Raw genomic sequence first — 129,824 nt, forward strand, 5'->3', positions numbered from 1 at the left:
TGTGCTTAATACTAATTGTATGTTTGGACAAACAGCTTAGAAATGATCAGCTGATGTTTGACAACTGATCATTTCTAAGCCCCAGTTGTCACATAAAAGAGGGATAAGAACTGAAAATGTTTTGTTTACCAACAAATCTTTAAAAGGGAGGTGACCCATTGAAAACATCACATACACAAGTTGCATAAACTTCATTATAATAATTCAGATGAAACTATAATAAATTATAATATTGTTCTTGGTATTATTATTATTATTATTATTATTATTATTATTATTATTATTATTATTATTATTATATTTATTGTTTTTAAATGAAAAACTTTTCAAAACATTACATTTGATTACATTGCCCATGAATATGAAAGGTATGCAACAATTCTATAAATAAAAAATAAAGATATTTCCCACCGGGAAAGAGAAGTTAAGAGAAGTTGTATAGATTAAAGTCCACTTTCAGACTCTTCGAATCACCACATGGTTTCCGTTTTGATCTCTTTTGCCATGATAATCTCCACAATCCACTGGGTTTGATTCAGTCATATTTTTAATGGTATTCTAATCCATTTTCTCTTGGAGTTTTTGTAGAAGTCATGGTTTGTGGTTGCTAACACAAAAGAAATTTGCTAGTGTATGACATTAAAGGTTTTGTGAACTTCTCCATACTTGAATGCACCCTTACATGGCGCTTATACTCTGGGAAGTGCATGTTTTCGTCCTTGTTGTCATGGGGATTCTGATTCCTGCTCTTGCTTTCCTTCTAACACATTTTAGATGACATAAATTCATTCTTCTGGCCTTTGTATCAGACATGACTGAATATCTACTAAAGTTGCTTCTTTCACCACCTGCACTTTGAAATATGAACTTGGAACTGTATGTTTCTTTAATGGGGAGAGGTTGAACTGGGGTGAAATGCTTTATGTTTCATGGCCTGAAGAGGGGAAGGTCTAAAGTATAACTCAGTAGTCACATCATAAAGCATAAGAACTGTTCATCAAGAGTCTCAGTAGGAGTTACACAGGTACAGATGGGGAATGGGACATGATGCCATTGTATCTGTTATAACATAAAAGCATCCTCTGGAACAAGGCTAGATGTACAGTTAAGCTGAATGGAGGGACTCCTCAACAGCAATAATATTGTCAAATAATACTATACTATAATATATACACTTGCAGTCATGTGATACAGATTTGTCATAGTGCTTTTGACCATTAATAATGATGCTGTCACATAATATTGTTTGAAATATTATTATTATCCATTTGTGTAGCTAAAAAAGTAGAGCATGCCGTTTGCAATGCCATGGCCATGGGTTGGAATTACCAGGGAATGCATGAACTGAAATATTATATTCACAGCATTCAGAATACATGATAGCTCTGTGTGAGAAGCAGACTTAAAAAAACTGATGTACTTTATCTGCAGCTCAAGTACCTCAAATCTAATATAGTCTGTATGATATTTCATAAGAATGTAAATTATATCTGTTGTGACTGATGTGTCATGATCAACCCTTATGATGTCACCCTTGCAGTAAAGGCATTTTATTTTATTTTATTTTATTTTATTTTATTTTATTTTATTTTATTTTATTTTGGACAGAAAATAACAGCATACAGGTTTAGAATGACATGAGAGTAAATAATGACATTTGGTTGTAGTGTTTTGGTATTTACTGCAACTATTTATATACATTAACTATTAGATATAAACAGTTATTTAAAGTGATGTTAATTAAAAACACTTTAAATGACATTTCAAATTTGTTTATTTATTTATTTTGCATTTATTTATTTTGCATTTACTTTAAATATTTACTTAACATAACATAATACTTTAACTGCTTGATATAGAAAGTATTTTAAAGTGATGCCATTTATAATATAGGAGTGTATTAAAACACATATCCATCTTTGCTTTTTTGTCCAGTCCAGTATAGTCCCACTCAAGAAAAGTGGAATTTTTGTGGATTTTTACAAATAAAATCAAATAAAATAATGCTATTTGAACTGATTTGTTAAGCCTGAGAAAGCAAGCTTGGTATGATGTGTGACAAACTGAAGACAGGATAATCGTCTAGATGTCTACATTAAGGAATTAATCAGGTGTAATTTACATGCTAAAATAGACGTCTTTTGTTCCCATTGGCATCTGCTTTATTCCTGGATGTTCGCTAACTAGATTTGGTTGTAAATGTTTTCTGGCTTTCCTGGACACACATTAAATTGCTATCGACATATCCAAAGCTCCCCCTCCTATAACCATCACAGTGTCAACAAAAGGCAGACGGGACCTCGCCTCTGGTGACAGCAGAGAGAGAAAGGGACGGAGCCTCTAGCAGACGACATCCTGTCCTTACTCAATGAGTCTGTGTCATTTATAACAAATTGGGCCCTTTAGTCAGACTACCTGCATGGGCTCTGAATGCAGTCCCTGACTGACTTCGCCGTCTTGCCCGCTGCTGCTTCCCCCCATTCCTTTTTGTTCTCTTTTGGACAAACTTTCTCCTCTCACTCTCTCTCCATCTCAAGTGGGCTGAAAGTATCCTGGGAACCTAGCTAACAGTGCAGCCGAGCTCTTAGGACAGCTTGTGAATTAGCCCTTATTAGTCTCCCCCTGACATCATGACCAGCAACGACATGTCAGAGGAGCTACTTCTAACAATGGCAGGCCTTTTAACAAGTAAAGGAAAAAGGGCTGTCAAGCAGGGGATAGCAGCAATTTGCTCAAGTAAGAAGAGTTAAATGACCCCCTCACGTACATGCGCTTTCTCTGTCTCTCCCTCTCTATCTCGATCTGTGTTATCCTCCAGATGCGCTAGCATAAAATTGTTGGTCTTTTCTATGAGGCGCATGTGATTACAATACAAAACTAATATTTTATCTTTAAATAGTGTGTCTACAGGCCAGAACAGTGTATAAAGGCTTTACAGGGTGTCCTAACCAGGTGTGTGACATGGCATGCTGTGACAGAATGTCTTGACAACCCTGCTTGTCATGGTCATGAATAGTTCAAGAAGAGGAAGACTTTTCTTTTTTCTTTTTTTTTCTTTTCTTTTTTGTCACTTCATAATATTTTATCTGGTTAGAATATGTTGTTAAAGGGGTAGTAAATAAAAAAATGAAAATCATTTACTCACCCTCATGTTGTTCCAAGTGTTTTTGTTTGTTTGTTTGTTTGTTTGTTTGTTTGTTTGTTTGTTTGTTTGTTTGTTTGTTTTTTCTGTGAAACACAAATCACAAATTAGAATATTTTGAAAAATGCCTAAATGTTTTTTTTTGTTGTTGTTGTTTTTTTTCATACAATCCATACAACAATAAAAAAACCAAATTGGATCCCAAATATTGTGTGTGTGTGTGTGTATATGTAGTGTATATATATATATATATATATATATATATATATATATAAACACACACACACACACACACATTATGTTTTTGTCCACATTTATATTGATTATATTATATTGATTTCAGTATCACAGATGTACTATTAGTCTTGTATGAACAGGCCAAAAACACACTGACAAAGGAGATCAGGGTGGCTAAGAGAAACTACTCAGAATAGCTGAGAAATCAGTTTTCAGCCAATGACCCTGCATCAGTGTGGAGAGGACTGAAAGACATCACCAATTACAAGACACCCAACCCCCCCCCCCCCACCCCACCCCCCCCCCCCACCCCCTCCAAGCACTGTGTTGAATCAACAACTGGCCAACGATTTGAATGAGTTCAATTGCAGGTTTGAAAAACCCTGTCTCACACCCCACACCTATTCTGACCTTCTCTTCTTGGATCTACAGTATAAACACCTCCAACAACTCCTACTCACCATCATGAACAACACTGTGGCAACAGTGGAGTCATTCAAGTTTCTGGGCACCACTGTATCTCAGGACCTGAAGTGGGAGTTCCACATATACTCTATTGTCAAAAAAGAAGAGGTTGTACTTCCTTTGCTAGCTGAGGAGGTTCAACCTGCCACAGGAGCTGCTGATACAGTTCTACTCTGCAGTCACTGAATACGTCCTCTGCACTAACTGTTTGGTTCAGCTCAGCGACCAAATCAGACCTTGTAAGTAAATCACTAGTAACCTCCCCACTCTCCAAGAACTACACTCATCCAGAGTGAGTAAAAGGGCTGGCAAAAATCATTCTGGATTTCTCACACCTAGGCCACTTCCTCCTTGAACTGTTACCATCTGGTCTGCGCTACAAAGCACTGAGAACCAGAACAGCCAGGCATAAGAACAGTTTCTTCCCTCAGGCAATCAATCTCATTAACAGTTAATTTTGCAATAAACATGTAATAACACTTTTTTTTAACACCATACTTCTTATTCACATTTTCTTGCATTTGTACATAACATATCTGTTCACACAAATGCCATCTATTGTCTATTTGTATACCCATGCCACCAAACCTGTCCCTAACCTTACCCATATCCCACCTCAAAAGCAGCAAAAGTGTTTTGCAGTACAACGTGAACACAATAAGTACATTGTACTTATTTTTTAATGTAAGTACATAGTAGTTAAGGCTACTTAATATAAAGTGGGACTGTATTAAGTATATTTATATATTTAGTAAATGTAGTAGTTATATGCATATTTGTAATAGGTGAACTGAAAGTTATACAGGTTTGAAACAACATGAATAGCGTTTTATCATTTTTGGGTGAACTCTACCTTTAGCCCCTAAGAGAATATGCACAATGTAGGAATCTCAGCATTTCACTCTTTGATTTCATGTTCCAATGGGTCAGCAGCCCAGAAGTATACTTGAGTGTGCAGCTGCTGCGAATTATAATGGAGTATGCTGGACACAACCATGCATAATTTCTCTCTTACACACACTACTTTCCCATATATCACAATTCCACACTCCTGCAATTTCTTGAGGTGCCCGACACACGGCATGCTGAGTTTTGACTGCCTGCTACAATCCCACATCTTGTCTGCAGGAGCCAGGCATGCAGGCAACTTGTTTGCCTCACTTTTGTTCCTTCTCCCAGCTATTCATTAAATGTGTGGCTCCAGAAGCAGCAGCCAGGCTGCACCTAAGCATCCACATTCAATTCCATGACACACTGCTATAAAGCAGAGCAGAGTTTATTCTAAAATGACTCACTTCCTAATAAAGCACACAGCCTGCCTCTTCCAGGGAACAGATGATGTCATGTTATATTACAAAAGACCTGTCTATAGTCATTCTGTCAATGCACACAAATCATTGGCTAAGATAAGTTAGAAGTTGGCACAAAACACATATTTTGTGCTAGTGCAAAAATTACTTTTTAAATGAAGTGTCATTTCTGCGTTGTAACTTATGGATGCCTGTATCTGCATAATGAATGAATGAATGATACATAATAAATAATATGAAAGCATGTTTCTGCCTAATAAATAAACAAATGAATTAATTCATGAATTTGTGACTTTGTTTCTCATAATTGTGACTTCATATCTCACAACTGTAATTATGAGCCAGTGTTGCTGTGTTGGGCTGCTCAAAGAAAAAGGGGGAAAAAAAAACGGAGCAGTGTTTGTAACACCACAAAACCTCGGTGTTGACATTTTTAGGGGAAATCAACCTACAAATAACTTACGAATACCGTGCCTTTCATCAAATATCACAGAAAATATTTTAATGCTGAACAAATTACACCTTTAAAGGGGTTATATGATGTTGCTAAAAAAGAACATTATGTTGTGTATTTGGTGTAATGCAATGTGTTTATGCAGTTTAAGGTTAAAAAGACATTATTTTCCACATAATGTACATTATTGTTGGTCCTCTATGCCCCGCCTTTCTGAAACACATTGATTTTTACAAAGCTCATCGTTTTGAAAAGCGAGGTGTGCTCTGATTGGCCAACTATCCAGTGCGTTGTGATTGGCCGAATACCTCAAGCGTGTGACGGAAATGTTACATTTGTTATCGGAGAAAGACTAACAACAAGTGCTAGTCTACACTGCTTAAAACTAGCGTTTGAATCATCAGTGGCAAATTCTTTAAATATAAAATATGTACTTACAGGCTGTGAGTCAGAAGCACCAGACTGTCCTTGCAAAGTTGGAACTGCCCCATTTTATAGAACAGCCTTTGAGCACAGACCCATTGGAGGCCACTCTGCAGGTTCAGGAAACAGTCCTCCATAAAATGCATCACACACTGTGGGCTAGAGTGAGGAACGGCCGGCGGTCTTGAGAATGGCACGGCCGGTAGATTCGACGAAGGAGCGTCCGTTGGGATTGCGGCAACCACATGTGACGACCCCGGGCTGGACTCCACTTCGTGCACAGTGAAATCCAATCTGCCGATCCACAGCGCGAAGTTGATGTATTTCCTCAGCAACCTTCACGGATCAGCTCTAGGCATGACGAAGTGGATAGCGTCCTTTTTTGGAAGGCCAAACGAAGTAGTTTCGCTTTCACAGCTAAACACACAGCTCCTCCACGACATAGCGGCGGCAGCAACAATACTACATCAAGAATAAAGTTACGCCTTTTTTCTTTGCATGAACATTTGGGCAGTGTTATGCAAATCTTCCCACACAGTGACGTAGACATGTGGGGGCGGTTTAAACTAGGCGTTTTAGGAGAGCATGGACGAGTCTTAACTTTTATAAAGAATATCTCTTTGGATTTGAGACTTTAGTCTTTGCAACTTTACAGATCTTCTTTATGCACCAAGAGCTTGTAACACTCCAAAGAGAAAGGAAAAATTAAAATCGCATCATATGACCACTTTAAACCCCAGAAAATATATATTTTGATCAGTTCAGATGACAATACAACTGTGCTTTCATAATAAGATCACTTTTGAAGGGCAGAGAAACATCACTATATTATAAATGTGCTGTCCTGGATGAAAGGCCTGTGCATATAGGAAGCTTATGAGAGAGGACGGCTCTATGAGCTCGACTGACAGCGTGGAATCTCAGATTTTCCCAGCTGTCTCAGCAGGGCCAACAGGTTGTACCGATCACACTCAACGGTGAGATCCCTCACAGCCCTGGCTCTCCTTCTTCACCATCTGTATCATGTTAGGGGATTCGTGACTTTACTCTCTCGCTCTTGCCCTCTGGCCACTGGTCTGGGGTAGATCTGAAAGCCTGCATGTTGCTCATCTCTATTGTCTTCTGTTCAGTTCAGACAGACACGTCTGAATTTCAGGAGTTTAAAAATCATATGACTTCTGCTTCACAAAGAGTGTAGCACTGCATAGCTTAGTATAACAAATAGTAGCATATAGTACTAACAACACCTAGGTCATTGGATTAATTCCCAGAGGATGCATGATCTTGTATACTTTAGATGTATAATAGTAGTTGCTTTGCAAAAAAGTGATTAATTAAATTGATCAAAATGGACAGTTAAGACATTTATAACAAATGTTTTTTGTTTGTTTGTTTATTTGTTTCAAATAAATGGTGTTATTTTGAACTTTCTATTAATCAAAGAATTCTGGAAAAATCCACAAAAATGTTAAGCAGCAAAATTAGTTTCAACACTGATAATAATAAGAAATGTTTCTTGAGAACCAAATCCCCATATTAGAATGATTTCTGAAGGATCATGTGACACTAAAGACTGGAGTTATCAGGAGTAAATTACATTTTAAAATATATTAAAACAGATACACTTTTTACAGTATTTTTGATCAAGTAAATACAGCCTTTTGTGAGCATAAGTGATTTCTTTCATAAACAATAAAAAAAACCTTACTAACCACCAATTTTGAACAGAGGCATATTATACATGATACACTATACAAAATTATAAACGCAACTCTTTTGTTTTTACCCCCATTTTCCATGAGCTGAACTCAAAGACCTAAGACTTTTTCTATGTACACAAAAGGCCTATTTCTCTCAAATATTGTTCACAAATCTGTCTAAATCTGTGTTAGTGAGCACTTCTCCTTTGTCAAGTTAATCCATCCACCTCACAGGTGTGGCATATCAAGATGCTGCTTAGACACCATGATTATTGCACAGGTGTGCCTTAGGCTGGCCACAATAAATGGCCACTCTAAAATGTGCAGTTTTACTGTACTGGATTGTCGGGGGGGTTGGGTATCCGAGACCAGTCAGTATCTGGTGTGACCACCATTTGCCTCACGCAGTGCAACACATCTCCTTCGCATAGAGTTGATCAGGTTGTTGATTGTGGCCTGTGAAATGTTGGGCCACTCCTCTTCAATGGCTGTGTGAATTTGCTGGATATTGACAGGAACTGGAGCACACTGTCGTATACGCCAATTCAGAGCATCCCAAACATGCTCAATGGGTGACATGTCCGGTGAGTATGCTGGCCATGCAAGAACTGGGATGTTTTCAGCTTACAGGAATTGTGAACAGATCCTTGCAACATTGGGCCTGCATTATCATGCTGCAACATGAGGTGATGGTCGTGGATGAATGGCACAACAGTGGGCCTTAGGATCTCGTCATGGTATCTCTGTGCATTCAAAATGCCATCAATAAAATGCACCTGTGTTCGTTGTCAATAACATATGCCTGCCTATACCATAACCCCACCTCCACCATGGGCCACTCGATCCACAACGTTAACATCCACAAACCGCTCACCCACACGACAACATACACGCTGTCTGCTATCTGCACTTTACAGTGAAAACGGGGATTTATCTGTGAAGAGAACACCTCTCCAAAGTGCCAGATGCCATCGAATGTGAGCATTTGCCCACTCAAATTGGAAGATGAGCTTCCCTGAGATGGTTTCTAACAGTTTGTGCAGAAATTCTTTGGTTATGCAAACCGATTGTTGCAGCAGCTGTCCAGGTGGCTGGTCTCAGATGATCTTGGAGGTGAAGATGCTGGATGTGGAGGTCCTGGGCTGGTGTGGTTACACGTGGTCTGTGGTTGTGAGGCCGGTTGGATGTACTGCCAAATTCTCTGAAACGCCTTTGGAGACGGCTTATGGTAGAGAAATTAACATTCAATTCAGGGGCAACAGCTCTGGTGGACATTCCTGCAGTCAGAATGCCAGCTGCACGCTCCCTTAAAACTTGCAACATCTGTGGCATTGTGCTGTGTGATAAAACTTCACATTTTAGAGTGGCCTTTTATTGTGTCCAGCCTAAGGCACACCTGTGCAATAATCATGCTGTCTAATCAGCATCTTGATATGCCACACCTGTGAGGTGGATGGATTATCTTGGCAAAGAAGAAGTGCTCACTAACACAGATTTAGACAGATTTGTGAACAATATTTGAGAGAAATGGGCCTTTTGTGTACATAGAAAAAGTCTTAAATCTTTGAGTTCAGCTCATAAAAAATGGGGGCAAAAACAAAAGTGTTGCGTTTATAATTTTTTTTTCAGTGTATATGTGTGTATTCAGATACACAGATAGGAACAAAGAGTGTTTTGATAAGCATTGAAAGCAAATGTCTATAGAATGTGAGTGCTTATCTTGGGCAGATGGTGGTTGGAGAAACTTGAATTGACTGCAGAAATGCTTTATACAAACAGCATTGTGCAGAGTTGCTTTTCCATGTCAGTACTTGCTCTAGAGGAGAGCAAATTAGACCTGCCAAATTAGACCAAAGCAGCAGGGAGTACATTCTCTCTCCTTTCACCTCACCAGCTTCTCATCTTGACCACTGGCCTCCAAAGAACTTTTTGTCAGTGGTCAGCAATGTGCACAATACCCACCTGGGGACCAAGATCCCCCATCCCACAGGGGGCCAATCCTAGCGATGCACCCACAGACTGAAAGCTCTCAATAGTTGACACTGGGTTAACCCTGGCCTGGAGCTCAGTGGGTCAGCGCTGTTCTGGCCAGAGAGGACAGAAAGGAGAGATCAACACTCAGACGTCTTAGCTCTGACCACCCAAGGAAGCACAGGTCATCTGGTGCAGAGACCTGTGAATTCCTGCTCATTTCAATGCTGAGACTTAATGTAGGATGTGAGCGCTGACAAAAATTTTGTGAAAAAGACAGTTGCAGTCATATAGACTCTTTTGGGAATTTCACACATTAAATTGTTAATCCAGGGTAACTGTATTCTGTAACTGTTTCTACAAAGAGTTCAGTCATTTTTTAAAGAGATTAAGTTTTTTATTTAGCAAGGATGCATTAAATTGATCAAAGGTCAAGACTTTTTCATTGCTACAAAAAAAAAAAAAAATGTGACACTTAAGACTGAAGTAATGGCTGTTGAAAATTAAATTACGAACACTGTCATCTGTTTCCCTCATATGCTAGAGAAAGAAAAAAAAAAGCCCTGAGACAGTTATTGATTGGTTGGCTGTTCAACTGGCTGTTTAAAACAAAACAAATTAGACAGCAGCTAGGGTTTCCTGGCCCAATGTTCAGAGCAGTTATGACCCACTTTCAAAAGAACAAAAGAGAAGTATTGCTTAACCCTGGTTCAAAACTCAGGGTTCAAATAGACATTAACCCAGGGTAAAGCATAAATAAAAAGTGTAGCGAACTCTTAAGAGAAGCTCTTGTTCTTAATTGGGATTTAAGTCCCAAAAGTCAGCCCACTCAGTGGCTATCTTTGCAGCACACATGAGAAGCTATTTCCAGTTTCGAAAGTACAGCTATAAGACCGAAATCTTACAAAATGTTTGTCAATAATATGTTTTATTAAAATTTGCATAATACAAATTGGCAATAAACTCTGACATCAGTGATATCACAAATTGTGCTTCTTTAGTGTATTTTGTGTTTGGCTATTTTGTGTAAACAAAAAGGTCATGCCTCAAATGTGAATGCATTAAAAATGAAATAAACTCTGTTAACTGAAAGGTGGATCTATGGCAATCATATTGAGCATTACAGTTTTTCACATTTTTAAGTCAGGCCGACTAATGTCATGCCATGGAAAAAAGGATTCTGTTACCCAATACCTCCATTAGCACCATCAGTCAGACATGTGTCTTTCCGAAATGTGTGACATCCTTCCTGTTTACGTAAGCTGGCTTTTCTCATCTCCTTTGCACAGGACTGATAAATTGAGTGACATGAGAAAACTGTTCTTCTCCGCAGCAGGGCCTGCTGCTCCAGCCAAAGCAGCCACATGATAAGAATGAGGAAAACAGCCGATTGCCTGTAGCCCCTCATCAATCCAGTCCCAATCTTTCTGGCCTGACAGTGTTTGACTGTTTCCAAACATTTAAGGAAGCCCTGCTAGAGATATGCCTTATCAGGACCAAGCCAAACTGCCATTCCACATCCATCCATCTATCAGCTGCTCGGCAGCCTGGGATCACACCTCACCGCTCACTGATCTGACATATTTGTGCAGCTACAAAGAACAGTAAGAAGACAGAGAGATTGAAAACAAATAAAAGAAGTTATTTAGTGAAAGACAAATAATTCTATTATAAAAGCTCCTGTAAATTCTGATCTTTGGCTCTATATTTTATGGATTTAGCTAAAAACATTTCCTAAGAAGCACTGTGAGGTGTTTTTGTACCCGAAGAGCAACAGAAACACTTTATCTCTTGAGGGTCAATAGCTTTTTACTTACTATGAGACTCATAGATCTATATGACTACCACTAGCTTATTCTCTCCCACCCTCACAACTTGCAATAAAACAACTGGCCAATTAACACCAAATAGAGACATACTTGAATCCTGATCTGTTCCAGATTAATGACTGCCCACTGGTTTCACTTCCAGTGGCCATTCATCAGGCTGCACAAGTAGGTCACTTCAGCATCAAGCATTTGGTCAAGTCCACAGGGGCCCAGTACTCACCAAAGACTCCAATTTGATTTAATTGCTCGTTTTGGTTTGTGACCTGAAAAGGCCCTATTGGCAAGATTTCACAGTAATTCTGTTCACAGCTTTTACTAAAGACCAGAGTTATGAATGGTTTCAGGACGCTTTTCTGTACAGTTAAAGTATTTATTGCTATGTACAACCTTGGGATGTTACTAACTAAAAGACATTTTTTCAGCAGTATGACAGTTGCACAGGAGTTTTTAACAAAATTTAGCTTGTTACAGAAGGAGTGAGCAAACTTGTAGTGGTGTAGTATGACAAAACAACTTTTTTTCTGTTGCATGGTATTGCATGCAGAGCAATATAAAAAATATATATAATAGAGTAGAGTATAATATAAAATATAATATAGTAGAGCAATATAATATATTGTATGTTTATATGTGAATAAAAGCATCTTCAGAAAACTTAAATGAAACCTCTCAATTTATATGGATCTTTTACAATCTCTAAATAAATGAATTTTCAAAGGAGTGACAGAAATCTCTCAGGTTTCATTAAAAATATCTTAATTTGTGTTTCATAGTTGAACGAAAGACTTTTGTGTTTGGAAAAACATGAGGACCGATACGATTTGAAACAACTACTGTTTCATTCTGTGGCATTATTTACTAGCAACTGACAAGAGCTCTCTGAATTTAAAGAACAACCTTCATGTATATTACTATACACAAATAATAAAAAAATTAAAAACATCCTGCCATTTAGCAATAGTGCATCCCATAGATTCCTCTCTAACCTCTTGACTAGCAATAGCTTCCCAAAATATGATTATTGTGTATTAAGAACACAATGTAATTACAAATGGTACAAAGCAGATGGCTCATACAGAATTAGCAGTTTGCAGTTCCTATGAGGTACTAACACCATTAACAGCACTGGTTAACACACTCGACCCAGACATTTATTGGCCTTAATTGAGCACTGTGTCAACAGCTAAAGTCCCAATGGACATGGATCTCCTTCACCTGACCAGAAATTCCAGCTAACTGACTATTTCACCTTAACACATGAACATAACTATCCATACAAAACAAAAACTTTGATATAAGAACGCAGAAAGAGTTAAAATTTGTAATAAGAAAAGTATTATTTAAAGTTGACAAATATTTAATCCTGTGTTGCTGGATTAAACTAGCAAAAGAAAACCGAGAACAACCCCTATCAGGATTTAATCTGGACATCTGTGTGTAAACAAAGTAAAGCTATACAGTTAACACAGACTGCCTTTTTACATCGCCTTGAAAAGAAAGCAGAGGATGAAGGCTGGAAGTGCATTGTGGATTGTATTTCAAAGCCACCGTCCTCTGCGGCCAGTCTGACCTTTGAGTCTTGGTTCATTCAGCTAGCGGCCTTTGTCGGACCACTGGACAAAGTGCAGGAGGTCTCAGTCTAGCTGTTGAGCTGATTAGAGCTCCGTAACACTCTGCTCCAGTGCCCTCCCGGGTCCCTCCACTGGCCAGCGAGGCCTCAGTGGCCAAGGTCAGCATCCACTGTGACCCTTTCGGACCCCTGTCATGTTTGGACACATGCGAGTACAATGCTGCACAGGGCCTAATCCAGCGGATTAGCATACGGGGAGGATAAAAGAGGGCATAAGGCTACGGACCTGTGCACCTACCATGGTGAATGCAGGGCCAGCAAAGAGAGTGTTGGCATGGAGATGGACAAATTGTAAGATGATAAACAGTCTCATCTTCTGCTCTTTTTTAAGATGGATTTGTAGGGACATATTATATAAGGAATCATCCCAAATCTGTATTCAGCGTGATCTTTCAATTGCGTCCCAGGTTTAAGATGAATTCAGTGATCGTGCTTAGTCATCCTGTGGCTAGAGCCCTTTGTTCTCCGTAAAATGGGAGATTAGGTAAAGACTGTATCACAGTGAAATATTGCTACGACTGCAGATCATATTCATTTGCATCATTTATTTGCGTGCATATTAAATGTAGATACTTTCTGCCAAGGCTTTCTACTGAATTAAATTAAATAGAATGGTGCAATTTTTTTTTTTCTTTTTGGAGATAACGACATAAATATGCCACATGATGTGACAGAGATATTGCACTAATATATAAGCTTGATGAAAATCTATTCTACAGTTCTGAGAATGCACCAAATACACAAGATGTTTATATGCATGCCAAAACTCTCTTGTTTGACCCTTAGACCCATGGTAACTTTGCACCATCCTTAATGAAGCCCATCCACACAGCAGTCGACAAGTTTGTCCTGTTTTATTTTAAAATATTAAATAAAAATGAAAATATATTTTTTTAAAAAGGTAATTAAAACTGATATAAAAATATTTAAAAATGTAAAAAAAAATTAAATTTTAATCTGCCACTAAGCTTAGTATAATATAGGGTTGCAGGGATGACATATTTTTGTAGGACAAAACCTGGAAATGAGTTAGCATTTTACTCTGGTACTCTGGTTCCATCATCCCGAAGTCAGTGGTTTTTTGAATGATTCTTGGTTAAATGCCTTAAAAATAAGGTCTGTGATTAACACATTTTCATGTTTTATTCTATGACACAAAATGCATCAGCAAAAGCCTTTTTTGATTTTTAAACCTTTAACTTGCTTTGAAAAAGGAACAAGTGGCTAAATGTGACTGCAGGTAAACTCGTCTACTCACTAGTCTGCTTTTACAGCTTTGCAGTGCTTATAATCACGATCTTCTAATTCAGAATTTTTCTTATTTGAAAGTTCAGTTAAAAATAAATAAATAAATATAAATAAAGACTAAAAGACTTATCGGAAGCTTAAGTGATGGTGACATCAAACTCAAGTTAGCTAAGTTAATTTATAGCTTATGTTTAGCTTTTTACTTCTGCTGATTATATTTAGGCTTCCAAATTGTTGTGAAGTTTGTGAAGATTATCATGATGAACAAAATGTGTAAGCATCATAAGGTGTATGTCTGTCACATAGCTTATTCAAATGGCAATGGAAAAATCCTATTGGGTTTTTGTCAAGGGAAACATGATGCTAACTTCCAGGTTGGCCTATAAAAATATGTCTTTACTGCAGTGCTCTATATCGGACCAAGCTAGTTTGGGACTGAATGTGTAGGTTAAATGGTCTAGAAATTGTCTAAATAAAGTGACTTCTTGGGTGAAGTGTGTGTGTGTGTGTGTGTGTGTGTGTGTGTGTGTGTGTGTGTGTGTGTGTGTGTGTGTGTGTGTGTGTGTGTGTGTGTGTGTGTGAAGTAACGGAACACCAAAGTGTAGCAGAATTGTGCAAAGTCTTAATATTGACCTGGTGACTGGGTCCAATCTCTTGCCCCCTTTACCCGTAAACTGGTGGCCTGCTTGGTCATTGGCCAGAGGCTGTGGGGGGTGGGTCTGGCTCTGATGCTCCTGTGTGTTCTCATTCAGCACAGGGGTCATGTGTCAGGGCTGAAAGGTCAGGTGTGGAGGGAGTTCTGAGGCCTCAGGCAGGTAGGGTCATAATAGGTCCTTGGGGAGAAGGGAAGATTTTCTGTGCCTGTCGGGAAGTCAGTCTGTGGTGAACTTGAAGCATTTATGATAATGACCGGAAGAAGAGAACTGTCATGGGGTGAAGATTTCAGAGAAAATGCCTGTGGGATATCTGTGGAATGATCCAACAGGATGAATCCTTCAGGAAATTAATTGCAATTTTGGAATTTTTATAAAGCATTCTCAGAGTTTGAACTGTGGTATCATTAGACTTCTGTTGCCAGTGACCTCTCCCAATCGCTAGCCAAACTAAACGTAACTGCACTTAACATTAACAAGATGCTCTATTCTCCATAACCTGTATTTGTCCTGGCCGGTTTGTTGACATAAATGTCATTACCTCAACTTAGAAGCATTACAAAGTGCTGGGTCATTTCATTAACAAGAGAGGGCCTGCAGCTGCAAAAGGATACGGAGAGATGTAGTGAGTGTGAGGAAGAGGTGGGGGTCACATCTCTTGTTTGTCTCTCTCTGAATGACAGGAATGTGTCCAGCTGAAGAGAAAGAGTGTGTGAGAGGCAGCAAACGCAGCTGTGTAGAGGCAACGATATGAGAGGGCAATAAATACTGTCATATAGCTGTGCTTTTTTATAATGTGCTGAGTGCAAAATAAGAGCGGACCTTTCTCAGCTCATTAACCATTATGCCCCAGGGCTTGGGAAGCAGTGCATGAGGGCTGGTCACTATGTCAGCTTGACTCATGACAAAGGAAACCTTGCTCTTGTCACCCCGAATGCTCTTTACAGCAGTGAATGGTTTTTAAAGCATTGTTAAAAATGCAAAAGTATGGTCATATGACCTCAAGGATTGCTTGACCCTTGTCTAAGATATTCACTACAGAAAGACAGATAGACAGATATAGTGTTTATATATAGCATATATAGTGTATATATGCTACATACAAATATACAGATATATAGTGTAAATATGCTATAATACAGACAGATAGACAGACAGATAGACTGACAGACTGACAATACATAGATAGATAGATAGATAGATAGATAGATAGATAGATAGATAGATAGATAGATAGATAGATAGATAGATAGACAGACAGACAGACAGAAAGACAGACAGAAGTAGAAAGAGAGAGAGAGAGAGAGAGAGAGAGAGAGAGAGAGAGAGAGAGAGAGAGAGAGAGAGAGCATATATATAGTGTATATGGTACAGACACAGAACCAGTGCAGCAGAGCCACAGGTTTTGCCCAGGGAAGAAGCCCAGGAGTGGAAGAGTTCTGGAGAACATCTGCACAGTGTATCAATGCACCTTACGAGAGAATAAGAACAGAAAGCATGGTAAAGATATATTTCCACACCAGTTTGGTACCATTTACTCATCAGCATGGCAGTAACATAAATTGTATGTTAGCTCGGTTAAACAAAAGTTTTATAGCTGCCTTTCTAGTTTTAAAATTAGTTTGTAATATTATTTATTGGAATTTAACATTTACTGCATTTTTGTGTGTGTGTGTGTGTGTGTGTGTGTGTGTGTGTGTGTGTGTGTGTGTGTGTGTGTGTGTGTGTGTGTGTGTGTGTGTGTGTGTGTGTGTGTGTGTGTGTGTGTGTGTGTGTGTGTGTGTTTTAAAGGCAACTGCAGTGAAGGATCATGAAGGACATGAGCATGCCAGCCACCCTTCAGGGTAAGAGAAGAACTTGCCTATGGTTTTGAGAAGTTTGTATATTCCATATGGGTTTTGCCTTTTAAAAGTGTGTATTTTCTTCTTCCTGTTTTTCAGGGAACACATTTCTGTCTGTAACGACATGGATGGTGAGCAAAGATGGTGGCCTACATTTTGGAGCAGTATTGCAGATGCCTTATATGTATTCTTCGGCTGCTTATATTTCCCCCCCCATTATTATTATTACTATTATTATATTTTATAATTTTTTTAGTTTATTTTTTTGTTGTTGTTGTTGTTGCCTAAATATTCTTCATGAGGATAAATCCAGAGGATACAACATAATGCAGTGCACACTGCAAAAAGCCATAAGACAGGAGAAACGGATGCTCTGTTCCAGCATATAAGACTGTATTTTTAAGTGTTATATATGCAATGTTTTAAATAAAGAATTTATTATTTTGTAATAATTGTGTCTTTTTTAATTGAATGACAGTATTACCTATGTAGGATACAAATAAAATTAATTCTATATAAAAAAAAATATAAAATCTAATGAGATCTATATTTAAATAAATGAATTACAGTAGTACTGACTGACGACTTGGATTTTTGCAGTAATTTCACTGTATTACATGACTACAGTACAATACTCTAAAACTGAAATACAGTTATGATAATGTAAATCTTAATTACAGTAACTTACTGGCAACAGTGTTGCCAGTGAGTTACTGTAAAAACCCTTTGAAATGTGTAACAGTGTAGAAAGTAATACAGTATACAGTCCATACAGTGCAGTATTTATAGTAAGTTGTTTCATTCCAAACACTAGCACTGTTAAAGATGACCAGGATTTGCTGTTACAGGTTGCAGAAGGCACGTCCTGGTAGTGTCTATAAAAGCCTGCGATGTACTGGAACGTGCTGTGCAACAGAGCCAGTGGATCACCATGTTTGCTCAGGGTGAGTCCCAGCACTCTGGGAGCACATTATCCACCTATTAAAGCCTTGTAATTATTTACCTTCCCCATCCTAAAGAAGGGCAACGTCTCTCAGATAAAGAAGAGCCTCTTGCTTTGCAAGTGCTGTTTGAGTTGAAGCTGGAGAGGGTTTGGACTAGACAGACTACAGTTGCTGTCTATTGTCAGAGCAAACATTCCTGAGCACAGGATCACAGCGATGGGTACACAAACTTGTAATCGTCACCCCCCCGTACACACACAAACCAACAGTCCTGGCACCCACCCACACACATATTTACTCACATGCATTCTTATCCCCTGGCTGCAAAGGGCAGGTCCTGGTCTGGTGAGGGGAACAGAAGTCAGCCTGGACAATGAACACAATGGCCATTAGACAGCAACTGTCAAAGGCTGTAGGGTGTGTATCAACCATCCTCAAGGTCCTAACCCAATATTTGACCAGGCCTGTGGGCGTGTTGACCACAGAACGAGCGCCCTCATGGCTGGAGAAGTATACTTTCAGATCAGACCAGGGAGATGTACCCTCCCTAACAAGCAGGTGAATAAACATGGTGTCCACAGTATCCATGGTAACACCAGTGATGTTTATCAGCTGTGTACTCTGGGGACTTTAGGGCTCATACCAAGGTACAGGGCTCCATGCCTGCACGCACAAGACATTTTGTGTCTCACAAGGACAAACAAGAATTCTTGTTGGCTCACCCAACATATGCATCCTGGATTAAGAATTTTTAATGGGACACTTAATTAAAGAAAGAAAAAGAAAGAAAAACAAAAGTGATTTTTTTTTCTTTTGGTTCCGTCTGGGGGAAGACTTCAGTCAGTCTTTTTTTTTTTTTTTTTTTATCAGCAAGGACATAAAATTGATCAAACGTGTCAGTAAAGACATTAATAATATTATAAATGATTTTAATTTCAGATAAATCCTGTTTATTTGAATTTTCTATTCCTTGAAAAATCCTGAAAAAAAAAGCATCGCTATTACAAAAAAAGTAGTAGTTGTTTTCAATATAATAATAAGATATGTTTATTGAGCTCCAAAACAGAAAATTCTGTTTTACAATCTAAGGAATACATTACTTTTTAGAATATATTAAAATATTCTAACAAATATTTTGGGGAAAAATATTTCACAATATTACTGTTTTTATTATTATTATTATTATTATTTTAATAAATACAGGCTTGGTTAGCATAAGTTACTTCATGAAAAACATACATATACAAATGTTCATGTAAGGGTTAATTTATGTAAGTTAATATTAGGGTTAATTTGAAGAATAATAATTAAATATATGTTACATGTTACTATGTAATGGTGGATAAATAAAATATTTGGTTGCACTTTATTTTATGGTGTCCTTGTTACAGTGTAATTAAACATTTAAGAACTGAGTATTTACTTTTATGTTTAGGGTTAGGATGAGGGTTTGGTTTTGGGTTAGTTTCATGTAATTCTATATAATTTATTGTTACATTAGTACATTAGCAGATTTAACATGTATATCAAGAACATCATAAAATAAAGTGTAACCAAAATTTCAACTAGAATTAAATTGGGTCCTATCTAGTCCTGCTAAGCTAGAGGAAATACAACCAGCATTCAGGCTTGTTAAGAATCTCCGCTTCAATGCGTTGGCTCTACACTTGTTTGCCAAAGGCTTTAGCATCTGCTAAGATACCATTCTTGCCAATGAAGTAATGTCACCAGACTCCGTTTGGTGCAGACACACTATACCACTTACACAGTGAATGCGGCCCTTAGAGTTCCCTACGCTGTAGTGGCAAGCCCCTACAAGAGCCACTCCGCTAGGAGGGATGAGCCAGCCTGTGGATACACTTTCATCCTGGCAACCGATCCCCCGTTCGTCCCTTCAACATACCAAACAGCAGTGTTTACCTAAAGGATGAGGGAGCTGAGCTAGGACCTCACCTGCTGGCCCCGAGGTTGCCATGAATACCCCAATAATCCCTCTAAGTCCATGCAAATTCACCCAAGCTGAGTCGCTCGGCCCAGCAAAGGCGGTGCTCTGTTGTTGATCAGTTTGCTATGGCAGCAGCCCTTATCTCCACATGAAAGTGGGAGCCTGTCATGATGTGGACCACATTCACAGCCTTCACCGCCCTCCCACCTTCACAGAGCCTTTCACGGGATTCTGCATGTTTACTCCCAGCACTCGGCATGTTAAATTAAACCTCTAACAGTAAGCATTTGTGTCCCTTTACGAGTGAGAGAAAGAGCCTGACTTGTTTTGTCTTGTGAGTGGAAAAGAGCCACCGAGGGATTAGGGAGCCGAAATATAAATTTGCCATTGGGAATCCATTAAATGGCCTCGTTCCCCCAGCAAAGGAGCTAATTCATTTATGACTTTCCAGGCCATGAGACAGTGAGGTCATCTTATTGATTTTTCCCACTTTTACTATTCAGATGAACAGTGAAGAAAAAAAAAAAAAAAAAAAAAAAAAAAAAAAAACATCCAACGCTTGAGAAACTGAATCGAGTATCCATTCAACTTCTCCCATAAGCATTAGGGATAAGTGCGTCCCAACCGGTGGTTAATATCTATGCTAAATAGTTATAGTAATTTATGGCTTGTCTTGAGTCATAGGCCAGGGGGATGGGAAGAAAATAAGTGACCTTTGTGCCTTGGTCAAAATCCCCATGGGCCTAATTCAGTTGGGGGAAAGGACCCCACAGCAGCAATGGGAAGATGCCTTAAACATAATGCACACAATAGACAATTGTGCAGTGGTTTCTCTCCTCGACATAAAGCAAAGAGCCCAGGGGACAGTAAAGGGTGAATGAAGCCTGTTGCTTTTCTCAGGCACGATGACACTCAGTGATGCAGGGGTGTCGACTCAGCAATCAAGAGGGGCAACAGGATATCATTGTGAGATATACAAGCACATGAATTTCAGATAAACACTAAAGCTGTTTAGCATTTTTACAGTAATGAAAGCAGTGTTCTTCAAAGGTTGAGAAGGCAATAATCTTTTTTATTTTTTTGTATTTTTTTAAGGAAGAGACAGAAAAAATGCATTTGCAGTGCTTCAGACTCAAAAACAAAACCTAAAATACAAATTTTGTGGCAATAATTAAAAATCAGCCTGTTTCCATGTAAGTGCACAGCTTCTTACTTTAGTATATTGCATAAAAACATATACTGTAAAGGGCTTTACATTATATAAATATAAATTGTAAGTGCTATATAAATAAATTGCTAAACAATAACCAATAATATTTTTTGCTTAATATTTAAATGTTAGAGTACCATAAATAATCGATTAAAATTACAAAACTATATTGTGAATATTATTGTTTAATTACACATTTTCACATGAACCTGCAGTCAGTAAACAGTCTCATGTAAGTCTCACAAACCTAAAATATACATCACGGATTCAAATTGCTAATGCCGTGTTCACACGATTCATTTAGTATTCACTGCAATGGTAATAATAGAAATAAGACACACTATGGCTCCTTTTTGCAAAACATAACATAATACATCCAAAATGTAAAAATAGGCAGCCTACTTCAAGCTATTTTACTATTTTGTTATGTATTAATTATTTTATCGTGAGTTTGCAGGGCAGAGTTCACCATACTGGAAATTTGGAAGGCAGCGGAATTCGCATAAGCAAAATCATTTTGATTGAGTTATAAAAACAACCAGTGCAAAAGAGCAATTTGTTTGCAAATTGACTTAAACTTCATTGTTGCTGCACAGGAAACACTGGCATGTACTAGCGCTTCTGAACAACCAGCTTTCATAAAGAAATTATGTAATTTGTCAAGTAAAAAAAAAAAAAAAAAAAAAGTCATTTGGCTCTTAAATGTTCCATTTTAGTGTATATATATGTAAATATATATAGCTACTGTTTTTTTTCCACTGAACAGATAATAATGTAAAGTGGTTAGTACCAAGAGAAGAATAACAATAAAGTTTGTTTAAAATATATATTTTTAGACATAGAGTCAGAAAATCTTGCAAAAGAATTCCCAACCAAATAATTAAAAGTCAAATAACTCAAAGTATTAAGAGTACAACTATATGTATAACATAATTGGCTTCAATCCAATTGTCATTGGCTTTTGGTTATATCAGAGCAGTAAAAAATGTAAATCCCACCCTGTCTTACAGTCCTTTATCAACTGCAATCTGTATAGGACCAGGACAGCACAAAGCCCAGAAGGGCTGGCCCGTTCCAAAAGACAAGCCTGTGAACAAATGGTTACATGGCCAAAACAGCCCAAGAGCTGAACTGCTGAATTTATTTCCTTTTCCCAAGCTTTATTCACAAAGTGACTCTGCGTGGCCACCCTCCCCAAAAAAAGGCGTGAGGTGAGGTAGAGTGGGGGCCGATGACAGAAGGGGCATAGACAGGACAAGTCAGTGTCTTTTGAGGGAAAAATAAAGCTTTGTGAGCAACGGCAGTGGTGGCACATTTGACAGGTCTTTACCAGTCTTCAGCTCCTTTGTGTCACTCACATAATAGAGCAAAACACAAACTGAGCCACTGTGGTGATGTGGCCCGGGCTATTAGTCAACGTGACGGCCTTTGGAGATGCTAATGGCCATATATTGTGTCCTCCCCCGTCTTCAGAAGCCGGTTATCTGATAGCACAAAGGCATTTCGCTGGAGGTTGACTTCTTCGCCCCTATTGAAACGCTACAGAGTCATTAGGTTAAAGTCTTTCTCTTTTTTTCCCTTCCAAACACTCCTCCTTCTCAGACTATCCTTTTTTAACAACCGGGGAATATAATCATTCTCTGAGACGAGAGAGAGGCCGGAGCATATGTATGCATGTGGCCCCTCAGGTGCTAGAAAAGAAATAGAACGCTCTCTAAAAAACAGACACCCCGCAATTTCCTCCACACCCCTCCGGCGAGGTAACGATGCCAGTAACAATCAAGGCCTTGTGAAATGGGAGAGGATGCCCAGGAGTTAAAGACCTCTTGCCCACTGTGTTATTCATCAGTGTGGGCTGGAGCTGAGAGCTCAAGGGTCCCACACTTCCACACATAGCTCAGAGCTGCGGCTCCACAACCCTGCACTGATGAGCACTGGCCACAGAGCACAGAGACATACCTCAGAGCAAGGGCCACTCACACCTAACATACATCATTCCAGCTTCATTAGCTGCAGGAAATGCACACTGACGTACACAGACTAGCATGCATACATCTAGAAATTAGCTATTTTACAGTGATTCAAAATAACAGTTACTGTATATACACTTTTTTTGTAAACTGATCTAGGCAAGTGGTTCTCATTCTCATTCTGGGTGTTAAGAGCCAACCAACACACTAGCAAAATGTACTGTTCAAAAATGCCTTTAAAGGGATAGTTAAATATATATATATATATACTGTATATTTAACTATCCCTTTAAATATATATATATATATATATATATATATATATATATATATATATATATATATATATATATATATATATATATATACAGGTCCTTCTCAAAAAATTAGCATATTGTGAAAAGGTTCATTATTTTCCATAATGTAATGATAAAAATTAAACTTTCATATATTTTAGATTCATTGCAGACCAACTGAAATTTTTCAGGTCTTTTATTGTTTTAATACTGATGATTTTGGCATACAGCTCATGAAAACCCAAAATTCCTATCTCAAAAAATTAGCATATCATGAAGAATGGTTCTCTAAACGAGCTATTAACCTAATCATCTGAATCAACTAATTAACTCTAAACACCTGCAAAAGATTCCTGAGGCTTTTAAAACTCCCAGCCTGGTTCATTACTCAAAACCGCAATCATGGGTAAGACTGCCGACCTGACTGCTGTCCAGAAGGCCATCATTGACACCCTCAAGCGAGAGGGTAAGACACAGAAAGAAATTTCTGAACAAATAGGCTGTTCCCAGAGTGCTGTATCAAGGCACCTCAGTGGGAAAGTCTGTGGGAGGAAAAAGTGTGGCAAAAAAAACGCTGCACAACGAGAAGAGGTGACCGGACCCTGAGGAAGATTGTGGAGAAGGACCGATTCCAGACCTTGGGGGACCTGCGGAATAGAAACATCCAGAGCCACCGTGCACAGGCGTGTGCAGGAAATGGGCTACAGAGAAGCAGCACTGGACTGTTGCTCAGTGGTCCAAAGTACTTTTTTCGGATGAAAGCAAATTTTGCATGTCATTCGGAAATCAAGGTGCCAGAGTCTGGAGGAAGACTGGGGAGAAGGAAATGCCAAAATGCCTGAAGTCCAGTGTCAAGTACCCACAGTCAGTGATGGTCTGGGGTGCCATGTCAGCTGCTGGTGTTGGTCCACTGTGTTTTATCAAGGGCAGGGTCAATGCAGCTAGCTATCAGGAGATTTTGGAGCACTTCATGCTTCCATCTGCTGAAAAAGCTTTATGGAGATGAAGATTTCGTTTTTTCAGCACGACCTGGCACCTGCTCACAGTGCCAAAACCACTGGTAAATGGTTTACTGACCATGGTATTACTGTGCTCAATTGGCCTGCCAACTCTCCTGACCTGAACCGCATAGAGAATCTGTGGGATATTGTGAAGAGAAAGTTGAGAGATGCAAGACCCAACACTCTGGATGAGCTTAAGGCCGCTATCGAAGCATCCTGGGCCTCCATAATACCTCAGCAGTGCCACAGGCTGATTGCCTCCATGCCACGCCGCATTGAAGCAGTCATTTCTGCAAAAGGATTTCCCGACCAAGTATTGAGTGCATAACTGAACATAATTATTTGAAGGTTGACTTTTTTGTGTATTAAAAAACACTTTTCTTTTATTGGTCGGATGAAATATGCTAATTTTTTTGAGATAGGAATTTTGGGTTTTCATGAGCTGTATGCCAAAATCATCAGTATTTAAAACAATAAAAGACCTGAAATATTTCAGTTGGTGTGCAATGAATCTAAAATATATGAAAGTTTAATTTTTATCATTACATTATGGAAAATAATGAACTTTTTCACAATATGCTAATTTTTTGAGAAGGACCTGCATATATATATATATATATATACCCTCATTTCATTAAAATTTTCATTCTTCAAGATTTTTTTTTTTCTCATGTATGTATGTTGGTTATCAACATTATTCAAAATATCTTCTTTTGTGTTCCAAAGAAAGAAATGACAAGGTAACATAATTTTACCTAAAATAAAATACTTTATCATTTAGCCAGTGTAAAACCAATGAGGAAACATACACTGTGCCCATCAAAAAGTTTACCAGCAATCGTCAAATTAAATCAAGTTAGAAATTTACACACACTGGATTTTGTCCAACCCCACCCACTCTGTTTAACATACATTTAAAGTCACTTTTATTACTCCTTTTTTTTTTTAAACACCAATTTAATAAATAAACCACATCTGATGGGATACGACATGCAAAAATTACAATCTACAACAAAAAGTGGAAACATTCTTAAATCATCCGACAGATATTCTGATACAAGCACCACACTCAGATATTTTCCCATTGTGACAACAGATCCATGATTTCAATGAACTTGGATACTTTTCAAGTACATGTATATTTACCCATTAACATTAATGAGCAACCAGGAACAAAGGTGTGGTGCCCTTTACACTCAAAATTATCAGGACGTGTGTAATTTGGATAAATATTGGGAAATCACAACTCCAAAATATGAAGGAAGGTGGCAATTGGTGACAAGACATTTTTGAATATTTTGTCTATTAAGGCCAATTAATAAAAGGTGCATTTTACCTCTTGGCTTCTCCATAAATAACACCTTCATTAATAAAGAAAGTCAGAGAAAAGAGAGACCCGGACAAAGTATTTTATTGGGAACGAGGGATTGGGAGAAGATGTATGTGCATGTCTGTCTGACTGGTTTCTTGGGAAAACATGTCTGGCTTTTAAGCACTGGAGGAAGAAAGAGTAAAGCATGACATGTACCATTCTCTAGTTGAGTAAGTGCTTATTCTCCAACAGTGATTAAATATGCAGCAAATGTAAGGCACCCCAGCTCACTTTGCTTACTTTCACTGTTTTGAGGGGGAAGAGAGCGTGTGTTCATGTGTGTGAGAAGACTGAAAGCTGAAGCAGTATACATAAAAAAGAGAGAGAGACAGAGAGGACGAGAAGCAGGGAAGATATTCAATTACGAAGGGCAAATTATGTTGTATTTAATCAGTGCATTTTTCTGTAAGGGCATGACTGTCCAGAAACAAGATGATCCTGAAAGACAAAAGAATAAGTATTATTTCCTAAGACATGAAATCCATGAAAAAAAAAAAAATCATACTACAATGAACACTACATAACATCCCATGCATTTTAATTAGGCCTATCCATTGATTTACTTTTTGAACACATTATTTTAGATGATGTAATGTGTTGAATAATTATATCAATAGCCCCAAAATAAAAAATAAAAAAAAACCTTAAAGGTACTACTATGTACAATTAGATGAGTAATCTCATTTTAAGTTAATGTGTACTTGGCAGCACCAATTTAAAAAAAAATTCATATAAATTTATAAAAAAAGTAATATTAAAGAAGAAAAATCATCTTTATATAAATTATTAAATATGATCATGAAATATATTAATAATATGTAAAATATTAATAATTAATTAAGGTAAATTGAATCATTAACTATTTCTATCAAATTTTCTATTTAACCATGCAGTAGAATTAAAACCACCTACTGCTCTATTTCTCTTTGTGAAGAGCTTCAATGAAAGCTTCAAGTTTCTCCTGAATCTCACGTACTTTTTCTGTAAAGAGAAATGCAAATGTGAATACATCACACATTAGTAATTCTGCCATTTCAATAGCACATAATTACCATTTGTAACCCTGGACCAGTCTTAAGTGTCAATTTTTAGATATTAAGATTTACACATCATCTGAAAGCTGAATAAATAAGCTTTTCATTGATGTATGGTTTTTGACAATATTTGGCAGAGATACAACTATTTGAAAATCTGGAATCTGAGGGTGCAAAAAAATCCAAATATTGAGAAAATCGCCTTTAAATTTGTCCAAATGAAGTCCTAAGCAATGCATATTACTAATAAAAAATTAAGTTTTGATTTATTTACGGTAGAAAATTTACAAAATATTTTCATGGAACATGATCTTTACTTAATATCATAATGATTTTGGGCATAAAAGAAAAAATCTGGAAAATGATCTTTACTTAATTTTCTGATGATTTTTTTTAGCATAATTTTTTATAACCCAGTGAATTGTTTTTTTTTTTGTTGTTAAGGGTCACATTTGATCTCCCCTGCTCTAAACTGGATGGAATTCATGAGTCTTCTCAAGTTCAAGCTTCTCCTGGGAAAAACCCTAACCTGGCCACATCATTGCAAAGACGCACTTTCAAGTGGACTCGTACGCATACAAATATTTCTAGATTTTCCTGCAGATTAAGTATCAAGTCGTGTCAAGTCCCACTGTGGGTACAATCTCTGACACCCAAACAGCAGATGGTGGCCACTGACAGTTCAACACTCAAAGGTGTGTGCGGTTGAGGAGCAGATGATGAAGAGGTGGTGTTCTATTGCACCTCCTCACCTCTACATGCTACTTCAAAGCCTGTCCCCTTCAGGGAGTCATGGAGGAGGAGTGGGAATGGGTGACAACTTTTAACTATGTGAAAGAGTGAGGCAAAGGTAACGAAAAGGTTTAAAATATGAAATTTTTAAAAAGAATTCTGTGTTCCTCCATGTGGAACAAACAGAAAATTTCATTCTCCATTTAAAATTGATGTTCTTGCATAAGTGAATCCAACAATGAGGTCCAAGTCACACATTATTCCAAAAGTGGAAAAGAAAAGAAAAAGTAGTAGTAATAATAATAATTATATACATTTTTTGGTAGTTCTGCCTTTGGTTTAAAATTATTTATTTAAATTTTCATATATATATATATATATATATATATATATATATATATATATATATATATATATATATATATATATATATATATATATATATGACAATTTTTTATTAAAATATTCCATTTAATTAAAGAATAATGAGACAGGGATCACCAGATATATTAGGTATAATGTGACCTGGACATTTCTTGATGTTTGTTGAGATGTGAGAGAAATTATAAATATAAAACATATTTAAAATTAATTCATGAAAAAAAATGTAAACAATAATTTTGCAATAAACTCAATTGAGAGTCTAGTTGAGAACCTCCTAAATGACTTTCAAATCAATCACTTAACAGGTGCAATGACCAGTTGGCAGCAAGGCATCTCATTAGGTAGTGTAACAGAGCTATTATGTATGTTATGTATGCATGCAAGACCATTTGTGGCCTAATAGTGTGAGAACAAACAATCTAAAGTCTCATATGACAACAGGTTAACGGAGCTTTTCAAGTGGACACTGGGTTACAAGTCCGTGACTGTAACTAAATACTGTCATCTGAGGCTCGTGCAGCCGTTTTAGTTGTATTTGTGGTGTGGGGATTCCCCATTCTCCTCAGAGGTGAAGGATGAAAGAAATAAGACTGTCTTTGTGGATATCTGACATCTCTAAGGTCTGAAATACAATACTATGACCCACACACGTGCTCACACGTACAAACACACAAACTTTCACAAATATCCTAAAGCCTGGAAACACGACCCTTCAGCACCTTCTGCACACACACACACACACACACACACACACACACACACATACGCAATCTTGTGGCTTAGACTTTGAGTATCTTTTTTGTGCCTAGGGACATAAAGAGTAATGGTGAAGGTTAGTGAATATAACAGGCACTACGTTTTGGAGAGGGCCTTATGACACAGCAGGTGTGGAAATGAAACTCAAGCCACCCGTGGTCTTTTTTGAAAAATGCAGGATAGCAACAGGGAAAGATTCAAAAAATTAATTCCATCTGAACAATTTGGGGATACTTGATCTAATTGTATGTCACTGGATAACAGTGATGTATGCATTTATTAAAGATTCACTGATATTTAGCAATAAGCTGATAAGTGGTAACGTTATGTCTGAATATAATATAATATTAATTAATTATATAAATTATAAATAAAAAATAAAATAAATAAGGAAGGAAGGTAAATAAATAAATACTACTTTGCAAACTAGACATGAATTTAGGCATCTCATTATAAATTACAAAACATTATGGACATTGTTTTATGCAGCAACATGTGCTCCCTAAAGGAACAGCACTTCTCAAGGGATTAGGGCATTTCAATTTTTTGTCACTATCATTCATTACACCTATAATTTAATGCAAGATGATGCCAAAAGTAATCTGAATCTTAAAATAAGTGAAAACAATTAAATATCCAAATATCAAAACATAAATATCAAATATCTGCAAACAACAATAAATTAAAAAAGTAACAATGAAAAATACAAAATGCTGGCCCAATATATTGTGCATCCCTGGTATTTATATAATATTGGATGTTAAAAGTTTTTGTATATTTGGTAATGGAATTTTGTGTTTTCTAACCAGCATGGTTGTATCATTTTTATTGTTTAAAAAAGACTTTGTAACACAAGTAGAGACTCAAAAATACTGGACATGGGATGAATCAAGAGGACGTGATGGAAGCTACTATGCTGCATGGGCCAATCACAAGTCTGTGGAAACAGTCAAATTGAAAACGTGTACGTTCACAGCCAATGAAGTTTTAAAGAAGAATGGACAGCTAAGGATGATGTGAACTTGTGTGTATATGGGCTTAAAGTGTCTCAAAAGACTGTGAGAAACATATTTATTTCTGGTTGCCATCTGTTTGTTCCACATGGAGGACCACAGAATGGCGGCTAAGAAAAGGCCAAAACAAGACGGTCTTTTCAGTGCCTCGGAAATGTGACGCAAGAGAGAACTGCTCCTTCCACTGTTTCTGTGAGTCCGAGAACAGGGTCCAAACTCCATTTAGATCCCTGTTTACCTAAGAGATGAGCTTTTTGGACACATCCATTCATAGGTCTCCTCTCTTTATCTGGTCATGAATATTCCCATAATCCTCTGGCCCCTGTCTCAGTAGCCTCCTTTTTTGGGAGGTGTGGGGTGGCTTTCTCTCTTTCAGGATTCCTCCTCAATCCCTTCTTTGAAAGGGGCTCTCGCCTGATCTCCACATGAAATGATATCTCTTTCACTCCCACTCTTGCGGGCCTCTAAGCCTCCTGGGCCGGAGCGGCAGAAGGCTGGAGAAAGCCCTTAATTGACCTGTAATTAGACTGCGAAACAGTGTGGCCGTGGAGAACAGAAGGACGAGGAAAAAAGCGAGAGTCAGGGTACGGGATACCGCCAAGGAGATGGAGCTGCAAGGAGCTGAAGAGAAACTCAATCCCTTTTGATATAAATGGTGGCCTTCGGTATTTGCCATCAAGTAGCATGACCATTAATAGGGAAAATGGCAAAGAAATTAAAATGTGGCAACAGCCTTTTCAGCAGCTCACGTTTCCCACTGTGCCTTCCTGGAAACAAGATGACTGAAGACGGTCCACAGAAAATCAGTGTCACGTCAGGTGTGAACCTGAGTGGTAAGAGAGAACTCTGAAATAAAGCTTCTCGAGCAGCTAAAAAGACGAGCAGTTAAAAGTTTTAACACACACACACAAAAAAATGCAATTCCAAACAACAGTTTTTGTGCATTCAATGAAAGTCAGTGGGGTCAAAAACAACTGTGGGCATGTGAAGGTAAGTAAAGATGACAGAATTTTTATTTTCGGGTAAACTACCCCATTAATGGAACTTCATACGTATGAACATTCATACAGGAACACCTACCAGCATGGGAAGTTATTGCCCCACTGACTCAAGAGTTAAATGTCGCCCATGCCTACCAGTGAACAGCAAACTGAGGGGACAAAAGTGATATACAAAATAGAACATCAGCAGCACAACACCATGGAAAACAGTGTTCCCACACATCAGCTCTCAGAGTTATCTCTAAAACATATGGCCACATATAGGAGAGGAACCACTGCCAGAGTTCTGCTGTGAAAACCTCAGGGTTCAACACAAGGGTAGCTTCCAGTTAACCTCAGAAAACAGGCTTATTCGGGTGTGTGAAATCTTACACACAACCAGTTAAAGATAAAGTGTGTATTTTTATTTTTATTTTTTTTGTTAAAACACTTACCTCATCATAGCCTAAAATGTAGTGACAATTAGTAAGCTACTAGGAGGCTGATTTCCCAGAAAAAATAAATAAATAAATAAAAAAAAAACTTTCATTGGCATGACTGGCTGAAAATGGCATTGTTGACAAACAAATCTGACATATATTCCTTCTGTTCAAATATGACAAAGCCATTTTTTCCCAGCATTTTTACCTCTGAATCCACTTATTAGAATATCATATCTTAGACCACATACCATCAAGCTATACTAATTTGCTAATGCAACCACAATGAGAAATATATCATAGAGATGCACAATAAATCTGCAAAAATGAATACATTGAAATTGGTTGATAATGGATATATTAAAAGGCTAGTTCACCCAAAAATTACAATTCTGTCATCATTTACTCAACCTCATGTCATTCCAAACCTGTATACAATTTTCTGCAGAACATCGGGAACCAAACAACATTGGAGCCTTCCAATGACTTCCAGTGTATGAAAAAAGAGAGAAAAAAAGCCATTTATTAGTTATTGGCCATAACATTAAAATAATTATCATCTGATTGGTATTGGTTATGGTTTCATGAGGACCTTACAGGTAACGAACCACTACAGACTTTTGTAACATTCATCTCAACATACCCAACAGTCAGAACCTTTGAACAACATCTAATGATGCAACTAATGGGAATTTTCTCTTCACTTTCCCCTTGGGCTGCGATAGAGACTCTTGCTTATGATAGCTGTGCAGACAGCATCTTGTCAACCCAGGTGTACAGTGAACTCCTTACCTCCCCTTCACAGCCACCCTCCAGCCTGGCCTCCAATAAGCATTTAATTACAGGGCTTTGGCACAGGTAAGACAGGGGCAAGTCAAGACGTGGAACAGCCAGAAAACAGTCAACCGGACAACAGACCACTGATGGTCTATTGCACCACTGGTGGTCTTAAAGGGATAGTTCACCCAAAAATGAAAATTCTGTCATCATTTACTCACCCCCATGTTGTGAGTGCCACATATTCTGCAAAACATCTTAGTGTTGTTTGTCCATGCAATTAGAGTCAAAGGGGTACAATGTTGTTTTGGACTTTGACTTCCATAATAAGGACAACAATAATTAAAGTATTCCTCAAAATATCTTATTTTGTGTTTTAAAGAAGAAAGCAAATCATACAGGTTTGGAACTCTATTAAGGGTGATTAAATGACAAAAAATTATATTTTTTGGGGGGGGGGATACTGTCTGAATATTACACTCATAATAACTGGATAATGTGTGTGCAGAAATCCATAGAGGCTTTTCATCAGATCCTGATTTAATGGATCATTAGGTGGGACAACATATTTAGTGATGGATGATTAGCACTGGTTAAGAGTTAAACTGGAGGACTCTGAATTTAAAAGAACTTTGTTGCTTCAGTTCGCAGAATGCATTAAAGTGATGCGAGGACTGAAATTATAGCTTCAGTTAATCCCTTCTTTTAACTATGAATCGAACAAAGACATGATAAAGGAACAGCACTATGTCATGCAGTGTCATCTTGACTGGTTCAGAAGGTGAGGCATTGCAACAAGTGCTCTATTTTTACTCAGCGAGGAAGGAAATGTAAGGTTTTCCTATTACCTCATAACAGACTCTCTGACAGATAGATGTATAGTGCGGAGGCTTTGAGAACAGCCTTGCAGGAGACCGAATGACAATGGACTCGATCCTGCCGACCCCAGAGGCACTTTCTGTGACGGGACAAATGGTGAAATGGAAATGCAAGTTCTCCAGTTCATTTCCCACTCATTTGACTTCCGCTTCCCCAGGTTTGGGCAGTGTGGGTGACTGCAAAAGAGAGAAGAGGGGAAATACTTCCTTTACTGGGATGAGTGTTGAGAGATTTATATGTTGAAGGCAGGACCTTTAAGAGCACTCGGGTGGGGTGACGGGGATGCATTGGTGGGAGTGGGCGGCCCATTATCAGCTTGCATGGGAAGACTTGGGCTACAAGCCAGCTTTGGGGGGGAAATGGGGCTCGCTCCAGCTGTTTTAGAGATGGGAGCGGTTTCCTTTCGGCCTGAAAGAAAGGCATAATCGTCTTTCTGTCACTGGAGGGGCAGGCCAAAAATATGCTTTTTACATCAGCGTGATGGGGTGCAGGGAATATGGTGGGAGCGTGTGAGAAAGTAGAGGCGAGAGTGAGAAAAGGAAAAACACAGAAGCTGGCCACAGATGAAAGGCAAGTGCATATAACTCCCCATAAATTGATGTGTGACATCCTAAAGCGTGGAGATTTTGTGTTGAATATGACTTCATCGGTTTAGTTTTTTTTTATATGTATTTGCTGAACTGAACATTCATTTGCATAAATCAATAAAACAAGTTTTCATGTCAGTACAGTAAGAATGACTCAATGGTTGCCAGCTGAAGGGATCAGCACAAGTGTTCTTTATGGAGTTACATTATAGGTATATCACTTTGTACTGCTGTGAGTTAAGAATACTTAAGTTTAAAATAAATAAATAAATAATATATATATATCAGGTAAAAATATTAGTAAACAAATAAATAATAAATTAATAAATTCAACAGGTTAATGAGGACCAAACAATTGCCTATTTTCACATTCTTAACAGGGTTATTATTGTTAACTAAACCTTAAGCCAAAACCATTGAAAAAAATAAATAAAAAAAACCCTAAATAAATAAAAAAATATTACTTGAAACAAAATAAACATTAACTGAAATAAAGTAAAATCTAAAACGTTAACTTTTCAGCTACACTCTAAAAAATGCTGGGTTGTCTCAACCTAACTCTGGGTCAAATATGGACTAACCCAACTTTTGGGTTAAAAGTTTAATTTAAAAATGTAACCCAACAGCTGGGTTAGTCCATATTTAACCCAAAGTTGGGCTGAAACAACCCAGCATTTTTAGTTACAGAGGCAACTTTTATCATTTGTGTTTAGTTTAAGTTTAAGTAATAACTAAAACTTAATAAAATATACATATTTAAAAACATATATACATATTTTACAAAAACTAATAAAATTACAAATACACTACACAATTAATACTGTAGCTAAAATTAAAATAAAAACTAAATAAAAATAAAACCTAATTCAAAACCAAATTATACTAAAATAACATTGTTCTTAACATTTTTTTAAACATATAGATGATTATTTCTACAGTTCAGCACTTTGATGAAACATTCTACAGTCCAGCTAGCTGGGCAACATCACAAGCTGTGACAACACTCACTGGATCAACAGTTCACACCTGAGTTGCAAGATATGCACCATACGTTTCGTATTCCAACCTCTAGATAAACCAATAAAAGGCCAAAACATACAGTCAAGGGAATGATTAGACAGAGGGCAATAAGAGTGAGAGCGAAAGACACTGTAAAGAGGTGGTACACCAGCTTCAGTGATGACCTAACGCCTCATGCAAACACAGTTAAACCCTGTATACACAGAGCTCAGGGGCAGCAACAGTACATCACTACGCAAAGAGGAAACGGAGGAGTGGTTTTCACTGAGCATTAAAACTGGTTTCCACGTCATCCCTTCACAAGGGAGACAAATTGATGCAAAGGCGATGAGGGGGAGAGTGAGACTGAACGTAAGAGTGTTTCTTAAGGATGGGCCTGTGGAGAAGCTGTAAAACTCCAATTAGGGGTGGGTTGATAATAGGGCTGTGCGATTAATCGAAATTGAATTGCAATTGCATTGCGGTTTGCTAATTGCAAAACCTACGATGTGGACACGATATAACTCCATTCCAGAGCATACAGTATGCATGACTGTTAAAAAAAAACAGGAAGCGGGAGAGAGAGTGTGTGATTATGGCGTCTACAGGGTCAGATCGATAGTTAATACTAAAGAGAAACTTATGTAATATGAGATTACTTCAGCTTCAAAATGACAGACACCAAACAAAAAAGATAACGTTAATTTGCAAGAGCTGTGTCACAACACATCAAGTGCTCCCATATCAGTACTACTTTCAGTACTGGAGAATAAAAGATACATTCTTCTATTTTTTTATTAGTACATGAACGTTATCATGCACATTTTATCTCCCCAACAGATTCTAATTTGAAAGAAGTTTTTAATGCATGTTCGCTATTCCCAATTCAGAAAAGCGCACACACAGCCTGTGTATCTGAATGCTTCTCATACTCGATCCTCTCTGCCCCGTCTCACGGAGGAGCCATTTAAACTTGCCGCACACATGCAGCCTGTCTCGTAATGCTTGGTTATACTCGCACGCGGCTCTGCACCACAAATCTCCATGAGCACATCTGGCAATATGGACGAGGCTTGATGCACACGCAACCAGTGTCAAATCATGCCTGGCTCCGTGTTTAAAACAACTGTAAATTCAGTCTTACTGCTTTGCTAATTTCACTTGGATGAAACATTCAGCACATTTTCCACTTGTTCTTAAAATCCCAAATGCTTAAAAAAGAATTAATCAGCCTATGTAACCTATGTAATACTTTAATAATTGACTAAAGTAATACAGTTCTTTATTTGTACAAAATAATCTAATCTTTTCTGTGAAATTCAGTAATTAAGTAAATTCTATAAAAGTAGTAATACCATTATAATATCCCCTGCTAAAATAAATAAAATAAAAATAAAAAAAAACTCTATAGAACCACTCCCAAAACACAACAGAAAATTTAAATCAAATCGCAATATCTGTCAAAACAAATCACAATTTGATATTTTCCCCAAATTGCACAGCCCTAGTTTGTGGATGGGAATCAAATCTACTCATACAATCTATGTAAATACAAAGCCCTGCCTCCAATGATGTGGTGTTTTTGCACTTGTCAGAATCAAGTGCTTTTAACTCTTTCCCTGTCATTGACGAGTTATCTCATCTTTTAGAAGACAACGCTTCCCCGCTAAAGACGAGTTTTTACGGCTTTTTTTTTTTCACTGTTATACGCTCTGGGGCGCTATTACACATCTTCTGAACGAGTACAAAGCCTCCCAAACAAAAACACACAAGCAATCTCTTATGTAAACAGATGCATATGATAAATAATGCGATCATCAGCAATAGACAGCATATAAATGAAAGATGCATAATGTTATGGAGTAAATTATGATCCAGGAAGTGGTATATGTCTGTGCAAGATTTGGAGGTGTTGATGGAAGCGATTTCATGGATTTATGCTTTAATAATCGTATTGAATATTATCCAGTATAGTTTTTTTTTCTCACCTTTATGTTCAAAACTATACATTTTTATGAAACCTACCTATATTCAAGTGTTGATAAAAAAAAAGAATGCTTTAAGCTAGAATAAAACAGATTTTTTTGTTGTTGTTGTTTAAAAGTAGAGGCTCTGATCTTTATTTTGGTGTGTTGCATATTCAAATATTCATACAGCAAAATATACTGGAGGCCAACAAATTTTAGAGAAAATCATCAAAATCGCTGGTGGTGGCTGGCAACTTTTTTCAAAAATGCTGGTGAGGAAAGAGTTAAATTGATAGTACAAACTCTAACTTTTGTCAAATTCATGGCCTAATGCATGCATAGGCCTGTCACTGTTTAACAAAAGACATATGTCCCAATGTCTAATCCACTCTGTCTCAGTCCAGGAAAACAAAACAAAACAAATCAAAAAACGGATTCTATGATGAAAAAAAATGAATAAAATTAAGTAATGGATACCAAAAAATGACAAATAAAATAATAAAACAAAACAACAATGAATGGATAAAATAAAAATAAAATAGCTCTTTTAAATTTTCCTAAAACTTAATGAAATTACTTTCACTGCCTGTGCACATGCTGTAGACTTGTATTGCTGCTGTAGGGATGCAAATTTGAGTCCAGGCTATTTTTGCCCTAATTCCCTCTCCCTTGTCTTCACAAAATGTCCTATCACCCCATAAAAGTGTGGGTGTTTTTTCAACCTCAAAATGTGGAAAACACACATTTTGGTTTCAATGTCTCAAATGCAAATTTTTGAGTGCTTGAGGGCATTTAAAAAGCCTAAAAAAAGGAAGTACCCAAAAAAATTTTTACTCTGGCTGTTTGCACATAAATTTTCCAACGTTCAAAAAAAAAAAAAAAAAAAACTAAATAAATGAATGAATAGAAACTAAAAGCCAAGTCTACAACTGTCATACAGATTGACAAGAGAGGGAGTCACATACAACCTGAACTGCTGTAATTGAATTGAGTCTATTAGGTAAATCAAAGCCTCATAAAGCCGTCCTGACCTGCCTGCAGTTGCATATTAGCAATTTAGGCAGAGTTCCAGCGGAGGCACAGTGCCATACAGCTGCCCTGGCACAGCATACACACACACGACACATTACCCACAGGCAGCAGCCACAGTAACAAGCCTGAATGCAGCCATCTTGCACATCTAATCCCACGCATTCCCTCTCTCTCTCTCTCACACACACACACACACACACACAATCCCCAAGTGTGAAACCAGAGCAGCTCACTGCCTGCCTGCCTGCAAGTAAGGGCAAATCGCTCTTAACACCAGACTTTGCCCCAAGGGGTAAATTTTTTCTTTTTGTTAAGGGAAGTGCCCCTTTCCTCCCCCAGCTCCTCATCTTTAAATAGGCAGACAGGTGAGGCCAGGGTCAGCGGCTCAGCTCCCTGCACCTGTGGGAGTAATAGCCCCTCACTGCCTCATGTGAGCCGGACTTAACCCCTGGCTCAGCCCCAGGTTCTATGAGCCCATCAATACATCTCTCACTTTATGAAGGGGGCTGTCAGTTTTTCCAATCCGTCGAGAGAAAAAAAAAAAAAAAAAAAGAAGCAAACAGGGAGCGAGACAGGGAGCGTGTAACAACAGCTCATAGGTGATTTAAAGATCACGGAGCTTGAAATCCCCCTGCTTCCTAACCCCTCCCCGTATGCTACTGGATTCTGGAATCTTTTCCTGTTGGGTCTTGTAAGGTGGGCGACGTGGAATAGATGTGGCTTGAAGACATATTCCCAAAATGAACTGTTCACTTTCCAACTTCTAAAAATCACCATCCAGGAATATATCAGTGGCATAAAACAAATCAAAAAGATCCAATTTTGTGAACTCAGTACAGTTTAAGATTGGTTCTACCAAAGCGCCATCAAAGTGAACCGAAGCACAACGCTCAGACTGCTTCGTAAAGAGTAATGAGCTTCACTGATTTGTAAAAGCCTCAAGAAGCTCTCCAGAAGTCAGACGTCTATGATGTGCTTGTCAGAACTGCTGGTCAGAAAGTGATACTTCAAAGTGCATGGAACTTTATGAAGAGCCAACTGAGAGAGTATGCTACGGTCATTAAAGCTCTGGAAATTTTTGCTTTTTATTTGACAATGTGATTTCTGGGAAGGTGAGAAATGAAAGCTTATGTTTATTTTAGGTTTTAAGTCAGCTAAAACTGCCCAAGGTACCAAGCAATGGCATAGAACAGTGGATGCAAACCTGTCTATCGCGATCAGCTGATATTATCTTTAGCACTGACCCAGTAGATCCCAAAAATAACAATAAAATAAGTACAAAAATACATTAATTTTCTCCATTCTTTGTACTGTATTTTTTGGGATCTACTGGGACAGTTATAATGAAAAATACATCATGCCTGAGTCTGTAAACGGGATATTAACAGAGGCCAGAGACGCTGAAGATGAACACAAAGAGGAGAATATATTAAATACTGTAGCAGGCAGAGCAAGACCATGATTCACGATGCTCGAAGCATAAGAAGAAAATTTTGAATTGGGGGTGAGATGTTATATTAATGTATGTTGTGCGGCTGACACAGAACCACATACATTTTTTACTTATGTGATACTCTCCAAAATGGTGCTAGGGTGACGCGAATTGTTGAATAAAGTTTTTTTTTTTTTTTTTTGTGCACAAAAAGTATTCTCATAGCTTTGTAATATTACGGTTGAACCCCTGATGTCACATGGATTATTTTACCGATCTCCTTACTATGTTTCTGGACGCTGATCGTGGTAGTACCCTTGCTGTCTATGGGAGGGGTCAGAGAGCTGTCAGAATGCATCAAAAATATCTTAATTTGTGTTCCGATGATGAACAGAGGTCTTACGGGTTTAGAATGACATGAGGGTGAGTAATTAATGACAGAATTTTCATTTATGGGTGAACTAACCCTTTAAGGTTCTTCATAGAAATGTAGATGCCAATAAAAAGATAGTTTGATTCAGCTTGCAAGGTGACAACTGAAAAAAAAAAAAAAAAAAACATTTGAGAGTAGAATACCGGTGTTTGATATCAGGCCAGATTGAAAACCTCGCTGTTTAAGTGGTTTAAGAATTTAAGAGGTGAGCAGTTGAAATAAGATCATTTGTTCTCTCTGAGAGGAAGCCGGGACAGTGCATCAAAATACATCAAAAGCTCCAGGAACCCTGGGAACATGATGCCACCTCACACAGGAAAGGCAGCAAGGCCAGACAGGCCCACAAATTCCTCCCAGCTATTTGTAAAGAAATTGGAAATAACCAGGATTCTGTCCAAACTCATGTTCTTTACACATCCCTTCAGGATGTGGCAGAAACTGCAAGGGTAGCCCAAAAAGGGTGTCAGTTGTTGCACTGACAAAAACATCACCTCTTGCACAACACCACACTGCATAAATTGAGTATGCACAGAACAGATAAATGTAGTATGCTTACACTAAACACATTTGCAAACCTCTGGCCTGACAACTATAATCATGCTTTTGATTTATCCCATGTACACAAAACTTGACAGTATACTGTGAAAGAAAATGGAAATAATGTATGTGATCAAGCCATTATGATTCCTGTAAAATAATGGCAAACAGAAAAGCTAAGATAGCCAAATGGTCATTTTCTACTTCAAACTGAAAACAAAAGGGTCAATTGCTATGACGAAAACAGCTGGGTCTGAAATTATTTAATTCACGAGAAAGCCTCTGCTTCAATTCAGAACATTAAAAAAAATATGTATTGCAATCAGATTCATGCTTATTGTGTATTAATTAACAAAATCCAATGTATTGTTATGTCTGTCAACAGATTAAAACAATAAATCAACAATGTGATTATGTTTGTTAATTCTGTTAATGATGTCTTTCAAAATTATTGACTACTGAATAACAATGCATCAATATTCCACCAGTGAGAATTATTAAGTATTAAATGGCATTACATTTATATTACTTATTTTTATTTTTTTTTTTACTTTAAAAATTGTTGAACTAGGTATTGCAGTCCAAATTCAAAATATTGGAGAGGGTTTGTTTCACCCGGCCCCTCCTCCTCAGACTTGACACACAGGCAGGTTGCCAGATTGACGACAAAAACAGGAACGAGCGCACTTGACGATGACTGAAATGAAATACGCTGTGTTTTCTGCCAACTGGCAACCCGGGTGCCGAAATACAATTGGGTAAACTGGCAGTGGGTGGGTTTCATAAACCAAAACAAACACTGACATTCCCGCCCGGAACCTACATGTTCAAAGGAGAATAACTGACTGTAGCATTGTTTTTCAAATAAACAAGTATGTTAACTTAGCATGTTTCTTAAATATCTGCAAACATATAATGGTATTTTTATGCTTTAACAGAGTCAAAATCTTACATAAAGCACCTTTAAGTATTTTTAAAGTCACAAAGTTAAAAGTAAATATGCTAATGGCATTTACACTGTTAATCTCAAAAGTGACCACTCTGGCAGGCCTAATTATTACTTTTTCTAAACGCTGCAATTGTTTTTCATATCATGGCAACCATTATTAACAATCCAAAATCTGTCACTGCAGCCCGCTCTTTCTCTTAGAAAGACTGACTGCACCTTAATAGAGTGACCATGTGTTTTGCGCAGTGGCAACAGCTAGGGCACTAATGCATGCATGCATGCCCAGACTTGCTTTTATTAGCATAACAGCCACTTCTTGGGAGGTCATGCTTGTGTTTTCCCTAAGTGCTGGTTGTCCATCAGGCAACATCATGCTTTACAGCACAGGAATCCACTCTAAGGGTTACTCAACGCCAAGCATCAGGCTTAAACAGTAGAGGGCCGGACATCTACTTAGACTAGTGGACATGCTCACGGGACCAAAAAAGCCCAGCATCCTGGTCTTTATATTTAGGCAGGTACAAAAGCAGACAAAACAGATCAAGCACTCTTTGGTACATTTCTGTCCTAAAAGACTCTGTCCTAAATACTTAAGGCCTGTTCACACCAAGAACGGTAATAATAAATATACTATAACAATATTAGAATCCACACTAATGCACAATAATATTGTTTATTATAAGCACAAGCTCGGGTGGATTCTGATTTGCTGGGAATGTATTTATCATTCATTAGCTTTCAGATTCAGTTCTTGTGATGTGGGCTTCCCCATTCTAATAGCATTAGAATGATTATCAAAACTTTATAGTTATCGTTTGTTACGGCCCTTGGTGTGAACAGACAGAATATATAAAACTGCATATCAAAACATCTGGGTGAATATGTCTTTGCAAAGATTCAATGCTTTATTGATTGATAAATACATTTGTTGAGTTATGAGAAAAAAAATCACTTTTTTTCAGGCCACTGCAAAAACACTTAAGCTCGTCAACCTATTCAAACGAGACAGTGCTCGGTAAGCATTTAGAGAGGCCTCTTATATACGCAAAGAAATTCTTCATCAAAAAGGCAGAGAGGCTCTTTATGAGTCAAATCACTGTATGGGCAGACCATTGTGCCTCAGCACACATTAACCTGGGCGGCAGTGCCATTACCTCACTCTCTGTTATCACAGTAATGACAGCATGTGTGCGCGAGTCGTGTGTCTGCGCGAGATCAAGTCTGAGCATGTCAGTCGTGCCTCCACAAATTGCTGCTTTAATCAACAGAGTGTTTAACATTAACCAGGGCTGAAGACATGACAGACAGCAGGCAGTGTGCAGCCAGGAGCTCTCTCACACTGTGAAGGGCAATTAAGGGTTCAAGCCTCAACAGAGGAAGGAACAGGGAAAAAAATAAGAGGGAGTGTGAGAGTGTAGAAAGTGTGGAAAGCTATCTGTAACTTATTCAGAACTAATATCACTTAAAATGAGTTAGAAGGTACAACGGAAAAAGTTTTGGAAAGAGCAGGATTCCGACCGCAAATACCTGACACTGAAGTACAAAAGAAAGTAAAAAAAAAAAAAACTTCAATTGTGAGAAATGCTTAGAAATAGATTGTGTGGTGGGGGGGCTGATTTTATTAACCATTTTGACACAACATACAACAATAAACTAACTAAATAAATAAAAATCAATCAACTAAATTGTTGCACTTAAAATAATTTAAAATACACATCAAAAGTATTCCAAAAAATATATAATATTAAAGAATTTTATAAATGCAACATGAATGGAAATGTAATGCTGGAGTGAAATTTGATAAATGGATAAATTATCTATTATAGATAACGTAAAAGTACTCAAGTGCAAAACAACACTGCCCTCTGGTGGTCGCCCTGCCTTGCTGCTGTTTCACGGGCTAAATGAGGAAAAAGTTTGAGGATGTACTTACTGAGGTCTTCTGCCAACTGAACCCTCCTTCCTGTGATCAGCTGGACTTTCTTCTCAGTATCCTCTCCAAAGTCCTCTAATACTTCTTTAACGTTCTTCTCCAAGCGCCGCACTGTACAAAAATACAAAAAAAAAAAAATTCACTGATTTGTGTTGCTTGAACATGGAATGTAATGATAGTAGTCTGTCACTGTTCCCTACCACTGAAGCCTGTTTAATTCATAATATGAGATGATTTGTGCTAAGCAACCAGAGCTGAAGACTTGAGAACCCACAGACGTACCTTCCGTATTAGTGAGCTGCTGTCTAAGAGTATTGGCTGTGATAGCCAGCATCCTCTGGATCCTCCAGAACAGAACCACATCATTGCACTCAAGCTGGAACACAGAGAAATATGTGAAACAATTAGGTAAACAGAACCTTTTACACTGAAACAAACTAAAATTACATTTTACAGAAACTGTGTTTTTGTTTGGAGTGCAAATGACTTTTCATTTGTTATGGATAATTTATAATATTTGGTTAAATAAATTAAAATAAATGTATTCCCCTTAAACATTATTCTCAAAAAAGAACACTTTGGGAGAACCTAATTATTACTTTAAAAATACTAAAAAGGCATCTTCTCTACCTCAGAGTCTACAAAGTGCCTCTGGTAGTAGTAGAAACCTCGCCGGCAGAGGTTACAATGTAGTAATGCCTTTTGCAGGAAATGACGTCGATACAACTGGTGCCACGTGTCCTTGATCTACAGAGAGAAATCAATTAAAGATGTATTAGTAAAAAAGCATTAAAGCAGATGTGTAGATAGCAATGTTAGATATTCTCTTTACCAGTACAGGGTCCACGTCCACTCCTCGGGCCTCCAGGTTTTTGCGCACTGTAGTGACCTCATCATTGGCCAGGTAGGCTGTGTGATCCTCATGCAGCTTCAACACACGCTCCAACTCGTTTTTGGTCTCATTACGTATGTGCTAGAGTTAGAAAACAAAATAATGTTGACTCTTTTTTCACTAGCACCTATGGTAATGCCACAAACTGACACTAAAATCTGGCTCCAAGATCATAAATTGGACTAAAAATGGATGGACCAATTTTTATTTTTTTTATAGTGTTGTCTGTTCAACCTGCTCTGGTGTTCGATTTGTCCAGCTCAACCACCTCTGCTTCCAGTCTGGCCCCACCATATCTGCTATTATTGAGTCAGCTGCAACACAGGAAGATGAGTCATACACTCCATACACTGATAGACAAGAAAGGGCTTTATGAGGGGTAGACATACTGTCTTTAAGGCGAGACTGTAGCGTTTCCTCCATGAACTGAATAGCGGCATCCCACTGGGGCTTGTCTGTGATAGAACAATCCTCCAGAGCGTTGTGTTGAATCACTCTCTGTACCGCACACACATAAGTAGCATTTACCGACAACACTCAAGAAACAACTGTGTGCTGCATTAGCAAAATAATCAGCTACTTCTAGTAAGTATATATGTTCTATTTACCAAGCTGTCCATGGCTCTTTCGTTCCATTTGTGTCGTTTGATGCTCTCATCCTTGACAGCTTCCTTAAGCTTATCGAAGATGTCATCCTGGTCTTTCCCTTTGTACTCTGCCATGAAGCGGGCAAACTCCTCCTGCAATGTCTCCCAAGCAACCTGAGTAGCAAAGAAAACAGATATATCAAATAGATCAGAGATATATTTTATTTTCACATGGTGTTATATATCTCTGTAAAACAATATAATTTAAATAAAAGTTTGGGGTCAGTAGGACAATTAATACTTTAATTCAGCAAGGATGCATTAAATATCAAGAAATTTATATTGTCACACAGAAGATTTACATTTCAAATAAATGCTGTTCTTTTGAAATTTCTATTCATTAAAAAAAAATCTTGAACTAAATTGTTATGGTTTCCACATGAAATATTAAGCAGCGTAAATGTTTTCAACATTGATAATAATAAAAATGTAATAATGGCTAATGAAAATTCAGCTTTACCACGAATGAATTACTTTTTTAAATATATTACAAATCAATTATGACTTCTTCAAATAGTCATAATTTTTCACAATATTGCAGTTTTTGTTTTTTTAACAAAAAAATGCAGCCTTGGTGAACATAAGAGACTACTTTCAAAACTCCAACCACAAAACATAACATAACATAACATACAACACAACATAAGATAACATAAGTATTTCACATATAATCTTTGAGAAAATTAAGTACCAACTATCAGCACAAAGAAATACCAGTGTTTCATTACCTCCAGTGCTTTATGAGGAAGTTGTTTATCAGTCCATTGCTTGAGTTTGATGTCTACAGTGGTGTTGAAAGTGCCTGAGTTCATGGTCTGGGCAGCAGGCAGGTAGATGTTCTCAATAACATGTGTCGAGACTCTTTCCCAGAGCTTCTTCTGTAAGATGGACTCCCTAAAATGACATAAAAATTATGTTTGGTAATTCTTCAAATATACATGAGCAAGGTGCTATCAAATGGAGACCAAGAGCACAATAAACAATTATGTTGTTTTCAGTTCTCTCAACCATGAAATAATGTCAAAAATATACTTCACAATTCTAAAAGGTCGGAGTGGAAAGTATAGGACTTGACATCAAGACAAAGATGAGAATATTCTGAGGGTGACGGTCAAGCTCATTTATCATAAAAGGAAAGCACATTTCATAGCTTCCTGTTTGCTTTGTTCTAGCGTAGTACATCAATACACACACATTTGCAATACCATCAAACTAGAGCTGCCCAGAGAAGCCACCCTCCAGCTATTCATCATGCCATTGATTTGAGAGGCTGATGGAGCACACTGGGCCCCCTACAAACATCTGATCTATTTCATTTAGCTTGCTCCTCTGGGTTTTAGGTTCATAACTCTGGGTACACTTTGTAGCTTTGCATTCTGATGGTAGAGTCAACCCTGAAGCCATGGAGATGGAGATGTCAAGTTTAACATCTGCCAGCCAACAAAGGGTCAAAGACTGACAATATTTCATTACCTGTTCATCTGCACAACCACAATATTATATATATATCCTGATACAAGAGTTTTTTCCTTGAAATGCATTTAATCATATATTTAGCAAAGCATAAATAACATAAAATCAATATTAAATAATAAACAATGAAACTAAATGTATATGCATATATATCCCCAATAAGAAAGTAGGCAGAACAAAATTAGTCGTCCACACAGGATGCATGATATGTAATTAATCTGATTACATTTTTTTAAACAATAGACAGCTCTACAATTAATTTTGTAGTAAATGAAAAGAGAAGTGTTTACCAGTGTTTTGGTGTAACTTGACTCAAGCTGATCACCTCATCCAAGATCTCATTTTTGGCCTTCTCATACAGCTCGTTCTATGAACAAAAAACATGACATACACAGTATAAAACATATATTTTATATCATCAGGTCATAGGGCACATACGATTATTAATGCTGCCAAAGGTAATGTAGAGTACATTGCAGGATTTGTTTTTTAGTACTTAGTATAGTCAATAATTTTGTTTAGATTTTTTTTCCATACTTAAATTAAAATATATCAATCTGACATTAAAAAAGGATTCCTAGACATAAAAATCTAGAATAGTTAAGCAGGAGCCGAATCTTACCCTGTCCAGCTCTCGTAAGCGAGGATAGTTGTTCTTCCACTCAGTCTCCAGGTTAAATCGGGATGCTGGTCAACAGGGAACACGAAGTAAAGTTCGATTTAGATTACTATTTTCATTAATATCCCAAAAAAAGTTTAAAACATTTAAAAATCTGGAAGGTTACAAAAGTTTTTTTTTTTTTTTTTTTTTTTTTTTGTCATTTACTCACCCTCACGTCATTCCAAACCTGTGTGAAAAAAAGACATTTTGAAAAAGTATGCTAACCAATCAGTTTCGGTTCCCCATTGTCATCCATAGTATTTTCTGACCAAACAACTGAAGTCAATGGGAACAGAAACTGTTTGGTTACCATCATTCTTCAAAATATATTCTGTGTTACACAAATAAAGAAATCCATAAAGGTTTGGAATGACTTGAGGGTGAATAAATTATGAAAGAATTTTAATTTTTGGGTGGACTATACCTTTAATATACTAATTTTATGGACAGCGTATCTTACGTAAGATCACAACTGTGAAATTTCAGTACCTCTAACAAACATGATAAAAAATAAATACGATAAAAAAAACTGCAATAAGTAGGTCAGATGTCATTTAAACATGATCATTAGTAACCTGGCTATTAATCTCATACTTAAAATATATATTTTCTATAAAACAGTGTGTTCAAAGTTCACCTATAATAATAGAGCAAACTTTTACTAAAACTTTTCAGTGACAGTAGCCCTATTCCTCAGACACTTCCCATCTCCCTCTGTCTTGTTCCCTATACAGGGACACCAGACTGTGCAGTGGCCATGATCAATGCACCTGGAGTCAGGCGTGCACTGTATCAGCAACCCCACGCTCCCCAGGGGGCCTGCGTCCCCAGCATACACACAGACCGGGCGTCTCGCTCACACAATGGAGATGACGCTAATTGCTCTGGTTATCGGGCTGGCCCCAGTGCAGCCGTGGAGATCGATAGCCCACACAAAGGTTTGAGAAGCATCCTGGGTCGGGCAATAAATCTAAAGGCAGAGCGTTAGCAGAGCTGGCCTGTTAATTGGCAGCGTGGAGGTCTACAGCGTGCCCTGTGCAGAATGTCAGAGCTGAGGTGAGGTGTGACGGGAATCAGCACACACAGAAAAGGGAACGAGCTCTGCTGAGGTGGGTTTCAGAGTTAAGTGGCTGCCGAGCTGTTGGTTTGGATTCTATTAAGGTTTATTTACTGAGTCTCCTGAGAGCTGATGTGCACTCTGCTTCACAAAATGCCCTTGAAAATCAACATCTTATTAGGGAATAAAAATAGCAATGATCAACTTAAAGGCCCAAAAGCACAGTTCTTGTGCCTTTTTTATTTCAAGGTTTTCAGATGTGTCTTAATGTAGTAGTTATCAACCTTTTTGACTCCAAGGATCCTCATTGTCCACAACAATAATCAGAGGCCCCATGACTTTTCCAGTTATTTGTGATTTACTAAATAAGGATGGTGTCTTTTTACAATTATTACGTTATAACTATAGCATTTTTCATTTCATGTACATTTCATGTACATTTATAAGTCTATACTTTGTATTATATTTCCTTAGCAAATTCAACATCTTTCTCTCTTCTGATCATCATAAATAATCTCTCAATATTTTTTTCTCTTTTGGAAAGACAGAAACACTATCTTATTTTTTTTTTTGTTGTTGTTGTTTTTTTTTTTTTTTCAACCAAAGCAAATGGGAACTCAACAAAAAATACATTTGTTGTAATTTCCATTCACCACTATACAAGTACACTATCGCTTCTGAGAACCTGTTAAGGATAAGGATTTTTAAATATTTATTCTCAATTTCTATCCCACTGCATAAGAAGAAATATGTATTATGAAAATGTTAATTTAGATGACCTCATATATCTAGGTTTTTCAAGAGAATTGGAACCCTGGTTCATCAAAGAAAAAAAAGGTATTCAGGGCATTGAATTAAAATGACTTTCTTGATTTTTAATTGTTTCAGCTTATTTAAATACTTGTTTTGTCTTATTCTAAATCATTTCAAGTCATCTTGAGTCCTCACTGTAAGTTTGATAAGGACCTCTAGTGGGCCCTGGCTTCTAGTTGCGAACGACTGTCCTGTTACAGATTTGGGAGGAGACCTAAATTTCAGTCTGTTCCTTGCAGAAAGATAACATATGGCTTTAGAAGACTTCATGGGTTATGAGGTTTTATTCCATCTTTTCGTAGTTTTTTGGAACATGACTATCTCATTTGATATTTTTCTTGTATGGAAATGTATAGCATGGTCATTCTGCTTAATAGCTTCTTTTGTGCTCCACAGAAAAAGAAAATGGGTCACATGTGGGTAAACAGAATGTTTTTTGTTTTTTTTAACAATCTGTAAACAGTGTCTTTTAGATCTGTTAGTTGAAGTCATAGTATGAGCCACAGTAATATAAGATATGAATCTCTGTTATATCTCACCTTTAAAGACATCAGCTTGTTGTTCCACTGACTCCCTGACCATTTTCCAGAAGCAGTCTGACACTGCAAGACTGAGGTTCTTTGTGGTCACCTGATGAGCTTTCAACATGCCATCCCTTTAGCAGTTTGGGAAAAGATTGTCCAATCAAAATGTGACAGATTAAAGAAATACTAAGTTAGAAATATGCATTTGAGTCCCACCTCAGCAGTCTTGATTTCTGAAAGAAGTCCTCCTCATAGTCTTTGATGGAGTCTATGCTCTCATTAGAACTGCCTACAAAAGAATCATGGGTCTGAATTATTTTATCTAAGCACAGCAAATTTCAAATGCAAAAGGTTTCTAGAAAGATCTTATGTTTACCTTTTCCAGTTACTACAGCAAAGTAGCCCAAAGCCTTCATTGGGAATAATTTGCCTTCAACTATTTGCTGGATCTACAAATGGGGGAAAACATTAATAATTTGAAGCAAATAACAAAATATCTTTTTATGAAGTGTAAAAAATTCCCATGAATGTCATCATCTGCACATAACAGTAGTCAGTATTGCTTGTTTAGTGTCAGAGGGCACAAAAAGCCTCCCTCTAGTGGTTTATAGAGTAAGTAACACATCACTGAGAGTTCATGTGATGAAATATCTAAAGGTCTTACTCTGCTTGGACTAGCTAGGTTCTTTTCTGCCAGGTCAACCTTTGTAAGAACAAAGATGGTCCTTTTGCCCTGAGGGTCCATCTGACTGACCAGATCAGTGACTATACTACGCTCTGCATCTACTGAGCCATCTGAAAGAGAAAAATAAAGCAAGAGACAGAGAATTAACAGTCTTGTCTTAATACAATGCTAGTGACAAATATTTTAATGAAAGAGTGAAAACTCACCCTGAATACAGAGGATGATGGCATTTGGATTCTGCATGTAGGCTTTACTAATGCTAAAAATGGTTTCTTTTGTGTCAGCAGCCATGCCGGCTGTCACAGTCTGTATAGAAATAAAACAGTCGGTGACATCAGACATGTTCTGCATAGATGTATAAGGTTATGTGTTAAATTGTATTAAATGAAGACAAAACCTACACTGATGACCCCCGGCAAGTCAACGAGCACCATTCTCTGGATTCCTGGACCCTTTACACTTAAAGAGATGGTCTAATAGAGAATATAAACACAGGAATGATGAATATCCAAGTTACCGGGCAGATTCAAGAGTAAAAGTTTTTTTTTTTTTTTTTTTTTTTTTTTTTTTTACAAAAGCAGCAAAGGATGGATGGTCTGGTCTCACCTCAGGACTGACTGTCTGACCTTCCTTCACACTCTTCCTCATCCTGAGTTCAATCTCATGCCTCAATGCTGCAAGCTAGAAAAGATCATCTCAGTGATCTGACAGTCAAATACAGAGAATGACAAACTTGTGCTACATAATTTGATTTAAGAAACCTACATCCTCCTCTTTCCCGAGGTCAAACTCACGAGTGCTGTCTTTGAAGATTGCTACATGGTGAGGGCCTTCGCTCAATGTCACCTACAGGTAAACAATTCACAATTATTCCAATATTTACTATATTATTATTATTCATGTGTCATATAACTACTATCTGAGTGTAGTTTGTTTAATTCACCTTGACAGGAGATCTGGTCATCATTTCTCCAGAGCCTCTAGGAAAGATCCTAGCTTGAGCTATCATCTCCAAAACACTGGTCTTTCCTGCACTCTGGTCTCCAACTACCACCACCTAGTGAAGAGAAGATAGAAGCTGATTATGTCTGAACCATTAAGAGGTGATTTATGAGATAACATAACAGGAAAATAATAAGCTTAATTTATTTCAATAAAACATTTGAGTTGAGATGACTTGTTTGCATTATTTATGCATTATTTTATTTATTTGTAAGACTTTTATGATGAACTTTGGTAAAGGGAGAGTAAAACTTTTTTTAAATATACACTGTTTAAACTAGACTGCTTATGTTTTTTAGTGTTTGGGATGTGGCTTTTAATGATGAGACCTTTTTTGTAATCAGGCTCTGAAAAAGTATATAAAAATTTGGATATAGATTTATATCGGTTATCGGCTTTCAAATTAAAAAATATATATATCGGGTATCAGCCAACATTTTCATATATGTGCATCCCTTATATATATATATATATATATATATATATATATATATATATATATATATGTGTGTGTGTGTGTGTGTGTGTGTGTGTGTGTGTGTGTGTGTGTACATATAAACAAATTTTGAAGATTACATCAAACTAATGGAAAAACTACAACCATAAGAACAACAAAAAAAAAAACAGAGGTCAATAGTGTGTAAATGTGTATGTGTCAGTGGATATGTGTAATATGTATGCATGCATTGTGTGCATACATGTGTCCATCTATGAATACTTATATTCAGATTACAGTAATGTTTTATCATCAGTGAAGGCAATGTGTGTTTTCTACCTTTTACCTGTAAACCTCCACATTTTATAGCAAATATATTTTGCAGCATACAAAATATATTATTTTGATGGAAAGCATATCCAGTTAATTGTTTAATCAAAAAATAATCTACATATAATTGCAATTATAGCAAAGCTTTGTGTAAATATTTGACATTCTAAAAGAAGAATAAATAAGAATAGCACTGACCCTTGGAAGATGATCTTGAGTATTGTAGTTGGAGTCATAAAATGAAAGAATGTCCAGGACCTCAGAGTACATATCAATCAAAGACTTCTACAAAGGATCAAAACCAGGAGAAACGCATCAGTGAAACCCAGTGATCTGTTCTGTACAGCAATGAAAACCCAACCACATACCCCCCTCTCACCCCAAAAAAGGTTTTATTGCATGTACCAGTTTTATGCATAATTGAAGAAAGTTCAAATCTGACCTTGACATTTCTTTGGTGAATACCCTTTTCATCTTTCTGCAATACGACTTTCCTCAGTTCTTTATTCTCTTTTTCCAGACGCTCCAGCATCCGTTGGTACTTCGACTATATAAGCATGAGAGAAATGGAATATAAAACATGTATAAACTGATTATGATAAGAATAAATGAAAAGGCTACAAGGTTTAGTGTGGGGGGAAAAACTCAAAAGCAAGGCTTCAAATCAATGACATATAACTGTTAATACCTGAGTTCGAAGAAGTTCTTCCTGAAGCTGGTCAATTTTTTCTTTATCATATGACTGAAAGCACAAGAAACAATGTAGCAGACTATGACCATATTATTTCTTTTCAGGACAGCTGATCATCTTCTTAATATCCCACTGTAAGAGCCACTGCGAAAGAAATCCAAATCTTGTGCATTCAATTCCAGCAGGCATCCCAGAAGAGGAAAGGCAAGTTAATGCAAAGAGAAGAAATTTCACATCCAGGTTTTTCAAGCATTTAATCAATTATTTGTTCTTTACACAAATCAACACACTTCCAAAAAAAAACGATTTGTAAAGGATGCTTAAATTATAAATCAATGCATCAAAGCACTGAATCATTTCTTGGCCCGCACCTGTAATGCAATTGCTGAGTACCAAAACACAGAAAAGAGGTGAATGATTAGAGGAGAGAAGGACACAAAGGAAAACATCAAACACACAAATGCACATCTATATAAAAAAAAAATGATGTGTGATATGAAATTGCATTTGATTACTACTAAATAGCATGTCTTTTGCCTATGTAATTAGTTCTGGTATTAGGCAGGTTCAGTTTGCTTGCCAACAGCTGGAGCAAAGTGCATTGATGGAAAGCAGGGCAGCATACCACTCCATGCAGTGAATATTAACTGTACATGTGGGACTGTGTAAATAAATGGGTTTGCATGAGCAAGGCAGAATCGCAAAAAAATTATGAAACTATACAAGCGTCACTTATTCTGCTAGTGATAGGTGCATGGCAAATATGATGTATTTTACTTTAACAATAAAAACATGTTTAGAGCAGGGGTCTTCCGAAAGCCGCTTGAATGAAATATTGAAGCGTTTGACTAATAACTGTCTTCAAAGTCACTCAGAATTTGATTGTTAAAACTCAATAACTATAGCATATACCGTGAGGTTTAAAAGTCTGAGACCACCCTCAAAATCTGTGATTCAAAATCTAAATTTAATTTAAACTATATAAACAGTTTTAAGCTGTAGGAATTTGCTAAAAATATAAACCAAGAAACACTGCAGCATAAAACGAATGAGATATATGTCATACATAAAGATTTTGCACTATTTCTAGGTCACTTATAAAATGAGCAAATATTGTGACGCTGATCATGTGATCCCATTTGTACAAAAAAAAGATATGATTTCCTTTCACTGAAGCTCACAAAATTCTATTTAAAATATTCACAAATGGGAAAAATTTGCCACACCAAGTTGTCACAATAAAAAAATACATGTATATAAAAAAAAAAAAAAAAACTATTACAGGCTCTTCCGCAACACCTAAACAGTAAAATTATTTTGAATCGAAATCACAAAAATGCTCAGTGTAAGACATTGTACAAATATTTCAGATCATTGTTTGGCCAACAAATGTTGTAATTAATAATTAAGAGTATCTTAAACATTTCAGCTGGCCCTGATCTAACATTTCTGAAAAATACCCTTGACATGAGAATAAGTTCAATCTTTTATAAAAATCTAACTCAAAAATCTACCTATTACAAAAGTATGATATTGCAATTTCAGTTTGGATGACAGAATTCCAAGTTATTCTAATTAAAGGCAGTTTTTCATTTATATGTTCAAAGAAAAACAAAACAGCCTTTATGACAACTTCCCTCAACCAGCCCACTATCCCTGACTAAGTAACTGCTTTATCTACTGGTCTCAGACTTTGGACCCCAAGCTATGAGATAGAATAAGTGGAAAAAAAGCATTTAGGCGTATAGACGCTCAGATCAAATTAATATACAAGTGCGGATTAAACTGTCGCTTAGGATATGACCATTCCAAATGGCACCTATTACCTGAAGATGCAAATTAAAAGTTCTTGGATGGCTGAAGCTACTTATTTGGTTTGTACGTAATTAGAGTATATTAATGCTGTATTCTCTCACACCAGTTGTTAATACCTCCACCATTCTGCTAAGAATTTGGAAAAAAAAAATTATTGCTGAGTGTCAAAAATGCAATATATCCTTTCAAAGGCACAAAATAGTTACAAAGGAATGGTGGGGGCAGTCAAAGACTGTCATGAGAGCCACAGCATCAGAAGGGTGGTGGGGGAGTGGACCTTCACCTTGCGGTTGGACTGCGAGGGGCTGGGGTTCGGGGCCGGGTTGGGACTGGGTTCACGCGGCGGAGGTGGAGCATTATTAGCTGCCGCCCGCCGCATCTCCTCCTCATGCTGCTGGATCTGCTGCTGAATGAGAATGAGCTCGCTGAGCAGCCCCTGCTGAGGGACGGCACAGTGACAGAGACGGGCAGTCAATCAACCTGCTTACCAACTAATAGGAGGACATGGCAGAGCTTTTGGGAAATGTTCGGCCTCATTTTAAAATAATACTGATTTGTTATTTGGTTATTTTTTAGTTTTGATTATTTATGATTTATGTTGAATCTTGAATATTGAAAAGCAGAAAGAGACAACCATAAGTGTCTCTCAGCAAAAGGCAGGGGGAAGATTTGAACTGCGAAGATCAGAGTGAATTACAAATCAGAGGAGAATCACATTCAAGACCAGCACTCAAGTCAGTATTGTCAACCTGATATAACTGCAGCAAAGGCAATTTTAATAGATAAACTAATATCACATAAAATTACTTCTACTAAGGAAAGCGGGCATTTGATGTACAAGGAGTGAATTAGTTGCAGAGCAGTGCAAAACCTGAAGCTGGAGAGAGCGCAAATATTACTAGGCATGTCTTCAAAAACATGCTGCTTCCGTACATACAGTAGTTATGAATCTGCTTTCATAATTTTGTCTTACATTATACATGCAAATTACAGTTCAAAAGTTTTTGAAAGAAGTTTTTGATGCTTTAAGCTTCAATTAAATGTTGTAAAAATATTATTACAATTTAAAATAATCGTTTTCTATTTTAACATTTTAAAATGTAATTTATGTGATTTCAAAGCTTTTTTAAGCCACCATTCCTCCAGTTTTGTGTATTAAATGATCCTTCATCACATACATTAAAAATTAAATCATTTAATATGCTAATTTGGTCAAGAAACAGTTATTATTAATGACGAAAACAGCTGTGCTGCTTAATATTTTGATGGAAACCGTGACACATTTATGATTCTTTGGTGAAGAGAAAGTTGAAAAGAACAGAAAAGAATCTTTTGTAACATTACAAACATCTTTACTGTCATGTTTAATTAATGTAATGCATCTTTGCTGAATATAAGTTTAAATCTTACTGAGCACAAGTATTTGAATGGTAATGTAGTGCCAATATTACTGCTAAAACCTTTTCTGTTAAAGAATATAAAATGAAAAACTTTAATTCATGTTAATCTAAACTGAAAAGTGTTTAGCTTCAATGCAGATAACGATGGATTTATATTTTCTTATTTACAAAGAAAATGAAAAAACAAAAAGAACACTGCCATTAAACATGAAAATACCAAAGAGTGAATTCTTTGCTCTCAGAGAAACAACAGTTTTTTAAGAGAGAGTGACATGGCCATGACGGACAAACATGCAGCTGAAAAAGACAGAAATGAATCTACTGCAATAAGAGGTAGAGTTGCAGGACAAAATATTTGAACCTATTGCTAGAAAGGGATACAAACATATCTCTAATAGCCTTGATGCTCATCTGTCAATGGTTCAGCATGTAAATGGCGAAAAATAGATGTCTGCCCTATAGTGCACACTAAGAGAGACATTTCTTTCAAATAATATGAAGACATCCAAAAGAGGTAAAATATCAAGAGCAAAGTATACTACAGCACTGCTCACAAATAATTTCCACAAAAAAAAAACACAGCTATACTATATGGTCAAAAATAGGAGGACACTCTCTTCTTATCAACTGGTTTTGGCTAATTCAGTTACACTCATTACTAGCATGTTCATAAAAACAAGCACACAGCAATGCATAGACATCTGAAGCAGACTGGGGCCTTTTCTGCTCCAGACAGTCCACATACTTTTTAGCCATAGTGTTTTTTCATTTATTATAGTGGGGGCAGCTTAATATAAGAGCAGCTTGACTTCAGCATTAGCTAGGTGTCACAAGCTGCTAAAACAGTGTCCATATTTAGCAGGTCTACAAAAGAGCCCTTCTGTGTCTTGCAGTAAATAGTCAAAATAAATGTACAGCAGTTAGAAACTCAGTTAAAAGCCCAAGCAACACAGCTAGGCAGAAAAATGCAGGTAAAGAAACTTAAGCTGCTTTAATTATTATAAAAGCTGAAAAGCAAAAGGATCAAAAGGGCCATCATATATCATGGTCGTGCTTGAGCATTCAGAAAAGAGTCATTTACCTTCTTAAACTGTTTATCGCTGCTGTCAGACATAGCTGCAGATGTTGGAGGGACATCAGTCACTCTCAGGGTTGATTCACCTGTGGTTTCTGAAAGAAAAAAAAAAAGAAAAGGAAAAAACATACAAATGCAAATTATTTCTTCCCCTTCTTGAAACCACAAATTTAGCATTTAGACTTTACACATTAAGAAAAAATAATTGCATGTCAAGTGACGATAAAATTAGCATGCAAAAGCATATTATTTTTTTGCATTTTAAAGTAATTACATTATGTCACCATTTCCCAAAGAGACCCAAAGGTTTGAAAAGTAATAGTGGAAAAGTGCTTGAGAAATAGTTTGTAAATAATCTAGGCACACTTTTAGAAGACCATATAATAGATAATATCATAGTTTTAGTGTAGTGGTGATGAGAATATGAGACACTCTGCTATAGAAAACATGAATAAAATATGAACATTATATTAACTGCAGTTCTAAACAATCGCTCCTTGTCTAAGATGCTAAGAAAAAAATTCAGATTAGATGTTCAGTAAGTATACTTTTCAAAACTCTTGAGCTGTAAGATATTCAAAAATATAGGATAAATTAGTAATCACAATGGAAAGAGAGAGAGACAAACACAAGGAATCTTAAGAGAGGAGAAGGTGAAGTCAAGGGACCAAGTGGCAAGACAATTAAAATCAAATAAGTCACACATTTACAGATACGGTTAGTGTCTGGAACTGCATCTGTAACTGACCCATGTTAAAAGAATGCTTAAGCATCCATATTTAAATTATAAAAAGTCAAACTAATTAACACTCGAGTCTTTGTAATCTAAATATAGTCTTTGTAATCTAAATATACACTACCATTAAAAAGTTTTTTTTCTATTTATACATTAAATCAGCAAAGATGCATCAAATTGATCATAAGTGACATTAGGCACATTTACATTGTTACAAAAAAAATTCCTTTGAACTTTCTATTCATCAAAAAAAAAAAATGCTGAATAAAAGTATCGTGGTTTCCACAAAAATATTAAGCAGCACAACCATTTTCATCTGTGACAAGAAATAATTCTTGGGCACCAAATTAGCACATCATAATGATTTAAGAAAGATCATATGACACTAAAGCCTGGCTGTAATGGCAGCTGAAAACAAAGCTTTGCCCTCATAGGAATAAATAAAACGACTTATTTCAAAAGCATTAAAATAAAAATAAAAATTTACCAAACCCAAACTTTTGAAAGGTAGCATAAATAGCAATGCAACACTGTAACACCATGTCTACACCGGACGTAAACAGTGCGACGCGACAAATCAAACACATTATAATCAGTGATGCTATCTATACTACATGAGGTGCTGATGCCTCGTTCTATTTATGACGTAACTGACACAAAGTTCAAATGGTTTTCAATGGTTGCTTTCTCGCATCCAGTGTAGACAGCCTTTAGATGTTGCATTGTGGTGAGGAGTGACGTGACAACTATCACATCCAGTGTAGACACAGTGTAACACAACTGAAACAGCAGGCTCACTTTATGTTTTCAAACTGAGTTTTTATGACATGAAGTATCAACTTCAAATTGAGTTTTTGTGACATGAAGTAGCAGCTTTGTGCAGAAAAGCGATTTCTGACTAACAACATTACTATGATATTTTAAAGGTCATTTTCTTTGATAAGGGGTTTTGCTGGTCCATCCTTAGAGGCGCACAACCCTTCAACTCAAATACATTTTACGTCAGTGTAGCAGCACAGGAGGAATCAGGGCACGCTAAGTGAGGCATTTACACACCTAATAACAGATGCAGACCAGATGCTCCATTGACTTCACTACCCAAACCTGTGAAGAACGTGAAGGGAGGGAGAGGAGGAGGGAGGAACAAGAGGAACAAATGAAATGAAAATAAAATAAAGACTGTAAGAAAAGTGTGAAGAGCTCATTCCATTGAACATTGGTTTGGGATTCTAGCAGATGAGCAGTGTCAGGTCTGTATATTGAAAAATATGTTAATGCACACTAATAACTCCAACTTATGTGAATAATCTTAAATCATATTATCATTAGGAAGATGCTGATTGTGCGTATTTGAAAGTGATTATAAGCAATGCACAGATGTTTTAAAACAGACTGTCCAAGAATATTCTAATTCATTCAGTTGATAGAAATCACAGAGACAAAACACATGGACGACAAGGTTAGATTTAGTACTTTTAAGGTTTAAAAATCTTAAAATTCACACACACATGAACATAAACTCACATTTACAAAAAAATTAACATTGTAGTGGATTATAAAATCTTTTCAGGTCAAAAGCTTATAGTTTCAATGGTTATATCCAAAAAAAATAATATTATATATATATATATACGTTTTTTTTTTGTTTTTTTTTTTTTTTTTTACAAAATATTGTAAAATTTACACAAACCCTTCAAAAGTTTAGGGTCAGAAAAATTGTTTTGATGTTTTTGAAAGAACTTCCTTATTCTCACCAAGGCTACATTATTTGATCAAAACTCTACATACAGTACAAATAATAATATTGTGAAATATTATTACAAATTTTAAATATATGATAATGATATGATGATCTGGTGCTCATTCTTATTATTATCAATGTTGAAAAACAGTTCTGCTCCTCAATATTTTTGTGGGGACCATTGATACATTTTTTCAGGATTCTTTGATATATAAAAAAGTAAAAATACTGACATGTTGAATAAATGTATTCATTTTTTTTCTTACTGACCCCAAACATTTGAACAGCAGTATACAATTCTAATTTACCTTCTTATTTAACCAAATCATCCCCCTGTATTTACTTTGTGTCCATCATGAAGTGTGTGTAAAGAACATTGCTTACCAGTGGAGAGGAGGCTCTTCAGGAAGGTGAAGTTCTCTCCAATCTTTTCCATATCAGGTAGTAGTTTGGCTATCTTTTCTAGTTCAGGTAAAGCACTGGCTAGTTTGTCTTTATTCAGGGACACAGAAATAAAATTCACAGCATATTATTAGAAAGTCAACAACACCAAATAATTTTATACTGCAGCATATGCATATTGTTAAACAGGTCTGATCAAAATATGGCTCTAAAAATTACTTACCTAAATCAATATTTTCACTCAGCTCCCAAACAAAATCTGGCACAATCCATGTGTATTGGCTCATATCTGGAAACATATCCTTCCATTCATCGTAAGTCTGGAAACAAACAAAACAGACATGCTGCACTGACTAGTGGTGCTTAAATAAACATTTTGTCTGATACCAACAGTCAACAGTGTTTTTCTGTTGACAACTGATTTGATGACTGATACTTTAAATCTATAGGTCAAGTAAATGAAATGTCATGTGGCAATTAAAGTCAAAACCGCATCCTGTTTAAAAAAGAAAGACAAATAGCACACCCAATGTGTTCAAAATCAGATTCAAGCTTATTGTGGACTCTGAATTTGCAAGTAAAATCGGTCAGTCATTTCAAATGCACAACAGAACCAACTACTTAAGCATACCTTTTTTGCTGTATATCCGCCTCCAACTGCTGAGCCCAGCAAGATGTACCTCAGTTTCAGCAGTCTGGCAGCAAGACGGGCCACCCAGAAGGACCGGTGCTGTTGATAGCCGTGGCCTCCTGACCGGGATTTGTGAGGACGCATGGGGAGCCTGGAGAGAGATGTGTAATGGCGGGCAGCTGAGCAGTGAGGTGGTCTCTGTTGATTGTTGTTGGAAGAGTAGCGGTGCTGGATGGCACGGGAGAGCGGGTGCAGTTTCTGCAACGGAACTCTGAACTTCACCCCCATTCTGGAGGGAAGCAGATTCATGCAGGCAATGCTGGAGAGAGAGTGAGAGACACTTTGATCATTCTGCCACATTGACACACGACATATGTAAGAATAATTGAAGAATGTAGCCTATGTCGTTCAAATGCAGGACTCAAGAGTATGGATGGCTTTGTGGGCTGGTGCTAGTGTGAGGAGAGTTTTGAGTCAGCTGATAGAACTCACACAATGCCATCGTTTACAATCAATTTATAATGGTTATATAGTTAAATAGTAAATTTACAAGTGTTATGAAGTAAGATTGTTTTCGTTTTTTTTTTTTTTTTATGAAACATATAAATAAACATTTAATAAAAAACTATAAATCTATTTGTGAAATAAAAATATACTGTAAAACACTATTTAAAACAGTGAAAATGTTGTTACACACTGCATGTAAAACCACAGCACAGTCCGTATATGATATAAAGTCCCAATTTTGACAACTGTAGTCTTTCAAAGTTAGAAATTATTTTTCGAAACTTGATTGAATGACTTGCTGTGGTAGTCTTTGGAGTTAGACTTCGAACGGATTGAAAATTATAAACAAAACAGTAATGGCTGGCGCGGTATGACATCGTTTACTGTCAAAAGTTTCAATTAGTTTTTTGAAAATAAAACGCAGAAATAAACGTTTAATGGAAAATATAAAGCTATTTCTGACGTAAGAATACAAAATATACTATTAAAAGCTATTTAAAATAAAGAACACATTGGCAAGTTTCTGTCAGACGCACGCTGCATGCAAAACCACAAAACAGAATATGATATGAGGTCCCAGGTTTGACAGCTGTGTTAATAGACTACCAAATACCTCAAAACGTCATCTTGAGTGATTATAGATACATTTTCAAGCAAGAACGCAAATAAAATAACAGTTCTTGGTGGTTCACAGTTGCCCAATGCATGGCGTTACTGCTTTTAAAAACGGGAAGGAATACGTCAAATTAGACAGCCATTAATAATATATTGAAAAGACAATTTGTATGATTCCAATGCAGATTATCTATTATTAATATAATGAATCTAAAATTGATTTCAGCTGAGAAAACTGAGTCGGTGTTTTGGGTGGTGTCATTCAGTAGTGTACCCCGTGTCATTTACGAAACGATATCAGGTAACATTAAGGACTAATCCTAACATTTAACCTTTATAAATATAGATTAGTGTATGTATATCAGAGACGTGACTAGCAATTTTATATTTAACGTTATACATCCAATCACCTAGTTTCCAGTCTCCTGTATCTGCGTTAAATTCAGCAACGTTAGCTGAAAACGAGCTTCTCTACTCACCAGGTAACTGCACTTCCGGCTCTTAACATCCTGCTATTAGCAACGAATGGCAAATATAGGTGTCTATCAGATCTCTTTCTGATATCAATTTTAATTCATCTTTCCATATGGGACACTTAGGTTAGCGGCGTGGCTAACAAGGGCATAGCATGCAGGCGAACACTAGTGTCAAACGCTGCTCGAATGTGGAAAGTAGTTCCTGGTCCACAACGTGACGTCATGCTGTCAAAATAAAAGTCAGCAAAGATAAAAGTCATTTGGACTTTTAACTGTCATCAATCTTCTCTATCAAGCTCCTTTTTTTCTGGCAGTATATTGTTAATTTATTTTTCACAAATGTCTTACTTTGCCTTTATTTGAAGTGTTTGTTTCCTATTCTATAAAATCTACTATAACCCATAAATAATAATAATAATAATAATAATAATAATAATAATTATAATAACAATTTCTTATGGACTATGATCTTATCTTTCTTACTTCTATCTTGCTGATTGAGGCAATCTTTTTTTACCTGTTTGTATTTTTACCCTTTCCTTTTCGATTTATGATGTATTTCATTGCAGTGCAGTTTATTCGCAGTTAAAAAGTGAAAGAGAAACTACACACACACACAAGGCTTAGTTTATTTTCATGTTTATGTTCTCTGTTTACAGAATTGTACCACTTTTTATTTGTTTGTACTAAGAAATGACATGATGTGCACATGTGACTTATTTTTATGCAATATAATTGGAGGATAACAAACTAAAATGACAATTATTGCTGCCGTGAGCACAGAAAAGATAAAACACAACCAACAATCAAAGATTTCTATATCATATAACAGCATATTTTCACAAATAAAGTAGCTGTAAGCGGCATGTCCTAGACATGGTATTTCTTAAATATGTTCTTCCTTAGTTTTAAATGAAGCATTCTTTATTTATTAATATTTTTGCCTATTAAGAGGGTAATGAAACCTAATAAGCTCAAAAATTAAGTAGGATATTATAAGACTCAATCAAATCCAATTTCCCTCTGAGATTACTTGGATGGTTGCAGTACAAATGAATTCCACTAGAGGGGCAAATTTGGCAGTGTACAGCATATATGCTATTGAGCAACTGGCATTAATAACTCAATCCTTAATTTAAGATTTAATAAAATTGCTTTAGAACTGAAATTTCAGTCATCCTCACTGGTAAAGGTAAGCTGAAGAAGGAATGTATTATTTTCTGTAATGAATGTCCCCTGTCAGCTGAACAAAGACTGTACTGAGTGCATTATCTTCCTCCTTGAGTGTCTTCAGTTGGCAAGGTCAAATTTGATTAAACCGGTGGTGCTCTTTGTTCTGGTTCTGGACTGTGAATAGTATATAGACAAGTTTTTCATGCCCATTGCATGTACTTATGGCATGTAACCTCTTTGGATGATGCCACGATATTGATACACTGCTCAAAAAAATTAAAGGAACACTTTTTAATCTGAGTATAGCATCAAGTAAACTAAACTTCTGGGATATTGATCTGGTTAGTTACGTAGCAGAGGGGGTTGTTAATTCATTTCAGCTGCTTTGGTGTTAATAAAATTAACAACAGGTACACTAGATGGGCAACCATTAGAAAACCCCCAAAACAGGAATGGTTTTACAGGTGGAGGCCACTGACATTTTTTTCCCTACTCATCTTTTCTGAATGTTTTGCACTAGTTTTGCATTTGGCTAGGGTCAGTGTCAATACTGGTAGCATGAGGCGCTACCTGGACCCTACAAAGGTTGCACAGGCAGTCCAACTCCTCCAGGATGGCACATCAATATGTACCATTGCTAGAAGGTTTGCTGTGTTTCCCAGTACAGTCTCAAGAGCATGTAGGAGATTCCAGGAGACAGGCAGTTACTCTAGGAGAGCTGGACAGGGCAGTAGAAGGTCCTCAACCCATCAGCAGGACCTGTATCTGTTCCTTTGTGTGCAAGGAGAAACAGGATGAGCACTGCCAGAGCCCTACAAAATGACCTCCAGCAGGCCACTGGTGTGAATGCCTCTAAGAAAACAATCAGAAACAGACTTCATGAGGGTGGCCTGAGGGCCTGATGTCCTCTAGTGGGCTCTTTGCTCACTGCCTGGCACCGTGTAGCTTGATTGGCATTTGCCATTGAACACCAGAATAGGCAGGTCCGCCTCTGGCGCTCTGTGCTTTTCACAGATGAGAGCAGGTTCACCCTGAGCACGTGTGACAGATGTAAAAGGGTCTGGAAAAGGGTTCCTCCTGGTGCACGACAATGCCTGGCCTCATGTGGCGAGAGTATGCAGTCAGTTCCAGGAGGATGAAGGAATTGATACCATTGAATGTCTCCCATGCTCGCCTGACCTTAATCCAATAGAACACCTCTGGGATATTATGTTTCGGTCCATCTGACATCGCCAGGTTGCACCTCAGACTGTCCAGGAGCTCAGTGATGCCCTGGTCCAGATCTGGGAGGGAATACCCCAGGACACCATCCTTCGTCTCATTAGGAGTGTGCCCTGACGTTGTCAGGCATGCATACAAGCACGTGGGGCCCATACGAACTACTGAGTACCATTTTGAGTTGCTGCAATGAAATTTCAGCTTAATGGACTAGCCTGCTGCATCCTTTTTTCACTTTAATTTTGAGTGTCTTTGAAGTCAGCCCTCTGTAGGTTGATAATTTTAATTTTCATTAAACAATGTGGCATCTTTTCATTCCTAGCAAATTACCCAGTCCATATCAGTATAGATATCCTGCATGATATTTTTCCCCATTGAGATCTGATGTGTTTTCAAAGTGTTCCTTTAATTTTTTTGAGCAGTGTACAGTATATTATAGACTACCTATGGGTATGAAAGTGGGGGGAAAGTGTAGAAACTATTTTTTCGCTCAGAACTTGCTGGTAAATTTATCAAAAAATTACCAAAAATAAATAAATAAATAAACAAATAAAAATACAGTCCTAGTAATGATAATTATGTATTGGAAACAAATATAATAATAATAATAATAATCTGATATTCTCTCAACCTTCAATTGTTTTTTTAAAGAAAAGTTAGATTTTTGTGTATTCTTGGAACAAAAGTGAAAAAGGATAAACTGCCTTCTTTGCTCATATTTACCAAGGGGGACAATAATTCAGAATATATTTATATATGTTCAGTATGTATTCACACACACCTTGGTATGTGGTTTACGGTGACTCTCCATAGGTGTAAAGGTCTTTATACTTTTCTATCCCCATACACTACCCCTAAACCTACCTGTTATTCACTTCACCTGTCAGTGGTCATAATGTTATGCCTGATTGGTATATATATATATATATATATGTGTGTGTGTGTGTGTGTGTGTGTGTGTGTGTGTGTGTGTGTGTGTGTGTGTACATTTTAGTTCATATATTATATTATAAATATAATATAGACTTCTCATAGATGTGTAGATTAAAATATAGGTTTGATTTGACATTTTCAAAAATCAGATTTCAAAACAGTGTCCATGTTCAGTAGTCACAAAAGTCTGCTACACTGTAACTAGGTGCTCTGGTTGACACATGATGTAAAATGTCAATTGAATGCACACTGCCATAACAAGTTTAGATCAATCATAGCTCTTAGCTAGAACACGGGACATGATCAATTTGTGTTTGTGCTGCTAGTATGAGACCAAGGCTGCTGTCTCCCTGTACGCATTCAGCCTAGAAAAGAACCAGGGTCTCTTCACACATCTTTCAGTGAAGGCCATGTACACAGCAGCTAAATCCAGTTCTGTACAGACAGAGTACAGTATAAACTAGTATTGTAAATGTCAATTTCAGGATTGACTCCTCTATTCTGTACATAGAGTGAATAATAATTTAAAGGAGTTCATTTCCACATTTAAATGCTGTTTTCATCAAAACCTCGGAGTGTGTTGGTGACCTCCTCTGGAGACGATTACTTATACTGCGTGTGACAGAACACAACAGGATTGGCTCCAATTTTAGAAGCACTCTGTCCTTTTTGGACCATAAGTTCATTATTCAGAGCTCTATTTAGAAACCAAGAACAAATATTGTCCTCCCTGCTTTTTTTAGATGGGAAAATATGAAATTAGGACTATTTTAGTGTATGAAAACAACTGAAACAACTACAAAAAGGGAGGACTTTATATCAACTAAACAAAAGTTTGCACTGAAACTGGGAACAAGACTGTTTTACAGTAATAATGTTCAACATTTATCCATGTTGAATTTCTCCTTTTGTCAGGAAGATGTTGTATTTGGTCACACTCAACCCAACCCTGAAAGACTTTTACTTGTTATGCAATACAACATGATTAATCAACTTTAAACCCTTGTTACAATCTTAATTATGTAAATATCTGCATGGCATGTCAGGATAAGAAGATTAAGGTTCTTGAATTGCAAAAGAGATGGTCATTTAGATTTCTTTGATAAGAAACACCTTTGTGTTGATGTATGTAAGGACACAGTCCTCAAGGCTTGGGTTAATCTAAAACCATTTACCTAAAGGTGAGTACAGGTCTTTCTGACACAATCACAATGCTTGTAACTTCTGAGAGATCACATATTGTATTTTCTTCTTATAGTATTGCCTTTAATTTGGATAAGGAGTTACAATGTTATTATTTTTTATTTTTTTACACATTCTCATATTGCTTTTGTTAAAAAAAAAACAATCTGTTGAAAAAGTTTAATATCTACATGAAAGTCAGTGATTTTTTTTTTTTTTTTTTTTTTTGGCTGATGTTAAATTATGCAATTATATTAAATTCTTATAATTCTTTCTTAAACTTTACACTAAAGTATGTATATCTATCTATCTATATATCTATCTACTAAGTAACGCAATATTGTAATGCATTACTTTTAAAAGTAACTTTCCCCAGCACTGTGTGTATATATATATATATATATATATATATATATATATATATATATATATACAGTGCTGGGGAAAGTTACTTTTAAAAGTAATGCATTACAATATTGCGTTACTTAGTTACTTTTTAATGGAAAGTACTGTGTTATGTTACTTTTGTGTTTTTAATATTATAAGTTCTCTTTATAGCAAGTGTAAAAGCCCTTTCGCACCAAAAATGAAAAAAACTCAGGCTGAAGGAAAAATAAATTCACGTCTGTACAGTAGAACACAGCAGAAGAAGGTTCAACACTCTTCAGCCTTTAAAAAAAAAAAAAAAAAAAAAAAATGAAGCACAATTGTTAGTTTATCTAAAGTTATTTTTGCTTATTAGTATAGTTGAACTGGATTACCAAAGGTCAGCAGCAAAGACATTGGTTAATAAAATGGGAATAGATACATTGTGTTATTTAACACATTTAATTATTGCAGGTTTGCGTCATATTCTGAATTTGCATTTCACTGTTTTAATTAATTTTGATGAATACTAAATCTGAATTAATGCACATTCAAAATTAGTCTATAACTACATCACGTTCACACTGTGCGCACAACGCCTCTGTACTTCCGATTTCTCCCAATATGGGGACAGAAGACTTCAGTCAATACATGGGAAAACAAAGTAACTGGCAATTATTATTTGAAAAAGTAACTCAGATATTTTCTAGTAAATTTAAAAGTAATGCGTTACTTTACTAGTTACTTGAAAAAAGTAATCTGATTATGTAACTCACATTACTTGTAATGCGTTACCCCCAACACTGTATGTGTATGTGTATATATATATATATATACATATATATATATATATATATATATATATATGTATATATATATATATATACATACACACACATACAGTACAAGCATTGAATCAATCAGTCGATCTTTGAATCAATCAAAAGTGACCACAAATACTTTTACATTGCTACAAAATTTTTAATTAATAAATAAATTTCAAAGAAATGCTGTTCTTTTGAAGTTCATATTCAACAAAGAATCCACAAAATATAAAGCTGGTTTCACAATGGTTTCAGCATTGATAATAATAAGAAAATGGCTTCTTAGAATGATTTCCACAGGATCATGTGACATTAAAGAAGTGAGTAATTTCTGCAAATTCAGTGGTTTTTTTATCAAATGAATAAATCACAATTTAAAATATAAAACAGTTCTTTTAAACTGTAAAATATTTCACAATAATCCAGTTTTTACTGTATTTGTAGCAAATAAATGCACCCTTGATGAGTGTAAAATGCTGTTAAAAAACATTCAGAATTCTCCAAGTACATACTACGTAGACATCCATGCACCCATATTTTCATTCCTATTCAACCATAACTAATAAAGGTAATATTTCTTGCTGAACACAAGGAATTAAATAATTAAATAGGTGTATGGTGACCTAGAATTCACAGAGTTCACATGACAACACCAAGGGCAAGGGCAAAGGTCAAACAGACATGGCCACAGGTGTTGTGTATATTCAGTGACTCTGTACTCTCATACTGTACGCTCTGCTGCCCCAGAGTCCAGCGGTGGGAACAACTGGAGCAGGACAGTAGACGAAGCTTGGGGGTGGTTGCTGTGTGCCCTAGATTGCTTCTTCCTGAAGGGGAGGGGGTTTATCATATTCTAAAATGGGGTCAGCTGAAAATACATGGGAAAATACATGCAGCTGCAACATTTGGAATGTGAAGCTAATTTGTGAATGACTAAGTATTTTGCAGATATACAGTGGAGCTTGATATAGGCAGACATAATTGTTTATGATTCATCCTAATTTTGGATTCTGTGATGCATTGAAAGGATCGTTCACACAAAAATAGAATGATGTCCTTATTTACTCACTCTCATTTTGTTCTAAATCTGTATGCATATTTTTTTTTTCTTCTGTGCATGACCAAAGAAAAAAAAATAAAAAAATAAAAATAAAGTCCATACAATGATTCAATGAGGTCCAATGCTGCTAACATTAAAATGTACCTTAAGTTTGGTTACAATTATTTATGAATGCTTTACAAAATACATGATAAATGCCTGTATAATAAATTATACACAAAGGCTTCAAATAAAGTGTTACCCAACTGATATTACTGCCCTAATGGTTATACTACAAAGCATTTGTCATGATTAGAACAAAGTCTAGCCATTGTATTCGATAGATGCCATCTGCATCGATTGGCAGCCTTGCTTTACTCATCGCAGACAGTACTGAAACATAAAATCCACAATGACACAGACTCTCACATACTGGTTCTCGCCTGCAGCAGTCCATAATTATTGACAGGTTTGATGTGCTCAGTGAGTGGAAAGTATGGGAGAATTGGAGTTGCACAGAGTGTGTGTGACTAACTCCCACCCCCAGGCCCATTGCTCTGTAATGGAAAGATTAAAAGCAGAGCACCAACCCAAAAACACCATCCCCTCTCTGTCTCTCTCTCTCTCTCTCTCTCTCTCTCTCTCTCTCTGTCTATCTAGCTCGCCCTCTCCCTCCTCTACCTGTCTCCCACATCTATATAATATTCTCCTCCCTCTCTCATGCTGAATAGATTACAGGGGATTCACCTATTTAAAGACTTCGACAAAAGCTGTGTGTGCATATTTTTGGGTCGGCTTAGACCAATTAAATCCACACATTGTGAGCACCTAACTGGAGGAATCTAATTACAACCTACCGCCAAGCCAAGCCCAGCCCAGCCCAGCCCATCATACACAGTCTGGAGTCTGGACCTTACACTGCCTTCCACGAAAGAGTTCCTTAGAAGCTCCAGGACAACAGCAGCAGCAGCAGCCCGCCTGACCCAGCTGGATCATTGTACGCCGGCTGCACCCTGGTGCGTTTTTTCTTTACAGGAGACAGGAGCCTCACCGAGAGCTCCGCACACCGGTTCCCAAGCTGTCTCTTCGGCTGCTTCCCGCGTTTATTATGGACAATGATGAGGACGATGATGGGAACTTCACCAAGTGGATGAGCAGCTACTGGGGGCACGGGGTAGGGGAGGAGCACGCCAAAGATAGGAAGAGAAGTTTTAGGAGGCCCTCACGCAACAAAGCTGACCGCCGTGCCTCTTTGCCCTGCATGGTAAGGTAGTGATCACACATGTGGAATTATGTTAATAGAATGGAAATAATCAGAAATGCAATATATAATTGTACAATACTAAACAAAACCCATATTGGATTATACATAAGAGTGTCAACTGATTGGACAAGCTATATTCAAAGTCATTGTTAAATGTGCCAACAGTTAGGATAATATAATATTCAGAAATTATCATAAACTATAAATATATTATTAATTATAAATGTATAATATAATATAAAAATAACATTAAATTGTTTAAAAGTTACAATAATTGTTAATAATAATGTATAATTACTTTATAGTAATTAAATAAAATTTTATAGTGTTTAAAATTATTCAGCTTAAAATTCTGATTTGATGTTCAAAGTTACTATGAAACAAACCAACAGTTAGGATAAGGAACTGTATCACTTGGCAGAAATATTTTTTTACATAATATAATATAATATAATATAATATAATATAATATAATATAATATAATATGATATAATATAATATAATATAATATAATATAATATAATATAATATAATATAATAATTTCCGTTATTTACAGCCTACAACAGCAAAAGAACCAAAACCCACAACAACTCTGAACAAGCAAATAAACAGAGTAAATAGTAAAATAATATCATCAATATTACATATAATATTCAGCAATGATCATAAACTATAAATATATTATAAATAAAATCTAAAAATTTAATATAACTTATAATAATTAAATATTATACTTATATTGTTTAAAATTATTAAACTTAAAATTCTGATTTGACGAGGCATGTTCAAAGTCATTAATGAGGCAACAGTTATGATTAGGAACTATATTGCTTGGCTTGTTTTATATATGATATGATATGATATGATATGATATGATATGATATGATATGATATGATATGATATGATATGATCATAAACTATAAATATATTACAATTATAAATGCATATTCATAAATGATCATAACAATAATATTATAATTATATAATCAATTAATATAAATAAAAATAAAATGTTATATTGTTTATAATAATTATAATAATTTTTATACAGTTTAAAATTATTATAAATAATATTCATAATTATTAACAATAGATTAAACTGTTTATTAAGCAGTGGTGTCTTTTATCACTGTCCTATTGCTGCCATTTTATAAAGGAATAAGATATTTTACCATAAGAAAGGGGAATTTATCAATTTATCAATCAGAGCATCCCTTACCTCACACCTTATTTCTTTAATTCATCTGGGAGCCAGATAATCCTTTGACAATGTCCAGTATAGGAGTCCAGCAAGAGTCTATAACTGTGTGTTTATGGCTTAAGGCATGATTTTTGCTGTTTTACATGCAATCTGAACTGATCATGTAAACAAAGTTTGGTAACACATTGCATAATGGGTTTTGGAAGAAAACCCATAACAGGAAAGAGTGCTCTGATTAGCGGTATAGTGACCCAGCAGCAATTTGTTCTCTTCCTCCACACATCAGTGCTTCACATGCTCTTTCTCACGCCTCACAACCCCTTTATATGTGTACACACTGTACACATAGTCCAAATAATCAGGACTGTTTATAGCAAAAAAAAAAAAAAATGTGATGATGGGTGCACTGTAAAACCTGATAAGTTAAGAATACTCAAAACATTTGAGGAAACTTATTGCCTCAAAATATTTGAGTAAACAAACTCAATTATTATTATTTTTAAGTTTTAAGTTAATAGAGCTTAAAAAAATTTATGACAAGTGGGGCGGGGTTGAAAGCCATGGGAGCCAAGCCAGGCCTCACTTCCATGATCCCACCCCGCTCATCACAATGATAATTATATACAACTTGCTTCCATTAACAGCACATTCATTCAGATCTTTATAGTTAAGTGCTAGTTAGCAACAGCACACTGGTATGTAGTTATCAAAAAGACTCACAATATTTGCATGTAAATAGTCAAACAACATGCAGTATATAGCCTTTAAGTTTTGCTGTCCATCCTCAACCTAACCACACTACAAAACCAACATAAAAGAAACATATTTAAATCCTAACATAACACAACATTTAAGTACTAACTTATGTCTCTCTATGTTAATCTTGAGTAAAAATACACAAAATAACACTTAATTTCTACATTTATTTTCCTTGTTGCCTGATGCAAAGCATGTTGGGAACTAGAAAACGCAATCATTTTAAGTTCACCTTACTACAACAGCATTTTGAGTGTGTGTGTGTGTGTGTGTGTGTGTGTGTGTGTGTGTGTTTGTTAAAAACACTATTTAACTATTTAATAAAATATAATTAATGTAGTATGCATATATCGACAGCTAGTTGGTATGCAAAGTAGATTAAATGAATTACAGTGATATATATTGACTAGAAAGGAGCTCTCTTTTGAAACTAAGATGAAAACTAAAATCAAAATCCTTACACGTAAGTTTACCACTTGCTTTATATGTCACAGTATATATTTGTTTTGTTACATGAATCATTTTATTCATTATGCTAAGATCTGATTGAAATGCCATCAGTATTAAAAAGTGCTATTCCAAAGGTCACAAGCTAAGGTGTCTTTGCATGATTTTACATGCGCAGAATCTGACTAAAGTGGAACAGAAAATGGAATTTCTGTGGGAATTTAATCATTCATTCATTCATTTACTTACTTACATACCCATTTATGTGGATAATTGATTTTCAGCATTCCATGGTAGCATGGTGGCATGATGGCATGTTAAATAGGTTTATACTTTTTCTCAGATAGTTATTCTCAGGCAGTTCTCTTTTTTTTTCTGCAAGCAGCAGATAAGTGCATATCTGAACTATGTAGCATTAGGTCAGGAAACTAGTTTTGCCATTGCATACATGCTCAGTATGTCTTGGGGAAAGTAATGTAGCTATTTGGGAACAGCGTAATCCATCCCAAGAGGCAATAGTGAATGGCAGTAAATAGCTCAAGGTTAATAGGTGAAGCCTCTATGATTAGCTTGACTTCAAGTGAAATGCTTACACAAGTCATTATGGGCTGCTCAAGTATAATTAACCTATTTTGACCCTTTCCATGGCAGAGCTTACTGACTATTATGTCTATTTACTGCAATTACGTGCAAAATGATTATACAAGTTTCTTATACGGCTGTTTATACTGAGCCTTACAATACTAACTTTATCATTCATTTTCTATAGGAAATCAAAAATGCTAACCCATTTATGTCATTCAGCTCAATATAAAATATGTACTATACTTCAAAATGTACAAATAATCAATGGTCATTAGTGAGATTAATTAATTTAGCATTTAATGATTCTGATTATTTTTAAATAAGATTAACATTATTATGAATATAGCTTACTGTATGTGTTGCTTATTACTTCTTTCTATGTCATGGTCTTTCTCCCTCTCTTTCTGTCTTGGATTCTGTATTGAAAATCTCAGCTAGAAGCAATGCAGGCGAATCATCTCCATGCTAACACCATGGCCCATGGCCCTGTCCACCTAAAGGGCCGTGAGGAGAAGGAGGTGCACTCTCATCCTCGTGCCCGCCGTGTGTCTTCAGACGAAAACAGCCGAACCAAAGTGGTGGGACCTGAATGTCACATCAGCACCATTCCAGAGCTCACGGAGTGCTTAGAGAAGAGGCTGCGTTTCAATAACCAGAAGGTGAGGGACCAGATAATATCATGTCACATACAGCAGACCAAAAAAGTCTTAAAAAATACTTAAAAATGTCTCAATATCACTGCATTCAATTCAAATATCAAACCAGCATAAGTTGCTAGTACACTTTTTGAGATCAGGGGAGTTAAGTTTACCTCCACGGCTGTTACTAGCTGGCCTCCATTACATTCACCCCCCTAAACCTCACTCACATCTGGGACACGGCACCAGTGTTACCCCTCTGGTTCTACTTAACCCGCTTTGAGCAAGAACTTTGCTTTAGTGTTTACTTAATGTTCATAAACAAAAAGGTCTGGTTGTTTACAATAGGCTATTTAACATGAACAGATCTAAACGGCAATCCTCGTGGGAGAAAGCAGCTTTTCAAAACAAATAAATCTGGAACTGAGAGTCTGCAATCAAAAAGGGAAAGGGACTGAGCAGGCATCAAAACAAGATCCAAACCACAATGGCAGATATCACACTTAAATGCTCAGATGCCGTTTTCTTTTCTGATATAGAAAGTTTTGTTGGTACTCCTTACCATCAGTGGGACTTGTCGCAACATGACAAATCCTAAAGGTGATCGTTGGTAATCATTGGAATTCCTCAAACCGTGCAGTAGAGAAGTGCCGAAGCATTTACATTAAAGGGTTAGTTTACCCAAAAATAAAAATTAGGCTGTGTTTTACTCACCCCTGTGGCATCCTAGGTATATATGACTTTCTTCTTTCAGACGAATCCAGTCCGAGTTATATTAAAAATTGTCTTTGATCTTTTAAGCTGTTTAATGGCACTCAGCGGGTGCTGCATGCATCAGTCCAAAAGAAGTTAAATAAAAAGCGCCCATCCATATATATATATTAAAAAAAAGTGTCTCACACGGCTCCGTGGGGGTGAAAAAAAGGATTTGTGTAAAGGGCCGTGAGGAACTGGTGCGTTTTTGTAAGAAAAATGTCCATGTTCAAAACGTAATTATCACTTTAATCTAGCTTGCGCTCACTGTTGTAAACAGAAGCAGTTCCAGGCGGATGATGTATGAGTTTGGCTTTGCGTATGCACCGTTCAGAAGTGACGCACGCAGAAACGCAGCGGAGAGATCTAAACAAAACAACAGTCACTAATTAGAAGTACAAAACGAGGATTTGTAAAGAAGAATGTCAGAGGATTTCGATATAAGCCAAGAGGAGACTGGTTTTCCTTTGCTAAAGTAAGGAAACTTTGCTTCTTTTGATCCTGTAAACAAACGTTGGTTTTCACAAGACTCACTGGTGCATGCACAGTGCTGACCTCATACGTCATGCTCCCAGAACAGCTTCTGTGTACAACTGTTGCCACAATCTACATTAAAGTGATTATTACATTTTGAATATGGATATTTTTCTTACAAAAGCGCATCGATTCGCCACAGGAGGCCTTTGTTCAACCCCCATTTATGAATGGGTGCTTTTTATTTATCTTCTTTTGGACTGATGCATGCTACACCTGCGGAGTGGCATTAAACAGCTTGAAAGATCAAAGACAATTTTTAATTTGAACTCCGACTGGATTCGTCTGAAAGAAGAAAGTCATATACACCTAGGATGCCATTTTTGGGTGAACTAACCCTTTAATATCCCAATATTAGTGTTTATTTATTTATTTATTTATTTAACACATCCCAATGCACTACTGTAGGTCTACAACATTTTCAGTTTCAATTATTTTGAGCTATCTTTTACTTTAGTGTTTACTTAATGTCCATAAATGTTTCTTGAACACCAAATCAGCATATTCAAATCATTTCTTAAGGATCATGTGACACTGAAGACTGGAGTAATGGCTGCTGAAAAATCAGCTTTGTCATCACAGGAATAAATTTAATTTTAAAATTTAAACAGAAAACATTTTTTAAAATTGTAATTTGTGTTTTTGATCAAAACAGCTGCAGCCTTGGTGAGCAGAGGAAACTTCTTTTAAAAACTTGTATACCATATACTTTAATATGCATAAAGTGCATCAATGCCTTAATATAACACTCTTTGATGATTTTCTCTGGTTTGTTTGTAGGGTGATGCAGATAGCATATGTCTTATTTGCCATGAAGAACTACGGAATGGAAGGGGTGGCATCCGAGAACTTCACTGTGGCCATCATTTTCATAAAGAGGTAAACACTTCCTGCATCATTTCTCTCCTCTTGTTGTCTTTAACAGTATCAAATTGTTAATTGAAGCAGTGGGTTAATGGAAATAGAAGTATACACATGACACCAAGTGAACAAGGGTATTTTCCAAATCTGTGCTTTCCCCCCACATGGCATGCATGTTTGTCTGGTTACTTGCTGCTTTTGTGCCAGCTATTTCACTGAATCTGCTGTTTCTGATTATGGATTGGGAAGGCAAAATGGCCGGAGCACAGCGCACGTCCACGTAGTGGGAGTTCTGCACCTGCTTGTGAGCGAGGAAAAGAGATACCGTTCTGCCCTGGACAGGAGGAATATAACTTACCCCGTCGCCAACTCTCTTTACGTAGACAACGTTGATTGTTTTTTTGTTTAAAATACACTCTGCAAAATAAAAGTTCTTTATATTTATTATTTAGATATAAAGAACCTTTACCATCTGTGGAACCTTTCCATTGCACAAAAGGTTCTTTATAGTATATAAAAAATAAATGAAAAAACTAACATTTATGTTTTAAAGAGTGTACAGTATGTATGAAAAGTAGTTAAACTAAACAGTAATCACTCAGTATATTATCAAAAAACGTGTTAATTGTCAGTTTTAGTTTGTGTTTAGCTTCACTACTATTGCTTTAAAAAATTATTTATTTTCCCAATCAAAGTCATTTACATTTTATAAATACTGCTGTTTGAAATGTCATGATTTTGTACTTTTGTCCTTTTCCTATATGGTGAGAATTATATAAACCATAATATGTTTTTATAGTCTGTGTATTACTAAACTGTCAATCAAATTTAGTTTTTCAGAATTAATATGCATTGATTGTTGCTATTATTCATGATCCTGTTGTTCATTTTATACAGCTATTTTGGATTAGAAAACCAAACTGTGAATATAAGATGTTTTGGCTTGTTTTTGATTTGGAATTACGAATGCTGTGTGAATATGGTAAAATCCTGAATTTGCAGGTCATATGTCAGGAGTTGCATTTATAAAGCTACAGTTGCTTGTCAAATGCACATGCTGGAAATTAGCTGGTGGCAGCTAATCATATACCACTGTAATGGAAATCAATGATGGGTCACAGTTCTGCCCCTCAAAGATCAACAGATCGTTTTTTCATGCAAGCAGGTGTCATGCAAGTGCAATCATGCCTCTGCTATGGGTCTTAGTGATATAAATGTTTATATAACATTTTTAAAAGACATTTAAAAAACATTTAGTTTAGCTGACCATTATTTCCTTTAGTATTTATCTTGCATAGGCTACACTACAAGTCATCTGTTTGTAATTCATAAATATATTTGTGGACAAATCTTTTTTTTTTTTTTCAAGAATTTAAGCATAAATATGCAAAACAAAAGGTTTTTAACATCATGTAAACTTAAATATAGACTGATAGTGTGTTTTACTAAGCTTGCAGTTCTTTAAAAGCAATAAATGTTGCAATATGTTTAGCATGTGCAGATGTATGTATCAATAGTTTTCAGTTTTTATTTACAGCCATTCTGGCTTTGAATGACCCTCCATAATTTGGCTTTCCTTTCTTTCAGTGTATTGAGAAATGGCTTTGGCAGAAACAGTCCTGTCCCTCCTGTCGAGTTCATGTGACCATGCCTGAGCCCCTCTACTGGTCCTCTGCTCGTGTCCAGTTTCCCTGACAATGTCCATTTTTCCTCACTGCACGATAATTTCCATGTCTGCATGTAGCCTGTGACCCTGGACACTGATTTAGTGAATAAAAAAAGACCATCATCTCGAGGTGGAGGCGAGTATGTGTGTAGCAGTCCTGCATGATTATATGGTCTTTTACTTGCACACGCTGCCTAGGGATGAGACCGTTTTGAAAGTTCATCCTTTATATGAATCTCAAGAGCTTTGGCTTTATTTGTTCGTGACCCTCCTTTTCCATCTTTCTTGCTTATTTTCCTCTGTGGTTTGATAAGGACAGGATGTTTGGATAGGCTGAAAACCGTGCATGCTAAGTGTCTGACCACAGAGCCTTTTTGTTTTCTCTTTTTCCATATCTCGTGTATTGCACAAAGCACATCTGAATTACCCATTAACGTACACATGCCACATTCAAAGGCAGAGAATTTTAGACTCTGCCCAACATATTGTGATGTTTCTAATGATCAAAAATATGTTTCAAAGATGTATGTTGTTTGTACTAAAGTCATACTTTTAATTAAATATTAACAGATTAAGAAATACCTAGCCTATGTTGTTGTAAAGTTTTTATAGAGTGCTGTTATTTTTAAAGTAGGCTGTTGTTTCATATGTACCCTACTTTGTTTTTACAGAATTCATTGAATTTATATATTTGGTGCCAGGATGTTGTTTAGTTTTAAATGAATTCAGTTGATATGTGACTACGTAATATGAGTGTCACGTTATAAAGTGTAAAATAAATTATATAGAGTGAGATGACATTCTTCTCTCTGCTGCCAGACCCTCTCGTGACCGTGCCTTTGTGCACGTATACCCAAACCCTCATGTCCCGCCCTACATTAATAAAATATACAATAACTGTAAAAACCCAACAAAACTCTGTTAAAACTGTTATAATAAAACAGTATGTCATCAAAATATTCTACAGCAATTGGACCAAAGCATTAGGAAAACTTAAGCCTTTGGCAAGCGTGTTATCTTCTATTGCAGAGTACCTAGAACTTTAAAGAGAACATGGAAATTAATTGTGATCTATCTATCTATAATTGATTTACCAAGGTTTTAAAATACAAGTACGTTTACAAAAAATATTTTATAAGTTTATTTCACTGGACTGAAATTTATTTTGACTGTAGAGGACAATCTTCTACTGATTCTTTCGGTAAAGAAAAAAAAATGCACGTGTGGAAGAGACCAACTGTTGATTGACAGGTAAGCTAACCAATCAAATTCGAAAACAATGACGTCTGGTCTCGTCATGAACCAATCGTTTCATGAAATGGGAGGTTCCAGTGAGAAGACGCTCTGAAAAAGATAAACCCTCAAATCTGGTGGTGAAACAGCTGGAAAAGTTGTTAATGTGCTAGTTCCTGATGTAAAAAGTCACGATGCTGAAAAGAGACGAAGAAGAGTCGTGTGAGGATGTTTGAAATAATTTAGTGAACTGTTACAGCATCAGATGACAGTCTCTGAGAAAAAAAATATCCACTCTGAGATTTCTTTTTAATATTTTCAAGAATATACCATTTTTTTGGTCAATCTATAAGGTAAGATATCAACTATGTATTCTTAAATCATAATACAGACCACTTACTTTCCCCCAATTAAGTTTTTTTTTTTTTCACATTTCTTAATATCTCAAACAACAACGGGTGGCGAGCTAGCGCAATTAACGTTACTGTTCCATATGTGTAATTAACTATAATACAGTTAAGACTGTGAATAAAAAAGAAAACATCATTATATCATAGCATGAGATGGGTGTTTTAAGTGTAGCGTCTTGAGAGCCTAATAATAACTGCGACAGCAGACCTTTATCCTCAATAAACAATGTGAAGCTGATTATAAAATCGAGACGTTATATAGTCTTCCACAGAAAACGGTGCATGTTTCGTTTTGTAAGGGAACGTTAAGCTTTTTAAACGATTTTAAAAAACCTAACGTTACTTCCGTCAACTTATCGTGAAACGTGCAGTTTGTTATAGCATATTTTCACGTCGTTTTATGATTTATGCTTTTTCTTAACTGCACTGTGGTTTCCCTTATTTGATTCAGTATTACTATGTATTTGTATGTACAATTCTAAATAATGTTGTTCTTATGTTGTCATAAATACCTGAAAGGATCGGGCCTCATCAATGGAGAGACTCTCAAAGCTTCAGTTTATCTCTATGGTAACAGCAGAGCATCCTGAAGAACCGAGTGTTTAGACCACTGAAAGACTGGATTAAAGATTTGATTAAAGCTGCAGAAACGTTACTCATTGCCATGATTTTCAATGTCATAGTGCATAATAAAATACAGGAATAGTTCACCCAGTAATGAACATTCTGACGTCATTTACTCACACTCATGTCTATTATGACTTTCTTTCTTCCTTCTCAAAATGGGAATTGCTTTGGAACGACATGAGGGTAAATGATAACATAAATTAAATTTTATTTTAAAAAGAACATTTATGTGACCTTCCATTGAAATAATTACAGAACAGCATATGTAAAATTTACACACTGAGTATGGCGGTAATGATCGCCTTCCTTTTGGGACCTGAATGACATCAGGGCCAAGTACTGATCAGCCTGTTGATTAAATATTAAAGAAATTATCCTCCACAAGAGGAAAGGAGGAACAGAAAACACCTTTGTTTGGTTTGGATTACTTTATATTTAACTGATTAGAAGCTAAAAAAGAAGAAGTAGATTTGATCTATCTTTAATGTTAAATGTTAAACTCAGTATTAAACATCTGTCAAGTGCAAATCAGCTTTGCTCTTCCTGTGTCTGGTGAATGTTTCAGACAGGAGACTGCTCTCAGTATGTAGGTTTATACTAACTAGATTAATAGTGTAGACTTTCTGATTTAACTTGGTTTGGGCCTTGTTTTTCGCCAACTATCCTCACATTGCTGTTTAAAAATAGAACTGAGAGGTGCACGCCCGGACTCCTCATTAGGCCGCCTGGGTCTCGCAATACCTTCCTCTGCATTTTTTTTTTTTTTTTTATTACATTTCCTTAACCCCTGCAGTGTGTTGTGTGTGGAATTATTTGTTCAGTAAATATGCTGTATTTGTTTGCCTAGGACTGTTAGACTCTGACTGCTGAGTCTCCAGTTTTGTTTTTAAGTGTGTCCAGTAAATTGTCATTTTTATATGTAATGAAGCATATTTATTATGAGATATTTTTGTTTTGTAGTTTTTATTGTATTATTATAAAATCAAATTGTTATTCTGATTTCTAGGACATTTAGGAAATCATGGGAAGTTTTAAAGGCCATGCATTGCCTGGAAGTTTCTTCCTGATCACCGGCCTGTGGTGGGCCGCAAAGCAGACATTTCTGTACACCACCCGCAGGAATAAAAGTGCTGGTGCAGGCAGACTTCCATCTCGAGCAATCCAACGGGGCATAGAAATCATAGAAGGAGCTGTCATTTTATCATTTTCTATTATAGGTGAGTTTGGTATTAAATTATAGGTTGTTAATTTTTCTATGTATTGGTTCTCCTTTGGTTTTAATGTTTTATTTTGCTGGTTTAGATCAGTGGTTCTCAACAATTTTGACTCCGAGGCCCACCACTGTCGACAACAATATTCAAAGGTTCCATGACTTTTCCAGTTGTTTGTAATTTACTAGCTAAGGATAAGGATTGATTAAAAAATAATAATAATAATAATAATAAAAATACTTTACTCCTAATTTCCACACAGTAAAATATTTTAGAGCTTGGCATTGCTAGAAAAAAATGTATATTCATAAAATGTTTAAATCTACCCATAAACTTTTTCAGGTGTGGATATGACACTTTTCTAATTGGGCTTCCTCTGTTTTTTTTTGTTTGTTTGTTTTTGTTTTGTTTTTTGTTTTGTTTTTTAGTAGTGGGAACCCTGGTTCTTCAAAGAAAAAATACAGTTGTTGAGGGTGAATTAAAATAAGAAATGTCTTAATGTTTAGCTTATTTTAATCCTTGTTTTGTTTTAATACTTTAATATTTTAATGCTTATTTTAAATAATTAAATATAATGAGCCATTTATCAAAGCAAGTTTATTTATTTTTATTATTATTTTTCACTCAACTAGTTTTCTTCTGCCCTTTACACAGGTATGTTAGCAGAGCAGCTTTTGGCAGGTGGGCCCAAATTTCAGCTATATGATTCTTCCACTCAACACTGGGAGCAGCTGATGAACTGGCAGCATACCACCATGTACCTGTTCTTTGCCATTGCAGGGGCCATATCTCTCACTGTCCATAGCAGAGACATCGCCCCGCTAGCCTTAGACCGGATGCTGCTGGCTCTTGCTTTCTTTAACGAGGGTAGGATCTTGTTTTTTTTCTCAGACTGTTTCTAAAATGGTCCAAAAATTCGATGCAAAAGGTATTTTATAAATGTTGGAGAATGTGTGAACTGTTGCCCAAACTGAGCACTCTTTGTTACTCTTCAAATGATTTTTTTTCTCTGTTTGTGATAATTCAACATAAAATAAAATTCAATACATGCCTACCTCCTGTTTCTTTACCATCTCCATGGTAGAGATATGCTTGATGTCCATGTGCACACCCTTCTCCTCTATGCCATCTTTGGACAAGCTTTCATTTGCCTTCTGGAGGTTTTCCACAGAGGTAATATTCTACTAGAACTGCTCCGAGCCACTCTCACCATACTGCAGGGCAGCTGGTTCTGGCAGGTTAGTGTGTGTATGCATACATAAATCTGCAAGTCATTTTGACTAAACACTGTTTAACTCTCATTCTTGTATTTTTCTAGATTGGTTTTGTGCTGTACCCACCCAGTCAAGTGAAATGGGATCAGATAGACCATGACAACACTATCTTTGTCACATTATGCTACTGCTGGCACCTAGCGTTTGCATTGCTCACTGTAGCTGTAGTTTACTTGTCTGTTCTCTGGTGAGCACGACATATTCTATTCATTCCAACATAACATTCAGACATCAAGGAGCATAAACTACCATTCAAAAGTGTGATTATTTAAAAAGAAATTCAGCATGGACTCATTGTGTACAGTATATACTCAAAATATTAAGGAGCACAACTGTTTTCATCATTGGTAATAATAAGAAACCTTTCTAGAGAACCAAATCAACCTATTAGAATGAAGGATTATGTGACCCCGAAGACAGGAGTAATGGAAAATTCAGTTTTGTAATCAAAATAATAAATAACATTTTTAAACATATTAAAACAGAAAACAGTACAATTGTAATAATTATTTCACAATATTACTGTTTTATTGTGTTATTGTGCTTAAATAAATGCAGCCTTGGTGAGCATAAGAGACTTAAACATTTAAAAATCTTACTAACTCAAACGTTTAAACAATAGTGTACATTGCATATGAATTAATACTTGATTCATTGAGTTCCTTCTCATTTTCCTTCATTGTTCTCCTTCCAGTGCTGTGCGTTCCAGACTAAGGAGGATGCCACCCATAGAAATGGGGCTTTTGAAACCAAGGGAGAAAGAAGTAGAGTCTGAAGATGAGATTTTATGAGTACTGTATTTATCATCCTTACAAGTTCAAGCAAGTATCCAAATACATTTGGACCTGAACCCAAAGAAAAGTATCGAGACAGAGATTGAGAGATAGATATGAACAGAGAGGCATTGTCACTAAATATTAGCTCTGCCTTAATTTCCTGAAGAGCAGATGGGAGATGACAAACCGTGTCAGTCTTGCTTCCCAAGATCTGTTTCATCATACTATAACAAGTGACTCCAAGTAAATCTCAAGAGCCATAGTGTTATATTTCCCACTCATGTTCCTAGTATGATCACTCCTGTGATAGTAACAGCTCTGTCCATGCCAATATGATGTATTGATTATTTTTGAGTCTTTGTGTACACTTTTTATTGTCAGTGCATTGTATATCTTACACTGTGTAAATATGAGATTTTTTTCATGTGCCTTGTCAGTATTTTATATGTTGTTAATATAATATTTTTATTATGCTTTTAGGGGGTACTATATGATCTACATGCTTAAATGTGTTATATTTTAATGCCTCTGAGATTTGCAGGTGTGTAAGACACTTTTTAATTATCAAATGAATAATGCTTTTGCATTTTCTTGATAATTCTTGTCAGCCATAACAATTCCTCATCCAGTCTGCTGTTTGTTTATGCCATAGTATTCTTTACCTTGACTGAAAAAGGGCCATTGTACAGTATGTGGAATCTTCAAACTATAGTATCTTATCACATGCATTTATTGATCGATTTAATTTAATTTGACTTGATAATAAAAACTTTTTTTTTCCAATGGAAATATTTTATTAGTGTATAACAGTGTATTAATGTTAAATGCTTTTTATTTGCCATGTGCTGGCATTTTTTACCCAAATATATATTCTCTCAATGAACAATAATAAATAAAAACATTTAAAAAAAAGTTTAAAACAATGTTTTATAATATAGAAATATAGACATATGACCCAACTAAAAGGAAAGGAAATAAATAGGGTCTCTCAAAAAAGTGGTCTATTAATACTTAAAAAAATCACACACATCTTGATTCATGCTCTGAACCAAGCCACTTTTCGTGCACCTGTGAAGTACCAGTAGGTGGCGTGCGTGAGCACCAGGTGATATTCATGTTCAATGAAGGGAGCCAAAAGGTGAAGGTAACACGAGTGATGACAAGTGAGTGCCAGCTGGACGATGATACAACACATTCTCAGGGATTTAGAGTGAACCGATTCAATTAATAAAGAGAACTGAATGTACAGTAATGGACAAACTCAGAGCGGTTCTGGGTGGTCGTGATGGAAACAACGACAACAGAAATGTACTGCAGGTAAATTGCTGTCTTTGTGCTCTGCTAATAGCTCTTAATTAAGATCTTTAAAAAATATTTAAGAAATGTATCAATAATAACATGATGCTGATTTTGCACGTATTGACATAACGACTTCACATTTTGAAACTTTTTATTTTGGGGAGAGGAAAAAATCACAGTCTGTTCACTCTGTAAAAGGCGGCGAATGAAGCGTCCACGCTGGGATGGGGAACGCGCTTGAAAGGATTCCTCGTCTTTGTGGTCATCGGAGTAGTGTGCACTATCCTGGTCAGTGACTTAAACTTAAAATAATTTTATTTTGGTTATCAGTGGACTTTTACACACGGGTAACTTCCTGACTGGTGAGAAGGGATAGGCGATGAGTTGGAGGAAGGAGAGCTGTGTCACCGGTTAGACCTGCTCTCAGGAATGAGATGGATGAGCACTGCAAAATGGCATTTCAAGTATCTTTAGAAGATACTTTGTTACTATTAACCAAGTTCCATTATATTAATAACCATCCTTTTTTTTCTCAGGGAGTATGTTGCCTGTTTATTCCTAAAGTAGGGCTGATTCTCTTCATTGTGTTTTACACATTGGGTAACATATGCTCCTTAGCAAGGTAAGTCATAAAACTTGCAACTTAAATGCTTTAACTATTTATTACAGCGTTTTGATGACTTCACTGTTTAATTTGAACCTACCCCCAGCACCATGTTTCTGATGGGGCCATTGAAACAGCTGAAACGGATGTGTGACAAGACCAGAGCCTTTGCTACAATTGTTATGATAGTGAGTTATTCCTTTCCACACACTAATATCCTCATATTAAACCAAAAATGAGGATCTGGGCTGACTGTAAAAATAATGCATATGTGTCAGTTGGGTCTTTCAATTTCAGACTATTAACCTTTTGAAGCAAAGGCAATGCCAAATGACAGAAGTTTATTACTGATGACTAATTGTACAACATTCATACAAAACCATGATATTGCATGATTCTGGTGTTACTATGAACAGATCATTTGTGCACATTTCAAAAATTTTCAAAATAATGTCATCAGTAATGTTAAGAATTTTCATGATCCAATACATTTCTTATTGATAAAATGAAGTTCCGCCATGCATTCTGTATCCTTGTTAAATATATCCTGTATGTTTCGGATATACTTCTCATTTTGGAAGTTAAATTGTTGTATTTAAATAGATGACTTTTAAACTTCTCCTAGAAATAGTGCCATCCCAAAAATGAATGAATAAATGTATCAGTCATTGGAAAAACTATTATTTTAGTTCATGTGCATCCTTTGGAAATCTGCCAGTTACAGCGAATACAGATTCTGATTATAGATACAATATTTTTGACCAGCTTAGCAATGGGTACTGAGTTCCAAGTTTTATTTTGTTGCCTACAGACATGTCTGGTTCTCACACTCTGTGCAGCTTTTTGGGTGAGTTCTAGTCTATCCTTAACGTAGATTTCAAACTAAGTCTGAATCAGATAATACAGTATTATTTGATGCTTTTTTAATACTGATCTCTGTACCACAGTGGAAGATCTTTGCACTCACTTTGCTGTTTGTCATTCTGCAAGTCCTTGCATTTGCATGGTAAGTTTCCATTGATGCTGTGTAGTAAATATATTTTAAGTATATTATTTAAATAAATAGCTTAGCACCCAGTTTAATATTGTACTGAAATACATTTTATCAATTGAATTCTTCTTCTCTATAGGTATAGCTTGTCATACATTCCTTTTGCAAGGTTAGTTATGTTTTGTGATTTCAAAATATCTTATACATACAGATAATTAAAAAAATACAGATGTTAACAGACTGATGAATGTGTGGTTTTTATTGAATTCAAATACAAATGAAATATTTTGCAATAGTTTATTCTGGTAAATGACAGCAGTCATACTCTCTTTGCCTTAACCAGAGATGCCGTCCTGAAGTTTTTCTCCATGATGTGCAACATGTGTGTGAAATGAAGAGCTGGGGTTTGGCCTTTCAGCACTCCATGAACTTTCTGCTCAAGTATTCTGTGATTTCAGGATCCACAAATGATCATTGACAGAATGGCACAATGGGACATTGCTGTAATGGCTAGTTAGACATTTTGTTAAATCTGAACGTAAAGAATAAGTCTGCCTTCTGCTGAATGTGTTTTATTTGAAACATCAGAAAAGGTTAAAGGCCTGCTTTAAAATTAATATTTATAAAATCAAATATTTTGGGGGTGGCTTTTGAAAATTGCACTTTAAATTTTCTCTACCTTTGTCTTAATATTGTATGTTAACACCCTGTAAATAAAGACTAGTTTTATCAGCTAACTGTCTCTCTCTCTCTCTCTCTCTCTCTCTCTCTCTCTCTCTCTCTCTCTCTCTCTCTCTCTCTGTGTGTGTGTGTGTGTGTGTGTGTGTGTGTGTGTGTGTGTGTGTGTGTGTGTGTGTGTGTGTGTGTGTGTGTGTGTGTGTGTGTGTGTGTGTGTTTTGTAATTGACACTATCATCAATGATTTCTTTGGATTTTGTGAATTCAAGACCTGCAGTACAGCTCTGTTGTTTTGATTGGGTTTACTTCATGTGTATCCCAGCGTCCCAATGTTCATACTATCCAACCTTAATAGGCTAGTAGCCTATGTGAGATTATGAAGTGTGTCCCAAAGCATAGTGTGTTGAAAAGAGTATGCCAAAAGTCCCCGGATGGTCTACTATTTCAGGTTGATTTTTGAAGTGTGGATCCGTGAATAAAAAGCATTAAAAACTACAAACATGGTGGATCCGTGCGACCGACGAGAGAGGTTTAGATAAAGGGGTCGAGTTACTAATAATCAACATTTAACCTGGTAAAATATATTTATTTAATGTTATCTGTGTTATATTTCATCAGCAATAGCACTTTGAACTTTTATAAACATCCATTTGTTCGTTAACTTTTAAATGCATCATGCAGAAAATATGAGCAGAGTTCTCTGCATGAAGACCCAGGGCTCGCAGATCAACCTGCTATTTATTTTCTCTCCAATATGGTAGAAAGTTAAATGAAATGAAATGTGGAGGATGTTAACTGTGAGAAGATGATTGACAGGCCAGTTTACAGTGACAGGGTGAGTGTAACTATGGGACAGTGCGGTTCGTTATAGACGCAACTGTATGACTGTAGACGCAACTGTTATAATATGTCATAATGCTTGCCTACTCTTCTACTACACACTCACAAGTGTACAAGTGTGTACTTTTTCTTCACAAAAAAAAAAAAAAAAAAAAGTACATACTTTTAGGGCGTAGTATAAGTAGGCACACTGGGACGCAGCATGTGTGTGTAAAACTAGTAAGACTAGTTATTGGACGACTAGTTATTAGTTGCTGGGGGTCTAGGAGGAGTGTGAATTGAGAGATTCATGTAATACGTTTAAAAGAAACACAGCAAAGTGTTTGTGTGCCATTTAAGAATTTTTGCATGAAAATGTTTCACAAATGATGTGTAATATAATTAAAGTATTTTATGGACTGCGTTCATGTATTTAATATAGTGGCTTTGTCTCAACCTAATGAGCACGATTAAAGCTGAATACTTCTGAAATTATATTTTTTTTATTAGCCTACTTAAATTTGGTTTAGTACATTTTTGCATGGCATACTCAAGAAGTTCACTTTTAGAGCCAATGGCATCTTTTTCATCATACAGAATTTTTGGGCAGTGTTGGCTTTTCATGTGGAACATTATTTTAACCAGTGAAAAAGAAATGCATTGAATGCCCACTTTATGCTTTAAATCTAAAAGTGTTCCTATGAACAACACTGCAATCCTTTATCTCCTTTCTAACAGCAATTCATCTGAGGTCTTATCAGGTGGATGGAGTGAGGTGGCTGTCACAGTGTATGAAGAACCAGCAGAGCTGCATCCTTGGTGATGAGATGGGTATGGGCAAGACCTGCCGTTTGTAATGGGATGGGTTTATCTTGCTTATAATGCTTGCTTTTAAGTCAGAGATTTATTCCAAGATATCACATATCAGATAACTGAGATGCCATCCTCTGCTGTAAACCATTTCTTTGCTGGCATATGCTCGAGGATACCTTAAGATGAATGGACCGTTCATTGTGCTTTGTCTCTTATCTGTTTTGGAGAACTAGAGACGACTTAGAACGGTAAGGGACGCTAATATACGATCAGACTTGAGAGGTCAGTTTAAATTACAAAGAAGGCATATTAAAGATATAGCCTACTGATTTATTACTGTTACAGAACTATGAAACTATATGCCACTTTATGAGTGTGTGAATATTCCAGCATGAACTGATTTTACATGAAAGACAATGTGTTGTCACTGTCACTAGATGGAGACAGTAGCATATAAACACTGAATTAGTATCTTCCTTGAATCCAACTTAACATGAAAGATTAGTTAAAATTCTCTTACTTTATTTTTTTATTTCGCTTCTGTCCCAGTCTGTCTGTGGTCTGTTACACTGGAGATAAAGAAAGGAGGGCAAAGCTCCATATAGAGCTCAAGAATGACCGACACTTTCATGCTCTTCTTACCACCTATGAGGTTAGTTCACCTACAGGTGCATCTCAATAAATTAGAATGTCATGGAAAAGTTCATTTCAGTAATTCAACTCAAATTGTGAAACTCGTGTATTAAATAAATTCAATGCACTCAGACTGAAGTAGTTTAAGTCTTTGGTTCTTTTAATTGTGATGATTTTGGCTCACATTTAACAAAAACCCACCAATTCACTATCTCAACAAGTCGTGGGAAGTCATGGCCTAATGGTTAGAGAGTTTGACTCCTAACCCTAAGATTGTGGGTTCAAGTCTCGGGCCGGCAATACCACGACTGAGGTGCCATTGAACAAGGCACCGAACCCCCAACTGCTCCCCGAGAGCCGTACCAAAAATGGCTACCCACTGCTCCAGGTGTGTGTTCACGGTGTGTGTGTGTTCACTGCTGTGTGTGTGCACTTTGGATAGGTTAAATGCAAAGCACGAATTCTGAGTATGGGTCATACTTGGCTGTATGTCACTTTCACTTCACTTTCACTTCACTTCACAAATTAGAATATGGTGACATGCCAATCAGCTAATCAACTCAAAACACCTGCAAAGGTCTCTCAGTTTGGTTCATTAGGCTACACAATCATGGGGAAGACTGCTGATCTGGCAGTTGTCCAGAAGACAATCATTGAGACCCTTCACAAGGACGGTAAGCCACAAACATTCATTGCCAAAGAAGCTTGCTGTTCACAGAGTGCTGTATCCAAGCATGCTAACAGAAAGTTGAGTGGAAGGAAAAAGTGTGGAAGAAAAAGATGCACAACCAACCGAGAGAACTGCAGCCTTATGGGGATTGTCAAGCAAAATCGATTCAAGAATTTGAGTGAACTTCACAAGGAATGGACTGGGGCTGGTCAAGGCATTAAGAGCCACCACACACAGACGTGTCAAGGAATTTGGTTACAGTTGTCGTATTCCTCTTGTTAAGCCACTCCTGAACCACAGACAATGTCAGAGGCGTCTTACCTGGGCTAAGGAGAAGAAGAACTGGACTGTTACCCAGTGGTCCAAAGTCCTCTTTTCAGATGAGAGCAAGTTTTGTATTTCATTTGGAATCCAAGGTCCTAGAGTCTGGAGGAAGGGTAGAGAAGCTCATAGCCCAAGTTGCTTGAAGTCCAGTGTTAAGTTTCCACAGTCTGTGATGATTTGGGGTGCAAAGTCATCTGCTGGCGTTGGTCCATTGTGTTTTTTGAAAACCAAAGTCAGTGCACCTGTTTACCAAGAAATTTTGGAGCACTTCAAGCTTCCTTCTGCTGACCAGCTTTTTGAAGATGCTGATTTCATTTTCCAGCAGGATTTGGCACCTGCACACACTGCCAAAAGCACCAAAAGTTAGTTAAATGACCATGGTGTTGGTGTGCTTGACTGGCCAGCAAACTCACCAGACCTGAACCCCATAGAGAATCTGTGGGTTATTGTCAAGAGGAAAATGATAAACAAGAGACCAAAAAATGCAGATGAGATAAAGGCCACTGTCAAAGAAACCTGGGCTTCCATACCACCTCAGCAGTGACACAAACTGATCACCTCCATGCCACGCCGAACTGAGGCAGTAATTAAAGCAAAAGGAGCCCCTACCAAGTATTGAGTACATGTACAGTAAATGAACATACTTTCCAGAAGGCCAACAATTTTTGTTTGTTGTTTTTTGTTGTTGTTTTTATTTTTTTGTCTTATAAAGTATTCTAATTTGTTGAGATAGTGAATTGGTGGGTTTTTGTTAAATGTGAGCCAAAATCATCACAATTAAAAGAACCAAAGACTTAAACTACTTCAGTCTGTGTGCATTGAATTTATTTAATACACAAGTTTCACAATTTGAGTTGAATTACTGAAATAAGTGAACTTTTCTCCAACATTCTAGTTTATTGAGATGCACCTGTATTTCAGAGAATAGATCTGTGATAACTGCATTCAGAGGGTTGCATTCCAAAAATCTTATTAAATATAATATTTAGTAGATGTGCCTCAAAGATGCCAGCTACCTGAAAAGGTAATAATCTTAAATATTTATTTTTGCTGTTTTGGCTTTTTGTACGTAATTAAAAATCAAAATTGGTTATTGGGTGATATTAAAGTTGTTGTTTGTTTTTTTTTACCATATATATATATATATATATATATATATATATATATATATATATATATATATATATATATATATATATATATATATATATATATATATATATATATATATATATATAGTTTTGAGTTTAATTTTTTGTGTTCTGCCTTTCTCTACCTTTGTTTTAATACTGTATAATCATAACATTTTGTCAATAAAGAATAGTTTTATAGTATTTAAAAAGAATAATGTTTTAGAATTTTCACTATAGATAATCTATTGAAAGTAAAATTCTGCAATTACTTGGCCTTCATTGGTTTTGCAGGCAACTTGGTAAAACTTTAGAATAAGGTTCCATTAGTTAATGTTAGTTAACTACTTTAGTTAACATGAACTAAGCAAGAACAATCCTTCTACAGCATTTATTAATCTTAGTTAATGTTAATTTCAACATTTACTAATGCATTATTCAAATCAAAAGTTGTGCTTGTTAACATTAGTTAATGCACTGTGAATTAACATGAACTAACAATGAAAAACTTTATTTTCATTAACATTAACATTTATTGTTCATTGTTTGTTAATGTTAATTAATACGTTAACGAACATTAACTAATGGAACCTTATTCTAAAGTGTTACCGGCAACTTTGTGGTCATCTAATCTTTTAAAGCTAAATACTAATAATTTAGAAACCTGAAGCCTTTAAAAGTTTGGTTTTAGTTTGTAGTGTTTTATTTTATTTGTTTAGACAAAATAGTGTAGAATTGTAATATCTTTAATATAATATTTATCAGTTATCAGCCAAAGCATACAAATAATTATTAGTTTATTGGTGTCTGTGACTGCATATTTCAGTTCATATTTAACTTTACCACTCCACTCTCTTTCCACAGTTGGAAATAGAAGATTTTAGTTGTCGATGAGGCACACTGGCTGAAGAACCAGGAATCATTGCTACACCAAACCCTCAGAGAGGTTACACAATTGCATCTTCATTGTTTTTAGTCACTGTCAGTCTGTAAAACCCCTGATAATAAACCTAGCCTTGCTTGTCAATTTTTCAGCTTTCCCCTGCTATTAACTGCTATCTGACATCTGCCTTCTCAGTTTACAGTGGGTTTTCGAGTGCTGTTGACAGGCACCCCCATTCAGAATAACTTGCAAGAAGTTTTTTCCCTCCTCACCTTCATCCAGCCCAGTCTGTTTCTGCCTGAAGCTGTTGAGGACTTTGTTAGTGCCTACGCAGATGTTAAGACTGAACCTGTTCTTGGTCTGGCAGCACAAACCTTTACACTTTCAGTGTGAAAATCAAATTCTTAGCGCTGGCAGACAGATTTATGTCTGCCACCACCCTTATTAACACTTACGGCTGCTGGTTTCAGCAAATGTTTCAGCAGTTAACTGCCATCATTGACCTTAAGGGTTTTTTGGTTAGATTGTCATGCTTTTAAAAGCTCTTTTCTTTAACTGGTTTGCTGTAATTGCTGTTTGTGGTGAAAATTACAGTGCTGTGACAGCTTATCACAAAAGCACTGATCAAAAAGATCTAGGTGAGACAGGAAATTTGGACCGGTTTGGTGCCAAACTGAACACCTAACTCACAAACATGGCAGAGCATAAAAAGGTGTCAGTTTCGCAAGGCCAGCCTGGTGTAGATTAGATGCTCTCTCTCCTTGACTCACCTGTTAGATTTGCTTGAGGCTATCAGATGATAGAGATCATAAATTCTCATATTATTTAGACTCGGGTGACCTTGTGTGGGAGTTTGTAACATGGTTGTTCTTGTCTGCAAACGATGAGCTTATTTGAGTGCTCCAGCTCTTTTTGTTGCGCAGGGTTAAAGCAGAGGTGGCCGCCAAACTGCCCAAGAAGACAGATCTTGTGGTTTTTCATGAGCTCTCTGCCCTTCAGAAGAGATACTATAAAGCCCTTCTGATGAGAGACCTTGGCAGGTCTGCCAAGTCATGAATCATCTGTTACAACAGTCAAAATTGAATACTTTAGCAAAAGGATGAGTGTTCATTTTAGTGTTTCAATAATTTCAGATGCCTTTAGGACTGATCCAAACTCTAAGACCCAACTTCTGAACATTTTATTGCAGCTCAGGAAATGTGTGGACTATCCGTATTTGTTTGATGGTAATCACTCTATCACTTTTTGTGATTTTTTTTTTCCTACGGTTAGACAAAATAAAAACAACTAACTGTCTTTATTCCGCACATTTTTCATGTAAGGTGTGGAACCAGAACCGTTTGAGATGTGGAATCATTTAGTGGAGGCCAGTGGAAAGCTTTCTCTTCTGGACACTTTGCTGGCATATCTTCATGAGAGGTGTGTGCTGTTCCTATCACTAGCAAACTGATATAATATGCTGATTTGGTTATTATTATCAATTATTATTTTAATTATTAAATATTATCAATTATTATTAGTAATTGTTCTTATCAATTATCTCATCAGTTATCAGTGTTGGAAATCATGATACATTTTTTGTCAGGATTCGTCGGATTAAAAAAAAAACAAAAAAAACATAAGAACAGCATTTATTTAAAGGGGACTTATTATGCCCCTTTTTACAAGATGTAATGTAAGTCTCAGGTGTGCCCAGAATGTGTCTATGAAGTTTCAGCTCAAAATACCCCACATATCATCATTTATTATTGATGCAGGAGAGATCCAGGCAGACAAAATCTTTCGGTAAATTATTATTTATTAAAACTAGAATCATAAATGGTAACAACTACAGATGAAAATTATAATAAAAGATAAAAATTCATGTCAGTAATTCAAATGAATACAACATCCAAACTGAGTATATTCTGCTAAATTTTCTAAGATAGCAGTCTCATCTAAGTATAATCTAAGTATAATAATCTTTAGAAGTTAAAGAGACAAAGATGCGTCCTGGGAGCATGTGAGGAGAATAGAAGGAAAGCTGCCTGAAAAGCCAGTTGAAATGATATATACAAGACTTACATGCTACCACAACATCATGAGATGTTTTGGTCTGATCTATAGACGTCAAATGAATTTATCCATTATGTCACTATCTATGTCTTGCCGATTGTTTTTCTTCAGTCTAAATTAACCTGAAGTTCAGCGCTAGGTCAGGTCACGTTGACACGTCAATGAGGACACCTATAGATAAGATCAGATACAAATGTAGCTGTGGTTTTGCACCTTTTGAGCAAGAAACAGCAGATCTTGGCAGACAACAAATATCAGCTTTTGGAAAAGAATCCGTAGTACCATGAAGGCAAAGAACAAATTTAGCAAACATCCTTGCATATAAAAATATTTTTGCAGAGAGTAAGTTTCCAATATCCTATTCAAATATCATAACGTGCTTTCTTATATGTTAAATGATGAAAAACATTACATAAATGGAATATACTTGTTAATGGAAAATAAAGAGAATAAATGATTAATGAATAATACTTGAATAAATGCGTAACATAAAACAGTAATATGAATATAATGTAAAATAATCATAAAGAATAACTCATAATAAATATACTGTATGAATGAACATGAAAAATAAGGAAAATAAAACAGTATTGAAAATTCACACACACCAATTACATCATTTTCAAAATAACTATTTTGAGTGGAAGCAGAAAGACGCTGTTTTCGTGCATGGCCCCATTGTGGGCTCTGCAAAAGTGCACATTGAGGGCACATAGTGGCCTGAAAGCTGAAATGAGGAATGGGACACCATATGGTCTCGTGGACTTAACGGACACGTGCACGCAGCAGCCATAGTGAGTCCTGAAGACTGAAAGTGTACTTGAAGTGTGCCATTTGGGACAGGGCCAAAGTGGCTGTCGAACAACATGTGAGCACTAAACTAAGTTCTCTTTCATGTCTTATAGTGCTTAACCTGCCAAATACACACAAGTTTATGTTAAAAACACACATAAATTACAAAAACACAGTCGGTTAGTCTCGCGTAGCCAGACCTTCAGACTGACAGCTGAAGGTCATGGCATCATTGGCCAAGGCCCGCCCATGAGGCCATTTGACCGACATGTCAAACAACCAATCACAGTTCATTTCATTCAGCGTCACGTTTTGGGGTGGGGAAATGTCGCCAATAAAAAAAAAAAAAAAACTGTGTATAAAACTCTCGGACGTATTTTATAGATTGTATGCTGCAAACTTTAAATATTTCACATACTTTGGAAACTCCAGTGTTTAGTTGATCCTGATAAGCGCTCGTCATCACAGTTGTAAACACTACGGCTTTCTTCTTTTGTGAGGGGGTTAGGCTCCAGGCAGAACGTTAAAGAACACAACACACACCTCTCCCGGAAATCCTGTAGAATTCAACCAATCCAATGACGACTTTGACACTCCTGAAGTGTTTCCACTTTTGTGTCCCATAAGCATTAGACGTTTAGCCAACGGTCCGTGGGCGTGATGTCTGAGGCTGAGACTATGTGAAGGTAAACAGCTGGGAAAGAAATCGCATGGTTATATTAGATCTCTGTATTAAGTGAAAGCAGCGAAATTCACTCTCTGCTAAACAGTCATGGGCGAGGCCTGTTAAAAGTGACGTCCCATTGTACAGATTCTGCAAATGGTTATGATTTATGAGACACTGCTTATGATTTATGGGGATTAAAATAAAAGGAGCAGGTGGGTCATTATTTCATCATATTATTATGGTTGTGTACACAAACTGCTGACACACATTTATGTGCAAACAACATGTAAAAGTGAATTTTGCATAATAGGTGGCCTTTAAAATTTAAATCATTTATAAAATTGTACATTTCTTTGTCACTTTTGATCAGTTTATTTGAATAAAGTATTAATTCCCTTTTTTATTCTACCCCAAACTTTTGAATGGTTGTGTATCACAGTTTCCACAAAAATATTAAGCAGCAAAAAAAAAATCAACATTGATATTAATAATAATTATTTCTTGAGCACCAAACCACCATATTAGAATGATTTCTGACGTATCACGTGACACTGAAGACTGGAGTAATTTACCTTTACCTTCACAAAAATTCCATTTTAAAATATATTAAAAAGGTAAAAACATATATTTTAACAGTTGTAATAATGTGTCATTATAGTAAACTTAAAATAAACCTATGCCCATAATAATTATTTATATTGCTGTTGGAACAGATTTTGCAGGAAATTGCTTATGTTCTTCCATACATACGTCATGCCATATCCGTATGACACAGATAAAAGTCCATTTGTGAGTAGTTTCACACCGGTGCCTCAAATCACATTTATCCACGTACAGGAACAGAGCCAAAGCACAACCAAAACAATGTTCTTTCCCAAGACACATTCAGTTTTATATGTTATTGGCCAACAGTTACATAGTGCAGCTTTAAATGTATTTTACTGATTTGGAGATATAAAATAGATTTTTTTGTCACAGTTTGCAGGGACCATCATGTTCTTCTGTTCTCTCAAATGACCAGGATGCTGGACATTCTGTAAGATAAGAGTACAGAGGTACTAAGACATGGTCTTCTTTAAAGTTGTCAATAAAGTTCAGGAAGCAGAGTTCTAGATATCAAAATAAGACTTTATTGAACAAAGCAACAAAGCCGAGATGACAGCCGCTGCATCTGAGTCTTTGTCCGTCCAGGCATCAATACTTATACCTTGTTTTCATCAGTTTTTCTAACCAAAAAATGACAGTTTGGCCTCTGATTGGTCTTATTCCACTAGTTTTGCTACTCCTGGTTTACCTTCCCCCTGAATGCAGGTGTCCTCATGGGCCATTCATCATACTTGTTTGTGCCATCCTTGACATATTCTTGGAAGTCACACTAAGGGGATCAGGGGCTGGACTCATGAAACATTCTTAAGAAAGAAAAAAAAGTCATCTTAACTGCTATTTTATTTTTTACCTTAAGAAAAAAAGGTTCTTCTTAAGAATAATCTTATATTTTTTCTTAAGATTTTTCAAGAATTTAAATAATTGAAAAGAATCTTCTTATAAATAATCAGAAATAACTTCTTAAAGTTAGGATAGCCTCAGACTTGTCTTAAATCCCAAAATAATATGAATGGAGTTTTACTAGTGTAGTAGGCTAATAAAACAAATATAATAAATAAATTATATTATAATAAGTAATAATAATAAATTATAATAAATCCCTAAATTGTAATTGTTCAAAGTGTGTAAGTGTTCAATAATTCAATGTTGTATTTAAAAATATAGTTATTTATATTTTAATTCGGATTTAAGTCACGATTCGATTCAGGATTTTTATTTCACGATTCGATTTGATTCATGATTTTTTTTTTTTTTTTTTTTTTTTTTTTTTGCAAAATGAGATTTAAGACAAATTATAAATGAAATGTGTCAATTTATTATTGCTTGGACAAAACGCTGCACGTCTCTTTGTGAAATTGAAATATAACACTTTAATAATATACTAATATGGTCTTTCCATTTAAAATTAGAGGCAACCACTGCATTTTAGTCATTATCCAAACAAAGATGCCGCATACATGCAACATGAGTAGTTTTTATTCTAAATCAGATTGCATAATTTTGAAATTTGAAGCAAAAACAGAATTATTTGACGCAATTTTGTGAAACTATAAATAAAAAATATCTGCATGAAACAGAAATAGCAGATGAGCTGAACGAGACGCAGATTCACTCTCTGCCAACAGGTGGCGTTTACAGCGTTTCCATGGTTTCCGCTGTAAACAAAGCAGCGCTGCAGTTATTAACTTTAATATGCATCATACAGAGGCAAGATGTAAAGAAAAAATACCATCTAAACTTTTCTAAAGATGGTAAGTTCCCCTCAGACATGCATTCATATAAACTCCTACCCCTAATTGAATTGCGATTTGTTTAGCATCTCAACCCATTTGAATCGTCACATATTTGAATTGATTTTCAACCGGCTCAAGGTTAATCGTCACATCCCTATATTTTAATATTATTATATTATGCATTTATATTATTTTACAAACAAATCTAAATATATATAAAACATATTTTTTTGCTGAGATTTGATACAGTAACAAAATTTTTGACATCACAATGTCATTTAGCAACTTTAATCAACAAATCGACTTTAGAAACTTCCCATGAAATTTGGTTTGCAACACTGACTGTAAACCATGTACTGTACTATAGGAAGTGGTTTCTTTTTTTTTTTTTTTGGCAGAAGTAAAGACATATGTCCTAGTTTTGGTTAGATTATGATCAGTGTTTACTCTAAAATACTGCCTTAACACAGGTCTTGGCACACAACTGTTTCTCTCAAAGTAACAGGATCTATGGTAGTGCCTCCTCCTGTCAGAGCTGCTAAGCCATGCATTTTGCACATTGTGCAATTATGATTTTAACATTAGCCATCAAGGAGCCTCTATGTAGGAATTATGCACCCCCCCCCCCCCTTCCACAATTCAAACATGTCCTGTCACACTGATGGTACTCAAAAACATTTCCAAGTTTGTTTCTTCTCAATTTGAAACATTTATGTAACTGTACCCTACATGTTCTCCTAGTAATCTAGTCCTCTGATCTAGAGCAGTTAATGTGGGTTCAGTATCACATCCTGTGCTTGTTGCTGCATGAGCGTTAATGTGCTACCGGCTATGTAACTGCCAGCTCTGATTGGGCCCTCCTACTCCTCTGCAGGTTACAGTTATGAGCGTCTGGATGGTTCAGTCCGAGGAGTGGAACGTATCAGAATATAACCCTAACCCTAACCACTATCAAATGTTTAAACTGAGAAAATGTATTATTTTAAGGGAAAAATAAGTTGATTTTAAATTTCATGGCATCAACACATCTCAAAAAAGTTGGGACAAGGCCATGTTTACCACTGTGTGGCATCCCCTCTTATTTTTATAACAGTCTGCAAATGTCTGGGGACTGAGGAGACAAGTTGCTCAAGTTAAGGAATAGGAATGTTGTTCCATTCTTGTCTAATACAGGCTTCTAGTTGCTAAACTGTCTTAGGTCTTCTTTGTCGCATCTTCCTCTTTATGATGCGCCAAATATTTTCTATGGGTGAAAGATCTGGACTGCAGGCTGGCCATTTCAGTATCCGCATCCTTCTTCTACGCAGTCATGATGTTGTAATTGATGCAGTATGTGGTCTGGCATTGTCATGTTGGAAAATGCAAGGTCTTCCCTGAAAGAGACGACGTCTGGATGGGAGAATATGTTGTTCTAGAACTTGGATATACCTTTCAGCATTGATGGTGCTTTTCCAGATGTGTAAGCTGCCCATGCCACACACACCCATGCAACCCCAACTTTTTTGGAATGTGTAGCTCTCATGAAATCCAAAATGAACCAATATTTGGCATGACATTTCAAAATGTCTCACTTTCAACATTTGATATGTTATCTATATTCTATCGTGAATAAAATCTAAGTTTATGTGATTTGTAAATTATTCCATTCCTTTTTTACTCACAGTTTGTACAGTGTCCCAACTTTTTTGGAATCGGGTTTGTATGTATGTCTGAAGAAAATATGTGTATGTAAGAAAAGAATGCATGTATGTGTGAGAGAGAGTATAGTGGAAACGGAAGGCAGGGCTACGTTCAGCCCTGACAAAATGGTGCAAAACATTTTTTAAACGGAAACGGTGGTGCGTTGAACACCCTGTTCTGATGACTCAAGAGTTGAAGGATAATCCACTTCTTACCTCCGAGACTGTGTTATGATCTATATGACCTTATTATTTTTATTTTGAGTATTAGGCTTATCATTACTTATCAATTTAACATTACACTCTAAAAAACACTGGGTTGTTTTTTCAACCCAAATGCTGGGTTGAGACCGCTAGGTAGGACATTGGGGTGTTTTAACCCAAGTTTGGGTTGAAAATTGGTCTTGATCATAAAGGGGCGGTTACACTGCACTTTTCGTTCCATTGACTTCGATTCATAAGCATGCGAATGCGTCAGACTGGAAACGCAAGCTCGTGTGAAAAATTTCGCATTTCGCTGAGTTCCAAAGTTCAAGTTTGGTGAACTCTGACCTGCGAATTCACATCACGTGAAGACGTGGGACCAGTAGAATATCGATACGTCACTGCGTGACCTCTCTGTGCAGAAATTCTGGAAAGTATGTTCATTTACTGTGCATGTACTCAATACTTGGTAGGGGCTCCTTTTGCTTTAATTACTGGCTCAATTCAGCGTGGCATGGAGGTGATCAGTTTGTGGCCCTGCTGAGGTGGTATGGAAGCCCAGGATTCTTTGACAGTGGCCTTCAGCTCATCTGCATTTTTTGATCTCTTGTTTTTCATTTTCCTCTTGACAAAACCCCATAGATTCTCTATGGGGTTCATAGAGAAGCTTAACTGAACTTGAGCAGTTCTGCAAAGAAGAGTGGACAAATATCTATATTTGATATCAAATATCAAAGTCTATATGTGCAAAATTAGTAGAGACATATCCCAACGGACTAAAGGCTGTAATTAAAGTAAAAGGGGTGTTATCCTTTTTCCAACTCAGTGATTTTTTTTTCAATTTATATTTATTATTAAATATAAATTTAAATAATAAATATCTTTATAAATTTTATATTTAATAGCAAGTGTCCATCTGCCTAGGATTGGTCACTCCACTAAAGGATTTTTTTTTTTTTTTTTATATTTATTATTTTTTCCTGACAAGTTAGTGTTCTGATAAGTTAGCTTTGAACAAACATGTTCTTTGTAAATGGCTCTTTATCTTAAATTGCTTTTTAGTTAACACCCCCCCCCCCCCAATAGCAAGTGTCCATCTGCCTCGGATTGGTCACTCCACTAAAGGCTTCAACTGGTATGGTACAGAGAGACTAATTCACAAGCACCTGGCTTACAAAGGCATCACCACCTTTATGTATCCTACCCGAAAAGAACTGAAAAGATTACTTTAATTTTCTCAAAAACTGCATGCTAGTAAAAACAGCTCAATAACAAAATAAACAACTAAAATGACGGTGATGGGCAAACATCAGTGAAGAAAGCATCTAATAATAGTGACATGGATATGTTTGCACAAGCTCTGATTGCTTGATTGCTTTAAAGCAAGCAGCTTTATAGCATTAAACCTGAAAAAACAATGTAAGCAGCAATTTTTGTTTTTTTGACCTCGATAGACTGAACAGAAGAAATGAACTAGAGAAGATTTTCAAAAGGGGGAGCCCCAGAGCACAGCTACCTGTTGCGTAATTGCCATAGACTAATAGTAGTTTGAAGGTGGTAATCAGCCATAGCAAACTTTTCTGGAACTGTTTTGAACCAAAGACTATAGAATACCCAAGACGTGTCACTCTTATAGTTTTGAATGGGGAAAAAGGCAACGCTCAATATGGCTGCTCAATCGCAGGAAGCCCCTCCTTCTAAATGAAAGAGCCGATCGCTAATCTGTAAAGTCAGCGTGTCACTGCAGCTGCCATTAGAAGTCCCGGTTGCTATAGAAACAGCGTTCTGAGACGTGCTCTTAGGACTGCGCATGCACTCTGGCTGATCTAACCTGAAAAAATAAGCTTTTTATAATGCTATTTGAGCAAAAGTCACAACATTTATGACACAGTTGTTGTCAGATTTCTTTGGTGATTTCAAATATGAAATTTAATCATAAGCTTAGTAAACAGTTTTGGAGAATTTGATGTTTCCCCATTCAAAGATATAGGAGTTGCACTTGCATGCCCGAGAGGCGTTTTAAAAGATGGCCGCTGAGTGACATGACTTGTCTTAAAGGGACTTGGTTTGATCTCCCGAAATGAACTCCAAACAAACTTTGTTTTTGCCTGATTTCGCTTTCGATTTTGTTTGAAGTATATTGAGCCTAGTAATAGCAGTGAGCATCTTTTGTTATCCTTGACTTGTTTTTCAGCTACTATTATAAATGAGCCAGATCGCACTCTTCTACAGTTTCTTCCCCCACATGCACAACTACTCCATCAACCTCACTCTCAGCCTCAGACCCAGCAGCACCCTCGCCATCTGGGTCCCTACACTTCTCCAGACCCCTTGGTAATAGTGAAGACCTTACAAAGTCACCAAAACTCTCCACTATTTCACATCAAGGTCAGGGCGCACCAGGACTGGCAGACTTCATGAGAGGTGTTTATGTTTATTTCTACAACATGGCTGCTACAGAGAAGAAGAAGCTCACCCGCTACCTTTTCGCATATCCTTTCACATTCCATCTTTACCCACACGTTCCTATGCAAAAATACCCAAAACCATGGTGAACCTTCAACAAAGCCAACAAACCACACATGTCTATTTTTATCACATTTATTGATAAGAAAGCATGTTGATGTTGACGTGAGCTAATAGTTTTACTCTTTAACGTTACTGCAAATATGACGGGGATGAGGAGGATCTCATGAGCTCACACGTCACTCATATCATAGGAGAGGTGGAATTTCCTGTCCATGCACAGGTAGTACAATCAAAACTAACTTTTTAAAAAGGTTTTAATTTGCCTAAAACTAATATTTATTAATATTACTATTTTGGCTAGATTTAGTAACAGCAATATGCTAAGGATTATTCTTCTATTTTTCTTCTCTTTTAGGAACTGCGAGATCTATCAATACCTTCAGACCCTGCTTGTAAAGAAGAAGTGGCTGGAGTCTTGCTTTGCTAACCAAGGGAAAGTCAGTGTGTCTAAATATGTAATTAGGTTAACTTGACAAAGCTCCTCCTACGTTCCTGAGAAGTGACTGATCAAATCAGTTTGCCTTAGGTTTATTCACACTCACATTTAGTATCTATTTAGAGTTTAAAATAAACTGGTCTGTCCCTGTATATCCAGTTATGGCTAAATGACTGTAAGAGGTTTGTCATACTATGGATCAAATAATGAAGCATTGCTTTCTATTTAAAGAGAAACAACAACAGTGGTGGTTTCACACTCTGGAAATGCATTTACTTTCTTTATGCACTTATCTACATTGTTAGAGTGAGTGCATGAAAAACTTTTTTCTACATGATTTAATGATGAAAAATCATGTCATGTGTAATTGAGAGGAAAAAAGATGCAAAAAAAGATGCAACATTTATTTTACAAACTGTTAAAAATCAGAACCACAGATAAAGATGTAAAAGCTGTTCATTGTTGGATCTCGGATGTCAGTTTTATTCAGAAATGCATAGCACTATAAACCACAGATGTCTAAGTTAATGTGAAAGTTATCAGCTGTCCACGTTAACTTATATTTTTGTAAAGTCTCATTGGCCATATTTAAATAATAATAAAAAAATAACCTCCGAAGAACTATGGTGAGTGAAGCATTGAGTTGTTTATCCTTGTTTTAAAACACAGTAATATAGTCCTAGAGTAAATAATGTTTTTTCGTCCCATGGTTTGTCATTTTATCAGAACTGCTGTTCATTTGGTCCTTCCTATTCAAAGACCCAATATGACTCAAAAATGTTCCCAAATTTTCTTGTGCTGCAATTCACCTGTAAATGTTTTTTTTTTTTTTTTTTTTGCATATCTGTATACATGTTAAATGGGGTTTTTAGTGTTCAGATATTATTGTTGTCAGTAATAGTAACTAATATACAGTGTTGGGCTAGTTACATGAATGTAAAATTACTCATTACTAGTTACTCCTTTCAAAAGCAATACTGTTACTTTACTTATTACTTTCTGGCGACAGTAATTGTTTACACTACTAGTTACATTACTTTTTCTTTAACTGTGTATCTTCCACGTAAAATTCTTTGAGAATGTTACTAACAACATATTTCTTCCTCGCCATTTGACCAAAATCCACATTGGATTGCAGTCAGAATTATTACAAACACTCAATAATGATTGATAGTGATGTTCAAGTAGAAGTGTTGTATTAATCTCATTAAATGTCTTGTGTAATTTAAATTGTGATTTCTCTGTTACCCATATACGGTTATATTTCATTATGTATTTTATCAAATCACATAATATAATATAATGAACCACATGTTAATCAGAGGGATGTGGGTGGGATGTAATAGCAGAGTAAAGTAAAGCCACAACTTGCACAACAGTGTTCAGATCATATTTTTTTTCCTGGCAAATATAATACAATATTTCTATCTGCTAAATGTAAGCTTTCCCATATCCCAAGCTTGCCTGCTGCACTGGAGACATCACATGCATGTGCGAGTCCTGAAAATTATGAAAATAAATCTAGGAATTATTTGATTGTTGGATTTAAAATCAGCGAGGTTAAGGCATCAAAAGTAACTAAGCTGTTTTATGGATGGTAACTTTAATATTATTAATGAAATCTTATTAGTAATTAGTTACTCTACTAGTTACTGCAAAAAGTAATATTATTACAGTAACTAAGTTACTAGTAACTAGCCTACTGCCTAACACTGCTAATTTATTATTAGTTATTTTTAGTATTCTTGCGAGTTATTGTTCACCCTTTTACTGTCAAGTAATTTACAAACACGAATCGATTCTTTAGAATATTTGAAAAGAATCTGCTCAAAAGAATCACGTTTTGTCGAAGGAAGATAAACAACCGAGTCCAGGATGTGCTTTCTGGGAAGTGGGCGGAATATGCGGTGTGAATAGGCAGGTGTCGAAAACCTTCTAAACAGAGTGTACTAAGACTGCTCCAGCTCATGCGCTCATGATACTGTAGCCTACACTGATATTAAAGTATTCGAAATTAAATAATTCACGCGACTAAGTCTGCTGATCAGCCTACAGGTAGGTACGTGCTTTATGTGGAATGTCAACGTCCTTTTAAGGTATTCTGTTTATGTCACAGATGACGTCTATTTTGTCGAATAAGTCATGAGAGCTGGGCGGGAGTTTTATATGTGTGTTGTCTTTATTATATTGTGTATAAGCTTTATTTTAGTTTTGGGAGGTGTTACCTGTAAAGTAATATGTTACAAATGTGAGACATGTTGTAGCCGTGTATTGTATGTCAAGTAGCCCCGCGGCAGTGATAGTTTTAAAGCGTGAACTAGTCACGTTGCGAATTTGGACGAAGTGTTTCTAAAATACAAATACTGCTTAAAAGGTACTTGTTATTGTTAATAAAATAAATATCTACTACAATATCATATTTCATGTATTATAATATAGTAATTATAGTATTTTGACGGAAACTATGTTTACTGGTACTAAAATGTTATGAGAGTGTGAAGGTACAGTATACTTTAATACTTTCATTCATACTTGTTAATTAAACATCTATGAACTATTCAGAAAGGAGAATTACATGATTTAACTTTGCATCTCGGTGTCACTAAGTGTTCTAGTCAATGAAGAGATTATTGTATTGTTTTTTTTTTTTTTGTTTTTTTTTTTTTTTTTAGGTTTTCAGTGTTATACTAATGAAAGGCATATGTATTAGTACCCTCTTCTGCCCCATTTGTGCATTTGATATTGATGGCCTTAGTTACCTATGATTTCCCATGTCTCACTTTGGTCCACTGAGGTGTTTTCCGCTGATGGTGTAAAGTGCACTAAATTTCATACTGTAAGTTCAGAGAAAAAGCTAGGGAGAGAGAGAAAAAAAAATCCCCTTAGCAGAATTGTGGGTTCCTGTATTCACTCAGTAGCCAAAGGTTGCTCGTTTTTCTCAAATGCAGTTTTATTTAACAGGGTGATCATCATTCAAGGTTGCTTGTGTTCATATCTTAATAATTTATTACAGATTTGTGTGCTGACTGGGGATATGGAATGGCTGCAGTTTTTTGGTATTAGGCACAAGAATGATGCCTTCTTCGCAGTGCTTGCAATACAGGTAAATATATATATATATCTCATAAGGACAAATGTTATTAAGGTACACTATGTGGACAACAGTATTGGAACACACAACACTACAATAATTATTTTATTCATGTGTTTCAGTCAGACCCATTGCCCCAGTGTATTAAAATCAAGCACCTATTCTGCATTTATAAATATTTGTGGGGGGAAATATGGGCCACTCTGAAGAGCACAGTGAATTTAAGTTGCGATAAATCAGTTGGTGAAATTTCATCCCTGCTAGATATTCAACGGTCAACTGTAAATTGTATTATTTTAAATCGGAAGCTTTTAGGAACAGCAGCCATGAAGCAGAAGACTGCGTAAAGCCACAGAGTGCAGTCATCGAATGCTGAGGCACGTGGTGCCAACACTGTGCTCATTTCATAGTTGATGAGTTCAGTGGTTAAATGATTTTGCCATCCCTAACCCCAACCCCATCAAATACCTTTGGGATCAACTGGAATGGAGTTTAGAGCCAGGCATTCTTGTCCCACATCAGTGCCTGACATCACAAATGCTCTATAAATGGGATGAATTGGACAATTTAATTGAATTGAAACACTTCAAAATCTTGTGGAATGTCTTCACAGAAGATTGGAAGCTGTTATGTAGATGGTCCCACCATTGCAGATATATTAATGTCTATGTATTTAGAATGCAATGTTATTAAAGTGGTGTAATGGTCAGGTTTTCCAATACTTTTGTCCATATAGTGCAGGGGTGTAAAACTCAATTCCTGGAGGGCCGGAGCCTTGCAGAGTTTTGTACCAACCCTGCTCCAACACACATACCATGTAGTTTTTTTTGTTTGTTTTTTTAATAAGCCTGAAGGACTTGATTAGTTGGATCGGGTGTGTTTAACTTGTCAAGTCAAGTCACATTAATTTGTATAGCGCTTTGTACAATGCTGGTTGTGTCAAAGCAGCTTTACAGAGTCAAACAGGAAAATAGTTTGTCAATGATGCAAGAAGACAATAACAGAGTCATTTTTCAGCTAAAGTCAGTTCATTGATGATTCAGTGATGTCATCATCCAGTTCAGTTCTCTTCCAATAGTGTCTGTGGAATCAGTCAAGCATCCCCAACTAAGAAAGCCAAAGGCGACAGTGGCAAGGAACCAAAACTCCATCTGTGACAGAAATGGAGAAAAAAAACACTTGGGAGAAACCAGGCTCAGTCGGGGGGCCAGACAAAACCAGCATGGTGTCATTTAATTCCAGGCTGCAACACAGGTGCAGAGGTCTTGTCTGGTTCCCATGGTCTTGTGCTGATGGTCGTCGAGGTGATGAGGTCTTCGCAAGGGATCTGTCTCTGAGGGCACATCTAGTTGATGTGCTCTCCACTGACATTCAGGGCTGTAGGGGTCGTCTCTAGGTGCTGATCCACCATCTGGACTGGATACGGACTGGATCTGGGTTGCTACGAGGCCTCGGAATAAGAATGAAAGAGACTAATATTAGCGTAGATGCCATTCTTCTTACGATGTAGCGAGTACACTGGATGTTATGGGAAGTGTTCCTGGTTCCGGTTGACCTAATTAATGCAGGCTAACAATCCTTTAACGGATTTGAATTATAGAAATGTGATAATGTGTTATGTGTATGCCAGGTAAACTGACAGAGTGTGTCTGCCACCTGAGCAACACTAGGTAGATTGTTCCAGAGTTTGGGCGCTGAATAGGAAAAGGATCTGCCGCCCACTGTTGATTTTGATATTCTAGGTATTATCAAATGGCCAGAGTTTTGAGATCGCAGCGGACGTGAAGGACTATAATGCAATATGAGCTCGCTCAGGTAATGAGGAGCTAAACCATACAGGGCTTTATAAGTAATTAGCAAGATTTTAAAATGTATTTGTTGTTAAATAGGGTGTATTTGATTATTTGTCAGAACCGGGCTAATATGGTCGTACTTCCTGGTTCTAGTAAGATTTGTAGCTGCTGCATTTTGGACCAGCTGGAGTTTATTTATTAATAATAAAGCACTACAATAATCTAACCTTGAGGTCATGAATGCATGAATTAACATTTTTTGCATTTGACATTGACAGCATAGGTCATAATTTAGATTATTATTTTTAAGATGGAAAAATGCAGTTTTCCAAATGTTAAAAACATGGTTTTCAAAGGAAAGATTGATATCAAATAGCACACCTAGGTTTCTAACTGATGACGAAGAATTAACAGAGCAGCCATCAAGTGTTAGACAGTGTTTTAGGTTATTATATGTGGAGGTTTTTGGTCCAATAATTAACACCTCTGTTTTTTTCAGAATTTAGCAGTAGGAAATTACTAGTCATCCAGTTTTTTATATCAACTATGCATTCCGTTAGTTTTGCAAATGAGTATGTATCATCGGGCTGCAAAGAAATAATGAGCTGAGTATCATCAGCATAACAGTGAAAGCTAGCAGCATGTTTCTTGATGATATCTCCCAAGGGTAACATGTAAAGTGTGAAAAGCAAGGGTCCTAGTACTGAGCCTTGTGGCACTCCACACTGTACTTAGGATCGATATGATATCTCGTTATTTATTGCTAAGAAATGATGATGGTCAGATAAGTAGGATTTGAACCATGATATTGCAATTACACTAATGCCAACATAATTTTGTAGTCTACTCAAAAGGATGTTGATAGTGTCGATAGTGTCAAACGCAGTGCTAAGATCCAGTAGCACTAATAGAGAAATACAACAATGATCGGAAGAGCAGGTCAAATCTAATCTAGGCTGAATCTAAACTCTGCAGGGTTCTGGCCCTCCAGGAATTGAGATTGACTCCCCTGATATGGTGTTTGTTTGTTCAATATATATATATATATATATAGTTTTTTTTTTCAAAGCCAGTTTGCGGCAAACCAAATTTCATTTGCTTAGCAAAACCAGTTTTTACTTGCATTTGGCAACTTCCCAGTGTTAGTTTTGAACCCTGTATATGTAATGTTTTAAACATAGAATTATTGTTTCCTATTCTTGTATTGCTGTATGTATGCCCCTTAGAAACATAGTTTTGAAAACAAATAAACACCTCTTGTACATTATGGATAGCAGATCGGTGCATGTGACACAATACTGTAGAAAGAATACAGTCCCACACACTGTATTCGGAGCTTGCAGGTTTCTTAATACAAGGCTCAAACTAAAAGATTTTTTAACTGTAATTTAAAAAACAATTTATAAATATTGATAATATTGTTTTATTCTGTTTTCTTTTCTTTATTTTTAATGCCTTCAAAAGAAAATCCAACAGATTAACATAAATACATTTGCATTGTCATAAAATGTCTTTAAATTTCAATCATTTATTTTACATATTTGAAATCATATTTGCTGTAACAATTGGAGCAATAGCCAAAAAAACATTATATGGGTCAAAATCATCGATTTTTATTTTTTGGCAAAAATCATTAGGATATTAAAGGTGCAATGTGTAATATTTACAACGATCTATTTACAGAAATGCAATATAATATACATAACTATGATTTCAGAGGTGTATAAAGACCTTACATAATGAACTGTTATGTTCATATTACCTTAGATCGAGCAAATTGTATCTACATACACCGCGGGTCCCCTTACAAGGAAGTCACCACCATGTTTCTACAGTAGCCCTAAACGGTCAAACTGCTCTACAGAGCATGTTTCGTCACTTTGTTGTACTTGCGAATAAAACACTGACTGACACAGTGATGAACAAGTACATTAACATTCGCAATACCATCAGTTTATTGAAAAATTAAGTAAATATAATTCCTTGATTTACCTTTGTAAAGAAATCTCATTGCTCTGTGCTGTCTTTTCCGATGACATCTTTACCTGTGGCCGCCTCCGTAGCTTCTCTAAAGGGAGGGGTGAGCGGGGGACTGAGCCCTTGGTTGCAATTCGCAACCTCAACGCTAGATGCCGCTAACATTTACACACTGCACCTTTAAGTAAAGATCATTTTCCATGAAGATATTTTGTAAATTTCCTACTGTAAATATATCAAAACTTAATTTTTGATTAGTAATATGCATTGCTAAGAATTCATTTGGACAATTTTAAAGGCGATTTTCTCAGTATTTAGATTTTTTTGCACCCTCAGATTCCAGATATTCAAATAGTTGTATCTCGGGCAAATATTGTCCGATCCTAATAAACCATACATCAATGGAAAGCTTATTTATTCAGGAAATTCAATTCAAGAAATTGACACTTAAGACTGGTTTTGTGTTCCAGGGTCACATATATTAAGAAATCTGCTAGCTACAGTAATTTTTTAGGATATATTTTTAGGATATTATTTTAATATATATTTTCAAATGTAAATTTTTCCACATACTGTAAGAGTACTCACCCCCACCCCCCCACTCCCCCCCCCCCCCCCCTCCCCCCCCCCACCCCCCCCCCACCCCCCCCCCCCCCCCCCCCCCCCCCCCCCCCCCCCCCCCCCCCCTCATTTTCTAGATATATTTCTCCATTTAGCCACTACAGTTTACAATCCCTCAACTTTCCAGAAAGGGAACGACGAGGCTATGGACAAAATCACTACTGAGGACTCTATCTGTGTCTCAGACTCCACCGATTCCAAACTTTCTCACACCGACTACTGCATGTCTGGAAATGAGTCCTCTTTGAGTGCACAGACTGACTTCACAGATATCTGCAGAGACAAAAAGACCAACTACAGATCCACACAGACCAGCTACAGCCCTTACCAGCACCCGCTAGGTCTACCCTCTGGCTACAGTCCCCAGACACCTTTTCCTAGTCAGACGGAAGAATGTCTGAGCACCCTAGTGCCGCACAATGGGGACCTGCTCCACTCGACCTCTGTGGGCAGCGGTTCGGTGGAATACCCTAGTGGCAACCTCCCCTCTTTCTTAGTGTCTGGAAATGACTGCAGTTATTCTAGTGATTCCAGCTACTCTTGCTCTCCAGACAGGCACAGTCTGGGAGACGGAAGTCTAGAACAGCCATGTTCACTGCACTCTGTCCCAAATGCGTTCGCGCCTCACAGCTACTGCATGCCCTCGCACCCCTGCGCGTCCCGCGGGCCGCCCTGCTGTAGTCAATGCCCTGCAGACGTGTATCAAATGGATCAGGGCTCTTATTACAGGCCACATTACCACATGCCCTGTTGGCCTTCAAGTAAGTCTCAGTTCTTTGTTAAAATTCTATGTCTCTTATGAATGCCTCATAAGTGAGTCAGTTTCTTTCATTTTCATGGAACTTAATTTGTCAGTCAAGGCTCATGATGAATAATGCTAATTTTCATAAGCCTATTGTCATTAAAATTGCCTCATACTGTATTTGATGAGTTCTTTATCAGCCTTGCAGGAAATTTATCCAACCTGTTCCAACCAGAAAAATTTCAATAAATTTGTGCAATTATACAGTTATATTAAGCAAACAATTTCCATTTTTAGAAGTGACACCCATCTTAGAAGATGAAACATCTAAATATAAGGATTACAAAACTAAATTTTGAAGCTAATTCACTAAGCATTGCATATTTAGAAATACATACTATCTCCATAAAGTACAGTATAAACATAGCTGCATTGGCGACGTCTTTCCTTGCAATACTCTCTTAATTGCATAATAAAATAATCGACACATGGTATAAATTCCTGCTTTAATAAACATTAGTATATATATATATATATATATATATATATATATATATATATATATATATGTAGGTATATCTTATTGTCCATTGATGGTCCGTCTAACATGTACTTTGGGTGGCTTTTAAAATTGAGTTGAACGCTGATTGGTTGTCCCTACTGAATGACCAATGCCATTTTTTTATTAGCTCAGTTAACAAATGGATAAGCAAAGCATTTGATAAAACTTCAAAGAAAAGCAATTCGCAAAATCCAGTTTACATTGTGTATTAAAAATTACTTTTAACTTAATATTTAAATCTTAATATTAAAACACAAATCAAATAGTTTTCATGTCAATTTATTTTCCCACTCAAAAATTCTTTATGAATTTATTGTTTATTGTTTTATTAACTGCATTTTAAAACACGAATTAAATAAACACTTTTAAATATGTCTATTAATTTGTCCATTTAAAAAAGTAGTTTCATTTATAAAATTGATAACTAATTGCTTCATTTTATTTTTAAATGTCACTCCTAATCCTTCATAGATTTTTGTCTGGCACAATTTATGTTGCGCTATTACTACACACAAAAGGCAGAGGGGTATATGTAATTTAACTAAAATAGAATTGTTAGTGTACATTTTTAGTGAACATGGCAGCATCAAATGATGGAAAAGCACATTATAAATGGGCATGTATACATATTCAAAATATTTTACTTGATCTGTAAAGTGTAAAAAAAAGTAAAGTGTAACTCAAATTATTAGGTTGATCAGTTATATGAAATAATATTTTTGTCTTGTCCAACTGGACAAGTATGGCCTGATTAAAAGATCAATAACAAAAAATAACTAGGGAAGCACGAAACTTCTGCGAGAATGAATTTAATTTTATAACATTTAGCATAAACAGCAACTGATAATGTATTAACAGTAACAAGGTCATGCCATTTGAGGCTTGTGCAGCCTGTCTGTGTGTGAGAGAGATCAAAACAAATGAGCGCACACCAAGAAACTCATGCAACAGTCATACCATGGTGAAAAATTTAAATGTTGTGTTTGTATGACATATGATATCACATATGTTTAAGAGAGAGCTATTACATTTACACCATTTTCTTTTCTTGACAAGTAACTTTTTTACTTGGACAAGTGAATGACTGATTTACTTGTCCGAAGGACAAGCATGTCAAGCCCTCTGTGTAGATTAATGTCTCATTAACTTCATCATTTCATCTCCAACAGGCCCTGAAAACAGCAGACAATCAGCCTCGGAGTTCACTTATAGGTAATGTGTAATAGTAGTAAGTTTTTCTGTACAATTATTGTGGGACAGCCAGTCTTGTACAGTGCGTGCATAATTATTAGGCACGTTGACATTCTGATTTCTGTATTCTGTATTTGTTCATTTGTCAGTAATATATTATTGTCCATAAAGGCTGGATGTGAAAAACTCCTTATATTTAGGTGTGCATAATTATAAGGCAGGTTTTCTTTTACAGATAAAATTATGCAAAAAAGAGATTTAACTCAGACTAAAAGTCAAAAATTATTAAATACCCATGAGAATGATGCAATATTGTTGGTTTAATGGGGTTTGTTAAGTTTAGGATTGGGTATTGGGCAGAGGAATGCTCATTGGGTCAGCAGGGTGAGAAAAAACAGGTGGAGAAGAAAAGAGACATGTTAACTGCAAAGATTTAAGAATTAGGTTTGAAACCATCAGGAACCATTTAGTGTCCAGTGCCACCATTTTCCAAAACTACAACCTACCTGGAGTCTCTGGAAGTGCAAAGTGTCTGCTTCTCAGAAACTTTGCTTGGGTAAAACATCCTAAACAAATGACCTTCATGTAATAAGAATAACATGCTGAAGTGTAGTGAAATACATGAAGGACCATCATCACATCCTCTTGTGCCACACTTTCAAAAATGTATCTTACAGAATCTGGCAGTCTCATGGGCATTTAATCATTTTTATTAAATCTCTTTTTTGCACCATTTTATCTGTAAAATATAATCTGAACACCTTGATATATGGAATTTTTCACATCTAGCATTCATGCACAATTATATATAATTTGATCAAATACAAAATTAATAGTAGTTATTTGGTTTGGAATTGGTTAAATGTGCTTGAAAAAAAAATATGATCAGAATATCAATGTGCCTAATATTTATGTACACACTTTATTATATAGTAAGTGATTTAATAGGTTTTCACTGATACAAAAAAATTTAGCTTTCTGAAGTCTTTATGCAATGCTTCCATGTCTCCCAGTGGCCACACCTCTCCTCACCCTCGAGATAAACTAACCCCAAGCACAGGCCCTCTATCCCTGGAGCAGAGTGAGTGTACACACTATTGTTGAGCAACACTGAAAGAATGTCAGATCTGAATAAGATGTACAGTATGTGCCAGTAACATCAGACTATAATAAAGAAATGGCAGTTCTTGTAAACTAAATGTTATCTGTTCTTCTTCAAAGTCGTGTGTTTAAGAACTGTTTATCAAAAAGCTATATGTAAGTAGATTAAGTTTAGGTTATAGTACTTTAATATTTGTATTTTTTTGTTTAATTATTCCCTCTAAATGCTGTACTTTCACTAATATATAATAGCCTACAATATAATCTTGAGTTATATTTCTGAAGGAAATGTTATGTTTTTTTGTTTTTGTTTTTTTATTTTATTTTTTATTTTTTATTGCAGGGAAGGTGTTTGTTACTTACGAAGCAGACAGTGAAAAACATGTCAAAGAGATCATCAACTTTGTTGCCCTACTAAGACACAACGGCTTCTACACTCATGTAAGACAAGCAACCTGTACCAGACATTGCCTTGCAGACATACATGTCTCCAGATATGGGGTCTGCCAGAGATTATGTTCAGTCTCGTTGTTCTTTTTGCACAGATTGACATGTTTGAACAACAGTTCAAGAGCATAAGCAAGATTGACTTCATGGAGAGATACATCAGCGAAGTAAGTAGAAACCAGGCATGCTAGTATTTCAGAGAGCATGTTATTCCTAGTTTGACTCACACAACAGAAGTTCTAGTCCAAATTGCAGCTTATTCTGACCAAGAACCACCTACAGGAAAAGATTGTATGATTGAAAACTCTAAAGCAACCCAAACTGTTTTTTTTTTTGCAGTGCATGGCATTTAGGTGCTGGTTTATATGAAAAAGATGATAACACAATAATAGAGTGAAAAAAAATAAAAAGTGTGGGAAAAAAAACAAAATTAATGACAGTCTCTGCAGCCTTTTTAAAAAAAAAGAAAACACTAGAAAAAGAGTGGAAAATGTGTGTAGACTCTGTGAGGAGAGTGGTGATTTTTCAAAAGTCATTCATGATTTGGTGCTTAAACGGTTCTCATTATTATTTGTTGAAAACAGTTTTGTTGCTTAAAGCTGCTGTATGTAGGATTGACACCGAGTGGTTGAACTAGGTATTGCAGTCCAAATTAAAAATATCTGAGAGGGTTTTTTTTTCACCCGGCCCCTCCTCCTCAGACTGAGTCTGTCCTTGCTGCAGCCTGCAGCGCGATGATGTAGCTGGACTATATCCACTACATAGTGGATTTTATGCGCATGCGCTGTAGTATGTTTGAATAAATTCATATTTTTATTTACATTTTATCATTTTGTAGTACACTTCGTTTGCATAGCTGGTTTTTTACCTTCTTTACGTAGTACATGTAGCAAGGGTTTTGACCTACATTACATACGTGATGACCATACATTACCGCAACTTTTTTTGTCTTTAGACAATTCTTACAGTTTTATTTATTTATTTATTTATTTATTATTCGTTTTTTTGAATAGCCTGCATTTCATATGTTATCGTCAGGATGTACATCAGTGCTATATCCATTATTATAATTACAACAAGCACTGTAACATGATTAATATGCAGACGTTGCACTGTAAATAGCTAATTATTAAGATATCACTCTATCAGAGTTAGCCTAAATATCTTTTTGACTGTATCCGTCATGTTTATTTAAATTTAGTTGCTGATATTTTTTTATTTTATATTATTCTAATATAGCTATTACAAACATTTTCAATAATAATAAAAAAAAAACCATAAAATTTATATTAAGACTTTACCTTTACCAGGTCAGAGAAATGTTTTATTAGTTGCTTTTCATACTATCATCTGATACAGCACTCAAAAAAAGCCCCCCGAGAGAGAGAGAGAGAGAGAGGGAGAGGATGGGTGGTTATGTCTTTAGCAAATTATAAGTGGTCTATCTATCTCTAGGGATTTCACTTGCATATAACACACAAAAAAATAGAAATGGTCATCTTTGTGTTAATATGCCTTGTCCTCGACCGTGTGTGTATTCATTTTTTGGACATGGGATTAACTGTAAAAACCCGTTATAACCTGGTATAATGGGTCTATCGGCTATATGGAACCCAGACTGACAGGATTGTTTTTATTTTATTCATTTTTTATATGGTATAAAAAAATATGTCTGCATATTTTAGTAGGCCTATACCTTTTATACTCTGTCACGTATAGCACAGAGAGTGAGAACGAAAAATAATATTTGATTCATGAACGAATTATTGACAGAACTATGACTATCTGAGGAAAAAATAAAGACAATAGTTACACCCCATTTTTTCATAAAGAACAAACAAAATTGTAATTAGTTTTATTTCTAAAATGATTTAAACTATTAAAAAAAACATACTGTAGCTTACATACCAAACTCTTTCATTCAAAACTACGCCATCGTTTCTTAAATAAAGTTTGAATACACTACTAGTTTAAAATCACGGTATAATATAATTTGTGTAAGCCTATGAAACACACCAATTTCTCATATATTACAGTTTAATTTACATTAAATACTAGCTTCAATGACAGCCCCACTTTGCGCATGCGCATTAAAATCCAATACTGCGCATACTCGTCAAACATTTAATACGTATTGGATCTGATCCAGCTATGTCATCGTGCAACAGGCTACAGTGAGGACCTCTTGCTCAGACTTGACGCACACGCTGGTTGCCAAATTGACAACACCAACAAGAACGAGTGCACTTGGCAATGAATGAAATGAAATACGCTTTGTTTTCCACCAACTGGAAACCCGGGGTGCCGAAATACAATTGGGTAAACTGGCAATGGGCGGGTTTCACAAACCAAAACAGAGACTGACATTCCGGCCCGGAACGCACATTTTCAAAGGAGAATAACTGACTGTAGTATTGTTTTTTCAGATAAACAAGTATGTTAACTTAGCATGTTTCTTAAATATCTGCAAATATATTATGGTATTTTATGCTTTAGTAGAGTCAAAAAATTACATAAAGCACCTTCTTAATTTCCTTTTTCTTTTCTTTTTCTTTTTTCTTTTTTTCCTGAATAGACTTTCACTGCTGTGTCATTGGTGAAGGTTATACAAGTATCCCTGGCTTCTAAAAAGTCAAATGTTATTTCTAATATATCATCAAAGACATGTCAATCTCTGTAACCTCTTAAATAGAACAGGACACAGCTGGGAAAACTTGTTCAATGGTTGCATTTATATAGCAATATTAACTATTGAATTCCAAACAGTGGAAGAACAAATATCACTGTTTATGGTCAACGCATACTTACAGCCTATTGTGGGGTGCTCTCCACCGTTAAGGATGTCTTCAGCTCTCACAAATTTCACATTTTTTTGTGCATTGACATTATATTTCTGATAAATGTCAAAATGATAAATTGCAAGGATTGACCCCTGACTTATAGTTGAAGATATACTATATTTGCTTCTGAATGCATAGAACCAGTTTGAGCTTGGAAGCTGGACATAATTTTTTATCTGACTAATGTTTAAGAAAGCATGATAGCAGGAAACACTCCAACAAAACTTTTAATTTTATGCATGTTGAGGGGGAGGAAGAGAGACCATTTAATAATAATAAAAAAAGCATGTAACCCTGAAACATATCATTTTAATTAAGAGCTGAAGTGGGGGAGGACATATTTCTGGCATCATTTTCTTGCAGTGCCACACAATTACAAGAAAACTGTCTGTTGCACTGAGAATGATAAAGCTTTCATGACTAATTTCAGTAGATTTTTTTTTCTCCTGAGTATCTGAAGTAATTGTTCCCTCATGTCCAATCAGTTTTTTGTTGTTGTTGTTGATGTTGTTATGTTTTTATGCACAGAAAGACTATCTGATCATCATAGTCATTAGTCCAAAGTACCATGAGATTGCGACCAATGCCTCATTTTGCATGGAAAATGATGAAACACTCAACACTGTCTACATATACAAGCAGGTACAACTTGGGTGGAAAAGAATCTAGGTTTTTCTTTATTTTTCTTGTCTAATGACTCATAAAATCACTTTGTCTTTTAGTTACAAAACGAGTTCATTCAGAACGGTGCCAGGAATTACAGATTCATCCCCATCTTGTTTCCTGGTGCCAAGAAGGTAAAACTGCATATCTTTCCATTAATGTATGAACGCAATTGCTTAACGAACAGAATTTTAGTGTTTGAACAAGTAGTCGATCAAGGAGCCAAAATGCTAATTTCTGATTAACTATCATGATAACAGCAACAAACATTTGTGGTTGTTTGTATAGTACTATAGTAACACCCGAAGGATTGCTCCATTGGATTCCATTTGAATCCAGTTAGATTCAATGATGCCTCGTTGTTAGTTTACACAACATTTCTGTCTGCTTCTTTCTGTCAGTGCCACGTCCCTTTATGGCTTCAAAGCACACAAATCTTCACCTGGCCCAGAGACCGTGATGACATTCTTCGTCGACTCATGCGTGTTGAGAAGTACAACCCTCCACCCATCGGAGAGCTGCCCACTATTGTCTCCATCCCAATTTAGGTGGTTAAGTTTGCTTCTGTATGTTACATGAGTTTAAGTGCCAAGATTTAGTAAGTTATCTCAGTTTTTCTCTTTACTTTGTATTAAGCTGCATCACTTTAGGAACATTTTGGAGGGAAACGTCCATTGTTACCTGTATAGTGATGTGCTTCCACAGAAGTTACCTTCAAACCAAGCAGCTTTCTGGTGGTCATTGGTACAAATTAATGCTACCAACTTGAACTCGTTGTGAAATCTGCATGGGGAAATCTTTTGCTCCATGCCAGGTTCCTGATCTTGTGGATTTCTATTGAAATTACTAGATTTTTCCACAAACATTGGACGAACAATGATAAATATGACAGCACTTTTTGACTTAATAAAACTTTCTGTAACATACCCCATTGCTATATAAGAAAGATTTTAAGACAGAATTACTATAGTAGACCAGAAATCTTAAGATGCAAACATTTTCACATGCTTCTTGCTGTTGTGAGAACCTGAAAGAAGCCGGTGCTATAATATCATCACAAACTGTGTAGTTTGTTTTTTATTTTTTATTGTCAGCGTCACATGGAGATTTCATTGTCATTCATGTTTTAGCTGATATTGGATTGTTTCTTTTAATAAATGAAAGAATTCAGATGGTTTTTTATACAACTTGTACAAGAATAGACATCATAGGCTTTGGAGGGACAAAAGTACAAGTCATCTCAACTCAACCTTTTTTGTAGATCACATTTAAAAAGAAGAGTTAAACCAAACGCTTTACAGTACAAACTCAGTCAAAATAACTACAACCACAGAATAATATATAGATGAGCAATATCACAAGAGTAGCAGTGTCATAGTTAATCACAACATGGTGATATACAGCCGTATTGCAGGGCTACGAGTGTGATATTGCGTTTATACAACAGTTAGACGGCATGAGTGAGTAAATACATAAGAAATAACAGAGTGTCTTTAAAAACCCTCTTTTTTGCGGAACTACTTCCTCCCACCACGGATACAAATCTCAAGTTGACAGATTAATAATTTTCCTTTCTAATTCGAAAACATCACTTTGGAACAAATGAAGGAACGTTGAGTTTCTTCATTGAAAACATTTTATTACTGTATTAAAAGCTCAATATATTATGTAGAGTAGACTACCTGCAGAACTACCAGCTGCACAACTCAGTCGTCGCTTCAGTCGAAGCAACCTGAGAATCCTATGGCAGCAGGCCTGTTTATATAGCCAGATGGGTCCACCCATTCTGGTGGGCTCCATTGCCATAGGCTTTGTGCAGCTCCACTGCTGAGCCATTGGTTAAATTTTTATATCACTGCATGAACCAATAGCAGTTACACTGTGTTAAAAAAGGCTTCAGTCATCAGAGAAAAAGGAGTTTTGCCCATAGCGTCATAGCGACACAGTACTCATTCCTGTCTCTCAGGAAACCTAGGTTACATTTTTCATTGAAAAAAAAAAAAGACTTAAATATGTCTTTTACCCCACAAAATTCTTTTTAGGGTCACCTTTTTGAAGTTTGACAGCCCCAGACAACCACTGACTTTAGTTTTTATGTAAGAGATTAAAACCTCTTTTGTGTTCAAATAATCACACACGGGTGAGTAAATGATGTCAGAATTTTCTTTTTCAGGTCAAATATATCTTAAAAGTATCTTAAGTAAACATATATCAACACACCTGTCAAAAATTGTCAAAATCTCTCAACTCAGGATGGAATATCAGAGAACTCCATTCATTTAGTGTGTCTTCAATGATCTACTAAAGGTTAATTACGCCTCGTTAAATAAAGTGTAACCCTTCCTATTGAGGCTTATCAGGAATGAATTATTATAAATCAGCCGTAACAATATAATCAAGAGGATTTGGTCATAGAGAGACTGACATAATCCTCATATGAACAATATTAGCAGTATCCAAAAATGATTTGCTGAGGAGAAATGGTTATCAGTTTGTAATTAAAATGAGATGAGAAATAGATTGATTGATTACTCAACGAAGTGACAGAAAAGGTTATGGGAACAGGATCTCACACGTAGTCTTTTTATAGCTGGTTAATTTATAGATTAAACAAGTTAATTCCAGGAATATGTCATCCATCAGCTGTACCACAGCTCTTTGAAATATTTTGAAGGCTTGTCAGTGACAATATAAAGTGACAGTGTTTTCAAACCTTCCATTCATTTGGAAAATCTACAGAGTTCAATCATCAACTGCAGGATAAAACTGCTGTTGTTTGCTTTGTTGTGCCTTAAGATGGCACTCTTTACATGTCCTATTAGAGGTTCAATAAAAAATCTGATAGTAGGCCTACTTTCTATATATATATATTACTTAACTTATAGTGTATAATCAAAAATCAAATGTGTAATCACTTACCTTATAGTGTTATCTGAAAAAGCATTTTTATATTTTTATTTTTATCCAGGAATAAAGAACACAGCAGCAGGTCAGGTTGTCACTTTTAATTTATGTTTTTTATTTTAACTGACATGTAGTCCATCTCCCCTATGCTTTAAATGTACATTAAAATATGAATATATATGAACATCTTTACATTCATGTTCAATGACTTTTGTAATTATTACAAGTAAAAACTGAAATAGTGTTTTCTTGGAACTCAATTTTTTAAAAAAAAAAAACTTTGAAAAAGCATTTTTTACTATCACAATCCTGTTAATTTTTTAGCCAGTGCAGTTGAGATAATAGCTAATTTTCTCAATTAAAAATGCATTAATGTTAAATGGCTTTTGTAATTATTGAAACTATTTGTTCTTTTAAGCATTAATTTGTGTTATAGCCTAATGTTTCTGTGGAATGTTATGGAAGTTTATTATAAAGTGTTACCATAATCTTAAATTTTCACCAACACAAGAGAGATCATTTGTTTTTCAATTAGGTAAAATATATTAATTAAAATACTTTTTTTTTTGGTCCTCCTGTTACACTATAGCTCACTATGGGGGCAAAAAAAAAAAAATTAATTTTCCTTTCTAATAACAAATCAATACTGCTGGGGGGAAACAATGTTATTGTACATTAGCATTTTGACCTAATTAGAAAATTATCCATAATAAAAGAATCTGCATTGCCGTGGTAGTCCTTTAGGGGGCAGTATCTCATCAGGTCTATGTTTCAGATAGTTTTTCAGTTCCACCCAGAATTGAAGGTTTCACACATTCTATTTTTACACTGCTGAATAATTCAATACGGAGCCATATATGATCAGTGACATTTCCTCTTTTCTAGCAGTCTGACAATGGGGTTGCATCACTTGATCCTCGATGTGGAGTCTAGAAAGTGATATACAGCTGTGAAACTATGAATAGCTTTGTTCTAGGACACAAAATGACATTAATGAATATACAAACGATGACCTAAAAACCACCCTCCGTTTTCAACTTCAATTGACTCTCTGTTTACGGAGATGATATAATGATGCGAAATGATGCTGTCATAATAGATTTCTTTCAGCATGTTCTGTAACTGTCCATTGCCATGCTACTGAACCCCCACTAGATCAGTTAAACAGTATTTCATCATTAAATTCCCATTTAATATGTTCTTTATGGCAAATAAAGACAGGAATATCAAAGGAGGATACAAACTCTCCTAGGAAAAAAAAGAAGTGTTGAAATCACATTTTTGACGCTTCCAAAGGCCCTGTATTTCTTTCATTTTGATTGCATTTGGTGGGAGCGTTTTATAGGAGTTACTTGAGTAAGTATCAGGGGAGTAATTCTGCGCATGAAATCACGGCTGCTGTTTTGTCCCTGCAAGGGGAAGCCGGGTGATCCTTAAACTTGCCAAGTGTTGTTGCCATGGTAACATCACAGTTAATAAAGTTTCAGTGCAATAAAAGGAGTCAAAGTTTAAATGACAATTGTACCGATGCAAACTAGTAAGTAATGATCGTATTCAACAACTAACTCGAACGAAATACGCCACGCCTTCTTCCAGCACTTCACTCATTAGGCGCGTTCGACATCAAGCAGCGCTGCGCAGAATAAGTCTATGACATCAAAGTACTGCGAGAGGTTTGTATTTTCACAGCATGAGGGAAAGATCTTATGAATTTATGAATGAACTGCTCGTTTTAAAACTCTTCCCGGTCTATTGGCATTTGTTATGACAGTCGCTTCAAACATTACAATGCTCATGATAACTTTCGTTAACTGTACAATAAGTAAATCCACTTCACTAGCTAATTACTATTTGACAGCAATGCCTTAGAAATATACAGAGGGTGCATCCGAAATCGCGTACTGTCTGAGTAGGCACTAATTTGAATTTGAACTTCGTTAAAATGTACGAAAACGTTCTATATAGGCCTAGTATGAATATTGGTAGGCCTAGTATAGGCCCTATGAATGAAACTGAATGAAGTTGCCAGTGTCAGTCGCGTTGCTTCATTGCTATTCTTAAATCCTCTCCCGTGGCCTCGATGGATAGTATGTGTCCATCAAATATGCATTACAGACACACACACATATATATTATATATGTGTGTGTGTGTGTGTGTGTGTGTGTGTGTGTGTGTACATTTATAGCACTGTCCTTTGTAGTTTGTTATTTTTGCATCAAATTATATATATATATATATATATATATATATATATATATATATATATATATATATATATATATATATATATATATGTAGTTCATGCCACTGTAAGAGTGTGTCTAATGCAGCAGTTGTGGGAGTATAGCAAAGCCACTGGAAAGCAAGCCTGCAACATTTAGACAAAAAAGCATAACAGCAAATTCTAATGCTTCCGGTTTGCCAGTACATGGGAAAGGAGACCAGAGGATATTATATTTTTTTATGGATGTCAATTGAGGAGAGGCTTCACTACCCTGAATAAACAGCTTTTTAGAGGAAACAGCTTATCATTTAATGAATCGACAGCCTATCTGCTAATCTTCAACATGTTTTACAGTAAGCAATACTTTTGGGTTGAACTATTTTTATAAGAGAAGTCACTGACTTTTTGTGACAGGTGGGATCCAGCTTACGGCATTTCTCATTCATTCCTGTGGTATCCGTAAACCGTGATTGAGTGTCGCACAATTCTGACTGAAATTCAGTGACGTCAAGGCTGTAATGTGATTGGTTATTAAGGCACACGTGATCCAAGTTGGCCATTATGCTTTCTCCTATTCTGACTGTTATCAATCTTACTCCATTTTTCCTCATTTTGAAAGTTGTGAAAACACTATTGTGGAGTTTTTCTTTTGCTATTTTAGCAAATGGGAATGTAAATATAGATTTGATGTAATCTCAGTTTTCTAATTGTGCCTGTTATTATTCTCACTATGTGGACCTCATTTTGGTCGTAGAATTCAAATGTGTTGTTCACAGCAGGTGAGATATGTCTGAGAAAACTAAATATGCAGCCAGCACATCCAAGGAACCCCTCCGGCTTATTTGCTTGGGTGTTTTTTCTGTGACTCACAAAGGAAGAGGCATCACAGCTCTCTATAACAACTGACAAATAAGTTTTACCCTATTACACCAATGCAGTCAAGCTCAAAACTCAATGCTTAGGTCAGTCCTGTGTTCAAGGGCCTCCTCCAGAAAAACAGCAAGTCCTCCTCCAAGTCTACAGCAGCAGTCTTTTGGGAAAAGCCTTCATCTCTTGCCCTGTGGGAAGCAATGAAAGCTGAAATGAGACAAAAATCAAAGTAGTCATCTTCCCAGACTTGTTCTTCACTCAAAAGCAGAATGAGTCCTGACCAAAATGATTGAACTGGGTAAAGTGTGTCTTTCTGTGTTGCTTGTGACTGTCGGACATTCCTGACCTGTAATGAGTTTATTTCTAATATTATTTTGTATTAAGAGACTGTCTGGCAACAGTAATTAAACCTGGAACATGAGGAGCAAACCGAACCAAGGAAATAAATGAAAACCCAGTTTAAACCAATTTGATTCCAATTTCATGAATCATTTCAGAGTTCCTCAGGGACTAACCCTCAGAATCACTCTATGTCTTTCTGAAGCCATGTTTCACAGTTAATTTTATAATTTCTGTTTTCAAGAGCCAGAAAGGGGAAGGACGAGGCAGATATTTTCTGGTAATGAAAATAAGTCACCATCATTTACAAGGACTGCTTACAGTTATATGCATATTTATGTTTAGCAGACATTTTATGTATTTATATCATTATTCTAATGAATCACTATTAGTCACTATTGCACTAACAGTGCAAGACAAAATGCATGGCAGGATGTTGCCAGAGCATAACTATGAAAAATCCAGTAGCAACATTTAAATTTTTACAAATAGAAATAAAATGTACAGTAAAAACATATTTATTTAACAGAATTATGTTAATATACCAACTTACTAAAATCTTTATAATATACTGAAAACAGCATGGAAAAAAACAACAACAAAGAGAAAGCCATATGATCAAACAAAGTTTATCACAAGTAGCTTTTCCTATATATAGATAAGTGCCAGGGAATGTCAAATTACTGTTAACTTGCCGCTGACCAATTAACAAGTTTTTCTGTAGGTCTTACTGTTAAAATTATGATCATTTTCTTACAGTTCAGTAAACAAGATGCTACTGTACATAGCTTGCATTTTACTGAAATATTGCTTCCTCATATATTTTTACCCCAAAGCTGAGAACCACTTTCAGTAACTATTCCATGAAAAATATGCGGTCTTAAAATGACATTTCATTACATTTCAAATACAATCTTAAAAAGGAAATAGGCCTTATATCCCATGGTTCCAAGCAGGTTCTGATTTATTAAAATATAATTTAGTATACACTTTCTATTCTAACACATATCACAAACTGTTCTTATTCCTGTCTTTTAGTGTGCCCTAAGGCCAGGAATTGACATGAATGGCTGTCCATTATAAATGAGCATAGTATAGAAAACTAGGTCAGTGAACAAAGGTGAAGGATTACATACATATTGTGCGCACGTGATGGAGAGCCAAAAGAACTATCACCTTATTAAAATCTATCTATCTATCTATCTATCTATCTATCTATCTATCTATCTATCTATCTATCTATCTATCTATCTATCTATCTATTTACGGTCTTTATATTGTTAAACTGGATGCCACAATGAATCCTGTATTTTTAAAACATAAGGGATATGTATCACACCAGCCTCCAATTAAACCAACCTCTTCTTTCCAGCTGAAAAAGCGACATTTAAAATAGCAGAAAAATACTGCTGCCCTATGACCCCGTCCTGTTATGTGGGATGAAAGAAAGAAGGAAAAGGAAATGAGGAAGATGGATTAATTACCACAGTCACTTTCCACTGTCTGTCCAGGGGAATCTATAGGAATGTGGGTCCACCCAGACCCCTGCTGCTCTCTCCATCTGTTCAGCACAGCTCATTCCCTTAACAGTAGGCATATCAAAAGGTGCCTCGTTTCTGATGTGCCTTAATTTAAGGGAGAATAGAGTGTCAAGGATGTGGGGAGGTTGTCTTCTGGCTGCAAGATAAATCATTTTAATGCCGTACGCTTTAATGTTGCATCCATTGTTTTTATTTGTTTATGTAGTATTTTCATTTAAAGTTTATTATTCATCATTTTGGCATGGAGAGGATTTTCTTTTTCATGAAAATGCTAGTTAATATCATCACAGTGGACTAAAACTGACTTTGCTCTCAAAGGGTATAACAACTTTCCAAATTATTTTGACAAACTTTGTATTTTTTCCCCCACCTTCATGGTGTTCCCTGTCAAAAATGACCGGTCTACAAAAATTGCAATCTTTTTATCATCTTGTTTCTTTCAATTAGCACAGGTCTTGTATTTCTTTTTTGAACTGGGCTTATTAGGCCTCATGTCCATTGCCGTCATTGGTCTGAGCTTATGCACCTCAGTTGTTTTTATATATAATTATAACTTTTTTTTTTATTTTTATTTTATTTTTTTTGCTTAAAAACTGAGGTATGCCAAAAAGAAATAGAGTGCCTGTGCTAACTGAAAGAAAACAAATTGACAAAAATGCTGGTCATTTTTGACCAGAAACACAGAATTAGGTGCTGATTTCAGCATAGCACAAGGGATATTTTTCACAATAGAGAGCATTATCATGTCTCAAACATTTTTAAAGGCTGGATTCCATCTGTGGTCAGTTTAATTTCACCTTCCGCACACATTTCGCAGAAGGGGTGAGATCAGGAGATGGCAGTCTGACAAATGATAAATGGGCACACATTTATTTTCTGCTAACTTCCCTGAACTGTACCAGTGAGCCCTGTAAAGACGTAGTGTGAATTTGTTTTATAAAACCTCATATGAAACATCACAAGTAATTTTCAAGTATTTGCCAAATGTCATTTATAAAGAAACTTGCGGGGACACCGTGTTACAAATCTGCAGAATCTGAAAATGAGACATTCGAACTGCAGGTGGCCTCCAAAGATGACAGAATGTGGTGACACTACAAGGTGACATATTTCCAGGTCATTGCTTTGATGAAGCAGAAGGGGGAAATGAGGGTGTTGATCATAACATCAGCCAAAAACATCTATTTTATGACTGGAAAGCTGTTCTCTAAGCGGATATATATTGAAAATCTGATTTGCAAAATGGAAGTCATAACGGCAAAAAGATGTAGAGCTCATATTCGAATATCCGATGATGTGTTACAAGCAAGCTTTCCTAAAAAAGATTTAACGACAATATCTCTATTTATCTCAAGTTAAAATGCAATGCTCATTTGGAATTCTCCATGAAAATTAATTAAGAGTTAAATAATTCAATGTGAATAAAATTATTTGCCATGTGCCCTTGTGATTCCTCTGTGCTATTTTTTTTTAGCATGTACATGATTGATGGACCTCTGTGTGCTAGTTAAATGGGAACTTTTGATCATTTGGAACAGAAATAGGAACATTTCCACACATGAATGATCAAACTGAAAGGAGACCCCTTTCCTTTTTACATACATACACCTTGAGCGAAATGTTTTTCCAACTCATTTTAACTTAGATCAGTAGAATAATCAATTTTACTATCCACTGCCTTCTTCTCTTCCCTTTAACAGTTCCTGCTATCATTGACTGGCATGCCAAAATCTCTTGGGATTACAGTATTGTTCAATAAATGTCCCATAATCACAATCTATATATTGATATGCACAAAATGAAGTATACAACATTTAGAGGTTTAATATTCATGATCTTCAAGCTGATGGTTTTAAATATTTATAATATTTTGAATATTGTTGAAAATCATCAGTATTCAGACAAGTAAGTCGGCCGAGCCCCAGCAGTAATCACCTGGCTGTGAGGTTTAGGTTATAACTTTATGATAACAGAATAGGTAATTTAGCAGTTCTTTGTAATTCCCTGTGGTCATTATATGCGATATATGCTCTAATCGAAGTTGATGTGGGCTTTGGCATAAATGTATTTTTTTTTTAAATAGCGGAGTTATTGGAGAAGACAGTGAACAGCTTGAAAAGATTAACAATTTGATCTTGATTCTGTCATAATAGGACACTGGTAAATTTGTTGTCTTGAATGCATAACGGCCCAGGTTAACACGGCACCTTTGTTGTCATGTTATCCGTGAATCTGTGAATGTGGCTGAGATAAATAACACTAATTCACAGAGGAGACATCAGATGGTACTCTAAAAACAATACAAGTGCAGTCATGTCAGTTGAGAGTTGGCTATGAATTGAGTGCTTGGTTGAAGGGGAAAAATCAGGGCTTATTATAATGCAAGAAACAATTCGCATTTTGAAAAAAAGAATTCGTTTTATAGCAGGAGAATAAAAGTACAAAATCATGCCTTATCTCTGGTGCATTTTTTTCACACAAGCAAGGTGTGATCACAGAAAGCATGTTGAATATGAAATATTCAAACCTTCATTCAAAAACCGTCCCAGATGGCATACATAACTGTCTTTGTCATTCACGAGCATCTTTGAATCTTGAAGACGCCGAGGTCCCTCTGCAGAGGGAAAGGAAAACCTGGTTGAAATGCATCAGCTGCATTTAAATGAAGCCTAAGTAAGGAAATCAATTCAGGTGGTAAACTGAATTTACCACATGGAAACACCAGCATACATTTAAATTGGCAAGTAAACTTCAGTGCATCTCCTGAACCGGCTCAGCGAAGATGAAATGGACTCCAACCGGCACTTCAACTATAGCACTATATGGCTGTTTACTTACGCTCTGCTTGTGTGTCTGCAGATATTGGGCCCTTACCACAGGGACCCCACTGGAATTGAATAGCATTTCTCCTCACACAAACATGTTCACCTCCATTGCTTTTGCTCCACAGTGGCTCGCCAAAATTGTCAGGCACTACAAATAAAAGCTCATGCTTATGTGGCAGGAGAAGCAGACAAAAACAACATGTGTGGATAAAGAGTTCTCCTGAACGTGAGGTGCGAATCGTCAATGTGCCCACCTTTAAACAGCATTCAGAATGCCTGGAGGCCTTTTATCTGGCCTGTCTGCCTTGCCCCATCACTTCTCATTATCTTCTGCTGAATATCACAATCTAGCCAATTCCAGACTGAATAAGTTGCTTCCTGCCTTCTCCTAGAGTTTATTTGCCAGCCACAGGAGTGAGAAGGGAAGAAGCTAGATATTGCTGGTCATTTCCCAAACTACTCACAGCTCTCAGATGTATTTTATTTCCTGTTTTAATGAGCCCCTTGACAGCTACCGCTAAAAATGCTTGCAGTGTGAGCTCTGGCTTGAATGCTGGGTATCTCTATATACAGAGGAAAGCAAATTACTTATCAGAGATATGGGCTTCATTTTTTTTTCTTTGGACAAAATGAGGCCTATCGATTGGAATTAAGCATTCTGAAATGATCAGGCCACGCAAAAGATCTTTGAGAGTATTCGAAAAGACTGCCGGAGGGCAGTCCTTCTTGTATTTGAATGTGAGAAGGTCACCACATTCATATGAATAAATTGATCTTTGCAAAATGTGTGACATGGCCTCTTTAAATAGCTTCCTCCTCCATATTCACAGAAATTTTGCAAAATTTCACTAGCAAAGAAAAAGGTTAATTGTCTATTGTCACTAGAGTAGTGATGTACGGAGTACATATACATAAATCTACATTGGGAAACTTTGCACCCTCATGCAAAATTCCTGATCACGTGGATTGAAATGAATCAATGGTAAGTCTGTTCGCATCGTATTTGTTTGACAGAATAACTGATGACTATGTAAATGATTTTAATTAAAACAATGTTGGCAAATAAAAAGTCAAAAATAACACTGTAAATTCACTGAATAGTGGAGGAACAATGGTAAACTCATATGTTTTGCTAGCAAGTTAATTTGTTCACTCAAATGCATCATGTACACATAAGATTAATCACATACAGTATATAGAGAAGGTATTTTGAAAAATGTGGGTGACCGAACAGTTGCTGGTAGCCATTGTCTTCCATAGTACTTTTTCCATACTATGGAAGTCAGTGGCTACCAGCAAAAGGTTGGTTACCCACATTCTTAAAAATATCTTCTTTTGTGTTCAACAGAAGAAAGAAACTCATACAGGTTTGGAACTATGTGAGGGTTAATAAATTATGACAGTATTTTTTTTTTTTTTTTTTTTTTTTTTTTTTTTTTTTTTAGGTGAAGTATCCTTTTTAAATCCGCACAGAATGACACAAACACACTAGTAAACTTCCTCTAATTAAGTTCTAGGCAGAATGTGAAAGTTGACACATTGTTAATGCACTCTTTCCATTACAACTTACAAAGCACAGATAATCCACATTATATTACAATAAAAAATAAATAATATCAGATATTTGTATTTAGTTTTCATTTGGTTTTTGTATTTTCTTTTTTTTTATTATTATTATTATTTAGTAAAACTGACCAAAATTAATGTATATGATACAACAGAATTTTGACTAAAAGATACATTTGTCATCAAAAGACAAAAGCAATTAAATAATAATATTAATAATAATACAAAAATAAGACTGCATTCTAACATAAGCGTACAGAAAGTCTAATTGCTGCACCAAGACCTTATACTCATTGTTTCAGTATTTTATTACTATGGACATTCAGCTCAAGGTAATGGATCTAAATTGCTTTTACTTCGAGTTCTGATAAAGCTGTTCTAGGTCGAAGTGCACTGTGGGTAGTCTACCTTTCCATGTGAGAGGGTCAGGCAGATTAAAACCTGCTTTGAGAATCCCAGTCTTCCGCAGCACTATCTGCAGGGGGAACTCAGCCTCTCTGATCACTGGCTTTAAATGAGATGTAAAATTAACTTCCAGTCTGGCATATGAAGGTCAGGCTCTTGAAGTTGTTCTTTCAATGAAACACTGTCTGTTTTCATTGGAAAAATTCCCCTGGGCAAGTGTTGTAATTTAGAAACTGACTGTGTAGTTTTCAGTGTTTTTCACATAAACATTGTAGCTTTTATTGTATTCAAAAAAGTTGAGCTAAAGATAATTCATCAAAAAATCTAAATAAATAAAATACTAATTATTAACAGGAAAAAATAACATTGTCCTTTTTTACTTTTAAATATCAGAAGTCTTCCGAATTTATATTTTTCAGGCACTATGCTCCAGTGTATTTTTTATTTATTTATCTCCTTTTGTGTGTGTGTGTGTGTGTGTGTGTGTGT

At 36.2% G+C, this 129,824-nt stretch overlaps 5 protein-coding genes, 1 long non-coding RNA gene and 1 pseudogene across 18 annotated transcripts; 6 read left to right on the forward strand and 1 right to left on the reverse strand.

Moving 5' to 3' along the window:
• The first annotated feature begins 16,441 nt into the window (after positions 1 to 16,441).
• On the forward strand, positions 16,442 to 17,123 carry LOC122145232. The gene is made up of 3 exons (XR_006160181.1): positions 16,442 to 16,562; positions 16,854 to 16,906; positions 17,003 to 17,123. It is a non-coding gene; the product is annotated as an uncharacterized LOC122145232 (long non-coding RNA).
• A 7,892-nt stretch (positions 17,124 to 25,015) lies between these two features.
• Positions 25,016 to 61,343, reverse strand: LOC109068649 (dynamin-like 120 kDa protein, mitochondrial). Of its 9 annotated transcripts, XR_006160275.1 has the most exons (32): positions 61,118 to 61,343; positions 59,517 to 59,835; positions 59,109 to 59,205; positions 58,868 to 58,975; positions 57,799 to 57,846; positions 56,013 to 56,101; positions 53,815 to 53,970; positions 51,714 to 51,767; positions 51,468 to 51,572; positions 51,224 to 51,310; positions 50,201 to 50,314; positions 50,023 to 50,103; positions 49,864 to 49,938; positions 49,659 to 49,730; positions 49,464 to 49,563; positions 49,237 to 49,367; positions 48,949 to 49,021; positions 48,789 to 48,861; positions 48,588 to 48,703; positions 46,140 to 46,204; positions 45,808 to 45,884; positions 44,773 to 44,938; positions 44,006 to 44,158; positions 43,787 to 43,895; positions 43,632 to 43,711; positions 43,338 to 43,478; positions 43,136 to 43,252; positions 42,788 to 42,881; positions 42,506 to 42,616; positions 32,606 to 32,812; positions 26,554 to 26,622; positions 25,016 to 26,079 (listed from the first exon to the last, which is right to left on the reverse strand). XR_006160275.1 is itself a non-coding variant. In XM_042758475.1 (31 exons), exons 1-30 carry the CDS (start codon positions 61,144 to 61,146, stop codon positions 26,558 to 26,560), a joined length of 3,102 nt encoding a protein of 1,033 aa, XP_042614409.1. In that variant the 5' UTR covers positions 61,147 to 61,343; the 3' UTR covers positions 25,016 to 26,079; positions 26,554 to 26,557. The 9 variants fall into 9 exon arrangements, 7 of the variants coding, with proteins under 7 accessions (XP_042614409.1, XP_042614408.1, XP_042614411.1 ...); XR_006160276.1 differs by lacking the exon at positions 32,606 to 32,812 and having other exon boundaries at positions 42,502 to 42,616; XM_042758475.1 differs by lacking the exon at positions 32,606 to 32,812 and having other exon boundaries at positions 53,815 to 53,967.
• A 7,614-nt stretch (positions 61,344 to 68,957) lies between these two features.
• LOC109076978 (leukemia NUP98 fusion partner 1-like) lies at positions 68,958 to 77,565 on the forward strand. 2 transcript variants are annotated; one of them, XM_019092623.2, is made up of 4 exons: positions 68,958 to 69,113; positions 72,534 to 72,764; positions 74,811 to 74,909; positions 75,141 to 77,565. In XM_019092623.2, the coding sequence occupies exons 1-4, from the start codon at positions 68,958 to 68,960 to the stop codon at positions 75,282 to 75,284; spliced, it is 630 nt and encodes a 209-aa protein (XP_018948168.1). In that variant the 3' UTR covers positions 75,285 to 77,565. The 2 variants fall into 2 exon arrangements, with proteins under 2 accessions (XP_018948168.1, XP_018948169.1); XM_019092624.2 differs by having other exon boundaries at positions 76,479 to 77,553.
• A 227-nt stretch (positions 77,566 to 77,792) lies between these two features.
• Positions 77,793 to 82,867, forward strand: LOC109076960 (transmembrane protein 45B-like). The gene is made up of 6 exons (XM_042758483.1): positions 77,793 to 78,143; positions 79,834 to 80,044; positions 80,693 to 80,906; positions 81,093 to 81,276; positions 81,357 to 81,499; positions 82,007 to 82,867. The coding sequence occupies exons 2-6, from the start codon at positions 79,849 to 79,851 to the stop codon at positions 82,101 to 82,103; spliced, it is 834 nt and encodes a 277-aa protein (XP_042614417.1). The 5' UTR covers positions 77,793 to 78,143; positions 79,834 to 79,848; the 3' UTR covers positions 82,104 to 82,867.
• A 311-nt stretch (positions 82,868 to 83,178) lies between these two features.
• On the forward strand, positions 83,179 to 85,716 carry LOC109076977 (vesicle transport protein SFT2B-like). Its single transcript, XM_019092622.2, has 8 exons — positions 83,179 to 83,405; positions 83,586 to 83,675; positions 83,924 to 84,009; positions 84,098 to 84,179; positions 84,803 to 84,838; positions 84,939 to 84,997; positions 85,122 to 85,151; positions 85,326 to 85,716. The coding sequence occupies exons 1-8, from the start codon at positions 83,340 to 83,342 to the stop codon at positions 85,375 to 85,377; spliced, it is 501 nt and encodes a 166-aa protein (XP_018948167.1). The 5' UTR covers positions 83,179 to 83,339; the 3' UTR covers positions 85,378 to 85,716.
• LOC109076962 lies at positions 85,465 to 102,437 on the forward strand (annotated as a pseudogene).
• A 1,089-nt stretch (positions 102,438 to 103,526) lies between these two features.
• Positions 103,527 to 117,576, forward strand: LOC109076999 (E3 ubiquitin ligase TRAF3IP2-like). Of its 4 annotated transcripts, none has more exons than XM_019092643.2 (10): positions 103,527 to 103,691; positions 104,646 to 104,735; positions 109,242 to 109,875; positions 111,588 to 111,630; positions 112,623 to 112,690; positions 113,054 to 113,151; positions 113,256 to 113,324; positions 116,526 to 116,639; positions 116,720 to 116,794; positions 117,062 to 117,576. In XM_019092643.2, exons 2-10 carry the CDS (start codon positions 104,667 to 104,669, stop codon positions 117,206 to 117,208), a joined length of 1,317 nt encoding a protein of 438 aa, XP_018948188.1. In that variant the 5' UTR covers positions 103,527 to 103,691; positions 104,646 to 104,666; the 3' UTR covers positions 117,209 to 117,576. The 4 variants fall into 4 exon arrangements, with proteins under 4 accessions (XP_018948188.1, XP_018948187.1, XP_042614419.1 ...); XM_019092642.2 differs by having other exon boundaries at positions 103,527 to 103,687; XM_042758485.1 differs by having other exon boundaries at positions 103,528 to 103,691; positions 109,192 to 109,875.
• Positions 117,577 to 129,824: the final 12,248 nt, after the last annotated feature.

Source organism: Cyprinus carpio, chromosome A6 (assembly GCF_018340385.1).
Source record: "Cyprinus carpio isolate SPL01 chromosome A6, ASM1834038v1, whole genome shotgun sequence".
NCBI lineage: Eukaryota > Metazoa > Chordata > Actinopteri > Cypriniformes > Cyprinidae > Cyprinus > Cyprinus carpio.

Excerpts from the sequence above, each read along its gene's own strand:
- LOC109068649 (XM_042758474.1), bottom strand. The coding sequence starts at position 61,146 with ATGTTAAGAGCCGGAAGTGCAGTTACCTG. Across the intron at positions 59,206-59,516 it reads GCGGATATACAGCAAAAAAG|ACTTACGATGAATGGAAGGA; the intron begins GTATGCTTAAGT and ends GTTTGTTTCCAG. Across the intron at positions 48,704-48,788 it reads CAGAAATCAAGACTGCTGAG|GGATGGCATGTTGAAAGCTC; the intron begins GTGGGACTCAAA and ends AAACTGCTAAAG.
- LOC109076978 (XM_019092623.2), top strand. The coding sequence starts at position 68,958 with ATGGACAATGATGAGGACGATGATGGGAACTTCACCAAGTGGATGAGC. Across the intron at positions 72,765-74,810 it reads TGCGTTTCAATAACCAGAAG|GGTGATGCAGATAGCATATG; the intron begins GTGAGGGACCAG and ends GTTTGTTTGTAG. Across the intron at positions 74,910-75,140 it reads GCCATCATTTTCATAAAGAG|GCAAAATGGCCGGAGCACAG; the intron begins GTAAACACTTCC and ends TGGATTGGGAAG.
- LOC109076960 (XM_042758483.1), top strand. The coding sequence starts at position 79,849 with ATGGGAAGTTTTAAAGGCCATGCATTGCCTGGAAGTTTCTTCCTGATC. Across the intron at positions 80,045-80,692 it reads TTTATCATTTTCTATTATAG|GTATGTTAGCAGAGCAGCTT; the intron begins GTGAGTTTGGTA and ends CCCTTTACACAG. Across the intron at positions 80,907-81,092 it reads CTTGCTTTCTTTAACGAGGG|CCTCCTGTTTCTTTACCATC; the intron begins TAGGATCTTGTT and ends AATACATGCCTA.
- LOC109076977 (XM_019092622.2), top strand. The coding sequence starts at position 83,340 with ATGGACAAACTCAGAGCGGTTCTGGGTGGTCGTGATGGAAACAACGAC. Across the intron at positions 83,406-83,585 it reads ACAACAGAAATGTACTGCAG|GCGGCGAATGAAGCGTCCAC; the intron begins GTAAATTGCTGT and ends ACTCTGTAAAAG. Across the intron at positions 84,998-85,121 it reads CAAGTCCTTGCATTTGCATG|GTATAGCTTGTCATACATTC; the intron begins GTAAGTTTCCAT and ends TCTTCTCTATAG.
- LOC109076999 (XM_019092643.2), top strand. The coding sequence starts at position 104,667 with ATGGAATGGCTGCAGTTTTTTGGTATTAGGCACAAGAATGATGCCTTC. Across the intron at positions 109,876-111,587 it reads CATGCCCTGTTGGCCTTCAA|GCCCTGAAAACAGCAGACAA; the intron begins GTAAGTCTCAGT and ends CATCTCCAACAG. Across the intron at positions 116,795-117,061 it reads TGTTTCCTGGTGCCAAGAAG|TGCCACGTCCCTTTATGGCT; the intron begins GTAAAACTGCAT and ends TCTTTCTGTCAG.